This window comes from Pipistrellus hanaki (genome assembly GCF_964339955.1).
Source record: "Pipistrellus hanaki genome assembly, chromosome: 2".
In the NCBI taxonomy this organism is placed as follows: Eukaryota; Metazoa; Chordata; class Mammalia; order Chiroptera; family Vespertilionidae; genus Pipistrellus; species Pipistrellus hanaki.
Window position 1 is genome coordinate 137,350,262 of NC_140504.1, and position 144,179 is coordinate 137,494,440.

The 144,179-nt window shown below is 41.3% G+C and overlaps 2 protein-coding genes across 23 annotated transcripts; both read left to right on the forward strand.

Moving 5' to 3' along the window:
* The first annotated feature begins 8,576 nt into the window (after window positions 1–8,576).
* On the forward strand, window positions 8,577–95,609 carry LOC311616656 (guanylate-binding protein 1-like). Of its 21 annotated transcripts, none has more exons than XR_014793965.1 (19): window positions 8,582–8,714; window positions 12,627–12,835; window positions 15,651–15,778; window positions 16,696–16,805; window positions 17,546–17,742; window positions 18,355–18,597; window positions 26,661–26,941; window positions 27,690–27,902; window positions 28,304–28,406; window positions 28,645–28,878; window positions 29,117–29,350; window positions 29,705–29,938; window positions 30,272–30,504; window positions 30,848–31,081; window positions 31,424–31,657; window positions 31,896–32,129; window positions 32,472–32,705; window positions 32,944–33,137; window positions 35,362–36,530. XR_014793965.1 is itself a non-coding variant. In XM_084872295.1 (19 exons), exons 3-19 carry the CDS (start codon window positions 12,646–12,648, stop codon window positions 35,479–35,481), a joined length of 3,417 nt encoding a protein of 1,138 aa, XP_084728421.1. In that variant the 5' UTR covers window positions 8,587–8,714; window positions 12,141–12,317; window positions 12,627–12,645; the 3' UTR covers window positions 35,482–36,531. The 21 variants fall into 21 exon arrangements, 18 of the variants coding, with proteins under 18 accessions (XP_084728425.1, XP_084728413.1, XP_084728428.1 ...); XM_084872295.1 differs by lacking the exon at window positions 30,272–30,504 and adding an exon at window positions 12,141–12,317 and having other exon boundaries at window positions 8,587–8,714; window positions 35,362–36,531; XM_084872299.1 differs by lacking the exons at window positions 30,272–30,504; window positions 32,944–33,137; window positions 35,362–36,530 and adding exons at window positions 91,170–91,363; window positions 95,441–95,604 and having other exon boundaries at window positions 8,577–8,714.
* Window positions 95,610–97,846: 2,237 nt separating this feature from the next.
* On the forward strand, window positions 97,847–117,238 carry LOC311616660 (guanylate-binding protein 1-like). 2 transcript variants are annotated; one of them, XM_084872317.1, is made up of 15 exons: window positions 97,847–98,055; window positions 100,161–100,284; window positions 103,488–103,696; window positions 106,506–106,633; window positions 107,556–107,665; window positions 108,406–108,602; window positions 109,172–109,414; window positions 110,470–110,750; window positions 111,502–111,714; window positions 112,116–112,218; window positions 112,460–112,693; window positions 113,049–113,282; window positions 113,625–113,858; window positions 114,095–114,288; window positions 116,431–117,238. In XM_084872317.1, exons 3-15 carry the CDS (start codon window positions 103,507–103,509, stop codon window positions 116,548–116,550), a joined length of 2,481 nt encoding a protein of 826 aa, XP_084728443.1. In that variant the 5' UTR covers window positions 97,847–98,055; window positions 100,161–100,284; window positions 103,488–103,506; the 3' UTR covers window positions 116,551–117,238. The 2 variants fall into 2 exon arrangements, with proteins under 2 accessions (XP_084728443.1, XP_084728444.1); XM_084872318.1 differs by lacking the exon at window positions 112,460–112,693 and having other exon boundaries at window positions 116,431–117,237.
* The last annotated feature ends 26,941 nt before the right edge of the window (window positions 117,239–144,179 follow it).

The following is a 144,179-nucleotide window of genomic DNA, read 5'->3' on the forward strand; positions in this document are numbered from 1 at the left end:
CAGGTCTCCTTTCTGGTCACAATGTGACTTACATTCTGCCACACAGACTGACCAGAGTGAGACTCAGGTGCAGATGTGAGCCCCAAAGAGATGCTCTTTTTCCTGGGGCAGTTGTTTTCTTAAAAACATGAAGGTGGGTGTTAATGTAAAAAAAAACATTGAAACCCGTAAAGAATTTTTATGAGTTTATTTGAGCCAAATTGTCAACAACTGCCAGGAAGCAATATCTCAATGGATTGGGATAGTGCTTTGGAGAATGGCAGTCTTACATCTATTTTCATACATTGAAATCAAAGGAGGGACATAGGTGAGTCACATGAAATCCACTGGTGATAGATTAGAGATGGGGAGAAAGCAAAGCAGGTGGGATGGGGGGGAGATGTGGGAGGTGGAAACCTCTGGGATTGGATAAGAAGTAAAATGATAAGACACATACTTAGGTGGTTACAGGAACAATTAATGTGATAACAATGAAGGAATTTGGGGTATCTGTCCCAGAGACCAGACACATTAGGTTATGCCCCAAGGAATCTGGAAAAAGGGAATTACAAGTTATGCAGACATTTCAAGATATATTATTATAGATGCTAAAAGACAAATTCACTTAAGGTAAAGGTTGACCTTGTCAGTGAAGATACCGTCCTAGGTCATAACTACCAACCATAACTGATTTTAGTTAAACTTTAATTTCAGACCATCTCTGTAGTTACTGGAAGTCCCTGAGTTTGCAAGACTGCCATGCAGGCCTTCCCTGAACTTGCCAGGTTAGCATGTGGCCCCTTACACAGGAGAGTCAGTTTCTCAGACCTGACATTTATGGCATTTATGGAATGTGATATGGAGGCCACATGGCAGGGCCTGTGGTATTTCCTCTGAAGAAGCCTTTATTGAATGTGTTGCATTGTTTCTTACTGAATAGCTATATAATCAGGCTCCCTCCCCATCTTCAGAATTAACTCTCACTTATAAGATCAAATAATGTCATCAAGTCCCCGAAAATGGTAAAAGAACAACAAATCATACTGGGAAAATATATTATCCATTCACAAAAGCATTAAGTTGGAACCTTAAGCCATATATAAAAATTAACTCGAAATATATTAAAGATCTAAATGTAACACTGAAAACTATAAAACTCCTAGAAGAAAACATAGGGGAAAGCTTCATGACATTGGATTTGGCAATTGTATTAGATATGACACCAACAGTACAGGAAACCAAAGCAAAACTCCTACCTAATAAAAGATTAATATGCAAATTAACCATCACTCTGCTACACCAACAAGCCGCGCCCTCCAGCCAATCAGAACAAGTATGCAAATTCACCCAAACAAGATGGCTACAGCCACCGAGAGCAGGAGGGAGGGTTGGTTTTCCCGGGCAACACAGGAAGTCAAGTTTTCCACCTGCCATTGCCAGCCTAAGCCTCCACTCAAGGCTACAAAGTTTCAATTATAGAAAGTAAACAAATCCAAACAGAAATGGCTGCAGCCATGGAGCAGGCAGGAGGCTTGGCTCCACTCCAGGCTACAAAGTTTCAATTTTAGAAGGTAAATAAATCCCGGACACCAGGGCTTCCACTTGGGTCTCCAGGGGCGTGTCTGGCCTGCAAACCACCACAGGCCCCTCAATCAGGCTACCCCATGCCTCAAGACACATTTGGTTGTGCCCTAAGGAGTCTGGAAAAAGGTTATATTCCACCCTGATCCAGGACACCCTTCAGGGAAAATCAGCTAGCACCCACCTATGCACCAGGCCTCCATCCTATCTAAAAAAAAAAAAAATGTGATATGCAGATTGACCATCACTCCAACACACAAATGGCTGCCCTCATTGGTCAAAGATCTTGCCCCGATGTGGACACAAGATAGCCTCCACAAGATGGCTAGTTGGGGAGGGCAGTTGGGAGGCACCAGACCTGCAAAGAAAGGCAGTTGGGGGCAATCAACCCTGCAGGGGAGGGCAGTTTGCGGTGACCAGGATGGCCGAGGAGGAAGTTGGGGGGAAATAGGCTGGCAGGGGAGCAGTTAGACATCAATAAGGCTGGCATGGAAGTGGTTAGGGGGTGATCAGGCTGGCAGGCAGAAGTGTTTAGGGGCAATCAGGAAGGCAAGCAGGTGAGCAGTTGGGAGCCAGCAGTCCTGGATTGTGAGAGAGATCCCAGATTGGAGAGGGTGCAGGCTGAGCTGAGGAACCTCCTCTCCCCCACCCGCATGCACGAATTTTGTGCACTGGGCCTCTACTAGACAAATAAGACCAGATCAGCTGAAACTGGTTTGGCTCAGTGGATAGAGCATTGGCCTGCGGACTGAAAGGTACCAGGTTCGATTCCGGTCATAGGCACATACCTTGGTTGCGGGCACATCCACCATAGGAGGTGTGCAGGAAGCAGCTGGTCAATGATTCTCTCTCATCATCGATGTTTCTATCTCTCTAAACCTCTCTCTTCTTCTCTGTAAAAAATCAATTAAAAAAAAGACCAGATCAAATTTTAAACCTGTGCATCAAACGAAACTATCAACATAGTCAAAATGCAACTCACAGAATGAGAGAAAATATTTTAAAATTACACATCTGATACACAGAATATATAAAGAATTCCTAAAATTCAAAACAACTCAGTTTAAAAATAGTCAAAGGAGTTGAATAGATATTTCTGCAAAGAAAATATATATATGAAAAAATGCTCAATATTATTAATTATTACAGAAATAAAAATCAAACATCACCTCACACCTATCAGGATGACCACTGTCCTTAAAGGAAAAAATAACAAATATTGGTAAGGATATGGAGTAATTAGAACTGTTGTGAAATGTAAGTAGGAATGAAAAATGGTATAGCTGCTAGGGAAAACTGCATGATAGCTCATCAAAAAATTTAAAGAGTCATGACAGACACCTCTCACAGACACCAAAGAGCCCTGAGTCAGAGGGAGAGAGCTATCCCCAACCTCCATCCTTGTCATCTCTTAAAAGTGAATTTATATGAGAAAACTCCAGGTTGTTGCATTGTGATAAAGTAAATTTATTTATTTTTCTATATATTTTTATTGATTTCAGAGAGAAAGGGAGAGATAGAAACATTAATGGTGAGAGAGAATCCTTGATTGGCTCCCTCCTGCATGCCCCCTACTGAGGATTGAGACCACAACCTGTGCATGTGCACTTGACCAGAATTGAACCTGGAACCCTTCACTCTGCGGGCAGAAGCTCTATACACTGAGCCAACCAGCCAGGGCAAGACAATTTATTAACGCATGCATATTTATTAAAGACGTAAGGCAGGGAAATCATGTGACATTAATCTTTTTCCAACTTGCTTATTTCATTTAGCATAATGCTCTCCAGTTCTATCCATGCTGTTATAAGTGATAAGAGTTCCTTCTTTTTTATAGCAGTGTAGCATTCTATTGTGAAGATGTACCATCTTTTTAATCCACTCCTCTGCTGATGGGCACTTAGGCTGTTTCCAAACTTTAGATATTGTAAATTGTGCTGCTATGAGCATAGCAATGCATATATCCTTTCTGATTGGTGTTTCTGATTCCTGGGATATATTCCTAGAAATGGAATGATTGGGTCAAATGGGAGTTCCATTTTTTTATTTTTTGAGGAAACTCCATACTGTTTCCCAAGGTGGTTGCACCAGTCTGCATTCCCACCAGCAATGCATGGGGGTCCCTTTTTCTCAGCATCCTCGCCAACACCATGTCTTCATATGTCTCTTGGCCTTCTTCATGTCCTCTGACTTTCCTTTTAACACACTGACTCATCATTTGAGGAAATCCCAAATTAATCATCAGGGCCTTGTGACTCAATGAACTGCTATATGTTAAGTCTGATCAAATAATTGAATTGATACCCCCTACCCTGGGAACTGACCTTCAGCCCACTTCATAATGGACATTACACTTGCTAAGACCATTATCTCTTCCCTCTGTGCTCTCCCAGAATCTGGACCTGCCCAGAGAATTCTGTACCTGAAAAAAGCCTTCCTAGAGTCCCTTAAAAAACTCTGACTTCTATCTTTGGTTGCTGGCACCATTTGGGGGCTCAGCCCTTCTGGTATCCAGATGACCTAATTTATATAACCTACCTAATAAAAAAGTAATATGCAAATTGATCTTCAACAGACAAGATGGCTGCCCCGATGTGGACACAAGACGGCTTCCTCTTGGGGAGCAATTAGACAACAATCAGGCTGGCATGGGAGTGGTTAGAGGGTGGTCAGGCTGGCAGGAAGAAGTGATTAGGGACAATCATGAAGGCAGGCAGGTGAGCAGTTAGGAGCCAGCAGTCCCGGATTGTGAGAGGGATGTCTGACTGCTCATTTAGGCCCTAAGCCTAAACGAGTAGTTGGACATCCCTCGAGGGTCCCAGATAAGAGAGGGTGCAGGCTGGACTGAGGGACACCACCCCCTCATGCACAAATTTCATGAACTAGGCCTCTAGTTTATATATAAAAGCATAAGCAACCATTACCTCCAGTCACTAAAATGTGCACTGAGCACCAGGGAGCAGAGGCCTGGTGATCAGTGTGCTCCCATAGCCAACCTCCTGTGTCTGGCCAACCTCCCACAGTTCCTCCCTCAGGCCAGTAGACCTTGAGGGGCCCAGATCAGGACTGGGCAAAACAACCCCAATCAGCCCTGATTGCCAACCAGGCTGAGGGACCCCACCAATGCACGAATGCATGCATAAGGCCTATAGTAAATTCATAATTGTTTACCCATTTTGTCTCCTTCAGAGACCCTAACACTATAAACAAACCACTAGCCCTGACTACTGTGGCTCAGTTGGTCAGGTGTTGTCCTGTCCAGCAAAAGGTTGCAGGTTCAATTCGAGGTCAGTACACTTGCCCAGGATGTGTACTTGGTCCCTGGTCTGGGCATGTGAAAGGTTGTTTTACTTTATGTCAATGTTTCTTTCTCTCTCCCTCTCCCTTCCTTTCTTCGTAAAAATAAAAAACAAACAAAAACATTAAATATATTTAAATGACATTTACTTATGTGTAAAATGCAAATAATATTTACATTATATGCATGTGCTGAAGAATAAATTGAATTTAGTTAAAAACACCTGTACAGAGTTTAGAACCAGAGCAGTGTTTAGTGATTGTGACAACAGGGACCCAGCACATGTGGGGTTTGGACTCACACACTGCACAGCAGAAGGAAGTGGCAAACCATTGCTGTGTTTTTCTATTCATTTACCCCCTCTCTTCCTTTCTAATTTTACTGAGCTGAATAAAATGAAATTGAATACTTTTATGCAAATATTCAAGAAGAAACTGACCACACATCAAAACAAGACATGCTGATAACCATCGGTGACTAGAATGCACAAGTAGGAAATCAAATCTCAGAATCAAGGGTCATTGATAAATTTGAACTGGGGGTCAGAAACAAACTAGGAAAAGAGCTCATGAAGTTCTGTAAGATCAAGCAGTTTTTCCATCACAAACACCTGCTTAACATAATCAAAAAGACAAATGTCTACAAGGACATCAGCAGACAGCTGATATAGAAGGAAATGGACTTTATAATTGGAAGCAGAAGTTGTATATCCTTTAAGAAATTACTCTCCCGGTAATTTTTTAAAAGAAATATACAGTGAAATGTTGAGACATTCTGTTCAGCATAGTAGCTATCCTGGTTGGTAAAAACTGCTGTTTAAGTTTAACCCTGCTGTTTTGGCTTCTGTACTTATTTGCTTGTTAAAATAACAGAAAAATTATTTTGATCTTCTGAACTTAAGTTATTCGATTGAATACTCCATTGATTGTGATCTTACTGGTCTTTTGTAAAACAGTCCTCTTCACCTAGAGATTGGGACAGCACAATTACTCTGAATTGCCTCAGTGGCTCTAGAAAATGTGTTTCCATTGCCTCAGTGGTCTCAAGACCTGGCCAGGACAGTACTAATACTCTGAATTGCCTCAATGGCTCGAGATAATGTATTTCTATTGACACGGTGGTCCCAAGAAGCAAAACTATAATTAAACTTTGTAGATATCTACCTTGCTCAATTTAGCTTCTGTAACTGCTTTTTGCTAACCAGGTGCCTCATTCCAAACCTAAAGATGTAATCGATACCTTTGTGAAATTTGCCTATATAATCATGATGTTTCCACCATTTTGGGACTATGAGATTTGGAGCCATAACTCCCTCTCAGTTGCTGGCTTATTGATTACATGATTCATTAATTTGAGTATTTACTGCCAGGGTACATCACAACATTTGGAGGCCCCAGCCAGATCCAGCCACTAGCAGGCGCTGGTTCTGACACCAAGGGAGGCCTATCTCCCCTGGACTGGTTGTGCAAACCTGGGGATCTCTAGGGTGTGCGCAAACTGAGGTGTTCCATGGTCCCAGAGAACTTCCATTCAGATCCAGCAGGTGGACAGGGAACGTTGGCTCGTCCCTAAAATATTTTCTTGGAGCCATCTGGAAACTCTCCAGAAGGTGAGTTTTGCTTCTTGGGATCGGTCATTTGGGGATTAGGAGAAGAGCTGGATGCAGCTGAAACTTCCCCATACTCAAAGTGCCCTGAGATGTCACAGGTCACTTTTGGTTTTTGGTTTTTTGTCTGTGGGTCCTATGTGTCTTGTGTGTCATTTTCACTATTTTGATCAAAGTCTCTTGTAAAACATTTCATGGTTCTATCCAGCCTCTTTAACTAATCGAAGGATTAGATAAATGGATTACTAATCTAGCTTATCAAGAATCTTTAAGGGACTTCACCCCAAATAAGGTGACTCTATATTCTTTCCCCCTAATCTGTATATTGTCTCTCCCTGACTAAAGATCCCATTTCCCAGGTTAACTTGGACTTCTCCTCACAGCCCCAGGCAGGCGAAGCAGTGGTTTTAACTTTTTTCTTTCTCTCCTCCCTGAGCACTCACCACACACTCACCAGCAAACTGCAAACCCCTCCCCTCCTTCTGCCTATAACCTCTCCCAGAGCCACCTCTCCCACCAGCCAGAGCCAGTCATTGTGGGAGGAGGACCCAGCTCTCAGAAGAGCCCCTTGGGCTACATGCTGAAGAATTTTAAGGAAGAGTTTGTGGAAGGGGCTGACTATAGTGTTAAGCTTTATTCAGTGGGAAGACTCAGAACACTGTGTGAGTCAGAATGGCCTGCTTTTGGTGTGTACTGGCTCTTTTGATCCCCAGTTGATTCGGGTAACCTGGAATGCCGTTACTGGGGATGAAGGGCACCCTGGCCAGTTCCCATACATAGATCAGTGGCTGACCCTAGTCCAGAATCCCCCATCCTGGTTTAAGAATTGTGCCTTGCAAGCAGGGGCCCAAGTCTTAGTAGTGGAACCTAAGGCCATTTCTAAGAAAATCCAGAAACCCGAACCCCCTGCTCTGCTTCCCACTCCAGAGCCTCCAGTCCTTCCTCCACCAAAGTGCCACGCCAGAGCCAAAAGAGGACACTTCCCTTTCACCACCCCACACCCAGAGCAGCTGAGAGTATGGAAGCTCTGAAGAACTCCCACAAGAGGGAACAGTCTCCTCTGCCATCTTGGCCTTGAGAGAAGTGTTGTGCCGGGGAGATGGGGAAATGGGAGGGCATCCCTTTATGGTTATGTCCTGTTCTCCAGGAGCACCTCTATAATCGGAAGGCATGAAACCCCCAGGTCTCTGAGAAGCCTCGGGCTTTAATTGATCTGCTTGGAACTGTTTTCCCTACCCACCAGCCAACCTGGGAGGATTGTCAGCAACTCCTGGCTATCCTCTTTACCTCTGAGGAACAAGACCAGATGCATTCAGAAGCCCAGAAGGCTGTTCTCAGGTCACTTGAGGAAAACCGGGACCAGATTGAGGAAGCATTCCCCTCCCTTCGCCCCAAGAGGAACCCAATACCAATAGGGGCAAGGGCTTCCTTGGACAATTTTCACCACATTCTCCTAAGGAGCTTAAAAGGAGCGGCCAGAAAACCCACAAATCTATCTAAAGTCAGTGAAATTGTCCAGGGCCGCAGGAGTCACCTGCAGCTTTTCTGGGCCGTTTATGCGAGGCTTATGGAGTCTATACTCCCATTGACCCAGATGCTCTGCGGAACCTGAAAGCGATCAATTGGCCTTGCAACACAGTCAGCCCCAGATATCAGAAATAAACTCTAAAACCTGGAAGGATTTGAAGGAATGAATGGGTCACAGTCAGTAGAAGTAGCCCAGGAGGTCTTTAAACATAGAGACATCCTGAAGGAGAAGCAGGACAAGAGAATGGCAGAGGCAGTGGTAGCTGTACTGCAAGAGACAGGCCATAAGGCTGTGAGCTGTTAGCTGCTGTTGTTATCCTTGGCCTGCTGTCTCTCTCTCAGTGCATCTGCCTCTTGTTGAGCCAGAGAGGATGACCACGTGTTGTTCCATAAAGTGAGACTGGGGCCACGTTCTCTTTTCAGGACTTACTAGTCCACTTGAGCCAAATGTCCTCTGCTGGCCTGTCATGAACTAGGTAAGAAATCCTGTACAGTCCAGGTACTCTCCCATTTGCATAGCTTTCAGAAATTCCTTTTATGGTTGTAGAGTCACTGCTTTTTACTCAGTGCTTTCAGTTTCACATTACTCTAAAGCTTTTATTTCTAATTAAGTACTTTAGGACGTCAGGACAGCCACATCACATCGGAGTTTAAATAAAAGCCCAACCATCCAGTGAGTGGCAGAGAAGTAAGAAATCAACCTACACTGAGGGGGAAAAACAGGTAAGAACTTTATTTTCTCATCAAAGCAGCTTTCTCTCCACCTCTAAAGGAACTGTTCTCTGAGAATGAAGTCCAGGATAAGGCTGGGGCAAGGTGGGAAGGATTTACAAGGGTCAGTTCATTTTTCAAAGAACGATGAGCATGAAGGTAGGTTGCAGTGGAGCCCTTGTGTGACAGACGGTGAGGTGCAGTCCCAGTGCATCCCTAAGTGTCAAAACTGTGCATGGAGGAATTACACAGCAGCAGACATGGGGCTATGTTCAGAGTTTAAAATGCATTACAATTGTTTTCCTTCTTGCCAACATTGTGTTGGCTGCAGACACAGTTAATTTCAGACCATCTTTTGTGGTTACTTTAGGTCTCTGAGTTTGCAAGCCTGCCATGTAAGCCTCCCGTATGCTTGTCTTTCATGGAGTTTGCTCAATTCTGATCTGACTGTAGCTGACACACTGAAAGGGCTACAGATGTGTTATTTTTATGAGAAAGAAGCATAGGATATGAGATGCAGCTTAAACAGCCACCTGACACTGTTAAAAAGAAGAAAGAAAAACCTGAAACTCAGACTGAAAGATGAAGATTCACAAAACACCATACATTTTAGTCATATAGATGAGTTTTGTTTCAAAGTGGATTAATCATTGAAAAGTAACTCAGGTTCTGGTGTCCATATGTGAGGGAGGATGGGGGCTGGATGAAAATGGGGAAGAGATTAAGAAATACAAATTGGCAGTTACAAAACAGTCAGGGGGATGTAAAGCAGAACCTAAGGAATATAGTCAATAATCTATATAATAAAAGGTAAGCAACCACTACAGAGGAATGACAAGAAAGACTAGTCGCTATGATGTGCACTGCCCACCAGGGAGCAGAGGCTCAACGCAGGAGCTGCCCCCTGGTGGTCAGTGTGCTCCCACAGCTGATCAACCTCCTGTAACCCCTCTCCTGGTCAGCTGGCCAACCTCTGCAGCCCATCCCCTCATCCGGACAACCTCCCGGGCTCCTCCCTCTGGCCAGCCATCTCCTTCAGCCCCTTCCCTCATCTGGTCGGCCCTGATCATTCCTGATCAGGACTCGGTGAGATGCCGCAATGAGCCCCAATTGTCAACCAAACCCAAGGACCCCACCTGTGCACCAATTTGAGTACCAAGCTTCTAGTAATGTAATAATTATGGATGCTGACATGTAGATACTAAACCCATAGAAACCCATAGAAGGATTTTTATTTTAACTTTTAAGTTCTTTGTTGATTAAGGTATTACATATGTGTCCTTATCCCTCCATTACCCCCAAATTATGCCCTCACCCAACTGTTGTCTGTGTCCATTGGTTAGGCTTATGTGCATGCATACAAGTGCTTTTGTTGACCTCTCTCCTTTACCCCACACTCCCCTACTTTGAAAGGATCCTTTTAAGGTATACAAATATCTAACCACTACGTAGAACACTGAAACTCCCATAATATTGATTGTGAACTGTAACTGAAAAATAATAATCTTACCTAATAATAGACAAACATGTAAATTGACCATACCTCCTCTACACCAATCAGGAGTGATATGCAAACTAACCACCAAACGACTGCCCCATTCCCAGTCTCTCAGGGCCTCTGGGCAGCGTGGGAAGGCAGGGATGGAGTGGACAGAGGCAGCTACCAGAGCGTAAAGAGGTGGCTCTCTGAACAAAAAGAGGCGGCTCCAGGGCCTGAGCAGATAGGGCCTGAGCTAGGCTGGAAAGGCAGTGCCGGCAGCCAGGGAAAGGAAAGCCCATTCTAGCATGAATCTTCATGTACCGGGCTTCTAGTTTTTTAATAAAATAAAACAAACAATAGCCCAGTTCACTTGATCCAATTTCTTAGGACCAACTTCTTTCTTACGGCTTACATGCAGAATTTGGTCCCACTACTTTACTAAAATGTTTGCTCTTAAAAGAACCTGCATTGCTAAAGCCAACATATTGTTCACCTGACCTCTCTGTGCTCTCAAGCAGTTTTGTTCTTGCTTTCTGAAAACTGCCTCTGAATTCCTTGGCTTGGCATGAACTTTACTCATCACCTACTTGTCTGACAACCCTCTCTTTCTCTCCTTTCAGCTCTTCCTTTCACTCTCCTCCCCAGTTTATTTCCCTCCTATCTTCTTCCTGCTTCTCCTTCTCCTCTACTGAACAGAAAAACAAAAACCTATAAGTGTATGACTGGAAATATATTTTCATAAAACAAACTAGGCCCTTCACAAACAAGAAAAAAGTTAAAGGAGTTCATCACCATCAAACCAGGATTACATGAAATGCTGAAGGGTATTCTTTAAGAAGAGGAAGAAGAAGAAAATGTAAAGGTAAAAATTATGAACAACAAAAAGACATCAAATACATGCCTACCAACAAGTGAATCTAAAAATCAAGTGAATAAAAAATCTGAAGAACAAAATGGTGAATATAATAGAATCAGGGACATAGAAAGGGAGTTAACTAACAATTCTCAGGGGGAAGGGGGTCTGAGGGGTATGGGAAGAGATTGGACAAAAATCTTGCAATTATGGATAAAGACAGTGGCAGTGGTGAGGGCATGAAGTGGGGTGGTGAATTAGGTGGAGGGGAGCTATGGGGAGAGGAGGGAAGGAGGAACACCTGTAATAACCTGAACAATACAGATTTATTTAAAAAAAAAAAAAAAAAAAAAACCTAGGCTCTCCTGATCTTTTAAACCATATTTCAGTCTTTTGTTCCCTTATACCACAAACATGTATCCACAAACATTATTTTTGGCAACATTCAGAATTTGCAGCCTCGCAGTTTTACCCCATCTTGCTTATATCCCCTTGCTTGCACAAGCCCATATCAAGGCTTTGGGCAGGTCCCTAGTCATCTTTTTCATACAGTCATACATTTTTATAAAATTAGCAAATGTAAGTTATATTGGTTCCACTTCCAGAATAGTAGTATAAACAGTTCTGTGAAACCTGGCTTCTGCAAAATAAGCACAACTAGTAGAAAACATACACATTTCAAGCCTGTGAAAAATGCTCTGCCTGCTTTTGAACAGTAGTTAAGAGTGTAGACACTTAGATGAAGGTTGGATTGAACGATTGCAGTGTGGGCATGTGCAGGAGGCAAACAATCCAACTGTCTGTTTTACGTTGATGTTTCTCTCTCTCTGTCTCTCCCCTCTCCCTCCCACCCTTCCTAAAAATCAATATAAAAATATACTCCAATGAGGATTAATAACAACAAAATCTCTGAAAATTTGCCAAAGAGCATACATAAAATGACAAAGCATTTATTCCCAAAAGTCTTTATTCATAGCAGAATTAATTAACAAATAAATATTAAATTTCATACATATGGCCAGGATGCAAAATACTCTCTAATCTTATTCTATTTTATATTTCATGTCTAGCACAAACATTTTTCATATATTTTTATTTATTTTAGAGAGAGGAAGGGAGAAAAAAAGATGGAAACATCAATAATGAGAGCAAAACATTGATTGTCTGCTTCCTATGCTCCCCTTACTGGGGATCAAGCCTGCAACCCAGGCATGTACCCTGACCAGCAATTGAACCCTGACCTCCTCGTTCATGGTCCCACACTCAACCACGGAGCCACTAGGTGGGTTCTAGTCTGAAAATTTTAATGAGAATCTAAAAAGAAAGTTTTCTATGGTAAATTAAAGATTTTGTTCATGAAAGTGGTTAAATGCTGATGTCCTTGTCATACCAATATTTTTTTAATGACCTCCTTCAATTGCACTTCTATAACTTTCTAAAATAATACAAATCTTCCCCTCATCCATGTCACTGTTGACCAGTTCTTCTGGCCATGTTGGGGAATTTTATGACTCTGGATCAAAATACCTGGTGAAAGTTTTTGATCTACTGAGAATGGAAGTTCTAATCCATCCCATTTCCTTGCTTGCAGATAAGGTGACACCCTGGACATGGCCTCAGACAAGCACATGCCAGGCCCGGTGTGCCTCATTGAGAATACTGACACACAACTAGTGGTTAACCCAGAAGCTTTGAAGATCCTGTCTGCCATTGCACAGCCTGTGGTGGTGGTGGCCATTGTGGGTCCCTACCGCACAGGCAAATCCTACCTGATGAACAAGCTGGCTGGGCAGAAAAAAGGTGAGGGGCACCAGCTAAGCTCTGCCAGATCCCTTCTCTCCACCCATACTCCCAGCTTTGAGTATGGTGTTACAGGAAGAGCAAGGTAGAGATGGGGAGAAATATTGAAAGCGAGGTTTTTATCGATAGTTATCCTCTTATCTTTACTATGATCTGAAAGAGTCAATTCACTGTCTCTTCCCACTTTTCTTAATTTTCCTTTGAAAAGCACAATTTGTATTCTTTTCCTGGAAATCTGTTTAATTTTTTAAAGAATCACCGTATCATTTCCAACATCTCTACCATTTTACATATTTCCCAGAAATGCACAGGATTCTAATTTGTCCAAATTCTTGCCAAAACCTGTTATTTAGCTCTGTGTGTGTGGTGTTTTTTGTTGTTGTTTGTTTTTATTGACTTCAGACAGGGTGAGAGATATATAGAAACATTAATAATGAGACAGAAACACTGTCTGCCACCTGAAAGCCCCACACTGGGGATCAATCTCACAACCCAAGCTGAGAATTGAACCATGAACTCCTGGTTCATAGGTCTACACTCAACCACAAGCCACAAGCAAGACTGTATTTATTTTTTTGATAGTGATCATCCTAACGGTATCAAATGCTATCTTTTTGTGGTTTTGATTTGTATTTCCCTGATAGCTAGTGCTATTTATTATCTTCTATGTGATTATTGGTATTTGTATTTTTCTTTAAGGAAATGTCTGTTCAAATGCTTTGCTCACTTTTTCATTGTCTTGTTTGTTTTCTGGGGTTGCATTGCAGGACCTTTTTTAATATATTCTGGATATTAATCGCTTAACTAAGAAGTATTTCCGCCCATTCCATAGGATACCTATGAAACTCTGTTGATAGTATCCTTTGACACACAAAAGTTATAATTTTGAATACAACTTATCTATTTTTCTTTTGTTTTTATGCTTTTTGTGTCATATCCAAGAAATCATTCTAAAGTCGATATTATGAAGTTTTCCCCCTATGTTTTCTTCTATGAAATGTATAGTATTAGCTCTTATTTATATGTTTATGAACTCTTTTGGTTAATTTTGTAGGAGGAAAAAGCTTTCTCTCTTACACCATAAAGTGTGATGCTGGCTGAAGAATTTTCATATATACCTTTTATTATGTTGAGTTAGTTTTTTTTTTACTCCTAATTTGTTAATGGTTCTATAATAAAAAGGTGTTGAATGTTTTTAAGTACTGGATATTTGAATTTCCCTGTTTCTCTGTAGTTTTTTTTATTTTTTATTAATGTACTAGAGGCCCAATGAATGAAATTTGTTTATGACAGGGTGGGGTATCCTTCAGCCCAGCCTACACCCTCTCCAATCTGAGACACCTTGAAGGATGTCCAATCCTACTGGGATCGGGCCTAAATGAGCAGTTGGACATTCCTTTTACAATCCAGGACTGCTGGCTCCCAACTGCTCTCCTGCATCCCTTCCTGGTTGCTACTAACTGCTTCTCCCTGCCAGACTGAGACACTCCCTAACCACTCCCCTGCCAGCCTGATTGATGCCTAAATAGTCTACTGCCAGCCTGTTTGCCCTTACCTTCCCTCTCCTGCAGTCCTGGTCTCCCCCAAACTGCTCTCCTCTGCAGGCCGGAGTCCCTCCTAACTGCCCTTCCCTACAGGCCTGGTTGCCCCCAACTTCCCTACTCTGCCAGCCTGACAACACTAAGTGCCCTCCCCTGCAGGCTTGATGGCCCAAAACTGCCCTCCTTTGCAGGCATGGTCCCTCCCAACTGTCCCTCCCTGCTGGCCATCTTGTGTTCACATAGGAGCAGCCATCCTGTGTGTTCGAGTGATGATCAATCTGCATATTACTGTTTTATTACATAGAATAGAGGCCTGGTGCATGGGTGGGGGCCAGGTGGCGTGCCTTAAAGGGTGTCCTGGATAAGGGTGGGGTTCCCTTGGTTTGTGGGATAGCTTAGGCTAGGGCCCTGTGGCGGTTTGCAGACTGGCCATGCTCCCTAGTGACCCTAGTGGAGGCTTTGTTTCTGGGGTTTATTTATCTTCTGTAACTGAAACTTTGTAGCCTCTGGGGGAGCCAAGTCTTTTGCTTGCTCTGTGGCAGCAGCCATTTCTGTTGAAATTTGTGTATCTTCTATAATTGAAACATTGTAGCCTGAAGCCAAGGCCTGGGCAGGCCACGGTGTGTTGAAAGCTTGGCTTCCTACATCATTGGAGGCCAACCTAGCCTCCTGTTCTTATACCTGCATGGTTTCCACCATTTCTGTTTGAATTTATGTATATTCTATCATTGTAACTTTGTAGCCTTGAGTGGAAGAATAGGCCAGGAAGAGCAGATGGAAAGCTTGGCTTCCTCCATCGCTGGGGAAACCCAAGCCTCCCTCCTGCTCTCTGTGGCCATAGCCATCTTGGTCGGGTTTATTTGCATATTCGCTTCTTATTGGCTGGTGGGCATGGCTTGTGGTCATGACTTCTGTGTATAGTGTAGTGATGGTTAATTTGCATATTACTCTTGTATTAGATAGGATTTTTATTGATTTCAGAGAAGAAAAAAGAGGGAGAAAGAGTTAGAAACATCAGTGATTAAGAGAGAATCATTGATCGGCTCCCTCCTGCACACCCCACACTAAGGATGGAGTAAATAACCAGGGCATGTACTTTCCCCCTAAGTGGAACCATGACATCCTGGTTCTTAGGTCGACACTCAATCTCTGAGACATGCCAGACAATCCACTAGTTATAGTCTCTCCTTACCTTGATTATGTTCACATTTATTTTCATTTTAAGACACATCTGCTATGAAAACTCAACTCCCTCTCTCTCCTATCCCCTGAAGGCTTCTCTATGGGCTCCACAGTTCAGTCTCACACCAAAGGCATCTGGATGTGGTGTGTGCCTCACCCTAAGAAACAAAACTACACCCTAGTTCTGCTTGACACTGAGGGGCTGGGAAATGTAGAGAAGGTAAGCCTTGAAGATTTAGTTTGGACACAATCCCCTCATTTCTGGGTATTGTCTACACTATTTAATATTTTTACTTCTCTTTTTTTAAAATTTTATTATTTTAATTTTTATTCAAATAAGAGCTGGCACTAAACCATATGTGGTTTTTTCATTTCTGTTTACATGCTAAGAGACCAAGTTTTGCAATCAGAAATAATAAAAATATAAGGCAGAAACCTAGAAGAGCATAGTGGTCATTAGATAGTATTATAATTATTAAAAAGAGGCTATAAGTTAAATCAGTTAACACAGAAGCATAAAGGTACTACAAACAAAATCAGCTATGAATTCTGTCCTACAGAAAACTTTAATTAAGGATTAATGTTCAGAAGATCTAAACTGTTGTGGGGATGTAAATGCTGTCATTAACACATTGGCCTTAGCAAATTATTTCACTTCTTTTATCCTCAGCTTTCTGATTTGTAAATGCAATGCAAACTGTTGATATTTGCCTCATAGTACTGTTTTGACTGTTGGATAAGAATGGAAAGTGTTAGATAAATAATAATGATTAGATATAATAGGTATAAGTATTATTACTCTTACATGAGTCAATTTTAGTATAAAAAATAGAGAAAACCAAATTACATTTAAGGCTTTAGAGTGCCCAGCAATCTGAACTATTTCTTTTGCAATTATCTGCCAATGGTCATAAGAGGTCTTAGTGAGAATATGTGTAACCAAAAATACTAATCAGAAGAGTATTCAAAGTCCAAGACCTTTTAACAATCATTTTCTTTTGTATTTGTTTCCCTCTTATAAGTCATCAATCTAAAAAAAAGCCACTGTACTAAATGAGTATACCTTTAATACTGCTGATCTGGAAAGTGCCATGAGAATAAAACATTATCCTGGCCCAAATGTGTTCTGATTTCCAGAATAGCAACAAAAGTGACTCCTGGATCTTTGCCCTGGCAATTCTGCTGAGCAGCACCTTTGTGTACAACAGCATGGGGACCATAAACCAGCAGGCCATGGACCAACTGTAGTATCCTTTTTGTGATCCAGAACAGCATCAAAATCAGAGGGTAGGTGCCAAGAACAAATTCCAGCTTGTAATAATTACAAGAATTTTGCCAAAAGGTTGGTGAAGCTTGGGTGGCTCAAAAATGGCTGTGCCACATATGTAGTTTACCTGTTGGAAACAGCTAAGGCACTTCCCTCAAACCTGAATAGGATTATTGTTAACTGCCAGACAGCTCAGGATATTTTATTGCCTCTTGTTGGTCAAACACCAGAACAGCTGTAGGCTATTCCCCAAACTGGCAATGCTTTTCTACCCATAGATACCACACCCTTCAAGTGTATTATTTCCACCTTGCCTTTGGACAAATTTTGTTAAATAAAAGCTGGGTCATTAGTGAAGGAGTAGTCTCCAGTTCCCTTTAGCTGAAGCTCCTGTGACCTCCAATGCCTTTCAAAAATATCTTTTATCATCTTTGGGCTCCTCTTGAATCTACGAGGAGCCCTTTTCTCCAGAATGCTGAACCCTTTATAAGGCTTGTAAGACAACCCCGGGAGGAAGCCCTGTATTTAAAAGACAGCTCCCAGAATGTGAATCCTGGAGAATCAAGCACAATAAGAGAAAGTATAAAAAATAACTCAAGGGCAGGAAGTATTAACACTTGAGTAAGAAACAAAGCAAAAACAAAGGTTTGGAATATGTGGGAATAATATTGCATGAGAGGCACTGTTCATTTACACCATTTTCCTTAGTTTGCTACTCAGCTATGTGACAGAGCTGACAGATAAAATAAGGGCAAAATCTTCACCTGATGCCAATGAGGATGAGGACTCAGCTGACTTTGTGAGCTTCTTTCCGGATTTTTTGTGGACACCGAGGGATTTTCCCCTAGAATTGGAAGCAGATGGGCAACCCATCTCAGCAGACGAGTTCCTGCAGAATTCACTCCAACTCAAGCAAGGTAAAGGGGACTTAGAACTGATTATTGGGAACCACAAGCCATGAGAAACCATCATCTTTTATTTTTCTACTTAGTGTTCTTACATGTATAGTTTTCTACTTCTCAGCTGCTGAATTATAATAATTAATTTTGAATTATCTTCTCCCCTGTTCTAAGAAAAGTTACTTTTTCCTTCACCTTTCCCTATACTGTGATCATTTTGATTTTTATCTCCCTACTTAGGGCTTGTGATGCTGTAATTAGCCAAAGAATATGGAATGGAATGGGCATTTATTTAAAGAAAATAGATTAAAGCATAACGATGTGCTAGGCCAGGGATTGGCAAACTATAGCCCACAGGCAAATGATGGCCAATGCAGCCCGACAGCAATCATACAAATAGGTTTTACTGCATGAATACTATTAGATGGTCCATGGCTGCTTTCATGCTATATAGCAGAATTGAATTCTTAGTAAATACATGACCTGCAAAGTCTAATATATATATATATATATATATATATATATATATATATATATATATATATATATATATATATAATCATTTGGACATTTACAGGAAAATTTTCCAAGCCCCTATATTATACAAAGCCCTTTTTTATCTTTCCACAGGTACCAGTCTTAAAGATGAAAAGTTTAACCTGCCCCGACTCTGTATCCAAAAGTTCTTCCCAAAGAAGAAATGCTTTATCTTTGATCAGCCCACTCATCAGAAGAAGCTAGGCCAACTTGAGACAATGCATGATGATGAGCTGGACCCCGAATTCGTGCAACAAGCTGCTGACTTCTGTTCCTACATCTTTACCAATTCCAAGGTCAAAACTCTTTCAGGAAACATCCAGGTCAATGGACCCCGTGAGTCCTCTTCCCAGTCATTACTCTCACTGTTAAGGCTAAAGGATGGTGGAATAGCATCCGCCTAGTTTCAGACTTAAAAAATGCAAATATACTACTATTACTGTGGTACATTCTGAATGACACATTTCTAATAGATTTTATTAGACAGATTTTGTGGGTGAGAATTGATAGAAAAAGACAAATAAAAAAGATCTATTGCTTAAAATTGCCCTAATAACCTGGACCTGTACTATTCCATATAATAGCTACTAGACAAGTATAGTAGCTTCATATAACTAAACTTACATGTAGAATAATTAGAATTAAAGAAAATTAAGAATTCTGATTAGATGTCTAGGGGCTGCATTATTGGTCAGCACAAATAGCACAGGACCATCATCACAGAAAGTTCTTTTGGACAGTGTTCTTCCAGAATGATTAAAATGGAGGACTCCTCCCTCTCCCGAAGCAGAAAGAGAGAGCAACTGAGGGTCTTGTGCTGTGAGTGTTTATTGGCAAGCTGGGAGACAGCGAACACCAGAAGAAACTGCTGGGGGGCTGCTGACAGAGGTGCCCCTCACAGGGAAGCACCCACGCAGGCTGTGTCCCTGCCCGGAGCTACCTACCGGCTTGGACGGGGAAACCTCGCCATCTTGAGAGGAAGATAGGATCGTGTCAGAGGCCTGAATATCCACAGCCGCAGCGACCACCAAGCATCTGTGACCCCCAGAACGCGGATCCCAAGCGGCGCGAACACTTGCCCTCACAGGATTGCCCCACTGCTCAGCGAAAAGGTCAGATTTCGCGGGGAGAGGGTTGAGAGCGCTCGCGGCGAAAACAAAAAGCCTGTGCGCACAGAGCGCGCTCCCGGAAGCTGGAGGACAGGGGTGGTGATTACAAGTAGAAGCCCCCGCTGTTGGGCGGTTGTCACCCTTGAAAGTGGACGGGGCTCCTAACAGGGGAGATATCTAAAGAGCAACACATTTGGATCCGGCTCGGAGGGATATCGGAGAGTTGCGGGAGATTGCAGTTGCTCAGACCTGCCCCCTCCCCCCCTCCATAGTTCCAGCTTCAGAGAGGACGGAAAAAAAAAAAAAGCTGGAGAGGCTTTAGAGTCTGGGAAGTCAACCTAGAAACACTGCCCCCAGAGGCTAAGTCACAAATTGACTCTAGTGTAATAAAAACAAAGCAAAACCTGCCTAAAAATCAGGACTGGATCATAACAATAGAGGAAGCGAATGACCTTCATTACTGCTAATTTTAATTAAATTTTTAAAATTTTATTATTATTTTTTTTTAATTTTTAAATTTTTGTTTTTTACTTTTGTTTTCATTATTTGCAACGTTTACTCAAGAAACTATTTTTTTTCTTTTTCCTCACTTGATTTTATCTTGATAATTATTACATTGTATATGTAATCAACATTATTACTACTACTAATTTACCTTTTTCATCTTATTTTCTTTTGTTTATTTTTATTATTTTTATTCCATTTGATTATATATATATATATATATATATATTTTTTTTTTTTTTAATTTCAGGATTACTGTTCTACAGTCTTTATCTATCCTTCTTTCTCCAACGCTTTATTCTATCTCAACCCTACCTTTATGCCCTCACCCTCTTTCCAATCTTTTCCTTTGATACCCTGTTTATCTTAACCCTTTCCTGCTCTAGATTTCCCCCATTCCATCTGTCTACCCCCTCCTAAAATTTCACCCTACTTGTATATATCTAATTTCCAACTACCTGCTCCAAACCCATTCACACCTCCCTCGCAGTTGTCCTAAAAACAAAAAAAAAACAAAAAAAAAACAGTCTTACTCTCTAACTCTGAAGTTGTATGTTGAATGTTAACTTTACTGAAGTTGTATGCTTTTCTTTTATAAGATTGATTTGCCTATGCTTTTTGTTTGATTGCATGTTTTTGTTAGCTGGGTTCTAGTCACCCTTATTGGTGGTTATTAATATCGCAAACACATTTCGATTCAGTGCCTTGTGTGTTGTACCTGGTTGTGTTGTATTTTGTGCCTTTAAATCAAAGCAGGAGAGAGAGAACTACACAACCAGACATCATAGATCATGGGGAGACCAAAAAACAGCCCGCATATGAAAGAAAAGCAGGCTTCACCAGAAAAGGAAGTAAACGATATAGAGGCAAGCAACCTACCAGAGCAAGAATTCAGAGTAACAATCTTAAGATGGCTAAAAAGAATGGAAGACAAATTTGACAATTTGAGTAAGACCCAAGAGGAAATGAAAAAAACCCAAGAGGAAATGAAGATGACTCAAGATGAAATGAAAAATGACATCGCTACTATGAAGAACTCAATAGATAGCATCAAGAGCAGACTAGAAGAAGCAGAGGATCGCATCAGTGAGCTAGAAGACAAGATGGAAAAAAATACCCAATTAGAGCAGCTTCTAGAAAAAAAAATTAAAAAGCAGGAGGAGAGCCTACGGGAGCTTTGGGACAATGCAAAACAAAACAATATTCGAATAATAGGGGTTCCGGAAGGAAAGAAAACCGAGGTAGACATGGAAAATGTATTTCAAGAAATAATGACAGAAAATTTTCCTGAGATAGAGAAGAAAAAACCCACACAAATCCAAGATGCTCGCAGAGTCCCAAGCAAAATGGATCCCAGAAGACCGACGCCAAGACATATTATAATTAAATTGGCAAACACCAATGACAAAGTTAGAATCTTAAAAGCAGCCAGAGAGAGACAGAAAGTTACATATAAAGGAACCCCCATCAGACTAACAACTGATTTCTCAACAGAAACTTATCAGGCCAGAAGGGAATGGGATGAAATATACAAAGTCATGCAAAGAAAGGGTCTGAATCCAAGAATACTGTACCCAGCAAGACTATCAATCAAAATTGAAGGGGAAATCAGGAGCTTCACAGACAAAAAAAGACTAAAGGAATTTATCTCCACCAAACCAGCAATGCAAGAAATGCTCAAAGGTCTACTGTAAAAATAAATAAATAGGAAGCGAAGAAGGAACACAGGGGTATAGAATAAAAATGGCATCAAATGAGTACCTATCATTAATAACATTAAATGTAAATGGTTTAAATGCTCCAATCAAAAGACATAGGGTAACAGATTGGATAAGAAAACAAGACCCATACATCTGCTGTCTACAAGAAACCCACCTCAGAAAAAGAGATGCACACAGACTGAGGGTGAAGGGATGGAAAAAGGTTTTCCAGGCAAATGGAAATGAAAAGAAAGCTGGGGTAGCAATACTTATATCTGACAAATTAGATCTCAGAGTGAAGGACATAACAAGAGACAATGAAGGCCACTTCATAATACTAAAGGGAGCAATCAAACAAGAAGAAATAACCCTGGTAAATATATATGCACCCAATACGGGAGCACCCAAATACATAAAAAAACTGCTGGAGGACATTAAGGGAGAGATTAACAGCAATACAATCATAGTAGGAGATTTTAATACCCCACTGTCACCCTTTGACAAATCATCCAAACAAAAAATCAGCAAAGAAATATCAATCCTAAATGACTCACTAGACCAGATGGAATTAATTGACATCTTCAGAACATTCCACCCCAAAGCCACAGAATATACATTCTTCTCAAATGCACATGGGACATTCTCAAAGATAGACCACATTTTGGGACATAGGCAAAGTCTCTTCAAATTCAAGAAGATAGAAATCATATCAAGCATCTTCTCAGACCATAATGGCATAAAACTGGAAATTAACTACAATAAAAATAATCCAAAGAAATCAAACACATGGAGACTAAACAGCATGCTATTAAACAAGGACTGGGTTACCAGAGAAATCAAGGAAGAAATTAAAAACATCCTGGAAAAAAATGACAATGAAAACACAACAATCCAAAATCTATGGGACACAGCAAAAGCAGTTTTGAGAGGGAAGTTCATATCCTTACAAGCCTATTGCAAAAAACTAGAAAAAAGTGTAACAAATGATCTAACTCTACAACTCAAAGAGTTAGAAAAAGAGCAACAAGAAAAGCCCAGTGTAAGTAGAAGGAAGGAAATAACAAAAATCAGAGCACAGATAAACGACATAGAGACCAAAGAAACAATACATAAGATCAACAAAACCAAGAGCTGGTTCTTTGAAAGGATAAACAAGATAGATGGACCTCTAGCCAGACTAACCAAGAAACAAAGAGAGAGGACCCAAATAAACAAAATCAGAAATGAAAGAGGTGAAATAACAACAGACCCCACCGAAATACAACGGATTGTTACAAAATACTATGAACAACTCTACTCCAACAAACTGAACAACCTGGAGGAAATGGACATATTCCTAGAAAAATATAATCTTCCAAAACTCAATCAGGAAGAATCTAAAAATCTCAATAAACCAGTGACTTGGGAAGAAATTGAAACAGTCATCAAAAAGCTTCCAGCAAACAAAAGCCCAGGGCCAGATGGCTTCACATGAGAGTTTTACCAAACATTCAAGGAAGAACTAAAAACTATCCTCCTCAGACTATTCCAAAAAATCCAAGAGGAAGGAACACTTCCAAATTCCTTCTATGAAGCCAGCATCACCCTAATCCCAAAACCAGATAAAGACAACTCAATGAAAGAGAATTACAGACCAATATCCCTCATGAACATAGATGCTAAAATCCTCAACAAAATTCTAGCAAATCGACTCCAGAAGAGCATCACAAAGATCATACACCACGACCAAGTAGGATTTATTCCAGGAATGCAAGGATGGTACAATATCCGCAAATCAATAAACGTGATACATCACATAAACAAATTGAAAGATAAAAATCATATAGTCATATCAATTGATGCAGAAAAAGCATTCGATAAAATCCAACACCCTTTTCTGATAAAAACTCTTAACAAGGTGGGAGTACAAGGATCATACCTCATCATAATAAAAGCTATATATGATAAACCCACAGCCAACATTATACTCAATGGGCAAAAACTAAAACCATTCCCTCTAAGAACAGGAACAAGACAGGGATGCCCACTCTCGCCACTCCTGTTTGACATAGTACTGGAAGTACTAGCCATTGCAATTAGACAAGAGGAGGAAATAAAAGGCATCCAAATTGGAAAAGAAGAAGTAAAGTTATCCTTATTTGCCGATGACATGATATTGTACATAAAAAACCCAAAAGACTCCATTAAAAAACTAATTGACTTAATAAATGAATTTGGTAATGTAGCAGGATACAAAATTAATGCCAAGAAATCCATGGCTTTTCTATACACCAACAGAGAAACTGCAGAAACAGAGACTAAAAAAGCAATTCCATTTACCATCGCACCAAAAAAATTAAGATACCTAGGAATAACTTTAACTAAGGAAGTAAAGGACCTATATGGGGAAAACTACACGACACTGAAAAAAGAGATAGAGGAAGATGTAAGGAGATGGAAGAACATACCATGTTCATGGATTGGTAGGATCAACATCATCAAAATGTCCATACTTCCTAAAGCAATCTATAGGTTCAATGCACTCCCCATTAAAATACCAACGACATATTTCACCGACCTAGAAAGAACTCTCCAAAAGTTCATTTGGAACAATAAAAGACCCCGAATAGCCACAGCAATCCTGAGAAAGAAGAGTAAAGTAGGAGGGATCTCAATACCAGACTTCAAACTATATTACAAAGCCACTGTTCTCAAAACAGCCTGGTACTGGCACAAGAACAGACATATAGATCAATGGAATCGAATTGAGAACCCAGATATCAACCCAAATCACTATGCTCAACTAATATTTGACAAAGGAGGCACGAATATACAATGGAGTCAAGACAGTTTCTTCAATAAATGGTGTTGGGAAAATTGGACAGACACATGCAAAAGAATGAAACTAGATCACCAACTTACACCATTCACAAAAATAAACTCAAAATGGATACAGGACTTAAACATCAGACGGGAAACCATAAAAATACTAGAAGCATCCACAGGCAGCAAAATCTCAGACGTATGCCAAAAGAACTTCTTCACTGATACTACCCCTAGGGCAATGGAAGCTAAAGAGAAAATAAACAAATGGGACTACATCAAAATAAAAAGCTTTTTTACAGCAAAAGAAACCATCAACAAAACAACAAGAAAGCCCACAGTGTGGGAGAACATATTTGCAAATGATACCACTGATAAAGGTTTAATCTCCAACATCTACAAACAGCTTATACAACTAAATAAAAGGAAGATAAATAATCCAATTAAAAAATGGGCAATGGACCTAAATAGAACATTTTCAAAAGAAGACAGAAGGAAGGCCAAAAGGCACATGAAAACATGCTCAAAGTCACTAATTGTCCGAGAGATGCAAATCAAAACAACAATGCGGTACCATCTCACACCTGTCAGAATGGCCAACATCAACAAATCAACAAACGACAAGTGTTGGCGAGGTTGCGGAGAAAAAGGAACCCTCGTGCACTGCTGGTGGGAATGTAGACTGGTGCAACCACTGTGGAGAACAGTGTGGAGTTTCCTCAAAAAACTGAAAATGGAACTCCCATTTGACCCAGTAATCCCACTTCTAGGAATATATCCCAAGAAACTAGAAACACCAATCAGAAAGGATATATGCACCCCTATGTTCATAGCAGCACAATCTACAATAGCCAGAATTTGGAAACAGCCTAAGTGTCCGTCAGCAGATGATTGGATCCAAAAACTTTGGTACATCTACACAATGGAATACTATGCGGCCATAAAAAATAAGGAATTCTCATCATTTGCAGCAAACTGGATGGAACTGGAGAACATCATGCTGAGTGAAATAAGCCAATCAATGAAAGAGAAACACCACATGACCTCACTCATTTGTGGATAACAAAGAGCATTATAAACTGATGAACCAAAAGATAGATATAGAGACAGTAAATCAACAAGTAGACTGTCAAATTACAGCGGGGAGGGGAGGAAGATCTGGGGGAGATAATAGATCAACCGAAGGACTTTTATACATGCATATAAGTATAACCAATGGACACAAAACTCTGGGGAGGGAGGGGATGTGTGGGAGGGAGGGTGGGGGGCAAAAAAAAAAAAAAAATCAATAAAATATATTAAAAAAAAAAAAAAAAACAAGAAAAAGTGAAAACTTAAAAAAAAAAAAAAAAGTTTTGTAAACTTGGTAAAGTAGAATAAAAGCACTGAATGCGAAAAAATAAATAAATAAATAAATAAATAAATAAAATAAAATAAAATGGAGGACTCCTTTTTAAATTTATTTTTAGTTGTTTAATCTTCAGCCAAGGAAGTTTTCCCATGAATTTAAGAGAGAGAAACATCAATGTGAGAGAGAAACACTAATCAGTTACCTCCTGCATGCGCCCCAACTGGGATTGAACCTAGGTGTGTGCCCTGACCAAGAATCACATCCACAACTTTTTGGTGCATGTAATGATGCTCCAACCAACTGAGCCACCTGGCCAGGGCAGAGGAGTTCTTTTTAATTGTTTCACAAATATTCATTTTATAAATACTTATCACTGACCAGAACTGATGATAGAGACATGAATGAGAGGTACATTTCCTGTCGTAAAGATGCTTTCGGGTAAAACACATGCCCTCAATGAACACAGGTCTATGGTGCCAAGAACAGAGTTTATCACCCTTTGATGTAGATAACATGTGTCAAACACAAGGCCCGCGGGCCAAATTCAGCCCGCCAGGCCTTGCAATGTGGCCCGCACCGCGCTGTCATCACTGCACTCCGCTGTCAGTTTATAACATTGTCAGTTTACGACTGTTCAGTAAACCATTCGGCCCGCGATTTAGGCTGGATTTTAGATTTTGGCCCCTTCTCTGATTGAGGTCGACACCCCTAATGTAGATCCATATCACCCAAGATCTCACCTGAGGAGGATTTAATTCAGTTCATCTGGAACAAAGGCTGAGATTCTGCATTTTTAACAAACTTCTAGGTGATGCTGAGGACATCCATGCTATGAGCCAAATGAGTGTTGAGAGATATCACCAGATTTACGCATGATGGACAGTTTCCTCACCCTACCTACAACAAATGTTACCTTTTGTTCTCTATTTGAAGGGCTGGAGACTCTGGTGATGACCTATGTCAATGCCATCACCAGTGGAGACTTGCCCTGCATGGAGAACACAGTCCTGGCCTTGGCCCAGATAGAGAACTCGGCTGCAGTAAAAAAGGCCATTGCCCACTATGACAAGCAGATGGGGGAGAAGGTTGAACTACCCACAGAAACCCTCCAAGAGCTCCTGGACCTGCACACGGCCAGCGGGAAAGAGGCCAATGAAGTCTTCATGAAGAATTCCTTCAAGAATGTAGACCATTTATTTCTAAAGGAATTAGAGGTAATTTTTTTTCTTATGTTTATATGTATTAGGGCACTGGTTGGCAAACCGTGGCCCTTGAGCCACATGCAGCTCTTTGGCCCCTTGAGTGTAGCTCTTCCACAAAACACCACAGCCTGGGCAAGTCTATTTTGAAGAAGTGGTGTTAGAAAGACTTTAAATTTTAAAAATTTAACTCTCAAAAAAAGTTCAATAGTTGTATTTTATATTTGTCTCTGTTGACTAATGAGTTTGCTGACCACTATTATATCCAAAAGAAAAAAAATATGTAGTCTTAGTTATATTGAGCAGGTTTACATTGAGTCACATTTATTCCATTTGCAATTGCTGTTCCAATCTGAAAGCAGAAGTTTCTTTCCAAAGGTGTATGTTTAGGACTAGAGAACCTAGTCCTGACCTATGTCAATGCCATCAGCAGTGGGGACCTGCCCTGCATTGAGAAAGCAGTCCTGGCCTTGGACCAGATAGAGAACTCAGCTGCAGTGCAAAAGACCATGGCGCCCTATGACCCGCAGATCAGTAGCATAAATGCTAACATAAAGCAAGCAAACTCTACCATGAACTTCACCTCCAAGGAGAAAGGGACTTCAGTAGAAAGACAGGATCAGGAGAAAGGATGTGGTCCTGCAAAGGTGGCTGTAAATTTTTGCAGGATCACAGACTGGTTTTGGAGAAGCCTTTCCAAAAATCCTGAGGTTGAGATAACATTTCCTCTGTACTCTTTCTACTTCCTATTTTCACATTAAAGGCCCAGCTAGAAAAAAGGCGGGAAGAGTTTTATAAAGAGAATATAAAAGCATCATCGGATCGCTGCTCAGCTTTACTTAAGGATATCTTCCATTCTTTAGAAGAAGATATAAAGCAGGGGGTTTATTCTAAACCAGGAGGATATCATCTCTTAATGCAAACTATGAATGAGCTCAAGAAAAAGTATCTTCAGGAACCCAGGAAGGGAATACAGGTAACCAGCATATATCTGTCTCTCTGTTCCGCCCTTCAACCCCACACTAGCCCTCTATCCAGTCTCACTCAAACTCCTTTCCTTGGATCTGCTCTCTCCATGATTGCTTCATCCTCACTCCATATGAAATCACAGCACCAAGAGCTCAAAAAACAAAACCTTCACATGAGAAGAGACACTCTGAATCTATATTTATACCAATTTTTTACAAAGGATTCTACTTCATAGGGTGCCAGGGTTGGCCAAGCTGGAGAATGTGCCCAACCAGTGACAGGGGCACCTTGACCAGCACAAGGAACAGGGCCAAGTGTAGTGATTCCTACAAGAAAAGATGGTGTGCAAATAGGAATAAGCGTTTCCAGCGATTTCCTATCACTAATGCCATTTTATTGGTGTCCTAGAGTGAAGAAGTTCTTCAGACATACCTGAAGTCCAAGGAGTCTGTGATTGATGCAATTCTACAGACAGACCAGAATCTCACATTAATGGAAAAGGAGATAAAAGGTGAGGAGCAAGTCAAGAGAATAGATAGCTTCAACAGCTTTTAAAAATTTAAATAATTTGGCTTGGAGAACCTGGGGTCCTTAAACAAAAGCCAGATGAGCAAAGATGCCTACAACTAGCCAAAGTCAGTCTCAGTGGGCAAATGCAGTCAGCAGCAACAATGACAGGTGAGTTCACAAAGAAGAAACAGCGAGCGGGTCACCCACATGAATTTGTCTTCTTCCTTTCCTCCTGGCAGTGCAACGTGTGAAAGCAGAATCTGCAGAGGTGGCAGCAAAAATGCTGGAGGAAATGCAAATGAAGAATCAGCAGATGATGGAGGAAAGCAAAAAGAGTTTTCAGGAACACGTGAAACAACTGGTTGAGAAGATGGAGCAGGAGAGGGCCCAATTAAAGGCAGAGCAAAGGAGGGCTATGGCTACAATTCTACAGAAAGACCAGACTCTCACAGAAAAGGAAAAGGAGATCGAAGGTGAGGAGCAAGTCAAGAGACTAGATAGCCTCAACAGCTTTTAAATGTTTAAATAATTTGGCTTGGAGAACCTGGGGTCCTAAAATAAAAGCCAGATGAGCAAAGATGCCTACCACTAGCCTAAGTCAGTCTCAGCTGGCATATGCAGTCAGTAGCAACAATGTCAGGTGAGTTCACAAAGAAAAAACAGCGAGGTGGGCACCCACATGAATTTCTCTTCTTCCTTTCCTCCTGGTAGGGCAACGTGTGAAAACTGAATCTGCAGAGGCTGCAGCAAAAATGCTGGAGGAAATGCATAAGAAGAATCAGCAGATGATGGAGCAGAGCAAAAAGAGTTTTCAGGAACATATGAAACAACTGATTGAGAAGATGGAGCAGGAGAGGGCCCAAATAATGGCAGAGCTAAAGAGGGCAATGGCTACAATTCTACAGAAAGACCAGAATTTCGCAATGAAGGAAAACAAGATCGAAGGTAAGGAGCAAATCAAGAGAATAAATAGCCTCAAAAGCTTTTAAAAGTTTAAATAATTTGGATTTATAATTCTACAGACAGACCAGACACTCACAGAAAAGGAAAAGGAGATCGAGGTGAGGAGCAAGTCAAGAGACTAGATAGCCTCAGCAGCTTTTAAAAGTTTAAATAATTTGGCTTGGAGAACCTGGGGTCCTTAAACAAAACCCATTTGAGCAAAGATGCCTACTACTAGCCAAAGTCAGTCTCAGTGGGCATATGCAGTCAGTAGCAACAATGTCAGGTGAGTTCACAAAGAAAAAACAGCGAGGTGGGCACCCACATGAATTTCTCTTCTTCCTTTCCTCCTGGTAGGGCAACGTGTGAAAGCTGAATCTGCAGAGGCTGCAGCAAAAATGCTGGAGGAAATGCATAAGAAGAATCAGCAGATGATGGAGGAGAGCAAAAAGAGTTTTCAGGAACATATGAAACAACTGATTGAGAAGATGGAGCAGGAGAGGGCCCAAATAATGGCAGAGCTAAAGAGGGCTATGGCTACAATTCTACAGAAAGACCAGAATTTCGCAATGAAGGAAAACAAGATCGAAGGTAAGGAGCAAATCAAGAGAACAGATAGCCTCAACAGCTTTTAAAAGTTTAAATAATTTGGATTTATAATTCTACAGACAGACCAGACTCTCACAGTAAAGGAAAAGGGGATCAAAGATGAAGAGCAAGTCAAGAGCCTCAAAAGCTTTTAAAAGGTTAAATAATTTGGCTTGGAGAACCTGGGGTCCTTAAACAAAAGCCAGATGATCAAAGAGGCCTACAACTAGCCGAAGTCAGTCTCGGTGGGCATATGCAGTCAGCAGCAACAATGACAGGTGAGTTCACCAAGGTGGTCACCCACATGAATTTGTCTTCTTCCTTTCCTCCTGGCAGTACAACGTGTGAAAGCTGAATCTGCAGAGGCTAAAGCAAAAATGTTGGAGGAAATGCTAAAGAGGAATCAGCAGATGATGGAGGAGAAAGAAAAGAGTTATCAGGAACATGTGAAACAACTGGTTGAGAAGATGGAGCAGGAGAGGGCCCTAATAATGGCAGAGCTAAAGAGGGCTATGGCTACAAATCTACAGACAGACCAGACTTTCACAATAAAGGAAAAGAAGATCGAAGTTGAGGAGCAGATCAGGAGAATAGATAGCCTCAACAGCTTTTAAAAGTTTAAATAATTTGGCTTTACAATTCTACCGACAGACCAGACTCTCACAGTAAAGGAAAAGGGGATCAAAGATGAAGAGCAAGTCAAAAGAATAGATAGCCTCAACAGCTTTTAAAAGTTTAAATAATTTGGCTTGGAGAACCTGGGGTCCTTAAACAAAAGCCAGATGAGCAAAGATGCCTACTACTAGCCAAAGTCAGTCTCAGTGGGCAAATGCAGTCAGCAGCAACAAAGACAGGTGAGTTCACCGAGGTGGTCACCCACATGAATTTGTCTTCTTCCTTTCCTCCTGGCAGTACAACGTGTGAAAGCTGAATCTGCAGAGGCTGCAGCAAAAATGCCAGAGGAAATGCAAAAGAAGAATCAGCAGATGATGGAGGAGAAAGAAAAGAGTTATCAGGAACACGTGAAACAACTGATTGAGAAGAGGGAGCAGGAGAGGACCCAATTAAAGGCAGAGCAAAGGAGGGCTATGGATACAATTCTACAGACAGACCAGAGTTTCGCAATGAAGGAAAACAAGATTGAAGGTGAGGAGCAAATCAAGAGAATAGATAGCCTCAACAGCTTTTAAAAGTTTAAATAATTTGGATTTATAATTCTACAGACAGACCAGACTCTCACAGTAAAGGAAAAGGGGATCAAAGTTGAAGAGCAAGTCAAGAGAATAGATAGCCTCAAAAGCTTTTAAAAGGTTAAATAATTTGGCTTGGAGAACCTGGGGTCCTTAAACAAAAGCCAGATGATCAAAGAGGCCTACAACTAGCCGAAGTCAGTCTCGGTGGGCATATGCAGTCAGCAGCAACAATGACAGGTGAGTTCACAAAGGTGGTCACCCACATGAATTTGTCTTCTTCCTTTCCTCCTGGCAGTACAACGTGTGAAAGCTGAATCTGCAGAGGCTAAAGCAAAAATGTTGGAGGAAATGCTAAAGAAGAATGAGCAGATGATGGAGGAGAAAGAAAAGAGTTTTCAGGAACACGTGAAACAACTGGTTGAGAAGATGGAGCAGGAGAAGGCCCAATTAATGGTAGAGCAAAAGAGGGCTATGGCTACAATTCTACAGACAGACCAGACTCTCACAGAAAAGGAAAAGGAGATCGAAGGTGAGGAGCAAGTCAAGAGACTAGATAGCCTCAACAGCTTTTAAAAGTTTAAATAATTTGGCTTGGAGAACCTGGGATCCTTAAACAAAATCTAGATGAGCAAAGATGCCTACTACTAGCCAAAGTCAGTCTCAGTGGGAAAATGCAGTCAGCAGCAACAATGTCAGGTGAGTTCACAAAGAAGAAACGGCGAAGTGGGCACCCACATGAATTTCTCTTCTTCCTTTCCTCCTGGTAGGGCAACGTGTGAAAACTGAATCTGCAGAGGCTGCAGCAAAAATGCTGGAGGAAATGCAAAAGAGGAATCAGCAGATGATGGAGGAGAGCAAAAAGAGTTTTCAGGAACATATAAAACAACTGATTGAGAAGATGGAGCAGGAGAGGGCCCAAATAATGGCAGAGTTAAAGAGGGCTATGGCTACAATTCTACAGACAGACCAGAGTTTCGCAATGAAGGAAAACAAGATCGAAGGTGAGGAGCAAATCAAGAGAACAGATAGCCTCAACAGCTTTTAAAAGTTTAAATAATTTGGATTTATAATTCTACAGACAGACCAGACTCTCACAGTAAAGGAAAAGGGGATCAAAGATGAAGAGCAAGTCAAGAGAATAGATAGCCTCAACAGCTTTTAAAAGGTTAAATAATTTGGCTTGGAGAACCTGGGGTCCTTAAACAAAAGCCAGATGATCAAAGAGGCCTATAACTAGCCAAAGTCAGTTTCACTGGGCATATGCAGTCAATAGCAACAACGACAGGTGAGTTCACCAAGGTGGTCACCCACATGAATTTGTCTTCTTCCTTTCCTCCTGGCAGTACAACGTGTGAAAGCTGAATCTGCAGAGGCTGCAGCAAAAATGCCAGAGGAAATGCAAAAGAAGAATCAGCAGATGATGGAGGAGAGCGAAAAGAGCTTTCAAGAACACGTGAAACAACTGGTTGAGAAGATGGAGCAAGAGAGGGCTCAATTAAAGGCAGAGCAAAGGAGGGCTATGGCTACAATTCTACAGACAGACCAGACTCTCACAGTTAAGGAAAAGGAGTTCGAAGGTGAGGTGCAAGTCAAGAGACTAGATAGCCTTAACAGCTTTTAAAAGTTTAAATAATTTGGCTTGGAGAACCTGGGGTCCTTAAACAAAAGCCAGATGAGCAAAGATGCCTGCTACTAGCCAAAGTCAGTCTCAGTGGACAAATGCAGTCAGCAGCAACAATGTCAGGTGAGTTCACAAAGAAGAAACAGCGAGGTGGGCACCCACATGAATTTGTCTTCTTCCTTTCCTCCTGGCAGTGCAACGTGTGAAAGCTGAATCTGCAGAGGTTGCAGCAAAAATGCTACAGGAAATGCAAAAGAAGAATCAGCAGATGATAGAGGAGAAAGAAAAGAATTATCAGGAACATGTGAAACAACTGATTGAGAATATGGAGCAGGAGTGGGCCCAATTAATGGCAGAGCAAGAGAGTATTATGGCTCTTAAACTTAAGGTATGTAATGGTGTCACCTTGAGGTTTCTCTTTTCTGTTTTGTGTCCACTCTCCCTGACTTATTTGTGTGTCTATTAGAATATAAAAACCCTAAGGATCTTGCTTGCCCACTTATATCTTTCAAACTCTGTCTTCCTGATTTGGAGCTTGCTTACATCTGGCTATTTATAAAATTTATTATTCTTTATCTCAAATCCAGTCCTTTATCAGTAAACTAAAGGTCCAGTGCATGGATTCATGCAATGTTTCGGTCTCTCAGCCTGACCTGCACCATCTCGCAATTTTGGACTTGTCGGGGAATGTCAGAATAATGATTTTGGCCAAATCCCAACAGGCCAGGCCAAGGCACCCCACCAGTGCACAAATCCAAGCACCGGGTCTCTAATATGTTTATAAGATCTTAGCTTAATCTCTTCTCAATCTCCCTTGTCCCCTCTTTTTTCTGATATTCATCAGTCTGCTCTAAGTTTCCATGCCTGTGCATTGAGCTGCTGCCCTCTGATGATCAGTGCATGTCATAGCTACCAGTCAAACAGTCAAATTGTTCAATGGTCATTTAGGCTTCTACATATATAGACAAGTGGCCCTGTTCACAAAATTTTGTGCATGGATAGGGTCCCTCGGCCTAGCTGGCAATCAGGGCCAATCAGGGCCTCCCTCTGGCTGATCCAGCAACAAACTTTCCCCAGTTGCCAACTGCTGGATGGAGCTTTCCCTCCGCTGGCTGCCAGCTTACAGCGGGGGCTTCCACTGGTGGTCAGCGCACATCATGGTGAGTGTCCTAACTTCCGAGGGGACAATTTGCATATTACCTTTTTATTATATAAGATTATTCAATTAATGGTAGCTATTATATTTCAGGCATTGTAAATATATCTTATCTGTATCTCTTGCTGAATATTATATGAAGCAAGAATTTCAGTTTCTTAGAAGAAACAGAGGTTCAGAGAAGATGAGCATTTACAGGGTCACACAGATCAGTAAGATATCTGAACCACTTTCAGACTTAGAGGAATCTACAATCACTGTTTGTCACACCTGGTGTGACTTTGGTTCTCAGAGAACCTTTATAAGCAGAAAGACTCTTTGCCTCTCACTCCTGTGTCAGCCACTCCTACCTGTTTGCTATGCCCTACTCCTAGTTTGTGCAGTGAGTTTTCTGCAGAAATCCAGTATGGACAGTTAGGGGCCTTGATGGCCTTATTTATATCCTGCTCCTCTTGCCACCAAGCTGTGGAGGCTTAAATCAAATTCCCTGATCTATGATTCAGGCACTTCTTTTGATTTTGAGAAATTTTATTTTTGTTATGTGTATGTATGATTACATATATATATATTTATATATATATATATATATATATATATACATACATACATATATATATATGTGTGTGTGTGTGTGTGTGTGTGTGTGTGTATGAGAGTCTATAAGATTTGAAAAGAAACATAATTAAGATTGCCCACATAGGTTATATAGAATTAATGGGACTTATAATTTAAGTTTATCAAAATATTAAGAGCTATAAGCCAAAATATCTCTTACCTAAAGAACGTTCAAGATAAGCAATCATGGAGCTAGGATGTCAAAGTGAAAGTATCTTATATAATAAAAGCCTGATATGCAAAATGTCCCTTCTATTGGGAGTTTGACCAGGAGTTCGACTGCTCACTATGATGTGCACTGACCACCATGGGGCAGTGAGGAACATGGTGGGCATCTGTGACCCAGAGCTGGCAGAGGGTAGCAGTGGAAGTGTTGCTGGCCCTGATTGGCCCCAATGAGATTGGGACTGTGGCAGGATGGTAGACCAGGTAAGTGGGCAGCGCTAAGCCAAGTTGAGTGTGAGCGGGGCCCCATCACCCCACCAGTCTAGATAGTGACCAATGGCACTAAGGTAGCCTGGTGGGGCCTGATGGCTCAGAAGGAGGGGATTATACAGGGGCCCAGTGCTGCCCAGGACCCACAGGCCAGCTGGGACCTGCCCTTCCACACCATATCCTTTGCTTCAATTGCTGGCCAAGCCTAGGAACCAATCGCACCTGTGCTTGGATTCCATGCACCACACCTCTTTGAATGAATATTTATAATAAAGAAAATTTCAAGAAGAAATTAAATACTCAAAAAAAAAAAGAAAAGAACTATAAATGTGGAAACTATTGATAGCTAGAAGTTGGGATTTGCTTACTGATGTGCTTTATTTACTCTTTATTTGTCCCTTTTTAGGAACAGGCCTTCTTACTAAAAGAAGGATTCCAAAATGAGAGCAGACAACTTCAGAGAGAAATAGATAATCTCAAGGAAAGAATGGCAATACCACCATTGAACGATTGTACCATAAGCTAATGACCTAATGGAAAGAGCTTCCCTGGTCACTCTACCCAAGGCATAACTCAAGCAGTTGAAGAAACTTGAAAAATGTCACAACTTGAGAAAATGACCCTCTTTAAGCTGATAAAATAAATCTACAAAAAAAAATCCTTCACCTAACATACATACTGATTGATAATAAATGGAATGCTTTGCCCCTAACTCAGGAATAAAGCAAGAATGTGCAGTCTCTCCTCTCCAGAAAACAGCATAATGAAGGCTTCCTACAATATGGCAAAAGAAAGAAAGAGGGGAAGAAAGGAAGAGAAAGAGGAAAGGAGGGAGGGAGGAAGAAGGAAAGGAAAAAATAAAACTGCCTTCATTCTCATGCAATGATTATGCACATGGATAAATCACAGGGAATCTACAACAAAAAAGCCGAAAACAGCAACATAAACTCTTGGCACAAATATGTGAGTTTAACAAGGTTCTAAGATTCAAGGTCAATTCACAAAAATGCACTTTCAACTGTATTTTTATATAAAAGCAATAAAGTACTGAACACCAAAAATTATAAAAACAATACCATTTACAAAAGCTGTTTTTTGATAATGGAATAATTAGCTGAATCCAGTTTCGCTCAGGGGACAGAACTTCGGCCTACAGACTGAAAGGTCTCAGAATCGATTCTGGTCAAGGGCATGTACCTTGGTTGCTGGCACATCCCCAGTAGGGGGTGTTCAAGAGGCAGCTGATCCATGATTCTCTCTCATAGATGTTTCTAACTCTATATCCCTCTCTCTTCCTCCCTGTAAAAAAATCAATAATATATTTTTTAAATGCTACAAAAAAGGAAAGAAAATGGAATAGTTACGTTGAAATATAACTAAAGACACCCACAATCTTCTTTTTTTTAATTTTTAAAAAATATATTTTATGGATTTTTTTCAGAGAGGAAGGGAAAGAGATAGAGAGCTAAAAATGTCAATGATAGAGAAACATCGACCAGCTGCCTCCTGCACACCCCCCATCAGGGATGCGCCTGCAACCAAGGTACATGCCCTTGACCGAATCAAACCCGGGACCTTTCAGTACGCAGGCTGATGCTCTACCACTGAGCCAAACCGGTTTCGGCACACCCACAATCTTCTATCTTCATTCTAAGACCAAGAGATTATGGGATTGATCATGATGTATGAATTTTCTTAGATTCCAACTCCCTTGTAGTTTTTATGATGTTACTTTTATTCATTGTAGAGAAGAAGATGCAAGACCCTTGTTTTTAGAGTGATCTCTGACCAAACCATATACCTATTATTTGTTAAGATTTGTTTAGCAATAAAAATATGTCAACTGTGGGGGACAGGAAGGTATGGGGGGGTCAGTGGGAAAAAAGAGGGATAGCTGTAGTACTAACAATGAAGATATATAGTGTGTGGTAGACTTTTATCCAACAGAAAGGTAAAAATAAAAAATATAGCTCAGAACTCATTGCCACATAATATTCTTACTACTACTACTACTACTACTACTACTACTACTACTACTACACACACACACACACACACACACACACACTCACGCACACACACATCCTACCCTTCCCACTCACTGTCAGTTCTATGACAAACAGGATTTCATAGAATACAAGACAGGAAGACTAACTCAGAGTTCTTTTCCTCAAAACTATGTTCAAAACAGAGTCCCTAGGGAGTTAGATGAGGCTTCATGAAAAGCAGACATTGCTTTGGCTATAGGGATCATTCATTTAAAAAACATTGGTTGAGTACCTATCACATATTCTGCCAAGGAGTGGGTATATAGTTGAATCCCTCTCTTAAGGAGTTCATAGTCTAGAGGTGAAGACAAAGATTAAATATTACAGAAAATTAAGTGTCCACGAAATTGAGGGGAGAGGATTTCTCATTTAGGAAGAAGATGATCTAATCGCTCTACCCCAAGATATCTCAAATGGCTCCTTGGTATGTCTTAACCATATTTCCCTTATCCATCTATTAATAGAAAAAAGAAATCCAATCTGGGAGAGAGAGAGATAGAAGGAGAGACAGTGCCTATCACCTGGCCCCAAAAAACCTATTTAATTAACAGTATGTCATGCTCACTGTGTCTCCCTTGGAGTTATTGGTAAAGCAATGAAGAAAGCAATGGGTTCCTTCTAGTGATCAATATTATTATTACTCTTCACAGTATTTTATCACTACCTTTTATCACCAGAGTGTATAGTTTGTCTCCCCCACTAGAATATAAGTGGGCAGGAACATTACCTATTTTGTATATCATGGACTCAGCCATCTAGAAGGGCTCCTGGCATGTAGTAAATCACACAATAAAAATTTTTAAACACATGAGTGAACAACGTAATCAATAGTTTATCATCCCAGCACCATTCCTGGTGCTTCTCCCTGAAAATTTAACATTTGATTGTTTAAAATCATATTGAATATTATAGGAATTTGATAGTTATCTAAATTCTTGTACTATTTAGAGTACAGACTTCTCCTTCTCCCTCTCTGTTTCCATAAAGGATTTCATCATTATTCCTTCTTCATAGACCTAGAGAACCTAGTGATGATTTAAGTACCTGCCATTGCTCTGGGGATCTAGCTGACAGAAAGCAGGTAGTGCTGACCAGCAGCAGTGCTGAGAGGACACTGCACCCTAGGACAAATTGAAGGAGCAAATGGCAATCCCCACTGAAACCCTCCAGGAGCTGAGAGCCTGCATAAAGCCTATAAGAGAGAGGCCTCTAAAAGCTTTAGCGCTCCATCCTGCATGTGAACCAGGAATTCCAGAGGTGAAGCCACAGTGTGATAGGAAACATACCCTTCCTGAGAAGGGCAATTCCTACCAGGTGCTGTCAGGGATTCTCACTTGTGCAGTGACATGTTTAAACACTATTAGCTGGAAGTGACACAGTGAGTCCACGCCTTTTTAAAAATTGTTCAGAGGGCCCTACCCAGTTTGGCTCTCTCAGGGGATAGAGCATTGGCCTGTGGACTCAAGGGTACCATGTTTGATTCTTGTCAAGGGCACATACCCAGTAGGGAGTGTGCAGTAAGCAGCTGATCCATGTTTCTCTCTCATTGATGTTTCGAACTCTCTAACCCTCTCCCTTCCTCTCTGTAAAAAATCAATAAAATATGTTTTTTTTCAATTAAAATTAAAATTGTTCAGAGACTGTAAAAAAATTCTCACTGATCAAGTAACCACTTCTAATATTAAGTTGCTGTAAATCCAGCCAAATTTGCATGTGGATAGATGGGCAGGAAGGAAGGCAAATAGATACATAGATACATAGTTACCCTGCACAGCCTTTCTGTGGGTAAATGTACAATGTCTATTATGATATTTGAAATATGTCCTGTTTGTACAGCTATTATTACCTGGCTGGAAAAAATCAATTTATTTTCATAATACATACAAAAAAACAAAAACAAAAAAAGAAACTTGCATTTTAAATAATGATATGAAGAGAGAAACCAAGATGGCAGCGTAGATAAGCATCTAAGCTGATGCTTCACATAACAATTTCAAAACAACAACTAAAAGACAGAATGGACATCATCCAAAACCACAGGAAAGCTGGCGGAGTGGGAAATCTGCAACTAGAAAGAAGGAGAGAGGCTCACAGATCGAATTGGGAGCCGCAAAGCACTGAGGTAGGGAGATGCTTGTGCACAGAGAGGAAGGGCAGCTGAATGCCTGACTGGTGGGAGGGGAAAGAAAGTCCCTGATTGCACTGAACCCTTTCCAACAGTACTGAACCCCAACCCTGGCCAAAACACCGTGAAACCAGGCTCATATGGGTGGAGTCTGGATTGTAGAGAAAGGAACCTGAATACTCAGAGACTGGGAGACTCGGGAAGCCAGGATCCGCAGCAGGCAGGGTATCTAGTCACATGCAAAGGAGTGTGCACAGAGAGGTCTGACTGCGGAAGTTGCTCAGCCTCTCCATAGTGAAAGGAGACAGGAGCTCCAAACTACAGAGATCCAACCCAATTCCAGGTGAGCCCCTTGGGCACCCATGCTCTTGCACAGGAATCTGTACAGTCAGGTGGAAACTCAGGGGAGCCGTGGAAGTCAGAGGTCAGGCAGAAACTCAGGCGAGTGTACAGGAGCAGGACTGACGGAAAGCCAAACACTGTCAGCTCAGCCCTGAGACTCCGCTCCATCCAAGCTGAGCACAGAGGCTTTTGCATTTTGCAAGTCTGATCCTACAAGACTGTCTCCAATAGAGAAGGTATCCCGGAGTAGACATAGATGATACTCACATCCAATAGGCCTGGAGGTCAATTCCTCCCAGTGATACCAACAACAATCAAATCTTAATTACAACAAGGCTGTTTAAGCAATCCACAATTGGGAGCACCAAGAGTGTCTACCTCAGGAAACTGGGGAGGCTGACTCACTGGGCCATATAGGACACGAAATACACAAAGAGATCCTACCAACTCTGGGAAGCAGCGAAAATGCTGAGACAAGAAAATAGATCTCAAACAAAAGAGATGGAGAACAAAAGATTGGATATAGAGTTCAAAACAACGGTTATAAGGTTTTTCAAAAATTTCCTAGAAAAGGACAACAAATTTAATGAGTTCCAACTAGAAATTAAACATAAACTGACTGAAATAATAAATATTATACAGAGATTCAACAGCACTGGAGGGACACAAGAAACAAGTCAAAGATTTTTAATACAAAGAGCCAAAGGACACTCCTCTGGAGAAGTGAGAAGAAATGAAAATCCAGAAAGTTGAAGACAGTGTAAGGAGCCTCTGGGACAACTTCAAGCGAACCAACATCAGAATTATGGGGGTGCCAGAAGAGAGAGTGCAAGATACTGAAAACATATTTGAAGAAATAATGTCAGAAAACTTCCCCCACCTGGTGAAAGAAATAGACTTACAAGTCCAGAAAGCACACAGAACCCCAAACAAAAGGAATCCAAAGAGGACCACACCAAGACATATAATAATTAAAATGCCAAGGGCAAAAGAAAAGAGAGAATCTTTCAAGCAGCAAGAGAAAAGCAGTTGGTTACCTATACTGGAGCACACATACGACTATCAGCTGATTTCTCAACATAAACTATGCAGGCCAGAAGGGATTGGCAAGAAATATTCAAAGGGATAAATAGCGAGAATCTACAGCCAAGATTACTGTATCCAGCAAAGTTATCATTCAGAACTAAAGGGCACATAAAGAGCTTCACAGATAAGAAAAAGCTAAAGGAGTTCATCACCACCAAACCAGTACTATATGAAATGCTGAAAGGTATAATTTAAGAAGAGGAAGAAGATGAAAAAAAGATAAAAATTATGATCAACAAATACATATATATCAACAAGTGAATCTAAAAATAAAGTGAATTAAAAATCTGAGGAACAGAATAAACTGGTGAATATAATAGAATCAGGGGCAAAGAAAGGGAGTGGATTGATTATTATCATGGGGATACGGGTGTGGGGGGTGCAGGAAGTGACTGGATTAAAATCATACACCTATGGAAGAGGGCAATGGGGGAGGGGGAGGTAAGGGCAGAGGATGGGGAAGGATCGGGGTGGAAGGGAGCTATGGGAGGGGGGAGAAACAATTGTAATAATCTGAGCAATAAAGATTTATTTTTAAAAAATATATAATAAAATAAAACAATGATATGAGGTTGAAAATTGACATAACTCTTTTTTGATAAATATAATTGTATATACTTAATAGGTGAAATATGATTTTATTTTTTATTGTTTGTAAATGTTTTTATTGATTTTTAGAGAGAGAAGAAGACAAAGTGGTAGAGAGATAGAAACATCAATAATAGAGATATATAGATCCGCTGCCTACTGGGGATCGAGCTCATAACCCAGACATGTGGATTCAACAGGAATCAATCTGATGACATCTTGGTTCATGGGTTGTTTTGGGAGAGTTGATGGGGTAATAAAATTTTCTCATTTATTATAGTGATGGTTAGACAAATATATATAAATCCATTAAATTGTACCTTTTGAATCTGAATTGTATGGCATATGATCTATATACCCATAAACTTGTCTGGTTGAGTTTTTTTAAAGTTATGTAGCCTGCACTCATGTGGTGGTGGGTGCTTTAGTCAATCTTGTCATCTTCTGAGGCTTCCTTTTTTCTCTCGTAGACTTTTTCTTCTTAATCTATCTCCAGTTCCTATCTACTATTCATTATTATGTACAGCAGTATAGGTGACCAACCAGGTGACTAGACCATTATTTCAAACCGGGATTTTCCTACCTTTGTATATTCAACAACCCTTTCATATATTCTGCTGAGCAAAAGTCATCTTCTAGGTACCATCACTATAGAAAACCTTCCCAAGTTAGCATACCCCTGCATTCACAGTGTAAGTCTCACCCATGAAGTCCATGGTGGGTCCAATCAGTATCTATGATAAACTGAGCAAAAGGAATGGGATGAGTTCTGTATGTAAATTTTATTTGCCCGTAAAAACCCCTTTCAGAACCGTGTCTGTTCTAATAGAATCAGTGTACCTATTTAATCGGATACATTACTTTTCCTCCAAAGCCAATGGATTAAGAGATGACTTACATACTATAAGAAACTATCTTTCTTACCTTCATTCTTCTTTCCCCCCCATATTATTCTGTCAACATGCATTTGATAATGGGACTTTAAATTATGGCAGGCTAAATATGTGGGAAACCTTTCCCCTTACAAAACACCTATAAATGCCAAAAAAATATTGCTAATGTTTTGAACTATATCAGTGTGCTTGAGAAGAAAATCATGGTAGTACCTGGAAGCTGACGCTGTGACCATTCTGAAGCAAGTGCCCATCTTTGATTCTTAATGACCATAAGAAGAGCAGAGGAGGAAGTCTTGGTGCTGAGATTAGTAGGTTTCCTAATTGGAAACTTAGAATGAATTGGAAATCTTCCCAGGAAAGGATAGGCTAATAAGTATCTGTTTACAACATAGGAAAAATTACCTGTTGACCTGCATTAGAATCCTACCTAATAAAAGAGTAATAGGCAGATTGACCATCATTCCAGCACTCAAGATGGCTGTGTCATGTGGTCAAAAATTCTGGCCCTATGTGGACACAAGATGGCCACTACAAGACGGCCAGCAGAAAAGGGCAGTTGGGAGGGCAGTTGGGGCCATCAGGCCAAGCAGGGGAGGGTATTTAGGGGTGACCAGGCCTACATGGAGGGCAGTTGGGAGCCATCAGGCCAGCAGGGGAGGGCAGTTAGGGGTGACCAGGCCAGCAGAAGAGGGAAGTTGGAGGCAAACGGGCCTGCAGGGAAGGGCATTTTGCAGGGAACCAGACCTGCAGGGGAGGATAGTTAGGGATGACCAGGCCTACAGAGGAGGGCAGTTAGGGGCCAACAGGCTGGCAGGGGAGCAGTTAGGCATCAAGCAGGCTGGCAGGGGAGTGGTTAGGGTGTGATCAGGCTGGTAGGCAGAAGCAGTTAGGGGCAATCTTACTGGATCAGGCCTGAACAGGCAGTTGGATATCCCTCGAAGTGTCCCAGATTAGAGAGGGTGCAGGCTGGCTGAGGGACACCCCCTAACCACCATGCACGAATTTCATGCACCAGGTCTCTAGTTTAAAAATAAAACCTTTCCTTTACCTGGATGGTGGATTGAACTTTCCTACATTACAGGTGTGGTTTCAGAAACTACTTAAAATGGTCCTTCATTGATGGGTGCCCAGAACATCTGGCAGCAGCAACTCCTTTTTGGAAAGCTGTGTTCTACTTGGAATCAGAAGAATCCCACACAACAGTCTGTGGAAACCTGGGTTCAAAATGCAAACTCAAAAAACGGTGCAATCACACAAGCAAGAGATACAAAGTAACACACAAATGGCAGAAAGACCCACTAGGATCAGACACTGTAATTTTGAGCTCAGGTGATGAGATAAAATGATTATACTGTTTAATAATGTAAGAAATAATATTTCAAGAAACAAGATATCATAATATACTATAAAGCATATTTTGAAAATAAAAATGTTTTAAGCAGAAAAGGTTTTTCTTGAATGGATAATATAATTAATCTTTTTTCAAGATAATAATAACCTTCATTGTTATAATTATCATCTTAATTGTTGACGACTAACTATCACGTGCCCACTTAAGTAAACGAAGTATGTGTCAGAGGAGGCAAAATGGCAGCAGAATAGACAGACATATCCCAAGCCTTGTCCCCGAGCAGATAGGACAGACAGCTATATCAAACAATATCCACCCCGAATTGGTGAAGTGGACACTGCTGGTGAGACAATCCACAGCCAGGAAGGGCTGAGGATGATGGTAAAACCATGGTTCTGGTCTGTAGAGAACTATGAGACATCAGAGCCCAGAGGATAAGAGGGAAAATGTTCAGTACTGAGGCCGTGGCACTTGGGACTAGCATAGAGTCTGACTGTGGAAAGGAGGTCCCTAGGTCTGCTGGTGGCAGGGGATTCTAGATCAGAGTGCACTGTCAGAGGGGGCATTCTGGATGACTGCCCAGAGCATGCTGTGCCTGGAAGAGAGTGATTGGCAGAGGCCCAGCTCTTCCCCTCTCTGTGGTCTTTGCTTTCCTTCTCTGAACCTAGTTCATAGGACCTTTTGGATAAGGACACTCACCCATGGGTGAGGTGTAGACTTGTGGAGTCTGGGAAGAGAAAAGGGTCCAGGAGAGAGGTGGTCACAAGTCTGGCACTGAGTCATACTGGACGCACAGGACCTGGGCAGCCATTTTCCCCTGAAAAGATAGGCCCTCCCTGCAGTCTCCAGGCAACCAAGACAGCCACACCCAGAATACACTCTGAATGGTACAGAGGATAAAAAAAAAAATCTGAAGAGTCCCTGAGAGTCCATAGGGACTAGCCTAAAGGGAGACCTTCAGTCCCAGCAATAGAAAACTGAGAGATTATAGGCAGTATGGAAGAGTGGGATCTTAAACCAGCCAAAAGAATGACACTTCATTTTTTCATTTTATTATTACTTTGTTATCTTACTTCTCTTATTTCTATATTTTCCCTTTCTCATTTGTTTCTTTAGTTTCTATTTCTTTTCATGTTATTGTTCTATCATTCTAATTTATTTCTTATTTTATTTTTTATTTTTATCCCATTTTTAAAACATTTTTTATAAATTTATTAACATTATCATTATTATCATCATTATTATCATTATTATTACTATTATTTTCTTCACTTTCTTCTTAACCACTCATCCCCTTTCTACTTCCTCTATACTGAACTGAGGTCACCCATATTCATCCATTAGTTAACCTTACTTTCTGTATATAAGATACCCACCCTCTTTACTGGATATTTGGTATTTATTGTGATTTACCTGCTTAGGTTTATCTCTGGTATTTTATCCCCATATATATATATTTCTTTTTTCTTTCTTTTTCTTCTTTTTATTTTCTCTCATACCATTTTTCTCTCTCTTCAATAGCATTTGTGCTATCTTTTCTCTCCTCTAATTCTCTTTCAATGGTGTTCAGTTATATTGTGGTTATCTGTGTTGTGAGTACATTCGTTGTTTTTTTCCCTTGTGTAGTGTCTTATCGAGGTGAATTTTTTAAAATATATTTTATTGATTTTTTTACAGAGAGGAAGAAAGAGGAATAAAGAGTTAGAAACATCGATGAGAGACAATCATTGATCAGCTGCTATTCGGGATATGCCCACAACCAAGGTACATGCCCTTGACCAGAATCGAACCTGGGACCTTTCAGTCTGCAGGCCGACTCTCTATCCACTGAGCCAAACTGGATTTGGCTCGAGGCGAATTTTACCCTGTCCAGTAATGTGCTAGAGAGCAAGCCATGAGAGGAAACTTCATCCCCGAACAGGTCAATAACACTCCAGACCAAACTACAGAGGCAGGAAGAAGGCGGCAGTGAGGGTGAGAGCTTGAGTGAGTAAAGGTACAAAAGAGGAGTGTGTGGTCATGTGGGGTGGGTGTGTGAGTGACTGAGGCACATTTAGATACCACAGGACCTTTGGAGGCAGGCTAGCTGGGCTCAGGTAATTAGGCAGCCTAAGCTACCACTGCAAACAGTCCCAAAGAGGCCAGCTCTTCCTCAGAGGCCTTGCCTTTTTGAAGGGGAGAGATGTGGTGACTGGGAGCCCAGTCTCACCTCCACTCAGGGTGCCATCAGATAACATCCAAGACTCTACAGCCACCTCTGCCAGGGACCTGCTAACTCAGCTGCAGTACCATGGTAACTGAGACTCCAGCCACCCTGGGCACAAGCTCCTGTGAGTTCCTAAGCACGCTCCTCTCTGACCTGCCCAACGCTATACCCAGGGCACTGATACCATGCGAGTGGCAAGCCATGTGAGCAGCCTATGCCCACCGGAGGAGCATCAGCCCTGCGAGCAACCTGCCCTTGTCCAAGGAGCATCAGCCCTGCGAGCAACCTGCTCTTATCCGAGGAGCAGCAGCCTCGTGAGCAGCCCGCCCCCTGCAAGGAGCAGCAGCCCTGTGAGCAGACTCCTCCATTTGTGGAGCAGCAGTCACATGAGCAGCCCACCCACATATGAGGGGCAGCATCTTTTTTTTTTTTTTTTTTTAAATCAATCTTTATTGTTCATATTATTACAAAGGTTCCTCATTTCTTCCCCCCTCCACCAGGTTCCCATCCCACCCTCCGCCCCCTCCCCATCCCCCATTGTCCTCATCCATAGGTGCACAGTTTATGTTCAGTCTCTTCCTCCCTCCCTTTCCCCGATAGTAAATCCCTTTTCAGATAGTAAATCTGTTACTTAGCATTATCTCATATCAATAATACCTCCACATGCCCAATGATACACTTCACACAAAAGACATTTCCAAATAGGTCAACCGGCCTCATCCAGGCCCCACCCAAGGCACTTACAGATCAACACCCCAGCGCTATACTAACTCAACACATCCAGATCTAAGCCTTCATCACTTGATTCAGCAGACCCTCAAGTTCCCGCAAAAGTTTCCAGCCATGTCTGAGAGGCAGCCGTGGGCAGGTACAGGCGAGGAGCGAGCTGTTTCGGGCCTGGCTGCTCCGGGCCTGGCCTCTGTTGCTCTGGTTCGTTCCACAACCAGCTGCTCCGGGTCTGGTCACTGCCGCTCCCGACCTAGTTGCTCTGGACTTGGCTGTTGCTGCTACAAGCCTGGCCGCACCCGACCCGGCTGCTCTGGGACCGGTTGCTCCGGTCCCGGCCGCTCCGGGCCTGGCCGCTCCCAGCCTGACAGCCGCTGCTCCGGGCCTGGCTGCTCCCAGCCTGGCAGCCATTGCTCCTGGCCTGGCCGCACCAGACCCGGCTGCTCCGGGCCTGGCCGCTCCCAGCCTGGCAGCTGCTGCTCCGGGCCTGGCCGCACAAGACCCGGCTGCTCCGGGCCTGGCCGCTCCCAGCCTGGCAGTCGCTGCTCCGGGCCTGGCCGCACCAGACCCGGCTGCTCCGGGCCTGGCCGCTCCCAGCCTGGCAGCTGCTGCTCTGGGCCTGGCCGCTCCCAGCCTGGCAGCCGCTGCTCCTGGCCTGGCCGCACCAGACCCGGCTGCTCCGGGCCTGGCCGCTCTGAGGGGCAGCATCTTAATGCAGCCTGCCCATGTCCAGGAGCAGTAGCCCTTTGAGTAGCCCACCCCCATCCAAGGAGCAGCAGCTACACAAGCAGCCTGCCAACACCAGCCAGTAAAAAACAAGATAAAAAACTGTCATTCTCTGGAGCATTATCCCAATACATTGAAATTCTGCTTCCTGGCAATTGTCAACAGTTTGGATCAAATAAAGTCACAAAAATTATTTACAGGTTTGAATGTTTTTAAGTTAACAAAATCATATGCCTTTGATGCAGCTCAGAACTCACTGGTGGCCCTGCTGGTGTGGGCCAATGGTTGAATATCAACCTACGGACCAGGAGGTCACCGTTCAAGTCAGGGAACATATTCAAGTCACCAGCTGGATCCCTAGTACGGGGTGTGCAGTAGGCAGGTGATCAATGATTCTCTCTCATAACTGCTGTTTCTCTCTCTCTCTCTCTCTCTCTCTCTCTCTCTCTCTCTCTCTCTCTCTCTCTCTCTCTCTTTCCCTCTGCTTTTCTCTCTGAAACTAATAAAAATACATTTTTAAAAAACAACTCACCCATGGAGATCCATCATTAAATTATCAAAAAGATCTGTTTATTTTTTAAAACTTGAATGCAAAGGTATCTATACAAAAAATAGAGGAATATGCAAGTTGTCAGGGAGCCGCACAGTAACAATAACGACTAAACAGCAGGCCACGAGGGGCAACCAGAGTGGCAGGGAGGTTAGTGAAGGACGAAAAACATGAAGGCAGTTATTTAAACAAGAAATTCTCAGGAAAGGTATTTTTAAAAAGCAAATTTCAAGATCATGTAGATGATTTCAGAAGGAAGGCCTGGATGCAGTAAGTAAAAAAAAAGACAGATAACAGCAAACATATGGGTTCATGTAAACAAATATAATAAGACTGTAAGTGTTAGGGCAAAGTAACCAGAAGAACGAGGCAAGCACTGGGGAGATGCAGAAGTTCACCTTTATTCCAAATGCAGCTTTGCTGGCTCAGGGGGCATCAGTTCCCCAAAAGCTGAGCAACCCTATTCTGATGAACCCTAATATATATATTATATATTCCCAAGATTCTGTTTTGGGGAAGGTGGGGCCTAACTAAAAGCTATTCTGCTGAAAAGTAGGTCATAAAATATCTTCTACCTGACACCTGCTTGCCACCATGTGCAAACATCTACGCTAGTATCTTGGTTTTAGTTCAAGCCTCTGCAAACTTGTTCCAGGATGTGGGTTTGCTCTGCACATGAATAGACTGACTATAGATAAGCAAGCATCCTGTCATTGCTGGGGGCTGGGTTAAGCTGTCTTTACACTGCTCCTATAATCATCGATGATGTCCTTATCCATTACATAGTGCCTTTTTGTTTTCCATTTCCTAGGCTTTTTATCAGAGGGAATTTACCAGGAGTGTAAACCATAGATGCAATATTACTATCTTACATTACTAAGAGTGTGAAACTTTTTTTGTACACTTTAGAACAAAATCAAACTCTGAGGTATATAGAAGATGAAGCAACTACTCAGATGAGATTGTAGTAGAAAATTCCACTGAAGAGAGTTACTGGTATGTTGCTATCTCCCCAACCCTGCTCCATTTTGCTTTTCTCCTTATACAATACCTTCCGCATAGCACAATGAATGCTATTGCTTGCTCTCTCCCTCCATAACCTCAGTAGAATTAGAACTTCAAAGATCCTCTTGAAAGCAGACATGTGCTTCCTAGAATTTGGGACACTAAAATTTGTGCCTGACACTATCCCACCAGTGAGCACACCTGTGCCATTCCCTTCCAACTCTCTTCCTACTACTCCCCACATAAATCCCCTAACTTATAAAGGACCCCAGGAGGCTTGCAACCAGGAAGCAATGGGCAGAAGCAGCTTGTCCCAGACCAACCTCCTGAACCTGTCTCCAAGGCCCCCTTTTCTCTGGCTTCCTAATGAGCCAAAGTAGCCCAGTCTAGATTCTCCTATTGCTTCTTCTATGCCCTTGTTACACCCTCCTAATTATATTTTTGCCATGGCCAATAAATTCTTGCTTTCTTTTCTACTCTTTGTCACTTGATTAAAATCTTTTCCTCAAGAAGACAAGAACTGAGGTCTCCTTATTCTCTCTTCCCCGTAATAAGGCAGATTTAATTACTCAAACAATTTTTATTATAAAACTAAACAAAAAAGTGTCTGTGGCGTTGGCTTTTTTCCCCTTGCCCACTTTAAATCAGTAGTAAAACAAGCATTAGAAAAGACATAACTCTTTTTGGTGTTTCTGACAAAAGTAGAAAGAGTGAAAACATAATTATGAAAGATTTCTCACAGATATTTGGGTTGACCTTGCAGGATGAATGTACTCTTATGCCAATGCCCTGAAAATGGTGTGGGGTTTTTTTGTTTGTTTTTTATTGTTGTTGTTTGTTTTCTAATATTAGATTCAGTTACTTTCTGTCCAGCCTGGAGGAGTTCATTAAAAAAAAAAAAAAAAAAAAAAAAGATTTGTTCCTCAGGCATGTCTAAAAACATCTAAAAGTCAGAGAGAGGCTTGCTAAAGCACTGTGTGGCAACAGTGGGGAAAGGAGAGGATTAAAGCTGGGAGCAGCCTGCAATTCCAAGGTAGGTAGGTGTGCATACATCTTTCTCCTGGACAAACACTGGGAAGAGTCTAGACTTGAGTCATCATCCCTATTATCTACACTAATATAAGAGAAAGATGCAAATTGACCGTATCTTTGCAATGCCCATCAGCTAATCAGAAGTGAGTATACAAATTAGCCCAACAAAGATTGTGGGTTAATTTGCATACACAGATGCCCAGTAGCTGAGGGCAGGACATTCACAGTACCCAGTTGCTCTGGGCAGTGTGGGAAGGCAAAAATGTGGGTCTAGGCAGAGCAAAGATTGTGCTGGCAGCCAGGGTAAGGAAGACCCATTCTTAAGAAACCTCTGGGACAACTTCAAGCGAACCAACATCAGAATTATGAGGGTCCCAGAAGATGAGAGAGAGCAAGATATCGAAAACATACTGAATGAAATAGTGACAGAAAACTTCCCCCACCTGGTGAAAGAATTAGACTTACAAGTCCAGGAAGCGCACAGAACCCCAAGCAAAAGGAACCCAAAGAAGACCACACCAAGACACATCATAATTAAAATGCCAAGAGCAAAAGACAAAGAGGGAATATTAAAAACAGCAAGAGAAAAGCAGATAGTTACCTATAAAGGAGCACCCGTACGATTGTCAGCCGATTTCTCAACAGAAACCATGCAGGCCAGGCAGGAATGGCAAGAAATATTCAAGGTGATGAATAACAAGAACCTACAGCCAAAAATATTCTACCCAGCAAAGCTATCACTCAGAATCAAAGGCCAGATAAAGAGCTTCACTAATAAAAAATAAAAATAAAAAGCTAAAGGAGTTAACCACCACCAAACCAGAATTATATGAATTCCTGAAGGGGGTTCTTTTGTAAGAGAAAGAAAATAAAGATTAAAAATTGTGAACAACATATACGTAACTATCAACAAGTGAATCTAAAAACCAAGGGAATTAAAAAAAATCTGATGAACAATATTACTGTTGAATATAATAGAATCAGAGGTATGGAAGGGGAGTGGACTGACGATTCTCAGGGAAAACAGGAATCGGGGGGTGAGGGAAGAGACTGAACATAAACTGTGCACCTATGGATGAGGACAATGGGGGGTGGGGAAAGGGCAGAGGGTGGGGTGGAAACCTGGTGGAGGGAAAAAAATGAGGAACTTTTGTAATAATCTGAACAATAAAGATTTATTTTAAAAAATAATAATATAGTTCCTCATGTTGTGGTAACCCCCAACCATAAAATTATTTTCATTGCTACTTCATAACTGTAAATTTGCTATTGTTATGAATCCTAATGTAAATATCTGTGTTTTCCGATGGTCTGAGGAACCCCTGACAGTGGTTCTCAACTTGTGAGTCACGACTTCTTTCACAGGGGTCACCTATAGCAATTCCAGCATGTAATAATTACAAGAGTTTTACCAAAAGGTTGGTGAACCTTGTGGGGCTCAAATAGGGTGAGCCACACATCTAGTTTACCTGTTGGAAACAGCTAAAGGACACTTCCCCAAAACCTGAGTGGGACTGTTAACTGCCAGACAGCTCAGGGAATTTTATTGCCTCCTGTTGGCCAAACACCTGAACAGCTGTAGGCTATTTCCCAAATTCACAATTTTTCTGTATACCCTTTGATAACTTACCCTTTGAAGTGTATATTTCCACCATGCCTTGGGACAAATTGTGTTGAATAAAAGCAGGGTCCTGAGTCAAGGAAGAGTCTTCTAGCTCCTTCAATTGAAGCTCCTCTGACCCCAAATGCTCTCAAAAATATCTTTCATCCTTGGACGCTTTAATCATCTACACACAGCCCTTTCTCCAGAATGCTGAACCCTTTGTAAGAATGGGAAAAAGACCCCTGGCATTAAGGCACCCAATGTGGGGCACCAACACTTTTCAAAAGAAGACATACAGAAGGCTCAGAGACATATGAAAACATGCTCAAAGTCACTAATCATCCAAGAGATGCAAATCAAAACAACATTGAGATACCATCTCACACCTATCAGAATGGCTATCATCAACAAATGACAAGCGCTGGGGAGGATGTGGAGAAAAACCGAACCTTCATTCACTGCTAGTGGAAATGCAGATTGGTGCAGCCACTGTGGAGAACAGTATGGAGTTTCCTAAAAAAAAAAAAAAAAAAAAAAAAAAAAAAAAAAAAAAAAAACTAAAAATGGAACTTCCACAACTTCCACTTGACTCAGTAATCTCACTTGTAGGAATATATCCCAAGAAACCAGAAATACCAATCAGAAAGGATGTATGCACCCCCATATTCATATAAGTGAGATCATGTGATATTTATCTTTTGACAACTAGCTTATCTCACTTATATTCAGAAAGGATATATGCACCCCTATAGCAGCACAATGTACAATCGCTGAGATTTGGAAATAGCATAAGTGCCCATCAGCAGATAAGTGGATTAAAAAATGGTGGTACGCCGAAACCGGTTTGGCTCAGCAGTAGAGCATCAGTCTGCGGACTGAAAGGTCCCAGGTTCGATTCGGATCAAGGGCATGTACCTTGGTTGCGGGCACATGCGTGGTAGGGGGTGTGCAAGAGGCAGCTGGTCGATGTTTCTCTCTCATCTACGTTTCTAGCTCTCTATCTCTCTCCCTTAATCTCTGTAAAAAATCAATAAAATATATTTTTAAAAAACAAAAAAAAGGGTGGTACATCTACACAAGGAATACTATGCCATTATGAAAAACAAGAAAATTTTACCATATGAAACAGCATGGGTGGAACCGGAGAGCCTTATACTAAGTGAAATAAGCTAGTTGTCAAAAGATAAATATCACATGATCTCACTTATATGTGGAATATAATGATCAACATAATTTGATGAATAAGAACCAATCCAGAGACAAATGGTAGAGAAAGGGGGGGGGGGGTCTCAAAGAGCAACCAAAGGACTTAAATGCATGCATATTAGCATAACCAATCGACACACACACTAGGGTGGTGGGGGGCTTACCTGGGGTGGGAATGGCTTGCGAGGATGTCAATTAGGGGAAAAGGACACATATGTAAAGCTTTAGACAATGAAAAAATAAAAAAATAAAAAGGACACTATTCATTTTCCTTGAATGACTAATAAACTAGTGGCATAAGAGAATCATCCCATATGAGAAAAAAAATGAATAAAGTTGCTTTCTTCTTAGACAGACAAAATATTAACTGCATTAAAAATTAAGAAAAATGCCTAATTTTGCCAGAACCTGCCAGCAACGAACAGTACCTGAATGAGGGGGTGAGGATAAGAAAAAGACAGACAAGAACAGATGGGGTCGGGAAGGCTCAGACCTGAGGTTTGTAGACACGTATTTTATTTTCCAACCTTTAAATACAATTCTGAAGGAGGAAATATTTTTTTCAGGCAATCATGCAGGTGGCCATTTCTGTTAACATGATGAGTTCCTGTACAAATAAGTTCCTTCAGCACCTGACCTTTTACAACCACCTATCTTCCTCTTAACTGGCAGCTCCTTCTGCGTCAGCAGGCTCCTATCAATTGTTTTACCCTAAAGCAAAGACATATGCAGTTAGCAGCATTCCTAGGGGTAGTAGTAATTTTCCACTTACGTTAATGGAAAGGGGGGCACATGGAGAGCTGTGTCCTACACCCATGCCAGCATTCAGGCATATAGGACCTCTGCATTCAGGGCAGCTCCCCACAAAATTTGAATAAAACCAAAATGAATGTTAAATGCAGAGCAAATAATATGTTAGACAGGGAAGAGAGTATATATGTATCAAAGTTAAAAGTTAAAAAAAAAATAAAGAATGTTAATAATGTGTGGAACTTAAAAACAAGTAGAGGAACAAATTAAAATATTGAGATGCCACTGCAAAGAGAAAAATTGAAAAAGAATACTGTATGTGATATGCATGAAAATGTTAACAAGAGCCTTATAATACCAACTAGTGACCTAGTATACAAAATTCATGCACATTAAAAGGGAATTAATTAGCCGAAACCTTTTTGGCTCAGTGGTAGAGGGTTGTTCTGCGGACTGAAGGGTCCCGGGTTCGATTCTGGTCAAGGGCATGAACGTTGGTTGGGGGCACATCCCCGGAAGGCGGTGTGCAAGAGGCAGCTGGTCAATGTTTCTCTCTCATCGACGTTTCTAGCTCTCTATCTCTCTCCCTTCCTCTCTGTAAAAAAATCAATAAAATATATATTTTTTTAAAAGGCAATTAATTAGAGGATATATTGTAATTTTGCACTTCCTCTAAATGGAAGTGTCAGAGATGAAAGGAAATTAGTAAAATGTATATGAAAATCTTCCTCCTCTAAGAGTCTGGGCATGCCATGGGACCCAGAGTCAAGTTCCCACTCACTCATGTGTACCTCAATATTGTGCGAGACCCGGACCCGGCCAGCACCACCCCCATTGGGAAAGATCCAGACCTGGCCAGCCCCACCCCCGTCAAGCTCCACCAGGCAGGGTGCACAGCCTCAGGTCCCCTATCAAGCACCACTGGGAAGGGGGCATGGTCTCAGGTCCCCCGGCCCAGCACAGGGGCTGCGGACATAGTCTGAGGTCCCCTGTAAAGTCCCGCCATGTAGGGGGTGCAGCCTCAGGTCCCCATTCCCAGCCTGGCACCACACAGCCTCAGGTTCCTCCTGATTGCTCATTATTTCCTGATACAAGAACCTTGCCTCCACTGTGGACTCAGCCATCTTGATTGGTGAACCCTGCCTCAGCTGTGGGTGCTGTCATTTTGCGATGGCATGACAGAGGCAGGGTCAATTTGCATATTACCTCTTTTATATAGAATGCTCTTTCTACCTGCTGGATTGAATGATCTTAGTGTGCATGGAAATTTTCCCCCATTATCAATCTTTGGAACAGAATTTTTGGACTGGAACACAGGGTGTTCCCCTGGGCAGAATGGTTCCCAGACTCCTTGTCCATAGGAGTTGAAGAATTAATCCAGGGAAAAAAGATGTTATAGCCAAGGAGGAAATTTATTCAAGAACAAGTACTCCCATGTGGAGAGGGGAAGAGAGTCTCACAGCACAGACTCCCACTTGGGAAGAGGAAAAGAGTCCCACTGAGTTCCTTTTCCCTGTGGCTTAGAAAGGCTGCAGATGCCTGTGCCTTGATATTCCCTCTGGTTGGCCACTCTTCCCTTGGACTTGTTATTACAGTAACTTCTGAGCTCAAAGGTCCAACCTCACATGGGACCTGTGAGGGTTTTCTCCCATCCATCCTTATTGTTTTCCTATTTCCTTTGGGCTTTCTTCTCCTTCTGGATGAGGGGCTTCCTTCGCTTTATTTTGTAATTATAGACCTTCTGCTGTTCCCAGCTCCCTCAGGCTATGAAAATGCACCTGTTGCAGCTTCTCGGTTCTCCTGCTCTATACAAATATCCTTTCTGCTGCTTTGCAGCCCTGTACTTTTTTCATGGTCTAAAATTCTAAAATTTCTAAAATTTCCTAAATCTATTTCACCCCCAAAAACTTCTGTTTCATCTTTATTTCTAAAAGTAGGACACAAACAACTCTCATTCCCAGACCTTCCCATGGGGAAGCATGCTGAGAAAAGCCAGTAAACCAGTATAGGGAAACTGAGATAGATATTTAAACAGCAATGGAAGCCATCTAGAAAATCTAGATTCCAAGCAGTGGGCAGCCATTTAGTAAATCCCATCTTCCCTAAATCCGGGACACTTAAGAGTAAATGGTATGCAATTTTCTTCCCCAACCAGAGGGTAAATAGCTTAAATCACCCTATTCAGGAAGACAAACAGCAAAAATCCAGTAGGCCCATTTTCCAAACACACCCAAGGACAGTTGAAGGTAAGAGAATAAACCTTATGTTGGTACATCAGCATGAAGCTGGTGAATATTCTAATGCACATGTGTCAAACACAAGGCCCGCGGGCCAAATCCAGCCTGCCAGGCCTTGCATAGTGGCCCGCACCGCGCTGTCATCACTGCACTCCGCTGTCAGTTTATGACATTGTCAGTTTATGACTGTTCAGTAAACCATTCGGCCCGCGATTTAGGCTGGATTTTAGATTTTGGCCCCTTCTCTGATTGAGTTCGACACCCCTATTCTAATGAGATCCTCCCTAACACCTACCCTAAATCCCAGCCTTTAAAACCCCTCAAAAGAAAGGTCCCACCTGGACCGGTTTGGCTCAGTGGATAGAGCTTCGGCATGCGAACTCAAAGGTCCCAGGTTCGATTCCAGGCAAGGGCATGTACCTTGGTTGCAGGCACATCTCCAGTAGGCAGCTGTGCAAAAGGCAGCTGATGAATGATTCTCTCTGATCGATGTTTCTAACTCTCTATCCCTCTCTTCCTCTCTGTGAAAAATCAATAAAATATATATATATTTTTTAAAAAGGTCCAGCTTCCCCCACCGCCTCTCCAAGGAGCATGCCTGCACCTCCCCTCCCCATCTTTCCCCACAGGCAGGAATCTCCTCATCTCTAAGGGACCCCACCAAGTTTGCAACTAAGCATCAATGAGGAGTATCAGATCATTCAGGGAAATTCCCTCAACCTGTTCCGTAGGCCCCCATTTCTCTGACTTCTTAGTGAGCCAAATCAGCCCAGCCTGTGCTCATTTCCCCAGCCCTTTTTTATTCACTTCCCAGCTCTAATAAACATCCTCTAAAATTCACTTGCACTCATGTTGTGAAACTTTTCCTGCATGAAGTCAAGAACACACACACTATCCACTACCGCCAGGCACTAGGCAGACACACTCAGGGCCAGGTCCCCTTTCTGGTCACAATGTGACTTACATTCTGCCAAGCAGACTCACCACAGTGAGACTCAGATGCAGATGTGAGCCCCACAAGATGCTCTTTTTCATGGGGCAGTTGTTTTCTTAAAAACATGAAGGTGGGTGTTAATGTAAAAAAACATTCAAACCGCAAAGAATTTTTATGAGTTTATTTGAGCCAAACTGTCAACAACTGCCAGGAAGCAATATCTCAATGGATTGGGATAGTGCTTTGGAGAATGGCATTCTTACTTCTATTTTTATACATTGAAATCAAAGGAGGGACATAGGTGAGTCACATGAAATCCACTGGTGATAGATTAGAGATGGGGAGAAAGCAAAGCGGGTGGGTTGGGGGGTAGGTGGGAGGTGGAAACCTCTGGGATTGGATAAGAAGTAAAATGATAAGACACATACTTAGATGGTTACAGGAACAATTAATGTGATAACAATGAAGGAATTTGGGGTATCTGTCCCAGAGACCAGACACATTAGCTTATGACCCAAGGGATCTGGAAAAAGGGAATTACAAGTTATGCAGACATTTCAAGATATATTATTGTAGATTTTAAAAGACAGATACACTTAAGGTAAAGGTTGACTTTGTCAGTGAAGATACCGGCTTAGGTCATAACTACCCACCATAACCGATTTTAGTTAAACTTTAATTTCAGACCATCCTCTGTGGTTACTGGAGGTCACTGAGTTTGCAAGACTGCCATGCAGGCCTTCCCTGAACTTGCCAAGTTAGCATGTGGCCCCTTACACAGGAGAGTCAGTTTCTCAGACCTGACATTTATGGCATTTATGGAATGTGATATGGAGGCCACATGGCAGGGCCTGTGGTATTTCCTCTGAAGAAGCCTTTATTGAATGTGTTGCATTGTTTCTTACTGAATAGCTATATAATCAGGCTCCCTCCCCATCTTCAGAAATAACTCTCACCTATAAGATCAAATACTCTCGTCAAGTCCCCGAAAATGGTGAAAGAACAACAAATCATATTGGGAAAATCGTTTATTCGCACAGAAAAGCATTAAGTTGGAACCTTAAGCCATATATAAAAATTAACTCAAAATATATTAAAGATCTAAATGTAACACTGAAAACTATAAAACTCCTAGAAGAAAATTTAGGGAAAAGCTTCATGACATTGAATTTGACAATGATATTAGATATGACACCAACAGTACAGGAAACCAAAGCAAAAATCCTACCTAATAAAAGAGTAATATGCAAATTAACCATCACTCTGCTACACCAACAAGCCACTCCCTACAGCCAATCAGAACAAGTATGCAAATTCACCCAAACAAGATGGCTACAGCCAGAGAGAGCAGGAGGGAAGGTTGGGTTTCCCGGGCAACAGAGGAAGTCAAGTTTTCCCCCTGCCCTTGCCAGCCTAAGCCTCCACACAAGGCTACAAAGTTTCAATTATAGAAAGTAAGAAAATCCAAACAGAAATGGTGGCAGCCATGGAGCAGGCAGGAGGATTGGCTCCACTCCAGGCTACAAAGTTTCAATTTTAGAAGGTAAATAAATCCCAGACACCAGGGCTTCCACTTGGGTCTCCAGGGGTGTGTCTGGCCTACAAACCACCACAGGCCCCTCAATCAGGCCGCCCCATGCCTCAAGACACATTTGGTTGTGCCCTAAGGAGTCTGGAAAAAGGTTATATTCCACCCTGATCCAGGACACCCTTCAAGGCAAATCAGCTAACCCCCACCTGTGCACCAAGTCTCTATCCTATCTAAAAAAAAAAAAAAAAATGATATGCAGATTGACCATCACTCCAACACACAAATGGCTGCCTCCATGTGGTCAAAGATCCTGCCCCCATGTGGACACAAGATGGCCACCACAAGATGGCTAGCAGGGGAGGGCAGTTGGGAAGCACTATTCCTGCAAGGGAAGGCAGTTGACATGCACATTACAGAAGGCAGTTGCATATTACAGAAGGCAGTTGGGGGCATCAATCCTGCAGAGGAGGGCAGTTAGGGGTGACCAGGCTGGCAGAGGAGGAAGTTGGGGGGAAATAGGCTAGCAGGGGAGCAGATAGACATCAATCAGGCTGGCATGGGAGTGGTTAGGGGGTGATCAGGCTGGCAGGCAGAAGTGGTTAGGGGCAATCAGGAAGGCAGGCAGGTGAGCAGTTGGTAACCAGCAGTCCTGGATTGTGAGAGAGATCCCAGATTGGAGAGGGTGCAGGCTGGGCTGAGAAACCTCCTCTCTCCCACCCCCATGCACAAATTTTGTGCACCAGGCCTCTAGTAGACAAATAAGACCAGATCAAATTTTAAAATTTCTGTGCATCAGATGAAACTATCAACAGAATCAAAAGGCAACTCACAAAATGAGAGAAAATATTTAAAAATTACACATCTGATACATAGAATAAAGAATTTCTAAAATTCAAAAAACCTAGTTTAAAAAAAGTCAAAGGACTTGAATAGATATTTCTCCAAAGAAAATATACATATGAAAAGGTGCTCAATATCCTTAATTATTACAGAAATGAAAATCAAACATCACCTTACACCTATTAGGATAGCCACTGTCTTTAAGTAAAATAATAACAAATATTTGTAAGGATATGGAGTAATTAGAACTGTTGTGAAATGTAAGTAGGAATGAAAAATGGTACAGCTGCTATAGAAACCTGCATGATAGCTCATCAAAAAATTTAAAGAGTCATGACAGATACCTCTCACAGACACCAAAGGGCCCTGAGTCAGAGGGAGAGAGCTGTCCCCAACATCCATACTTGTCATCTCTTAAAAGTGAATTTATATGAGAAAACTCCAGGTTGTTGCATTGTGATAAAGTAAATTTATTTATTTTTCTATGTATTTTTATTGATTTCAGAGAGAAAGGGAGAGATAGAAACATTAATGATGAGAGAGAATCCTTGATTGGCTCCCTCCTGCATGCCCCCTACTGAGGATTGAGACCACAAACTGTGCATGTGCACTTGACCAGAATTAAACCTGGACCCTTCACTGTGTGGGCAGAAGCTCTATACACTGAGTCAACCAGCTAGAGCAAGACACTTTATTAAACCATGCACATTAATTAAAGAAGTAAGGCAGAGAAATGATGTGATATTTATCTTTCTCCAACTGGCTTATTTCTCTTAGCATAATGCTCTCCAGTTCCATCCATGCTGTTACAAATGGTAAGAGTTCCTACTTTTTTATAGCAGTGTAGTATTCCATTGTGAAGATGTACCACCTTTTTTTAATCCACTCATCTGCTGATGGGCATTTAAACTGTTTCCAAACTTTAGTTATTGAAAATTGTGCTGCAATGAGCATAGCAGGGCATATATCCTTTCTGATTGGTGTTTCTTTTTCCTTGGGATATATTCCTAGAAATGAAATGATTGGGTCAAATGGGAGTTGATTTTTTTTATTTTTTGAGGAAACTCCATACTGTTGGCCAAGGTGTTAGCACCAGTCTGCATTCCCACCAGCAGTGCATCAGGGTTCCTTTTTCTCAGCATCCTTGCCAACACTTGCCGTTTGTTGATTTGTTGATGATAGTCATTCTGGCAGGAGACATATGTAATTGCTATTTTGATTTGCATCTCTTGGATAATTAGTGACTTTGACCATGTCTTCATATGTCTCTTGGCCTTCTTTATGTCCTCTGACTTTCCTTTTCACACTGACTCATCATTTGAGGAAATCCCAAATCAATCATCAGGGCCTTGTGACTCAATGAACTGCTATGTGTTAAGTCTGATCAAATAATTGAATTGATACCTGCTATCCTGGGAACTGACCTTCAGGCCACTTCACAATGGATATTCCACTTGCTAAGACCATTATCTCTTCCCTCTGTGCTGTCCCAGAATCTGGACCTGCCCAGAGAATTCTGCACCTGAAAAAAAGCCTTCCTAGAGTCCTTTAAAAACCTCTGACTTCTATCTTTGGGTGCTGGCACCATTTGGGGGCTCAGCCCCTCTGGTATCCAGATGACCTAATTTATATAACCTACCTAATAAAAAAGTAATATGCAAATTGATCATCACTTCAACACACAAGATGGCTACCCCGATGTGGACACAAGATGGTTGCATCTTGGGGAGCAGTTAGACATCAATCAAGCTGGCATGGGAGTGGTTAGGGGGTGATCAGGCTGGCAGGCAGAAGTGGTTAGGGGCAATCAGGAAGACAGGCAAGTGAGCAGTTGAAAGCCAGCAATCCTGGATTGTGAGAGGGATGTCCAACTGCCTGTTTAGGCCCAATCCAGGTAGGTTTGGGCCTAAACGGGCAGTCAGATATCCCTCAAGGGGTCCCAGATTAGAGAGGGTGCAGGCTGGGCTGAGGGAAACCACCGCCATGTGCAAAAATTTCATGCACCAGTTCTCTAGTATAAATATAAAATCCTAAGCAACCATTACCACCAGTCACTAAAATGTGCACTGAGCACGAGGGAGCAGAGGCTCAATGCAGGAGCTGTCCCCTGGTGATCAGTGTACTCCATAGCCAACTTCCCGTGTCTGGCCAACCTCCTACAGTTCCTCCCTCAGGCCGGTAGACCTTCATCGGCCCAGATCAGGACTGGGCAAAACAAACCCAATCAGCCCTGATTGCCATCCAGGCTGAGGAACCCACCCATGCATGAATGCATGCATCAGGCCTATAGTAAATTCATAATTGTTTACCCCTTTTGGCCTCATGTGTTCCTTCTTCGGCGACCCTAACACTATAAACAAACTGCTAGCCCTGCCCACTATTGCTCAGTTGGTCAGGTGTTGTCCTGTCCAGCAAAAGGTTTCAGGTTCAATTCAAGGTCAGTACACTTGCTCAGGATGTGTACTTGGTCCCTGGTCTGGGGCATGTAAAAGGTTTTGCTTTATGTCAACGTTTCTTCCTCTCTCACTCTCTTCCCTTTTTCCTAAAAATAAAAAATAAGCAAACAAAAACATTAAAAATATTTAAATGGTATTTACTTGTGTGTAAAATGCAAATAATATTTACATTATATGCATGAGCTGAAGAATAAATTGAATTTAGTTAATAACACCTGTAAAGAGTTTAGAACCACAACAGGGATCCAGCACATGTGGGGTTTGGACCCACACACTGCACAGCAGAAGGAAGTGGCAAACCATTGCTGTGTTTTTCTATTCCTTCAACCCCTCTCTTCCTTTTTCATTTTACTGAGCTGAATAAAATTAAATTGAATGCTTTCATGCAAATACTCAAGAAGAAACTGACCACACATCAAAACAAGACCTGCTGATAACCATCGGTGACTAGAATGCACAGGTAGGAAATCAAATATCAGAATCAAGCATCATTGATAAATTTGGAGTTGGTGTCAGAAACAAAGTAGGAAAAGAGCTCGTGAAGTTCTGTAAGATCAAGCAGTTTTTCCATCACATAAACTTGCTTCACACAACCAAAAAGACAAGTGTCTACAAGGACATCAGCAGACAGCTGATATAGAAGGAAATGGAGTTTGTAATTGGAAGCAGAAGTTGTATTTCCTTTAAAAAATTACTCTTCTGGGTAAATTTTTAAACAAATATACAGTGGAATACTGAGACATTCTGTTATGCATGGTAGCAATCCTCATGGGTAAAAACTGCTGTTTAAGTTTAACCCTGCTGTTCTGGCTTCTGTACTTATTTGCTTGCTAAAATAATAGAAAAATTATTTTGATTTTCTGAACTTATATAAGTTATCCCATTTTATTGAATACTCCATTGATTGTGGTTTGAATATTCCATTGATTGCGATCTTACTGATCTTTTGAAACACATTCCTCTGCACCTAGAGACCAGGACAGCACAATTGCTCTGAATTGCCTCAATGGCTCCAGATAATGTATTTCGATTAACTCAGTGGTCCCAAGAAGCAAAACTATAATTAATCTTTGTAGATATCTCCCTTGCTCAATGTAGCTTCTGTAACTGCTTTTTGCTAACCAGGTTCCTCATTCCAAACCTAAAGATGTAATCGATACCTTTGTGATATTTGCCTATATAAGCATGATGTTTCCACCATTTTGGGACTATGAGATTTGGAGCCATAACTCCTTCTCAGTCACTGGGTTATTGATTAAATAACTCATTAATTTGAGTATTTACTCACGGGGTACATCACAACATTTGGAGGCTCCAGCCAGATCCAGCCACTAGCAGGCGCTGTTTCTGACACCAAGGGAGGCCTATCTTCCCTGGGCTGGTTGTGCAAACCTGGGGATCTCTAGGTGGTGCGCAATTTGAGGTGTTCCAGGGCCCCAGAGAACTTCCATTCAGATCCAGCAGGTGAACAGGAAATGTTGGCCCGTCCCTAAAAATATTTTCCTGGAAACTCTCCACAAGGTAAGTTTTGGTTCTTGGGATCGGTCATTTGGGGATTAGGAGAAGAGCTGGATGCAGCTGAAACTTCCCCAACCTTAAAGTGCCCTGAGATGTCAGAGGTCAATTTTGGTTTTTGGTTTTTTGTCTGTGGGCCCTGTGTCTTGTGTGTCATTTTCACTATTTTGCTCAAAGTCTCTTGGAAGACATTTCATGGTTCTATCCAGCCTTTTTAACTATCTAAGGATTAGATGAATGGATTACTGATCTAGCTTATCAAGGATCTTTAAGGAACTTCACACCAGATAAGGTGACTCTATATTCTTTCCTCCTAATCTGTATATTGCCTCTTCCTGACTAAAAATCCCATTTCCCATGTTAACTTGGACTTCTCCTCACAGCCCCAGGCAGGCAAAGCAGTGGTTTTAATTTTTTCTTTCTCTCCTCTCTGAGCACTCACCACACACTCACCAGCAAACTGCAAACCCCTCCCCTCCCTCTGGATATAACCTCTCCTATGGCCACCTCTCCTGCCTGCCTGCCATTAGGAGAGGAGGACCATTTTGGGAGAAGGACCCAGCTCTAAGAAGAGCCCCTTGGGTAACATGCTGAAGAATTTAAGGAAGAGTTTGTGGATGGGGCTGACAATGGTGTTAAGCTTTATTCAGTGGGAAGACTCAGAACACTGTGTGAGTCAGAATGGCCTGCTTTTGGTGTGTACTGGCTCTTTTGATCCCCAGTTGATTCGGGTAACCTGGAATGCCGTTACTGGGGATGAAGGGCACCCTGGCCAGTTCCATACATAGATCAGTGGCTGGCCTAGTCCAGAATCCCCCATCCTGGTTTAAGAATTGTGCCTTGCAAGTAGGGGCCCAAGTCTTAGTAGTAGGACCTAAGCCTCCAGTTTTTCCTCTACCAAAGTGCCATGCCAGAGCCAAAAGAGGACACTTCCCTTTCACCGCCCCACACCGAGACCAGCTGAGCTTAGAGGGAACAGTCTCCTCTGCCATCTTGGCCTTGAGAGAAGTGTCTTGCCGGGGGGGGGGAGGAATGGGAAGGCATCCCTTTATGGTTATGTCCCGTTCTCCAGGAGCACCTCTATAATCAGAAGTCACGAAACCCCCAGGTCTCTGAGAAGCCTCGGGCTTTAATTGATCTGCTTGAAACTGTTTTCCTTACCCACCAGCCAACCTGGGAGGATTGTCAGCAACTCCTGGCTACCCTCTTTACCTCAGAGGAACAAGACCAGACGCATTCAAAAGCCTGGAAGGCTGTTGTAGGGTCGGGTCGCTTGAGGAAAACCTGGACCAGATTGAGGAAGCATTTCCTTCCCTTTGCCCCTAAGAGGACCCCAATACCAATAGGGGCAAGGACTTCATTGGACAATTTTCACCACATTCTTCTAGGAAGCTTAACAGGAGCAGCCAAAAAAACCACAAATCTATCTAAAGTCAGTGAAGTTGTCCAGGGCCACAGGAGTCACCTGCAGCTTTTCTGGGCCGTTTATGCGAGGCTTATCTAGTCTATACTCCCATTGACCCAGAGGCTCTGCAGAACCTGAGAGCGATCAATGTGGCCTTGCAACACAGTCAGCCCCAGATATCAGAAATAAACTTCAAAAACTGGAAGGACTTGAAGGAATGAATAGGTCACAGTTAGTAGAAGTAGCCCAGAAGGTCTTTAACCATAGACACATCCTGAAGGAGAAGCAGAACAAGAGAATGGCAGAGGCAGTGGTAGCTGTGCTGCGAGAGACAGGCCTCAAGGCTGTGGGCTCTAAGCTGCTGTTGTTATCCTTGGCCTGCTGTCTCTCCCTCGGTGCAACTTCCTCCTGTTGAACCAGAGAGGGTGACCACATGTTGTTCCATGAAGTGAGACTGGGGCCACGTTCTCTTTTTAGGACTTACTAGTCCACTTGAGCCAAATGTCCTCTGCTGGCCTGTCATGAACTAGGTAAGAAATCCTGCACAGTCTATGTACTCTCCCATTTGCATAGCTTTCAGAAATTCCTTTTATGGTTGTGGAGTCACTGCTTTTTACTCAGTGCTTTCAGTTTCACATTACTCTAAAGCTTTTATGTCTAATTAAGTACTTTAGGACGTCAAGACAGCCACATCACATCGGAGTTTAAATAAAAGCCCAACCATCCAGTGAGAGGCAGAGAAGTAACAAACCATCCTACACTGAGGGGGAAAAACAGGTAAGAACTTTATTTTCTCATCAAAGCAGCTTTCTCTCCACCTCCAAAGGAACTGTTCTCTGAGAATGAAGTCCAGGATAAGGCTGGGGCAAGGTGGGAAAGATTTACAAGGGTCAGTTCATTTTTCAAAGAACGATGAACATGAAGGTAGATGGCAGTGGAGCCTGCGTGTGACAGACGGTGAGGTGCAGTCCCAGTGCATCCCTAAGTATCAAAACTGTGCATGGAGGAATTACACAACAGCAGACATGGGGCTACATTCAGAGTTTAAAATGCATTACAATTGTTTTCCTTCTTGCCAACATTGTGTTGGCTGCAGACACAGTTAATTTCAGTAATTGTGCTTACTTTAGGTCTCTGAGTTTGCAAGACTGCCATGTAGGCCTCCCGTATCCTTGTCTTCCATGGAATATGCTCAATTCTGATCTGACTGCAGCTGACATACTGAAATGGCTACAGATGTTTTATTTTCATGAGAAAGAGCAATGAAAATGAGATGCAGTGTAAACAGCCACCTGACACTGTTAAAAAGAAGAAAGAAAAACCTGAAACTCAGACTGAAAGATGAAGTTTCACAAAAACACCATACATTTTAGACATATAGATAAGCTTTCTATCAAAGAGGATTACTCATTGAAAAGTAACTCAGGTTCTGGTTGCCATTTGTGAGAGAGGATGGGGGCTGGATGAAAATGGGGAAGGAATTAAGAAATACAAATTGGTAGTTACAAAACAGTCACAGGGATGTAAAGCAGAGCCTAGGGAATATAGTCAATAATCTATATAATAAAAGCTATGCAATCATTGCAGCAGAATAATCAAAAAGACTGGTTGCTATGATGAGCACTGCCCACCAGGGAGCAGGGGCTCAATGCAGGAGCTGCCCCCTGGTGGTCAGTGTGCTCCCATAGCCAACCACTCACAGCTGATCAACTTCCTGCAACTCCTTCATTGGCCAACTGGCCGACCTCTGCAGTCCATCCCCCTCATCCAGACAACCTCCCAGGCTCCTCCCCCTGTCCAGCCAATCTCCCTCAGCTCCTTTTTCCCTGTCTGGTCGGCCCTTATCATCACTGATCAGGACTAGGTGAGATGCCTCAATGAGCCCCAATTGCCAACCAACCCCAGGGACCCCACCCGTGCACAAATTTGAGCATCAGGCCTCTAGTAATATAATAATTATGGATGCTGACATATAGGTTCTAGACCCCTAGAAGCCCATAGAAGGGATCTACTTTTTTACCTTTAATTTCTTCATTAATTAAGGAATTACATATGTGTCCTTATCCCTCCATTACCCCCCAATTATGCCCTCACCCGCCTGTTGTCTGTGTCCATTGGTTAGGCTTATATGCATGCATACAAGTGCTTTCCCCACCTGAAGGGATCTTTTTAAGGTATACAAATGTCTAACCACTAGGTAGAACACTGAAACTCCCATAATAGTGATTGTCAACTGTAAATGAAAAATAACAATCTTACCTAATAATAGACAAACATGTAAATTGACCATACTTCCTCTACACCAATCAGGAGTGATATGTAAACTAACCCCAAAAAGGCTGCCCCATTCCCAGTCTCTCAGGGCCTTTGGGCAGCGTGGGAAGGCAGGGATGGAGTGGACAGAGGCAGCTCCCAGAGCGTAAAGAGGTGGCTCTCTGAACAAAAAGAGGCGGCTCCAGGGCCTGAGCAGAAAGGGCCTGAACTAGGCTGGAAAGGCTGTGCCAGCAGCCAGGGAAAGGAAAGCCCATTCTAGCACGAAGCTTCATGTACCGGGCTTCTAGTTTTTTAATAAAATAAAACAAACAATAGCCCAGTTCACTTGACCCAATTTCTTAGGACCAACTTCTTTCTTATGGCTTACATGCAGAATTTGGCCCCACTACTTTACTAAAATGTTTGCTCTTAAAAGAACCTGGATTGTTAAAGCCAGCAGTTTGTTTACCTGGCCTCTCTGTGCTCTCAAGCAGTTTTGTTCTTGCTTTCTGAAAACTGCCTCTGAATTCCTTGGCTTGGCATGAACTTTACTCATCACCTACTTATCTGACAACCCTCTCTTTCTCTCCTTTCAGCTCTTCCTTTCACTCTCCTCCCCAGTTTATTTCCCTCCTGTGTTCTTCCTGCTTCTCCTTCTCCTCTACCAAACAAAAAACAAAAACCTATAAGTGTATGGCTGGAAATATATTTTCATAAAACAACCTAGGCTCTTCACAGACAAGAAAAAGTTAAAGGAGTTCATCACCACCAAACCAGGATTACATAAAATGCTGAAGGGTATTATTTAATTTAATTTAATGTTATTTAATTTTATTTTTATTATCATTTTTTAGAGAGGAAGAGAGAGGGATAGAGAGTTAGAAACATCGATGAGAGAGAATCATTGATCAGCTGCCTCCTGCACCACCCCTACTGGGGATGTGCCTGTAACCAATATACATACCCTTGACCGGAATCGAACACGGGATCTTTCAGTCCACAGGTCGACACTCTATCCACTGAGCCAAACTGGTTTACGTATGAAGGGTATTCTTTAAGAAGAGGAAGAAGAAGAAAAGGTAAAGGTAAAAATTATGAACAACAAAAAGACATCAAATACATGCCTACCAACAAGTGAATCTAAAAATCAAGGGATATAGAAAGGGAGTAGACTAACAATTCTCAGGGGGAAAGGGGTCTGAGGGGTATGGGAAGAGATTGGACAAAAATCTTAACACCTATGGATAAAGCAGTGGTGGGGGTAAGGGCATGGTGTGGGGTGGGTAATCAGGTGGAGGGGAGTTATGGGAGGGGGGGAGAGGAACACCTGTAATAATCTGAACAATAAAGATTTGTTAAGAAAGAAAAAAAAACCTAGGCTCTCCTGATCTTTTAAACCATATTTCATAGTCTTTTGTTCCCTTACACCACACACATGTATCCACAAACATGGTTTTTGGCAACGTTCAGAATTTGCAGCCTTGCAGTCTTACCCCCTCTTGCTTGTAGGCTAATTTTTTGTGAAGCTAATGAAGTTGAAGCATATATCCCCTTGCTTGCACAAGCCCATATCAAGGCTTTGGGCAGGTCCCTAGTCATCTTTTTCATACAGTCATACATTTTTATAAAATTAGCAAATGTAAGTTATATTGGTTCCAACTTCCAGAATAGCAGTATAAACAGTTCTGTGAAACCTGGCTTCTGCAAAATAAGCACAACTAGTAGAAAACATACACATTTCAAGCCTGTGAAAAATGTTCTGCCTGCTTTTGAACAGTAGTTAAGAGTGTAGACACTTAGATGAAGGGTTGATTGAACGATTGCGGTGGGGCATGTGCAGGAGGCAACCAATCCAAGTGTCTTTTTCACGTTGATGTTTCTCTGTCTCTGTCTCTGCCCCCTCCCTTCCACTCTTCCTAAAAATAAATGTAAACATATCCTCCAATGAGGATTAACAACAAAATCTCTGACAATTTGCCAAAGAGCATACATAAGATGAGAAAACGTTTATTCCCAAAAGTCTTTATTCATAGCAGAATTAATTAACAAATAAATATTAAATTTCTTACATATGGCCAGGATGTAAACTACTCTCTAAACCCTATTCTATTTTATATCTCATTTCTAGCAAATACATTTTTCATATATTTTTATTTATTTTAGAGAGAGGAAGGGAGACGGAAAGATGGAAACATCAATAATGAGAGCAAAACCTTAATTGTCTGCCTCCTACGCTGCCCCTACTGGGGATCAAGCCTGCAACCCAGGCATGTACCCTGACCAGCAATTGAACCCTGACCTCCTCGTTCATGGTCCCATGCTCAACCATTGAGCCACTAGTCGAGTTCTAATCTGAAATTTTTAATTAGAATCTAAAAAAAAATTTTTTTTCCTATGGTAAATTAAAAATTTTGTTCATAAAAGTGGTTAAATGTTAATGTCCTTGTCATAACAATATTTTTTAATGTATTCCTTCTATTGCACTTCTATAACTTTCTAAAATAATACAAATCTTCCCCTTATCCATCTCAGTGTTGATAGAACTTCTGGCCATGTTGGGGAATTTTATGACTATCTTCTGGATCAAAATAACCTGGTGAAAGTTCTTGATCTACTTAGAATGGAAGTTCTAATCCATCCAATCTCATTGCTTGCAGATAAGGTGACACCGTGGACATGGCCTCAGACATGCACATGCCAGGCCCCGTGTGCCTAATTGAGAATACTGACACACAACTAGTGGTTAACCCAGAAGCTTTGAAGATCCTGTCTGCCATTACACAGCCTGTGGTGGTGGTGGCCATTGTGGGTCCCTACCGCACAGGCAAATCCTACCTGATGAACAAGCTGGCTGGGCAGAAAAAAGGTGAGGGGCACCAGCTAAGCTCTGCCAGATCCCTTCTCTCTACCCACACTCCCAGCTTTGAGTTCAGTGTTATAGGAAGAGCGAGGTAGAGATGGGGAGGCATATTAAAAGTGAGCTTTTAATCTATCTAGTGTTGCTTTCTTACCTTACTGTGTTCTGAAAGAGTCAATGCAATGTCTCTTCCCACTTTCCTTAATTTCCCTTTTAAAAGCATAATTTGTATCCTTTTCCTAGAATTCTATGTTTCATTTTTTAAAGAATCACCATATCATTTCCCACAGCAACTCTACCATTTTACATTTCTCCCAGAAATGCACAGGATTCTAATTTCTCCACATTCTTGCCAATGCCTGTTATTTGGCTGTGTGTGTGGTGTTTTTTATTGTTGTTTGTTTTTATTGACTTCAGACAGGGAGAGAGATATATAGAAACATTAATAATGAGAGAGAATCATTGATTATCTGCCTCCTGTATGTCCCACACTGGGGATCAAGTTCATAACCCAAGCTTGGAATAGAACCATGACCTCCTGGTGCGTAGGTCCACACTCAACCATGAGCCACGCTGGCCAGGTAGATATTTTGATTTTGGTAGTGATCATCCTAATGGGCGTGAAACAGTATCTCATTATGGTTTTGATTTGTATTTCCTTGATAGCTAGTGCTGTTAATTATCTTGTTATATGTTTATTGGTTATTTGTATATTTTCTTTTTTTATTTAATTTTATTGCTTAAAGTGTTACAAAGAGTAGTATATATGTTTCCTTTATTTCCCCATTGACCTTCCCCTGGCCTCTCCTACCACCCAGTATTTTGCATCCATTGGTTATGCATATATGCATGCATACATGTCCTTCAATTGGTCTTACCTCCCACTCAAACACTCCACAGCCTTCCCATTGTAATTTTGACAGTCTGTTCAATGCCACTCTGCCTCTGTATCTATTTTTGTTCATCAGTTTATAAAGTTCTTTATTATCCATAAATAAGTAAGATCATGTGGTATTTTTCTTTCATTGCCTGGCTTATTTGACCTAGTATAATGCTCTCTAGTTCCATCCATGCTGTTGCAAATGGTAAGAATTCCTTCTTTTTTATAGCAACCTAGTATTCTATTGGTCAGATGTACTACAGTTTTCTAATTCACTCATCTGCTGGTGGGCATTTAGGCTGTTTCCAAATCTTAGCTATGATAAATTTTTCTGCTATGAATATAGGGGCACATATACCCTTCCTGACTGGTGTTTCTGGTTTCTTGGGATATAGTCATATTAGTGGGATTATTGGGTCAAATGGGAGTTCTGTTTTTAACTTTTTTGAGGAAACTCAATACTGTCTTCCACAGTGGCTGCACCAGTCTGCATTCCCACCAGCAGTGCACTAGGGTTCTTTTTTCTCAGCATCCTTGCCAGCACTTGTTTGTTGATTTTTTGATGATAGTCATTCTGATAAGTATGAAATGGTACCTAATTGTTTTGATTTGCATATCTTGGATGATTAGAAACTTTGAGCATGTTTTAATGTCTTCTGGCTTTCCAGGAGGTAAGGTCAAGGAATGAATTATGGGGAAATAGTCACAATTCAGTATACAGGAGGTAAAAAGAAAATGAATGTATAAGAAGAAATGTAGAGTCTCAAAAGAACTGTTGATCCAGAAAGAAACTCACTACAGACTGATTCATATGCCTTTCAGCATAACCATTTTTGCTTGTCTCATTTTTGATTCTTATAAGTATATTTCCAGTAGGACATGATCTCACTGCCCCTCACTCACAAATACTGACACTCCCTTCATGCCCTCGAACTCTCCTTTCGTTCTCTCACTCTCACTCTAACAGCCTGCAGACCTGTTGGCAGCCATCTTACTTTCCCTGTATATTTTCTTTAAGGAAATATCTTCTCAAATCCTTGTCTCACTTTTTAATTGGCTTGTTTGTTTTCTGGGGTTGTGCTGTAGGACTTCTTTATATATTCTGGATATCAATCCCTTAATTAAGAAATATTTCCCCCATTCCTTAGGATACCTATGAAAATGTTGATAGTATCTTTTGACTCACAAAAGTTTTAATTTTGAATCCAACTTATCTATTTTTCTTTCATTGTTTATGCTTTTGGTGTCATGTCCAAGAAACCACCCCAAATTCAATATCATGAAGCTTTCCCCCTAAATTTTCTTCAATGAAGTTTATAGTTTTAGCTCTTACATGTAGGTCTTTGAAAGATTCTGATTAATATTGCAGAAGGCAAGCTTTCTATCTTATACTATTGAGTGTGATGCTGGATGAAGGATTTTCATATAAGGATTTTATTATGTTGAGTTAGTTTTCTTCTAGTCCTAATTTGTTAATGTTTTTAAATAAAAAATGGGTTGATATTTCTAATTTCTTTGGATATAATCCAAGAAGTGGGATTACTGGGTCAAATGGGAGCTCCATTTTTAGTTTTTTGAGGAAACTCCATACTGTTCTCCACAGTGGCTGCACCAGTCTGCATTCCCACCAGCAGTGCACGAGGGTACCTTTTTCTGCAAATCCTCACTAGCACTTGTCATTTGTTGATGATAGCCATTCTGACAGGTGTGAGATGGTAATGCACTGTCATTTTGATTTGCATCTCTCAGATAATTAGTGGCTTTGAGCATGTTTTCATGTGTCTCTTGGCCTTCCTTCTGTCTTTCGAAAAGATTCTATTTAGGTCTGTTGCCCATTTTTTTATTGGATCATTTATCTTTCTTTATTAAGTTGCATAAGTTCCTTGTAGATGTTGGAGTTAAACCTTTATCAGTTATTACACATCTATATAAATAAAAATGTAAATGTTCGTTTGTTCAAAATATTAAATCTCTGAAAGTTCTTCACTGATTGCTTTGAAATTTTGACACAACATTGCATTCAAATAATGCACATGTTTATATATTCCTTAGACCTACTATTATAAAGATGTCACACCTGTGACAGGTAAGAACATGCTTTTTTAAAAAATACAGTGCCATTTGTTGGACGTAAAAGCAACACACACTACACTGAATATTTTATGATTCCATTTCAATGTTTCCAATTTACAATCCATTTACAATTTTCAAATTTCCAATTTTACGATTCCATTTCAATGTTGATAATGATTGAAGATTTGTGCTTAGAAATCATGAACAAAGTTCTCAATCAATTGGGAATGCCATCACTGAATCGATCTGCTGCTGCTTCGTTCAATGTAGAATTGCATCGTGAACAAAATTACAACACGGTGATCTTTCGTCGTATGTGCAATCAAATATTCCTAAGCTAACACTTGAGTAAAAAGGCATTTACAATCAAATAATGCAAACTGTCAATAATAGGGTTGGAGAAATCTTCTTATGGGCCCAGCACGCTTCCGCTGCACCACTCTGCTCTCTGGAGAAATCTTCTTAGATGCACCTGAAGGAACTGGTAAAACATTCCTAATTAGATTGATTCTGGCAGCAATTCAATCCCAAAATGACATAGTCTTAGCTCTTGTGTCGTGTGGAATAGCCGCAACATTGATACCAGTTGGAAGAACTGCTCATTCTGCTTTGAAATTGCCATTGAACATGCAATTCATTGAAACTCCCACGTGCAACATTTCCAAAGCTTCCAGCATGGCAAAAGTATTGCAGAAATGCAAACTTACTGTTTGGGATGAATTCACAATGGCACACAAAAAATCGCTCAAGGCTCTTGATCAATCATTGCAAGATTTGTGTGGAAACATCAGACCATTTGGGAATGCATTAATATTGCTTGCAGAAGATTTCAGGCAAACATTACCTGTAATTCCTCGATAGGCACCAGCAGACAAAATAAATGCTTGCCTGAAATACTCTACTTTGTGGCGACACGTAAAGATGTTAATTTTATTACAAATATATATCTAGCTGCAAAACGATCAATCAGCTGAGACATTCTTACATCAATTGCTGGAAACTAGGAACACAAAGGTGCCGGTTGATCTGACCTTAGGATGAATTTCATTGCCTCATAACTTTGCAATTTAGTGATGTCAAAAGAAGAATTGGTTGAAAAAGTATTTCCCAATATTCAAACGAATTATAAAAATCACAATTGCTGATTGAATGAGCTATTGTTGAAGCCAAGAACAAAGACATCTATGAACTTCACAATATTATTCAGTCTAACATTCAAAGTGAGGCAGTCACAGAAAAGTCTGTCGAAACTGTTGTGGAAATAGAGAAAGTGGCTAATTATCCAACAGAATTTTTGAATTCACTTGATCTGCCAGGGATGCCACCACATGTACTGCAATTGAAAATTGGCATGCCAATTATCATGTTACAAAATATCAGCCAGCCAACACTTTGCAATGGCACTCGGCTTATAGTACAAAAATTAATGAGCAATATCGTAGAAGCAACAATCTTAACAGGACCTTTAAAAGGTGAAGATGTCCTCATTCCTCGCATTCTGTGATTCCAAGTATATGCCTTTTCAATTTAAGAGATTGCAATTCCCCATTCGATTGGTGTTTGCAATCACCATCAACAAAGCTCAGGGCCAATCTTTAGAATTGTGAGGTTTAGATCTAGACATGGATTGCTTCTCACATGGACAATTATATTTTGCATGTCCTAGAGTCAGCAAACCAGACAATCTCTATATCTGCACAGATAATTGAACAAAAAATATTGTATACTTACAAGCATTGTGGAATTTAACATATTACAAACATGCACTTTCTCTTTTCTTTCTTTTCCATTTAAACAGACTGAGCAAAGCATGGCTGGGTACAGCTAGTTGGCAAATAAGATCTTTCTTGTTGTTTTTGTTGATGATTTCTTTTGCTGTGCAAAAGCTTTTAATTTTGTTGTAGTCCCATTTGTTTATTTTCTCTTTAGCTTCCATTGCCCTAGTAGTGATATCGGTGAAGAAATTGCTTTGGCATATGTCTGGGATTTTGCTGCCTGTGGATTACTCTAATGTTTTTATGGTCTCCCATCTTATGTTTAAGTCCTATAACCATTTTGAGTTTATTTTTGTGTATGGTGTAAGTTGGTGATCTAGTTTGATTTTTTTTACATGTATGTGTCCAATTTTCCCAAAACCATTTATTGAAGAGACTGTCTTGACTTCATTGTATGTTCATGCCTCCTTTGTCAAATATTAATTGAGTATAGTGGTTTGGGTCGATATATGTATTCTCTATTCTATTCCATTGGTCTATATGTCTGTTCTTGTGTCAGTACTAGGCTGTTTTGAGAATAGTGGCTTTGTAATACATCTTGAAATCTGGTATTGAGATCCCACCTACTTTGTTCTTCTTTCTCAGGATTGCTATGGCTATTCGGGGTCTTTTTTATTCCAGATGAATTTTTTTTTTAATATATTTTATTGATTTTTTTTAACCCCCTCCCTCCCTCCCAGACATCCCCTCCCTCCCCAAAGTTTTGTGTCCATTGGTTGCACTTATAAGCATGTATACAAGTCCTTCGTTGATCTATTTTCTCCCCCAGATCTTCCTCCCCTCCCCGCTGTAATTTGACAGTCTACTTGTTGATATACTGTCACTATATCTATCTTATGGTTCATCAGTTTATAATGTTCTTTATTATCCACAAATGAGTGAGGTCATGTGGTGTTTCTCTTTCATTGATTGGCTTGTTTCACTCAGCCTGATGTTCTCCAATTCCATCCAGGTTGCTGCAAATGATAAGAAATCCTTCTTTTTTATGGCAGCATAGTATTCCATTGTGTAGATGTACCAAAGTTTTTGGATCCAATCATCTGCTGACGGACACTTCGGTTGTTTCCAAATTCTGGCTATTGTAGATTGTGCTGCTATGAACATAGGGGTGCATATATCCTTTCTGATTGGTGTTTCTAGTTTCTTGGGATATATTCCTAGAAGTGGAATTACTGGGTCGAATGGGAGTTCCATTTTCAGTCTTTTGAGGAAACTCCAGACTGTTCTCCACAGTGGTTGCACCAGTCTGCACTCCCACCAGCAGTGCACGAGGGTTCCTTTTTCTCCACAACCTCGCCAACACTTGTCTTTTTTTGATTTGTTGATGTTGGCCATTCTGACAGGTGTGAGATGGTACCGCATTGTTGTTTTGATTTGCATCTCTCGGATAATTAGTGACTTTGAGCATGTTTTCATGTGCCTTTTGGCCTTCCTTCTGTCTTCTTTTGAAAATATTCTATTTAGGTCCATTGCCCATTTTTTAATTGGATCATTCATCTTCCTTTTATTTAGTTGTATAAGCTGTTTGTAGATGTTGGAGATTAAACCTTTATCAGTGGTAACATTTGCAAATATGTTCTCCCACACAGTGGGCTTTCTTGTTGTTTTGTTGATGGTATCTTTTACTGTAAAAAAGCTTTTTATTTTGATGTAGTCCCATTTGTTTATTTTCTCTTTAGCTTCGATTGCGCTAGGGGTAGTATCAGTGAAGAAGTTCTTTTGGCATACGTCTGAGATTTTGTTGCCTGTGGTTGCTTCTAGTATTTTTATGGTTTCCCGTCTGATGTTTAAGTCCTGTATCCATTTTCAGTTTATTTTTGTGTATGGTGTAAGTTGGTGACCTAGTTTCATTCTTTTGCATGTATCTGTCCAGTTTTCCCAACACCATTTATTGAAGAGACTGTCTTGACTCCATTGTATATTTGTGCCTCCTTTGTCAAATATTAATTGAGCATAGTGATTTGGGTTGATATCTGGGTTCTCGATTCGATTCCATTGATCTATATGTCTGTTTTTGTGCCAGTACCAGGCTGTTTTGAGAACAGTGGCTTTGTAATACAGTTTGAAGTCTGGTATTGAGATACCTCCTACTTTACTCTTCTTTCTCAGGATTGCTGTGGCTATTCGGGGTCTTTTATTGTTCCAAATGAACTTTTGGAGAGTTCTTTCTAGGTCAGTGAAATATGCCGTTGGTATTTTAATGGGGAGTGCATTGAACCTATAGATTGCTTTAGGAAGTATGGACATTTTCATGATGTTGATTCTACCAATCCATGAACATGGTATGTTCTTCCATCTGTTTACATCTTCCTCTATTTCTTTTTTCAGTGTCGTGTAGTTTTCCGCGTATAGGTCCTTTACTTCCTTAGTTAAGTTTATTCCTAGGTATCTTAATTTTTTTGGTGCGATGGTAAATGGGATTGCTTTTTTAGTCTCTGTTTCTATAAACTCACTGTTGGTGTATAGAAATGCCATAGATTTCTTGGTGTTAATTTTGTATCCTGCTACATTGCCAAATTCATTTATTAAGCCAATTAGTTTTTTAATGGAGTCTTTTGGGTTTTTTATATACAATATCATGTCGTCTGCAAATAAGGTTAACTTTACTTCTTCTTTTCCAATCTGGATGCCTTTTATTTCCTCCTCTTGTCTAATTGCAATGGCTAGTACTTCCAGTACTATGTCAAAGAGGAGTGGCGATAGTGGGCATCCCTGTCTTGTTCCTGTTCTTAGAGGGAATGGTTTTAGTTTTTGCCCATTGAGTATGATGTTGGCTGTGGGTTTATCATATATAGCTTTTATTACGTTGAGGTATGAACCTTGTACTCCCACCTTGTTAAGAGTTTTTATCAGGAAAGGGTGTTGGATTTTATCAAATGCTTTTTCTGCATCAATTGATATGACTATATGATTTTTATCTTTCAACTTGTTTATGTGATGTATCACGTTTATTGATTTGTGGATATTGTACCAACCTTGCATTCCTGGAATAAATCCTACTTAATCATGGTGTATGATCTTTGTGATGCTCTGCTGGAGCCGATTTGCTAGAATTTTGTTGAGGATTTTGGCATCTATGTTCATGAGGGATATTGGTCTGTAATTCTCTTTCATTGAGTTGTCTTTATCAGGTTTTGGTATTAGGGTGATGCTGGCTTCATAGAAGGAGTTTGGAAGTGTTCCTTCCTCTTGAATTTTTTGGAATAGTCTGAGAAGGATAGGTTTTAGTTCTTCCTTGAATGTTTGGTAAAACTCTCCTGTGAAGCCATCTGGCCCTGGGCTTTTGTTTGCTGGAAGCTTTTTGATGACTGTTTCAATTTCTTCCCAAGTCACTGGTCTATTGAGATTTTTAGATTCTTCCTGATTGAGTTTTGGAAGTTTGTATTTTTCTAGGAATATGTCCATTTCCTCCAGGTTGTTCAGTTTGTTGGAATAGAGTTGTTCGTAGTATTTTGTAACAATCCGTTGTATTTCAGTGGGGTCTGTTGTTATTTCACCTCTTTCATTTCTGATTTTGTTTATTTGGGTCCTCTCTCTTTGTTTCTTGGTTAGCCTGGCTAGAGGTCCATCTATCTTGTTTATTCTTTCAAAGAACCAGCTCTTGGTTTTGTTGATCTTATGTATTGTTTTTTTGGTCTCTATGTCGTTTATCTCCGCTCTGATTTTTGTTATTTCCTTCCTTCTGCTTACACAGGGCTTTTCTTGTTGCTCCTTTTCTAACTCTTTGAGTTGTAGAGTTAGATCATCTGTTACTATTTTTTCTAGTTTTTTGCAATAGGCTTGTAAGGATATGAACTTCCCTCTCAAAACTGCTTTTGCTGTGTCCCATAGATTTTGGATTGTTGTGTTTTCATTGTCATTTGTTTCCAGGATGTTTTTAATTTCTTCCTTGATTTCTCTGGTAACCCAGCCCTTGTTTAATAGCAAGCTGTTTAGTCTCCATGTGTTTGATTTCTTTGGATTATTTTTATTGCAGTTAATTTCCAGTTTTATGCCATTGTGGTCTGAGAAGATACTTGATATTATTTCTATCTTCTTGAATTTGAAGAGACTTTGCCTATGTCCCAAAATGTGGTCTATCTTTGAGAATGTCCCATGTGCACTTGAGAAAAATGTATATTCTGTGGCTTTGGGGTGGAGTGTCCTGAAGATGTCAATTAATTCCAACTGGTCTAGTGAGTCATTTAGGATTGATATTTCTTTGCTGATTTTTTGTTTAGATGATTTGTCGAAGGGTGACAGTGGGATATTAAAATCTCCTACTATGATTGTATTGCTATTAATCTCTCCCTTAATGTCCTCCAGCAGTTTTTTAATGTATTTGGTTGCTCCTGTATTGGGTGCATATATATTTACCAGGGTTATTTCTTCTTGTTGGATTGTTCCCTTTATTATTATGAAGTGGCCATCATTATCTCTTGTTATGTCCTTCACTCTGAGATCTAATTTGTCAGATATAAGTATTGCTACCCCAGCTTTTTTTTCATTTCCATTTGCCTGGGAAACTTTTTTCCATCCCTTCACCCTCAGTCTGTGTGCATCTCTTTTTCTGAGGTGGGTTTCTTGTAGACAACAGATGTATGGGTCTTGTTTTCTTATCCAATCTGTTACCCTATGTCTTTTGATTGGAGCATTTAATCCATTTACATTTAAGGTTATTATTGATAGGTACTCATTTGACGCCATTTTTATTCTATACCCATGTTCCTTCTTCACTTCTTATTTCTTTATTTTTACAGTAGACCCTTTAGCATTTCTTGCATTGCTGGTTTGGTGGAGATAAATTCCTTCAGTCTTTTTTTGTCTGTGAAGCTCCTGATTTCCCCTTCAATTTTGATTGATAGCCTTGCTGGGTACAGTATTCTTGGATTCAGACCCTTCCTTTGCATGACTTTGTATATTTCGTCCCATTCCCTTCTGGCCTGATAAGTTTCTGTTGAGAAATCAGTTGCTAGTCTGATGGGGGTTCCTTTGTATGTAACTTTCTGTCTCTCTCTGGCTGCTTTTAAGATTCTTACTTTGTCATTGTTGTTTGCCAATTTAATTATAATGTGCCTTGGAGTCTGTCTTCTGGGATTCATTTTGCTTGGGACTCTGCGGGCATCTTGGATTTGTGTGGTTTTTTTCTTTTCTATTTCAGGAAAGTTTTCTGTCATTATTTCTTGAAATACTTTTTCCATGTCTACCTCAGTTTCCTTTCCTTCCGGAACCCCTATTATTCGAATATTGTTTTGTTTTGTTATGTCCCAAAGCTCCCGTAGGCTCTCCTCCTGCTTTTTAATCTTTTTTTCTAGAAGTTGCTCTACTTGGGTATTTTTTTCCATCTTATCTTCTAGCTCACTGATGCGGTCCTCTGCTTCATCTAGTCTACTCTTGATGCTTTCTATTGAGTTCTTCATGGTAGCGATGTCACTTTTCATTTCTTCTTGGTTCTTCTTCAGTTCCTCATGGCTCTTCTTCATTTCCTCATGGTTCTTCCTCATTTCTTCTTGGCTATTGTCAAATTTCTCTTCCATTCTTTTTAACCATGCTATGATCATTACTCTGAATTCTTGCTCTGGTAGGCTGCTTACCTCTGACTCGTTTACTTCCTTTTCTGGTGATGCCTGCTTTTCTTTCACGTACGGACTATGTTTTTGTCTCCCCATCTTTTCAGGAAGTCTGGTTATGTGGTATTCCTTCTCCTGCGTTGATTTTTGAGGTACAAAATACAACACTACCAGGTACAACACAAGAGGCACTTAACAGGAATGTATTTACAATATTAATAACCTCTAATAAAGGTGACCACTAGAGAAAGGCAACTTAGGGGATAGTTGAGAAGGAATAGAGGTAAAAATAAAATAAAGAAAAAATTTTAAAAAAAAAATTAAAATTAAAATTAAAAAAAAAATTAAGTAAATTTAAAAAAAAAGAGGGATAAAGAGATAGAAAAAGAAGAGGAAAAAAATAATGACAAAATGAAGTTGGAAAACAGGGAAAAAAAGAAGATGGAGAGAGAGAGCGAGAGAGAGAGAGAAAGAGAGAGAAGAAGCAAACTAAAAGAGAAATGTGAAACAAACTATATATATGTGGAGAAAATTGCCAAAGAACAACCTCTGGACCCCGCCAATGCCAGTAACAATATTTGGAGATTAATACAAACTACTATATCCACTATTATTAAGTAAGGCTATGATATACAGAAGTAAAAAAAAACAAACAAAAACAGAGGATTTAAAAAAAATACAAAGCAACAATAACAATACAGGAATAAGCATAACAATTTCACTAAAAAGCATAAAAATTCACAATAATCAACCTTCACACAAACAATGCGACAAGGATAGAGGGGAGAACAGATTTTTTTTTTTTTAACTAGTTAATATAGTGCAGAGATTGGTATTTATACACTTGGATCAGGGGTTGGAACTTAGGTCTATAAGTATAGTGAGAGCTTTAGCAGGGGGTATACAGAGAGAATAGAGGAAAAACTAAAGCCAGAATGGGATAGGATAAACTGTAGACTAAAGGGTAAAGTTTAGTAGGAGAGTGATAGTGTAAAGGTTGAGTTGGGATAGGGTTGAATGATGCTATAGTAGAGATTAAAATAGAATGAAGGTTACTCCTAATGTAAAATAAAGAAAAAATAAAATGGTACTAGAGAGAGAGAGAAAAAAAAAAAAAAAATTTTTTTAAAAATTGCAAAATAGCAGTAGTAATAGTGATGATAGAGATTGAAAAATGTAATAATTGAAAAGGTAAAATCAAGTAAGGAAAAAAGAAAAAAATTGTTTCTTAAGTAAAAGATATGAAAAAATGAAAATTAAATAAAAGATGTAAAAAATGACCAGTAGTAGTCCCTTACTTCCTCAGTTAATGTATTTGGCACTTCTGATTCTCGGACCAGACAGTCTTGCAGTTCCCAGCTTTCCACTGCACCTCAGTTTTGTAAGGTAATCCTTAATTTTTAAGTAGGCTATATCTTAGTTATTTGTGTCCATTTATTTTTGATTAATTAAAAGACAAAAGAAAAGAAAAGAAAAAAAAACAAAAAAACAAAAAAAGAAGGGCAGTTTGTAATTCAGCTCTTAGGTGTCAGTGTTTCTGGTTTGACCTCCCAGTCTTTTTGGTTGCTCTGGCCTTCTTTCTCTATGGCTCTAGCTGGCAGGGTGCTAGCTGGCTCCCAGACTATCTCTTCTGGCTCCGATCCCTTGTTTCCAGGAAGGGAATTTCTGCCTGCAAATTCCCCAGATATGCCCAACTAGGCAGGCCTTCCCTAGTATTCCGAAGCTAGGGGGTGAAGGGGTTCAGGCGCCGAGGTGTCCAGATGTTCCGCCCTTGGCGGGACAGCCGCGATTCTTAACACTCTGTCCCCTGTCCCCTGGCGTTTCTTTTTTTTTTTTTTTTTTTTTTTTTTAATAAAATCAAAAATTCCCGCTTCTGGGGAAGCTTATGCCAAACCCAGCACTAGATGTCGCTGCAGCCTTCTTAGGGCTCAGCTTTGCAGGCGCTCCATGGAGGCGGGGCCGGAACTCCCCGGCTACCGTGGCTCCCCGCGCCGGAGGACCGCGATCTCTCAGGCTTTCCCCGCAAACTCTGACCTTTCCGTGGGTGACCGAAGAACTCCTTTGAATCCACGCGCCTGCGCCAATTCGGGCGTCTCAGCTACTGGATGGACCTCTCCGCTGTGGGCTTTCCCGGCCTCAGAGAAGCCACTCCTTTCTCGCAGCACCGCCGCCACTGCCACTGCTGCTGCCGCTGCCGCGGGCCGCCGCCTTGGCCAGGAAATTATGTCCAAAGGATCGCTCCCTAGCTTGCTAGAGACCTCGGCTGCCCCTCAGCTGCTAATCAACCCTCCCTGAGCGACTCAGATGCCACTTTTATCTGTTCTGGGACCAGAGTCAGAACAGGTCCGACTGTTCGGTCGCCATCTTCAAGCTCCGCCCTCCCCAGATGAATTTTTAGAGAGTTATTTCTAGGTCTGTGAAATATGCCATTGGTAATTTAATGGGGAGTGCATTGAATCTATAGATTGCTTTGGGTAGTACGTATGGACACTTTAATGATATTGATTCTACCAATCCATGAACATAGTATGTTCTTGCATCTGTTTACATCTTCTGAAACACCAAGCAAAAAGGATATATGCACCCCTTTGTTCAAAGCAGCACAATTCACCACAGCTAAAATTTGGAAACAGCCTAAATGCCCATCAGCAGATGAGTGGATTAGAAAACTATAGTACATCTACGCAATAAAATACAATGCTGCTGTAAAAAAGAAGAAATTCTTATTTTTTCCAAAAGCATGGATGGACCTGGAGAGCATTATGTTAAGTGAAATAAGCCAGGCAATGAAAGATAAAAAAGAAAAAAGAAAAAAAAAAGAAAGAAAAAAACATGATCTCACTCATTTATGGAAAATAAAAAAACATTATAACCCAATGAATAAAAGGATAGATACAGAGGCAGTAAAGCATGGAACAGACTGTCAATTTACAGCAGGAAGGCTGGGGAATGTTGGGGAGGAAGGGAAATAGATCAACCATAGGACTTCTATGCATGCATACAAGCACACCAATGGACACAAGACTCTGGTGGGGAGAATGAGGGGGGAATGTGACAGAGGGAAGGGGATGCTGGGGGGAAGTCAGTGGGGGAAAAATGGAGATATATGTACTAATATATGTAATACTTTACATAATAAAAAGTTAGCAAAAAATTTAAAATAAAGTAAAAAAATTTTTAAAGGGGGGTTTGAATATTTTTATGTATTGGATATTTGAATTTCCATGTTTCTCTGTAAAATCAATATTGATTGTACTTTTTTTAAAAAAAGGTATTTATGTTGATTTCACAGAGGAAGGGAGAGGGAGAGAGAGTTAGCAACATCAGTGATGAGAGAGAATCATTGATTGGCTGCCTCTAGAATACCCCACACTAGGGATGGAGTCCATAACCAGGGCATGTGCCCTGCCCAATAATCAATCCATAACCTCCTAGTTCTTAGATCAACGCTCAACCTCTGAGCCACACCAGCCAGGCTACTGGTTGTAGTCTCTCCTTACCTTGATTGTGTTCACGTTTATCTCCATTTGAAGACATATTTGCTATTAAAACTCCACTCCCTCTCTCTCTCTCTTTTCCCCCTGAAGGCTTCTCTCTGGGCTCCACAGTTCAGTCTCACACCAAAGGAATCTGGATGTGGTGTGTGCATCACCCTAAGAAACCAAACTACACCCTAGTTCTGCTTGAAACTAAGGGGCTGGGAGATGAAGAGAAGGTAAGTATTAAAGATTCAATTTGGACACAATCCCCTCATTTTTGGATATTGTCTACAACATTTAATATCTTTCTTTTTAAAATTTTTATTATTATTATTTTAATTATTACTCAAATACGACCTGGCACTAAAACATGTGTGTGTGTGTGTGTGTGTGTGTGTGTGTGTGTGTGTGTTGTTGTTGTTGTTGTTGTTTTTCATTTCTGCTAAGAGACTGAGTTTTTCTATAAGAGATAATGAAAATATAAGGCAGAATCCTAGAAGACCATAGTGGTCATTACATAGTATTTTAATTATTAACAAGAGGCTATAAGCAAAACCAGTTAACACAGATACTTAAAGGTACTACAAACAAAATCAGCCATGAGTCCTATCCTGCAGAGAACTTTAGTTAAGGATTAATGTTCAGAAGTCCTAAACTGTTGTTTAAATGTAAACGCTGTCATTAACACAGTGGCCTTAGCAAATTATTTCACTTCATTTAACCTCAGCTTTCTGATCTGTAAAACTAATGAAAACGGTCTATATTTGCCTCATAGCATTGTTTTGACTATTTAATATAATGGAAAGTATTAGGTGAATAATAATGACTAGATAAAATAGCTAAAATATTATTACTCTTACATAAGTCAATTTTGCTGTAAAAACATAAAGAAAATTAAATTACATTTAAGGCTTAAGAGTGCCCACCAATCTGAACTATTTGTTTTGCAATTATCTAAAAATGGTCATAAGAGGACCTAGTGAGAATGCGTGTAACCAAAAATACTAATCAGAAGACTATTCAAAGTCCAAGTCCTACTAACAACCATTTTCCTTTGGATTTGTTTTCTTCTTTAAGTCATTAATCTAAAAAGAGCTACTTCACTAAATGAGCATCATTTTATTTTGCTGCTCTGGAAACTGCCATCAGAATAAATCATGATCCTGACCCAATGTGTTGATTTCCAGGGTAACAACCAAAATGACTCCTGGATCTTTGCCCTGGCAATTCTGCTGAGCAGCACCTTTGTGTACAACAGCATAGGGGCCATAAACCATCAGGCCATGGGCGAACTGCAGTATCCTTTTTGTGGTCCAGAAGAGCATCAACATCAGAGGGGAGGCCTGTACTTAAAAACCAGCTCCATTGCCGAAACTGGTTTGGCTCAATGGATAGAGCGTCAGCTTGGGAACTGAAGGGTCCCAGGTTCAATTCCGGACAATGGCATGTATCTTGGTTGCAGGCATATCCCCAGTGGGGGGGTGTGCAGGAGGCAGCTGATCGATGACTCTCTCTCATTGATGTTTCTAACTCTGTATCTATCTCCCTTCCTCTCTGTACAAAAATCAATAAAATATATTAAAAAGAGAAAAAAAAACCAGCTTCATGAATATGAATCCTGGTGAATCAAGCACAAAAAGAGAGTGTATAAAAAATAATTAAATAATTCAAGGGCAGCAAGAATTAACACTTGGGTTAGAAACAAAGCAAAAACAAAGGTTTGGAATATGTGGGACTAATATGGCATGAATGCCACTGTTCTTTTACACCATTTTTCCTTAGTTTGCTACTCAGCTATGTGACAGAGCTGACAGATAAAATAAGGGCAAAATCTTCACCTGAGGCAAATGAGGTTGAGGACTCCGCTGACTTTGTGAGCTTCTTTCCGGATTTTGTGTGGACACTGAGGGATTTTTCCCTAGAATTGGAAGTACTAGATGGGCAACCCACCTCAGCAGATGAGTACCTGCAGAATTCACTCAAACTTAGGCAAGGTAAAGGGGACTTAGAACTGATTATTGGGAACCACACGCCATTAGAAACCATCAACTTTTATTTTTGTACTTAGAGTTTTTACATGTATAGCTTTCTATTTTTTCTCAGCTGCCTAGTTCTAAGAACTAATGCTTGTTTAATATCTAAATTCATAGATTTGATTTTGAATCATCTTCTCCCCTGTACTAAGAACAAGTTTCTTTTTCTTTTACCTTTTCCTGCACTGTGATCAGAATGATTTTCATCTCCCTGCATAGAGCTTGAGATATTGTAATTAGCCAAAGAATATGGAATGGAATGAGCATTTATTTAAAGAAAATAGATTAAAGCATAAAAATTCGCTAAGTTAGGGGCAAACTATGGCCCACAGGCAAATGATGGCCAATGCAGCCTGCCAGCTATTGTACAAATAGGTTTTACTGGGTGAATACAATGTAGATGGTCCATGGCTGCTTTCATTCTATACAGCAGAACTGGATACCTGGAAAAGAAACCACCTGACTTGCAAAGCCTACTATATTTATGATTTGGACACTTACAGAAAAAGTTTCCAAGCCCCTATATTAAGCAAAGCTTTTTTTTTTTTTTTAATCTTTATCCAGGTACCACTCTTAAAAATGAAAAATTTAATCTACTCCGACTTTGTATCCGAAAGTTCTTCCCAAAGAAGAAATGCTTTATCTTTGATTGTCCCACTCATCGGAAGAAGCTAACCCAACTTGAGACAATGCATGATGATGAGCTGGACCCTAAATTTGTGCAACAAGCTGCAGACTTCTGTTCCTACATCTTTACCAATTCCAAAGTCAAAACTCTTTCAGGAGACATCCAGGTCAATGGATCCCGTGAGTCCACTTCTGGGTCATTACTCTCACTGTTAAAACTAAAGGAAGATGGAATAGCTCTAGCTGGTTTTGCTCAATGGATAGAGCATTGGCCTGTGGACTGAAGGGTACAGGGTTCGATTCCAGCCAAGGGCACATGCCTGGGTTGAGGGCTCGATCCCCAGTAAGGGACATGCTGGAGGCAGCCAATAAATAAATCTCATCATTGATCTCTCTCTCTCTCTCTCTCTCTCTCTCTTTCGCGCCCCCCGCCCCCCATACCTTTCTGAAATCAATAAAGAAATTTAAAAGGAAAGAAAAAAGAAAGGAAGGAAGGAAGGAAGGAAGGAAGGAAGGAAGGAAGGAAGGAAGGAAGGAAGGAAGGAAGGAGGGAGGGAGGGAGGGAGGGAGGGAGGGAGGGAGGGAGGGAAGGAGGGAAGGAAGGAAGGAAGGAAGGAAGGAAGGAAGGAAGGAAGGAAGGAAGAAAGAAAGAAAGAAAGAAAGAAAGAAAGAAAGAAAGAAAAGAAAGAAAAGGTGGAATAGCATCCACCTAATTTGAGCTTAAAAAATGCAAATCTCCTACAACTAGAGGCCCAGTGCATGAAATTTGTGCACTCCAGGAGTTCCCTCAGGCCAGCCTGGGCCCTTTCACAATTCAGCAGCCCTCAGGGGATGTCCAGACATCCTTAGTACTGGATTGGAGGAGGGAGAGGCTCCCACCACACCCCCAACACTGCAGTGCTTGCCAGCCATGAGCCTGGCTTCTGACTGAGCACTACTCCTTCTGTGGTAGTGCACTGATGACCAGAGCACAGCTCCTACATTGAGTGTCTAATCCCTGGTGGTCAGTGTGTGTCATAGCAATAGGTCATTCCCCTATTAGGTGGATATACACCTTTTATTATATACTAGATGCCTGGTGCACAAAATTCATGCACTCGGGAAGTCCAGCCTGCTCCGTCCTACAATCTAGGACCCCTTGGAGGATGTTGGAGAGCTGGTTTCAGCCTGATCCCCACAGGCCAGTACAAGGGACCCTTCCCCCCACTTTCTCTCTGAGATTCATCAGTCTGTTCCATGTTGCCATGCCTGTGGTTTCTGCTGCATTGAGCATTTGTGCACTCATGGTCAATGCACATGATAGCTGCCAGTCGGCTGGCCATTAGGCTTTTGTATATATAGATTATTACTGTGGTACATCCTAGATGACACAACATTTCTAGCAGATTTTATTAGCCAGATTTCCTTGGTGAGAAAAGATAGAAAAGGATAAATAAAAAAGCCTCTGTTATTTCAAATTAACCTAGTAACCTGGATCTGTACTATCCCATATGATAGCTAGAAAAGTGCAGTAGCTACATTTATCTAAAATTAAAGGTAAGTTAGTTAAAATTAAATAAATTTGAAAATTCACATTACATGTATAGTGGCTGGAATATTAGATAGCACATATAGCAGATGACTATCATCACAGAAAGGTCTTTTGGACAGTTTTCTATTGGAATAAATGAAATGGTGACCTTTTTTAATGCATTTTTAGTTCTTTAATACTCACCCAATAATACATTTTCCCATTAATTTTAGAGAGAGAGAAGCATCAATGTGAGAGAGAAACATTAATCAGTTGCCTCCTGCATGCACCCCAACTAGACATCAACTCCACAACCTAGGTGTGTGCCCTGACCAGGAATCAAACCCACAACTTTTTGGAGCATGGGACGATGCTCAACCAACTTAGCCACCTGGCCATGGCAGAGGACTTCTTTTCAATTGTTTCACAGTTATTGATTTTTTAAATGCTTACCACGAGCCAGAACTGATGATAGTGGCATAAATGAAAGGTACATTTCCTATCCTAATGGTGCTTAGGGGTAAAGCACATGCCCTCAATAAATACAGTTCTATGGTGCCTAGAACAGAGGTTCTCACCCTTTGATATGAATCCATATCACCAAAGATCTCGCCAGAGGAGGATTTAACTCAGTTCATCTGGAGCAGAGGCTGAGAGTCTGCATTTCTAGAAAACTTCTAGGTGATGCTAAGGATATAGATGCTGTGACCAAATGAGTATTGAAACATATCACCAGATTTATGGATGATGGATTGTTTCCTAATCCCACCTATAACAAATGTTTTGTTCTCTATTTGTAGGACTGGAGACTCTGGTGATGACCTATGTCGATGCCATCAGCAGTGGAGACCTGCCCTGCATAGAGAACGCAGTTCTGGCCTTGGCCCAGATAGAGAATTCGGCTGCAATGCAAAAGGCTATTGCCCACTATGACCAGCAGATGGCCCAGAAAGTTCAATTACCCACAAACACCCTCCAAGAGCTCCTGGACCTAAACATGGCCAGTGAGAAAGAGGCCATTGAAGTCTTCATGAAGAATTCCTTCAAGGATGTAGACCATTTATTTCAAAAAAAATTAGCGGTAATTTTTTTCTTCTGTTTATATGGATTAGGGTCTCAGAAAGCAAAGTACTAATAGAAAATAAAATGGGTATTTATTGCAAGAGAAGGAATTCTTACTAGACTTTAATATGATAAAACTAGAGGCCTGGTGCTCAAAATTTTTGCACGGGGAACAGGGTGTGTCCCTCTGCCCAAGCCTGCACCCTCTCCAATCTGGGACCTCTCGAGGGATGTCTTACTGCCCGTTTAGGCCTGATCCTGGTGATATCTCACATAAACAGACAGTAGAAAATCACTCTCACAATCCAGGACTGCGAGCTCTCAACTGCTCACCTGTCTGCTTTCCTGATTGCCCCTAACCACTTCTGCCTGCTAGCATGATACCCCCAACCACTTCCCTGCCAGCCTGATTGATGCCTAACTGCTCCCCTGCCAGCATGTTTGCCCCTAACTGCCCTCCCCTACAGGCCTGGTCCCGCCCCCCAACTGATCTCCCATGCAGACCTGGGTCCTCCCAACAGCCCTCACCTGCAGGCTTAATTGCAACCAACTGTCCTCCCTTGTAGGCCTGATCCCTCCCAACTGCCCTCACCTGCTGGCCATCTTGTGTCCACATGATGGCAGTCATCTTTGACCGCATGAGGGCAGCCATCTTTTGTTGGAGTGATGGTCAATTTGCATATCATTCTTTTATTAGATGGGATTAGATAGGATACAGGCATGATGGTGCATGGGTGGGGGCCAGCTGGTTTGCCCTTTTCCTGATTGGGGTTGGGGATCCCTTGGGGCATGGGCTAGGAGCCTATGGGGTTTGAAGGCCAGCCATACCAAGCAGAGGGCTTGGTATCTGGGATTTATTTATATTATATAATTGAAACTTTGTAGCCTTCAGTGGAGCCAATCCTCCTCCTCACTCCACAGCCACAGCCATTTTTGTTGGGATTTATTTATATTCTATAATTGAAACTTGTGGCCAGGAGTGGAGGCTTGCGCCTGCCAGGGCAGGCAGAAAGTTTGGCTTCCTCCAACTCCGGGAGTAACTAAAGCATCCTGCTCTCTCCAGCTCCATGGCTGCCACCATTTTTGTTGGGATTTATGGTCAGTTAATGCTACAGAAACCTTGTAACATTAAGTGGAGGCCTGGGCCAGCAAGGGCAGGCAGAAAGCTTGGCTTCCTCACTTGCCGGGGAACCCCAAACCTCCCTTCTGCTCTCTGTGGCTCCGGCCAATTTGGTTGGGTTTATTTACATATTTTCTCCTGATTGGCTAGTGGGCATGGCTTGTGGGTATAGCAGAGGTATGGACAATTTGCATATTACTCTTTTATTAGGATAATAAGATCCATTTTATTATGATTGACACAAAGTTTTGAATATTTTTTTTTCTTTTTACGCAGAAACATACTCTTTCTCATAATTTAGTTAAATGCATGCAGGTAATAATTAGTTTCTCATCAATTTTATAATATTAAATCTGTCTGGTACTTGCTTGCTGGTACCAGGCAGATTTAATATTATAACCAAAAGCAAAGAAAGATGTAGTCTTAGTTACGTGGGCTTACATTCCTTCCATATGCAATAGCTGGTCCAATTTGAAAGCAGAAGTTTCTTTCTAAAGGTGTATTTGTAGGACTAGAGAACCTAGTCCTGACCTATGTCAATGCCATCAGCAGTGGGGCCCTGCCCTGCATAGAGAATGCAGTCCTGGCCTCAACCCAGAAAGAGAATTCGGCTGCAGTGCAAAAGGCTGTGGCCCCCTATGACTGGCAGATGGGTAACATAAATGCTAACAAAAAGCTAGCAATCTCTACCATGAACTTCACCTCCAAGGAGAAACGGACTTCAATAGAAAGACAGGATCAAGAGGAAGGATGTGCTCCTGTGAGGTGCCTGTAACTTTTACAGGGAAGGATCAAAAACTGGTTTTTGAAAAGCCTTTACAAAAATCCTGAGGCCAAGCTAATTTTTCCTTTGTGCCATTCTACTTTCTATTTTCACATTAAAGGCCCAGCTAGCAAAAAGGCGAGATGACTTCTGTACAGAGAATATGAAAGCATCATCAGATCGCTGCTCAGCTTTACTTAAGGATATCTTCCATTCTTTAGAAGAACAAATAAAGCAGGAGGCTTTTACTAAACCAGGAGGATATTCTCTCTTAATGCAGACTGTGAATGAGCTGAAGAAAAAGTATCTTCAGGAACCCAGGAAGGGAATACAGGTAACCAGCACTGATCTGTCTCTGTTTCTCCCTTCAACCCCACACTTCCCTTCCTCCCAGCCTCCCGCCACCTCTTTTCCTTAGATCTGCTTTCTCCTTGATGGCTTCATTCCTCACCCCGAATGGGACCACAGCACCAACAGCTCCATAAAGAGACCCCGCATTCAGAGAACAGACACTCTCAATCTATATTTATATCAATTTCTTACAAAGGAATCTGATTCATTGGGTTCCAGGCTTGGCCAATCTGGAGCATGTGTCCACCGTGTTAAAGGGGCACCTTGAACAACACAAGGACCAGGGCCAAGAGAAGCAATTCCTACAGGATAAGATGGTGGGCAAATAGGAATAAGCGCTTCCAGCAGTTTCCTAACACTAATGCCATTTTCTCTGGGTCCTAGAGTGAAGAAGTCCTTCAGACATACCTGAGGTCCAAGGAGTCTGTGATTGATGCAGTCTTACAGACAGACCAGACTCTAACAAAAAGGGAAAAGCTGCTTGAAGGTGAGAAGCAATTCAAGAGACTAGATAGCCTCAACAGCTTTTAAAAGTTTAAATAATTTGGCTTGGAGAACCTGGGGTCCTTAAACAAAACCTGATGAGCAAAGATGCCTATGACTAGCCAGAGTCAGTCTCCGTGGGCAAATGCAGTCAGCAGCAACAATGTCAGGTGAGTTCACAAAGAAGAAACAGCGAGGGGGTCACCCACATGAATTTGTCTTCTTCCTTTCCTCCTGGCAGTGCAACGTGTGAAAGCTGAATCTGCAAAAGCTGCAGAAAAAATGCTAGAGGAAATGCAAAAGAAGAATCAGCAGATGATGGAGGAGAAAGAAAAGAGTTATCAGGAATATGAGAAACAGCTGACTGAGAAGATGGAGCAGGAGAGGGCCCAATTAATGGCAGAGCAAGAGAGGGCTCTGGCTCTTAAACTTGAGGTATATAATGACTTCATCTTGAGGTTTCTCTTTTTCTCTTGCTGTCCACTCTTCCTGGCCTATTTGTCTGTTAGAACATGAAACCTGGAAAGACCTTGCATACCCATTTATAATTTTCAATCCCTGTCTGTCTGCCTGGCTTGGAACTTGCCTACCATATTTTTCAACGTATAAGATGACCCCCTAATTTTACAGTTAAAACATAGGTTTAGGCCTATATTCGCTGTATAAGACTACCCCCCACTTCCGAGGCAACACCAGTTCTTTTTTTAATAGACCACCTCTCTGACTCTGGCCAATCTGAGCAGGCTTTTTACTAGAACACAGTGTAGCTTCGGGTACAGAACATGTATAATTTGCATGCATAAAAAGCCTGCTTGGATTGGCTGAGTTAGAGAGGCGGTCCAAGCAGCCTTGCAGTAATTGGAAAATTTGTTTAGCGGCATATCCAGATGATTTTCGGGATCGAGTTGGAAAATTCGTTTAGCGGCATATCAAGACATTTTTCAGGATATACTAGGCGTATAAGACGACCCCGATTTTCAGTTGGCTTTTTTTCGTTTCAAAAGTCATCTTATATGCCAGAAAATACGGTATATCTAGTTATTAATTTTATTTTATTATCCTTTATCTCATATCTAGTCCTTTATCAGTACACAAGGGGTCCAGTGCACAGATTTGTGCACTGGTAGGGTCCCTCAGCCTAACCTCTGCCATCTCAAAATTCGGGACCCCCTCAGGGGATGTTAGACTACTGGTTTGGGCCCAATCCCCACAGGTCAGGCTAAGGGACCCCACCATTGCACAAATTCATGCACCAGGCTGGTTTCAACCCAATTCCCACAGGCCACATTGAGGCATCTCACCAGTGCACAAATCCATGCACTGGGCCTCAAATATGCATATAAGATCATTGGTTAATCTTTTCCCACCCTCTGCCCTCTCCCTTTCCCTCAGAAATCATCAGTCTGTTCCATGTTTCCTTGCCTGTGCATCAAGTGTCTGCCCCCTGGTGGTCAGCATGCATTATAGCTATCAGTCTAATAGACAAACAGTTGCTTACACTTTTATAAGTAAAGAATAGAGGCCCTGTGCATGAAATTTGTGCATGGGGGCTGGAGGGTGGCCCTCAGCCCACCGGGATCAGGCCTGAAAGGGGAGTCAGACATCCCTCTCATAATCCAGGACAGCTGGCTCCCAACTGCACTCATGCCTGCCTTCCTGATTGCCCCTAACTACTTCTGCCTGCCAGCCTGGTCACACCCTAACCACTGCCCTTCCAGCCTGATTGATGCCTAACTGCTCTCCTGCCAGCCTGATTGTCCCTAACTGCCCTCCCCTGCAGGCCTGGTCACCCCTAACTGCCCTCACCTGCAGTCCTGGTCACCTCTAACTGCCTTCCCCTATAGTCTTGGTCACCCCTAAGAGCCTTCCCCTGCAGTCCAGGTCCCCCCAACTGTTCTCTCCTGCAGACCTGGGTTCCCCTCCCCCAATTTCTCTTCCTTGCAGGCCTGTTCTCCCCCAACTTCCCCTCTTCTGGCCTGGTCACCCCTAATTGCTCACTCCTGCAGGCATGATTGCCCCAACTACCCTCCCTTGTAGGCCCGGTCCCTCCCAACTACTCTCCCCTGCTTACCTGATCCACCCACAACTGCTCTCCTTTGCAGACCTGGTCCCTCTCAACTTACCTCCTGTACTGACTATCTTGTGTTCACATGGGGGCAGGATCTTTAACTACTTCTGCCTGCCAACCTGGTCACACCCTAACCACTGCCCTTCCAGCCTGATTGATGCCTAACTGCTCCCCTGCCAGCCTGATTGGCAGACATCTTGTGTGTTGGAATGATGGTTAATCTGCATATTACTCTTTTATTAGATAGGATAGAGGCCTTGTGCATGGATGGTGGCCGTAAAGGGTGTCCTGGATAAGGGTGTGGGTTCCCTTGGGTTGTGGGGTGGCCTGGGTGAGGGGCCTATGGTGGTTTTCAGGCTGGTCACACCCCCTAGTGACCAAAGCAGAGACCCTGGTATCTGGGGTTTATTTATCTTATATAATTAAACTTTGTAGCCTTGAGTGGAGGCCTGGGCTGGCCATGGCTGCAGAACTTGGCTTCCTTCATTGCTGGGGGCAACACTAGCCTCCTTTTCTCTGCAGCTCCATGGCTGCCACCATTTCTCTTTGGATTTATGTATCTTCTATCATTGAAACTTTATAGCATTGAGTGGCTGGGCAGGCAGAAAGCTTAGCTTCCTCTATCGCCAGAGAAACCCAAGCCTCCCTCCTGCTCACTCTGTGGCCACCGCCATCTTTGTTGGTGCTAATTTGCATACTTGTTCTGATTGGCTGTTGGGCATGGATGGTGGGCATGGCTGGTGGGTGTAGCTGTGTGGTGGTTAATTTGCATATTACTCTTTTATTAGATAGGACTTGAGCCTGTTGCATAAAATTTTGTGCAGGGCTAGGATCCCTAGTCCTGGCTGGCCATTAGGGCCAATTTGGGTCTTCCTTCAGACTGATGTCAGGGAACTTACCCTGGTTGCCAGCTGCTGGCTGGGTCCTTCCTTATCCCAGCTTCCAGCTGCCAGCTGGGCCCTTCCTTTGTTCTGCACCAACCCCTGGCGGTCAATGCACATCATAGCCAGCAGTCAAACTCCCAAGGGGACAATTGGCATATTAGCCTTTTATTATATAGGATTCTTAAATCAATATATATTATCTTCTAGGCATTATAAATGCTATGTCTTATCTGTATATCTTGCTTAATGTTATATGAAGCAAGAATTGTTGTGTACCTACCTATACCTTTGGAAAAAACACAGTTCAGAAAAGATGAGCTTTTACAGGGTCAAACAGATCGGTAAGATATCTGAACCACCTTCAGACTTAGAGGAATCTACAATCACTGTTTTTCTGTCACACCTGGTGTGACTTTGGTTCTAAGAAACCCTTTATGAACAGAAAGACACCTTTCCTCTCACACCTGTGTCTGCCACTCCTGTCTGTTTGCTATGCCCTACTCCTAGCTTGTGTAGTGAGTTTTCTGTGGAAATCCAGTGTGAACAGTTAGGGGCCTTGATGTCCTTACTTATATCCTGCTACTCTTGCAACCAAGCTTAAGTCAAATTCCCTGATCTAAGATTCAGGCACTTCCTTTGATTTTGAGAAATTTTTACTTCTGTCATGTGTATGTATATGAACGTCTGTGTGTGTGTGTGTGTGTGTGTGTGTGTGTGTAAGAGACTATAAGATTTGAAAAGAAATATAATTAAGACTTCCCACATAGGTTGTATAGAATTAATAGGACTTATAATTTAAGTTTATCAAAAAATAGATGGTATAAGCCAAAATCTTTCTTAGCTAAAGGAGGCTCAAGATAAGCAAAGAGGGAGCTTAGATGTCCAAGTAAAAGTATGCTATATAACAGAAGCCTAATATGCAAAATATCCCCTCGACTGCAAGTTTGACCAGGAATGCAACTGCTCACTATGATGCGTCCTGAGCACCAGGGAGTGGCAGGGAATATGGCTGGCATCGGTGACCCAGTGCTGGCAGTGAGTAGCAGAGGAGGCACTGCTGGCCCCAATGAGCCCTGATGAGAGCAGGACCATGGCAGGATGGTGAACCATGTAAGTGGGTGGCATCAGAGCAAGGCAAATGCAAAGAGAGTAGGGCTCTATTGCCCGGCCCATCACCCTGCAGATGGCGACCAGTGGCAGTGGCAGGAGGGGGTTGGGGGCCTGACGCCTGGCTCCTAGGTGCTGAGGAAGTCTGACAGGGCCCCATAACTCAGGAGGAGGGGAGTATACAGGGGCCCAGAGGGCCATGTCCCAGAGGTCAGGTGGGACCTGCCCTTCCACACTAGATACCTGTGCTCCAATCACCAGCCAGGCCTAGAGACCACACCTGTACTTGGATTTCATGCACCAGGCCTCTAGTAATGAATATTTATGGTACAGAAAAATTTCAATAAGAAATTAAATAATAAAAAATAACTATAAATGTGGAAACTAACTACTGTATACGTTGAGATTTTTGTACTGCTGTACTGAATTTACTCTTTATTTGTCCCTTTTTAGGAACAGGCCCTGTTACTAAAGGAAGGATTCAAAGATGAAGGCAGACAACTTCAGAGAGAAATAGAAAATCTCAAGAATAACATGGCAGGAAGCAGAAAGAAATGTATCTTAATCTAAAGACCTATATGTATCTTAATCTAAATAAATTCCTTGTCACTCAACCCAAGACATAACTCAAGCAGTTTTATAATTATATATATATATATATATATATATATATATATATATATATATAGTTATAGTAAAACTTTATTGTTCGGATTATTACAAGTGTTCTTCCCCCCTCCCCCCCATAGCTCTCCTCCACCTGATTTTCCAACCCACCCCATGCCTATTGGCCTGGGGTGGGTTGGAGAATCCCACCATTTTTTGTCCAATCTCTTCCCACACCCCTAAGACCCCCTTCCCCTGATAATTGTCAGTCCAATCCCTTTCTATATCCCTGATTCTATTATATTCACCAGTCCATTCTGTTCTTCAGATTTTTTATTCACTTGATTTTTAGATTCACTTCTTTGTAGGTATGTATTTTATGTCTTTTTGTTGTTCATAATTTTCATCTTTACCTTTTTCTTCTTCTTCCTCTTCTTAAAGAATATCCTTCAGCATTTCATGTAATTTTGGTTTGGTGGTGATGAACTCCTTTAGCTTTTTTTTGTCTGTAAAGTTCTTTGTCTGACCTTCCATTTTGACTGATAGCTTTGCTGGGTAGAGTAATCTTGGTTGAAGGTTCTTGCTGTTTATCACTTTGAATATTTCTTGCCACTCCTTTCTGGCCTTCATAGTTTCTGTTGAGAAATCAGTTGACAGTCCCATGGGTACTCCCTTGTAGGAAACTCACTGTTTTTCTCTTGCTGCTTTCAAGATTCTCTCTTTGTCTTTTGCCCTTGGCATTTTAATTATGGTGTGTCTTGTTGTGGTACTTAATTAGTACTTAATTAGTACTTAATAAAGTACTTAATTAGAATTAAAAGCTTTAGAGTAATGTGAAACTGAAAGCACTGAGTAAAAAGCAGTGACTCTACAACCATAAAAGGAATTTCTGAAAGCTATGCAAATGGGAGAGTACCTGGACTGTACAGGATTTCTTACCTAGTTCATGACAGGCCAGCAGAGGACATTTGGCTCAAGTGGACTAGTAAGTCCTGAAAAGAGAACGTGGCCCCAGTCTCACTTTATGGAACAACACGTGGTCATCCTCTCTGGCTCAACAAGAGGCAGATGCACTGAGAGAGAGACAGCAGGCCAAGGATAACAACAGCAGCTAACAGCTCACAGCCTTATGGCCTGTCTCTTGCAGTACAGCTACCACTGCCTCTGCCATTCTCTTGTCCTGCTTCTCCTTCAGGATGTCTCTATGTTTAAAGACCTCCTGGGCTACTTCTACTGACTGTGACCCATTCATTCCTTCAAATCCTTCCAGGTTTTAGAGTTTATTTCTGATATCTGGGGCTGACTGTGTTGCAAGGCCAATTGATCGCTTTCAGGTTCCGCAGAGCATCTGGGTCAATGGGAGTATAGACTCCATAAGCCTCGCATAAACGGCCCAGAAAAGCTGCAGGTGACTCCTGCGGCCCTGGACAATTTCACTGACTTTAGATAGATTTGTGGGTTTTCTGGCCGCTCCTTTTAAGCTCCTTAGGAGAATGTGGTGAAAATTGTCCAAGGAAGCCCTTGCCCCTATTGGTATTGGGTTCCTCTTGGGGGCGAAGGGAGGGGAATGCTTCCTCAATCTGATCCCGGTTTTCCTCAAGTGACCTGAGAACAGCCTTCTGGGCTTCTGAATGCATCTGGTCTTGTTCCTCTGAGGTAAAGAGGATAGCCAGGAGTTGCTGACAATCCTCCCAGGTTGGCTGGTGGGTAGGGAAAACAGTTCCAAGCAGATCAATTAAAGCCCGAGGCTTCTCAGAGACCTGGGGGTTTCATGCCTTCCAATTATAGAGGTGCTCCTGGAGAACAGGACATAACCATAAAGGGATGCCCTCCCATTTCTACTGGGGATCAAGCCTGCAAACCAGGCATGTACCCTGACCAGCAATTGAACCCTGACCTCCTCGTTCATGGTCCCAGACTCAATCACTGAGCCACTAGGCGGGTTCTAGTCTGAACATTTTAATGAGAATCTAAAAAGAAAGTTTTCTATGGTAAATTAAAGATTTTGTTCATGAAAATGGTTAAATGCTGATGTCCTTGTCATGACAATATTTTTTTAATGACCTCCTTCAATTGCACTTCTGTAACTTTCTAAAATAATACAAATCTTCCCCTCATCCATCTCAGTGTTGACACAGAACTTCTGATCATGTTGGGGAATTTTATAACTATCTTCTGGATCAAAATACCTGGTGAAAGTTTTTGATCTACTTAGAATGGAAGTTCTAACCCATCCCATCTCCTTGCTTGCAGATAAGGTGACACCCTGGACATGGCCTCAGATAAGCACATGCCAGGCCCGGTGTGCCTCATTGAGAACACTGACACACAACTAGTGGTTAACCCAGAAGCTTTGAAGATCCTGTCTGCCATTACACAGCCTGTGGTGGTGGTGGCCATTGTGGGTCCCTACCGCACAGGCAAATCCTACCTGATGAACAAGCTGGCTGGGCAAAAAAAAAGTTGAGGGGCACCAACTAAGCTCTGCCAGATCCCTTCTCTCCACCCACACTCCCAGCTTTGAGTATGGTGTTACAGGAGAGCAAGGTAGAGATGGGGAGGAATATTGAAAGCGAGCTTTTAATCTATCTACTGTTGCCTTCTTCCCTTACTGTGTACTGATAGAGTCAATGTAATGTCTCTTCCCACTTTCCTGAATTTTCCTTTTAAAAGCATAATTTGTATTCTTTTCCTAGAATTCTCTGTGTGTGTGTGTTTGTTTTTTTTTAAAGAATCACCGTATCATTTCCCATAGCAACTCTACCATTTTACATTTCTCCAAGAAATGCACAGGATTCTAATTTCTCCACATTCTTGCCAATACCTGTTATTTGGCTGTGTGTGTGGTGATTTTGTTGTTTGATTGTTTGTTTTTATTGACTTCAGACAGAGAGACAGAAACATTAATAATGAGAGAGAATCATTGATTGTCTGCCTCCTGCATGCCCCACACTGGAGATCAAGCTCATAATCCAAGCTGGGAATAGAACCATGACCTCCTGGTGCATAGATCCACACTCAACCCTGAGCCAAGCCTGCCAGGTTGCTATTTTGATTTTTTGGTAGTGTTCATCCTAATGGGTGTGAAATAATATCTCATTATGGTTTTCATTTGTATTTCCCTGATAGCTAGTGCTATTAATTATCTTGTTATATGTTTATTGGTTATTTGTATATTTTCTTTTTTAAATTTAATATTCTTGCTTAAAGTATTACAAAGAGTAGTATATATGTTTCCTTTATTTCCCCATTGACCTTCCCCTGGCCTCTCCTACCACCCAGTATTTTGCATCCATTGGTTATGCATATATGCATGCTTACATGTCCTTCAATTGATCTCTTACCTCCCATCCCAACACTCCCCAGCCTTCCCATTGTAATTTTGACAGTCTGTTCAATGCCACTCTGCCTCTGTATCTATTTTTGTTCATCAGTTTATAAAGTTCTTTATTATCCATAAATGAGTAAGATCATGTGGTATTTTTCTTTAATTGCCTGGCTTATTTCACTTAGTATAATGCTCTCTAGTTCCATCCATGCTGTTGCAAATGGTAAGAATTCCTTCTTATTTTTAGCAACCTAGTATTCTATTGTGTAGATGTACTACAGTTTTCTAATTCACTCATCTGCTGGTGGGCATTTAGGATGTTTCCAAATCTTAGCTATGATAAATTTTTCTGCTATGAATATAGGGGCACATATACCCTTCCTGACTGGTGTTTCTGATTTCTTGGGATATAGTCCTATTAGTGGAAATATTGTGTCAAATGGGTGTTCAATTTTTAACTTTTTGAGGAAACTCAATACTGTCTTCCACAGTGGCTGCACCAGTCTGCATTCCCACCAGCAGTGCAATAGGGTTCCTTTTTCTCCGCATCCTTGCCAACACTTACTAACTCAGCATTGGCGGGGATGAGAAATACTGGTGGTTTGCCTCAACCAGTGACATACTTTAACCTGCTTGAAAGAGGGAAGAGGGGGCTGCATCTTGTTTACCACACTCACCAGGCACCAGCAATGGAGATTTGGTCAAACTGAACTGTAAGATTAGAGTCATTCAATGAATTAGGCTGACTCAGCAAGCAAGAAGGAAGGAAGTTTATTAGAAGGAATGGGGGGATGGAGCCACAACAGGGAAGGTTAGAACTCAGTTTCCGCTTTCCTTGGGGTTGAATTTTATGTGCAAAATCACAAGGGGCAGAGGCTGGGGATATAATAACTGTTCTGGTGTGATAAGATGGAGTCCATTTTCCTTTAACACAATTAGTGCTGCTCTTGAGGCTGTGGGCTGTAAGCAGCTGTTTTTATCCTTGGCCTGCTGCTTCACCCTCAGTGTGACTGCCTCCTGTTGCACCAGATAGGGTGACTGCAGGTTGTTCCATGAAAGTCCTTTTGAGACTTTCTAGTCCACCTGAGCCAAATGTCCTTGGCTGGCCTGTCATGAACTAGTTATGAAATCCTACCCTCCCGTTTTCAGAGCCTGCAGAAATTCCTTTCATGGTTGTTGAGTTACTGCATTTTATTCAGTGCTTTCAGTTTCACATTACTCTAAACCCTTAATTTCTAGTTAATATCTTTAGAAAGTCAGGACAGCCACGTCACATCAGAGTTTAAATAAAAGCCCAAACATCCCATCCAGTAAAAGGCAGAGAAGAAACACCACTGCAACCTACACTGGGGAGAAAAAAAAGGTAAGAATTATTTTCTCATCAAGGCAGCTTTCTCCCCATGTCTACAGGAACCGTACTCTGAGAAATAAAGTCCAGGATAAGGTTGGGGCAGGGTAGGAGAGATTTATAAGGGTTAGTTCATTTTCCAAAAAACAATGAGCATGAAGATAAGGTTGAAGCAGAACCTGTGTGGGGCAGACGATGAAATCCAAACCCATCGATATCATGTGGCAGCAATCTCTAAGTGTCTCTACTGTGGTTGGAGGAATTAGACAGCAGCGGACATGGGGCTAAGCTCAGACTTTGAAATGCATTACAGTTGTCTTTCTTTTTGCCAACATTGTGTTGTCTGCAGACACAGTTAAATCACCATTGTCTTTGATGGAACTTGTTCAATCTGCTCTGATTGCAGCTGACACACTGAAAGGGCTACAGATATGTTATTTTCATGAGAAAGAAGCATAGAAAATGAGATGTAGCGTAAACAGCTACCTGACACTGTTAAAAAAGAAAAAAGAAAAACCTAAAACGGAGACTAAAAGATGAAGACTCACAAAAACATTATAAATTGTAATCATATAGATGAGCTTTGTTTCACAGTGGATTATTCATTTAAAAGTAACCGAGGTTCTGGTTCCCAGATGTGAGGGAGGATGGGGGCTGGGTGAAAATGGAAAGGGATTAAGATATACAAATAGGCAATTATAAAACAGTCAAAGGGATGTAAAGTAAAGCCTAAAGAGTATAGTCACTAATCTATAATAATAAAAAGGCAATAAGCTAATTAGACCAGACATCATTCCAGACATCCTTCCTGATGAAGCTCTAGCTGGACAGAAGTCAGCTCGGGTGCTGAGTGCCTGCGGTGGCCTCAGGGAAGCCAGCTAGGGTCCTTGGTGCCTGTAGGTGGCCAGAGGACAGAAGCCCGGGTTTCAGGTGCCAGAGAGATGCTGGTACTAGCAGCTGGGGGAATGAAGGCTTACTCTTGCACACATTTTTGTTCATAGGACATCTAGTCTATATAATAAGAGCCTAAGCAACCATTACTTTGGAACAACCAGAATGACAGGTTGCTATGATGCGCACTGACCATGTGGGGCAGAAACTCAATGCAGCATTTGCATCCTGGTGGTCAATGCTCTCCTATAGGCAACCTCGTGCAACTGACCAACTTCCTGCCACCCTTTCCCCAGCCAGCCAGCCAGCCTCTGCAGCCCTTCTCACTCCCATCTGGCCAACCTCCCAGGCCTCTTACCCTGGCTGGCCAATCACCCTCAGCCCCTTACCCTGTCCAGCCGGCCCTGATCAGTACAGATCCAGACTCAGCAAGACACTCTGATGAGCCCCAATCACGGGCCAGACTGAGGGACCCCACCCATGCACAAATTTGTGCGCCAGGCCTCTAGTAATGTAAAAATTATGTATGCTGACATGTAGATACTAGACCCATAGAAGGGATCCTTTTAAGGTATACAAATGTCTAACTACTATGAAGTACACTGAAACTCATATAATATTGATCATCAACTGTAATTTTAAAAAAACAATTTTTTAAAATAAAATTAAATTAAAAAATAGCCCCAGTTTACTAGATGCAATTTCTTAGGGCCAACTTCTTTCTTATCCCTTGCAAGTAGAATTTGGCCCCACTACTTTAATAAAATGTTTTCTCTTTAATGAACCTGCATTGCTAAAGCTAACATTTTGTTCACCTGACATCTCTGTGCTCTCAAGTAGAATTGCTCTTGCTTTCTGGAAACTGCCTCTGAATTCCCTGGCTTTGCATGAACTTTAGTCATCACCTACTTGTCTGACAACCCTATCTCTCTTTCCTTTCAGCTCTTCCTCTCTCTCTCCTCCCCAGTATTCTCCCCTCCTGTCTTCTTCCTGCTTCTTCTTTTCCTCTATCAAATGGAAAAACAGAACAAAACAAAAAACCTACAAGTGTATGGCTGGAAATATATTTTCATCAAACAACCTAGGCTCTCCTGATTTTTTAATCCACATTTCATAGTCTTTTGTTACCTTACACCACACTCATGTACACACAAACATGGTTTTGGGCAACATTCTCTATTTGCAGTTGTGCAATCTTACCACCTTTTAGTTGGAGGCTAATTTTTTGTGAAGCTAATGAAGTTAATGTGTAGGGACCCTTGCTTACACAAGCCCATATCAAGGCTTTGGACAGGTCCTTAGTCAGGTATTTCATACAGTAATACATTTTTATCAAATTAGCAAATGTAAGTTTATTGGTTCCACTTCCAGAATAGTGGTATAAACAGTTCTGTGAACCTTCACTTCTGCAAAATAAGGTCGAGTAAAAAAACAACCCACGGGTTTCATATCTGTGAAAAATGTCCTTCCTATTTTTACACAGTAGTTATAGTGTTAACCTTTGGATGAAGGGTATATTGAATGTTTGTGGTGGGAGCATGTTTAAGAAGAAACCAATCCAAGTGTCTGTTTCACATCAATGTTTCTCTCTCTCTGTCTCACCCCACTCCCTCACCCCTCCCTCAAAATCAATGGAAAATATCCTCCAATGAGGATTTCCAACAAAAAAAATCTGTGAAAATTGTCCAAAGAGCATACATCAAATGATGAAACATTTATTCCCAAAAGTTTTTATTCATAGTATAATTAATTAACAAATAAATATTAAATTAAATTAATAAATATTAAATAAAATATTAAATATTATATATTTCATGTCTAGCAAATATTTTCATATATTTTTATTGATTTCTAGGGAGAGGGAGACGGAAAGGTGGAAACATCAATAATGAGAGAGAAACATTGATTGGCTGCCTCTTATGCATCCCTTACTGGGGATCAAGCCTGAAACCTCAAGATTCTGAAACCTCAAGACCTCCTGGTTCAAGGGCCCATGCTCAACCACTGAGCCACACCAGGAAGGCTCTAGTATGAATATTTTATTGAGAATCTAAAAAGAAAGTTTTCTATGGTAAATTAAAGATTTTGTTCATGAATGTGGTTAAATGCTGATGTCCTTGTCATAACAATATTTTTTTGATGACCTCCTTCAATTGCACATTTGTAACTTTCTAAAATAATACAAATCTTCCCCTCATCCATCTCACTGTTGACCAGTTCTTCTGGCCATGTTGGCGAATTTTATGACTCTGGATCAAAATACCTGGTGAAAGTTTTTGATCTACTGAGAATGGAAGTTCTAATCCATCCCATCTCCTTGCTTGCAGATAAGGTGACACCCTGGACATGGCCTCAGATAAGCACATGCCAGGCCCGGTGTGCCTCATTGAGAACACTGACACACAACTAGTGGTTAACCCAGAAGCTTTGAAGATCCTGTCTGCCATTACACAGCCTGTGGTGGTGGTGGCCATTGTGGGTCCCTACCGCACAGGCAAATCCTACCTGATGAACAAGCTGGCTGGACAGAAAAAAGGTGAGGGGCACCAGCTAAGCTCTGCCAGATCCCTTCTCTCCACCCACACTCCCAGCTTTGAGTATGCTGTTACAGGAAGAGCAAGGTAGAGATGGGGAGGAATATTGAAAGCGAGGTTTTAATCTATAGTTATCCTCTAATCTTTAGTATGATCTGAAAGAGTCAATTCATTGTCTCTTCCCACTTTTCTTAATTTTCCTTTTAAAAGCACAATTTGTATTCTTTTCCTGGAAATCTGTTTAATTTTTTTAAAAGAATCACTGTATCATTTCCAACATCTCTACCATTTTACATCTTTCCCAGAAATGCACAGGATTCTAATTTGTCCAAATTCTTGCCAAATCCTGATATTTAGCTCTGTGTGTGTGGTGTTTTTTGTTGTTGTTTGTTTTTATTGACTTCACATAGGGAGAGAGATATATAGAAACATTAATAATGAGAGAGAAACATTGTCTGCCACCTGAAAGCCCCACACTGGGGATCAAGCTCACAACCCAAGCTGAGAATTGAACCATGAACTCCTGGTTCATAGGTCCACTCTCAACCACAAGCCACAAATGAGGCTGTTATTTATTTTTTTGATAGTGATCATCTTAATGGTATCAAATGCTATCTCTTTGTGGTTTTGATTTGTATTTCCCTGATAGCTAGTGCTATTTATTATAATATCTTCTATGTGATTATTGGTATTTGTATTTTTCTTTAAGGAAATGTCTGTTCAAATCCTTTGCTCACTTTTTCATTGTCTTCTTTGTTTCTGGGGTTGCATTGCAGGACCTTTTTTATATATTCTTGATATTAATTCCTTAACTAAGAAGTGTTTCCTCCCCCCATTCCATAGGATACCTATGAAACTCTGTTGATAGTATCCTTTGACCCACAAAAGTTTTATTTTTTAAGCCAACTTATCTATTTTTCTTTTGTTGTTTATGTTTTTGGTGTCATATCCAAGAAATCATTCTAAATTCCACATTATGAAGTTTTCCCCCTATGTTTTCTTCTATGAATTTATAGATTTAGCTCTTATTTATATGTCATTGAACTCTTTTGGTTAACTTTGTAGGAGGAAAAGCTTTCTCCCTTACACCATAGAGTGTGATGGTGGCTGACGAATTTTCATATATAACTTTTATTATGTTGAGTTAGTTTTCTTTTACTCCTAATTTGTTAATGGTTCTATAATAAAAAGGTGTTTAGTGTTTTTATGTATTGGATATTTGAATTTCCCTGTTTCTCTGTAGGTTTTTTTATTAATGTAGTAGAGGCCCAGTGAATGAAATTTGTTTATGACAGGGTGGGGTGTCCTTCAGCCCAGCCTACACCCTCTCCAATCTGGGACACCTCGAGGGATGTCCAATCCTACTGGGATCAGGCCTAAACGAGCAGTTGAACATTCCTTTTACAATCCAGGACTGCTGGCTCCCAACTGCTCCCCTGCATCCCTTCCTGGTTGCGCTTCTGCCTGCCAGACTGAGACACTTCCTAACCACTCCCCTGCCAGCCTGATTGATGCCTAAGTGCTCTCCTGCCAGCCTGTTTGCCCTTACCTTCCCTCTCCTGCAGTCCTGGTCTCCCCCCAACTGCTCTCCCCTGCAGGCCTGGGTCCCTCCTAACTGCCCTTCCCTACAGGCCTGGTCGCCCCCAACTTCCCTCCTCTGCCAGCCTGACAACACTAACTGCCCTTCCCAACAGGCTTGATGGCCCAAAACTGCCCTCCCTTTCAGGCCTGGTCCCTCCCAACTGTCCTTCCCTGCTGGCCATCTTGTGTCCACATACGAGCAGCCATACTGTGTGTTGGAGTGATGATCAATCGGCATATTACTATTTTATTACGTAGAATAGAGGCCTGGTGCATGGGTGGGGGCCAGCTGGTGTGCCTTAAAGGGTGTCCAGGATAAGGGTGGGGGTTCCCTTGGGGCGTGGGATAGCCTAGGCTAGGGGCCTGTGGTGGTTTGCAGACTGGCCATGCTCCCTAGTGACCCTAGTGGAGACGGTGGTATCTGGGGTTTATTTATCTTCTACAACTGAAACTTTGTAGCCTCTAGGGGAGCCAAGCCTTCTGCTTGCTCTGTGACAGCAGCCATTTCTGTTGAAATTTGTAAATCTTCTATAATTGAAACTTTGTAGCCTGAAGCCAAGGCCTGGGCCAGCCAGGGTGTGTTGAAAGCTTGGCTTCCTACATCATTGGAGGCAAACCTAGCCTCCTGCTTTTATACTTGCATGGTTTCCACCATTTCTGTTTCAATTTATGTATATTCTATCATTGTAACTTTGTAGCCTTGAGTGGAAGAATAGGCCAGCAAGAGCAGATGGAAAGCTTGGCTTCATCCATCGCTGGGGAAACCGAAGACTCCCTCCTGCTCTCTGTGGCCATAGCCATCTTGGTCGGTTTTATTTGCATATTCGCTTCTGATTGGCTGGTAGGCATGGCTTGTGGGCATGGCTTCTGAATATAGTGTAGTGAAGGTTAATTTGCATATTGCTCTTGTATTATATAGGATTTTTATTGATTTCAAATCAGAAAAAAGAGGGAGAGAGAGTTAGAAACATCAGTGATTAAGAGAGAATCATTGATCAGCTCCCTCCTGCACACCCCATACTAAGGATAGAGTCAATAACCAGGGCATGTACTTTCCCCCTAAGTGGAACCATGACATCCTGGTTCTTAGGTCGACACTCAAGCTCTGAGACATGCCAGACAAGCCACTGTTTATAGTCTCTCCTTATCTTGATTATGTTCACATTTATTTTCATTTTAAGACACATCTGCTATGAAAACTCAACTCCCTCTCTCTCCTATCCCCTGAAGGCTTCTCTATGGGCTCCACAGTTCAGTCTCACACCAAAGGCATCTGGATGTGGTGTGTGCCTCACCCTAAGAAACAAAACTACACCCTAGTTCTGCTTGACACTGAGGGGCTGGGAAATGTAGAGAAGGTAAGCCTTGAAGATTTAGTTTGGACACAATCCCCTCATTTCTGGGTATTGTCTACACTATTTTATATTTTTACTTCTCTTTTTTTTAATTTTATTATTTTAATTTTTATTCAAATAAGAGAGGGCACTAAACCATATGTGTTTTTTTTTTCATTTCTGTTTACATGCTAAGAGACCAAGTTTTGCAATCAGAAAAAATAAAAGTATAAGGCAGAATCCTAGAAGAGCATAGTGGTCATGAGATAGTATTATAATTATTAACAAGAGGCTATAAGTTAAATCAGTTAACACAGATGCATAAAGGTACTACAAACAAAAACAGCTATGAATTCTGTCATACAGAGAACTTTAATTAAGGATTAATGTTCAGAAGACCTAAACTGTTGTGGGGATGTAAATGCTGTCATTAACACATTGGCCTTAGCAAATTATTTCACTTCTTTTATTCTCAGCTTTCTGATTTGTAAAAGCAATGCAAACTGTCTATATTTGCCTCATAGTACTGTTTTGACTATTTTATAAGAATGGAAAGTGTTAGTTGAATAATAATGACTAGATATAATAGGTATAAGTATTATTACTCTTACATAAGTCAATTTTAGTGTAAAAATATAGAGAAAAACAAATTACCTTTAAGACTTTAGAGTGGCGAGCAATCTGAACTACTTCTTTTGCAATTATCTGCCAATGGTCATAAGAGGTCTTAGTGAGAATATGTGTAACCAAAAATACTAATCAGAAGAGTATTCAAAGTCCAAGACCTTCTAACAATCATTTTCTTTTGGATTTGTTTCCCTCTTATAAGTCATTAATCTAAAAAAAAAAGGCACTGTACTAAATGAGTATATGTTCACTACTGCTGATCCGGAAAGTGCCATGAGAATAAAACATTATCCTGGCCCAAATGTGTTCTGATTTCCAGAATAGCAACAAAAGTGACTCCTGGATCTTTGCCCTGGCAATACTGCTGAGCAGCACTTTTGTGTACAACAGCATGGGGACCATAAACCAGCAGGCCATGGACCAACTATAGTATCCTTTTTGTGATCCAGAACAGCATCAAAATCAGAGGGTAGGAGCCAAGAACAAATTCCAGCTTGTAATAATTACAAGAGTTTCGCCAAAAGGTTGGTGAAGCTTGGGCGGCTCAACAATGGCTGAGCCACATATGTAGTTTACCTGTTGGAAACAGCTAAGGCACTTCCCTCAAACCTGAATAGGATTATTGTTAACTGCCAGACAGCTCAGGATATTTTATTGCCTCTTGTTGGTCAAACACCAGAATAGCTGTAGGCTATTCCCCAAACTGACAATGCTTCTCTACCCATAGATACCACACCCTTCAAGTGTATTATCTCCACCTTGCCTTGGGACAAATTGTGTTACATAAAAGCTGGGTCCTTAGTGAAGGTGGAGTCTCCAGTTCCCTTTCGCTGAAACTCCTGTGACCTCCAATGTCTTTCAAAAATATCTTTTATCATCTTTGGACTCCACTTGAATCTACAAGCAGCTCTTTTCTCCAGAATGCTGGACCCTATATAAGGCTGGTATAAGAACCCTGGGAGGAAGCCCTGTACTTAAAAGCCAGCTCCCAGAATGTGAATCATGGTGAATCAAGCACAATAAGAGAAAGTATAAAAAATAACTCAAGGGCAGGAGGAATTAACAATTGAGTTAGAAACAAAGCAAAAAGAAAGGTTTGGAATATGTGGGACTAATATGGCATGAGAAGCACTGTTCATTCACACCATTTTCCTTAGTTTGCTACTCAGCTATGTGACAGAGCTGACAGATAAGATAAAGGCAAAATCTTCACCTGGTGCAAATGAGGATGAGGACTCAGCTGACTTTGTGAGCTTCTTTCCGGATTTTGTGTGGACACTGAGAGATTTTCCCCTAGAATTGAAAGTAGATGGGCAACCCATCTCAGCAGATGAGTACCTGCAGAATTCACTCAAACTCAAGCAAGGTAAAGGGGACTTAGAACTGATTATTGGGAACCACAAGCCATGAGAAACCATCATCTTTTATTTTTCTACTTAGTGTTTTTACATGTATAGTTTTCTACTTCTCAGCTGCCAAGTTCTAATAATTAATTTTGAATTATCTTCTCCCCTGTTCTAAGAAAAGTTTCTTTTTTTCTCACCTTTCCCTTTACTGTGATCATTTTGATTTTTATCTCCCTGCTTAGGGCTTGTGATGCTGTAATTAGCCAAAGAATATGGAATGGAAAGGGCATTTATTTAAAGAAAATAGATTAAAACATAACAATGTGCTAGGCCAGGAGTTGGCAAACTATAGCCCACAGGCAAATGATGGGCAATGCAGCCTGTCAGCTATCATACAAATAAGTTTTACTGCGTGAATACTATTAGATTGTCCATGGCTGCTTTCATACTATATAGCAGAATTGAATTCTTAGTAAATACATGACATGTAAAGTCTAATATATATACCATTTGGACATGTACAGGAAAATTTTCCAAGCCCCTATATTATATTATACAAAGCCCTTTTTTTTTTTTTATCTTTCTACAGGTACCAGTCCTAAAGATGAAAAGTTTAACCTGCCCCGACTCTGTATCCGAAAGTTCTTCCCAAAGAAGAAATGTTTTATCTTTGAACAGCCCACTCATCGGAAGAAGCTAGGCCAACTTGAGACAATGCATGATGATGAGCTGGACCCTGAATTCGTGCAACAAGCTGCTGACTTCTGTTCCTACATCGTTACCAATTCCAAAATCAAAACTCTTTCAGGAAACATCCAAGTCAATGGACTACGTGAGTCCTCTTCCCAGTCATTACTCTCACTGTTAAGGCTAAAGGAAGGTGGAATAGCATCCGCCTAGTTTCAGACTTGAAAAATGCAAATATACTGCTATTACTGTGGTACATTCTGAATGACACATTTCTAATAGATTATATTAGACAGATTTTGCGGGTGAGAATTGATAGAAAAAGACAACTAAAAAAGCTCTATTGCTTAAAATTGCCCTAATAACCTGGACCTGTACTATTCCATATAATAGCTACTAGACAAGTGTAGTAGCTTCATATAACTAAACTTACATATAGAATAATTAGAATTAAATAAAATTAAGAATTCTGATTAAATGTCTAGGGGATGCATTATTGGTCAGCACATATAGCACAGGACCATCATCACAGAAAATTCTTTTGGACAGTGTTCTTCCAGAATGATTAAAATGGAGGACTCCTTTAAATATATTTTTAGTTTTTTAATCTTCAGCCAAGGAAGTTTTCCCATGAATTTAAGAGAGAGAAACATCAATGTGAGAGAGAAACACTAATCAGTTACCTCCTGCATGCACCCCAACTGGGACTGAACCTAGGTATGTGCCCTGACCAAGAGTCAGATCCACAAATTTTTGGTGCATGGGACGATGCTCCAACCAACTGAGCCACCTGGCCAGAGCAGAGGAGTTCTTTTTAATTGTTTCAAAAATATTCATTTTATAAATACTTACCACGGACCAGAACTGATGAAAGAGACATGAATGAGAGGTACATTTCCTGTCGTAAAGATGCTTTGGGGTAAAGCACATGCCCTCAATAAACACAGGTCTATGGTGCCTAGAACAGAGTTTCTCACCCTTTGATGTGGATCAATATCACCCAAGATCTCACCTGAGGAGGATTTAATTCAGTTCATCTGGAACAGAGGCTGAGAGTCTGCATTTTTAACAAACTTCTAGGTGATGCTGAGGACATCGATGCTGTGAGCCAAATGAGTGTTGAGAGATATCACCAGATTTATGGATGATGGACAGTTTCCTCACCCCACCTACAACAAATCTTTTGTTCTCTATTTGTAGGGCTGGAGACTCTGGTGATGACCTATGTCAATGCCATCAGCAGTGGAGACCTGCCCTGCATGGAGAACGCAGTCCTGGCCTTGGCCCAGATAGAGAACTCGGCTGCAGTGAAAAAGGCCATTGCCCACTATGACCAGCAGATGGGGGAGAAGGTTGAACTGCCCACAGAAACCCTCCAAGAGCTCCTGGACCTGCACATGGCGAGTGAGAAAGAGGCCATTGAAGTCTTCATGAAGAATTCTTTCAAGGATGTAGACCATTTATTTCTAAAGGAATTAGAGGTAATTTTTTTTCTTATGTTTATATGTATTAGGGCAGTGGTTGGCAAACCGTGGCCCTTGAGCCACATGCAACTCTTTGGCCCCTTGAGTGTGGCTCTTCCACAAAACACCACAGCCTGGGCAAGTCTATTTTGAAGAAGTGGTGTTAGAAAGACTTTAAATTTAAAAAATTTAACTCTCAAAAAAAAGTTCAATAGTTGTACTTTTGATATTTGTCTCTGTTGACTAATGAGTTTGCTGACCACTATTATAACCAAAAGAAAAAAAAAATACGTAGTCTTAGTTATATTGAGCAGGCTTACATTGAGTCACATTTCTTCCATTTGCAATTGCTGTTCCAATCTGAAAGCAGAAGTTTCTTTCCAAAGGTGTATGTGTAGGAATAGAGAACCTAGTCCTGACCTATGTCAATGCCATCAGCAGTGGGGACCTACCCTGCATGGAGAATGCAGTCCTGGCCTCGGACCAGATAGAGAACTCAGCTGTAGTGCAAAGGACCATGGCCCCCTATGACCCGCAGATAGGTAACATAAATGCTAACATAAAGCTAGCCATCTCTACCATGAACTTCACCTCCAAGGAGAAAGGGACTTCAGTAGAAAGACAGGATCAGGAGAAAGGATGTGGTCCTGCAAAGGTGCCTGTAAGTTTTCGCAAGATCACAGACTGGTTTTGGAGAAGCCTTTCCAAAAATCCTGAGGTTGAGCTAACATTTACTCTGTACTTTCTACTTCCTATTTTCACATTAAAGGCCCAGCTAGAAAAAAGGCGGGAAGAGTTTTATAAAGAGAATATAAAAGCATCATCTGATCGCTGCTCAGCTTTACTTAAGGATATCTTCCATTCTTTAGAAGAAGATATAAAGCAGGGGGTTTATTCTAAACCAGGAGGATATCATCTCTTAATGCAAACTGTGAATGAGCTCAAGAAACAGTATCTTCAGGAACCCAAGAAGGGAATACAGGTAACCAGCATTTATCTGTCTCTCTGTTCCTCCCTTCAACCCCACACTAGCCTTCTACCCAGTCTCCCTCAACCTCCTTTCCTTGGATCTGCTCTCTCCATGATGGCTTCATCCTCACTCCATATAAAATCACAGCACCAACAGCTCAAAAAATAGAGACTTCACATGAGAAGAGACACTCTGAATCTATATTTATACGAATTTCTTACAAAGGATTCTGCTTCATCGGGTGCCAGGCCTGGCTAACCTGGAGCATGTGCACACCCAGTGACAGGGGCACCTTGACCAGCACAAGGAACAGGGCCAAGCGAAGTGATTCCTACAAGAAAAGATGGTGGGCAAATAGGAATAAGCGCTTCCAGCGATTTCCTATCACTAATGCCATTTTATCGGTGTCCTAGAGTGAAGAAGTTCTTCAGACATACCTGAAGTCCAAGGAGTCTGTGATTGATGCAATTCTACAGACAGACCAGAATCTCACAGTAAAGGAAAAGGAGATCGAAGGTGAGGAGCAAGTCAAGAGACTAGATAGCCTCAACAGCTTTTAAAAGTTTAAATAATTTGGCTTGGAGAACCAGGGATCCTTAAACAAAAGCCAGATGAGCAAAGATGCCTACTACTAGCCAAAGTCAGTCTCAGTGGGCAAATGCACTCAGCAGCAACAATGTCAGGTGAGTTCACAAAGAAGAAACAACAGTGAGGTGGTCACCCACATGAATTTGTCTTCTTCCTTTCCTCCCGGCAGTACAACGTGTGAAAGCTGACTTTGCAGAGGCTGCAGCAATAATGCTGGAGGAAATGCAAAAGAAGAATCAGCAGATGATGGAGGAGAGCAAAAAGAGTTTTCAGGAACATGAGAAGCAACTAATTGGGAAGATGGAGCAGGAGAGGGCCCAATTAAAGGCAGAGCAAAGGAGGGCTATGGCTACAATTCTACAGACAGACCAGACTCTCACAGAAAAGGAAAAGGAGATCGAGGGTGAGGTGCAAGTCAAGAGACTAGATAGCCTCAACATCTTTTAAAAGTTTAAATAATTTGGCTTTACAATTCTACAGACAGACCAGACTCTCACAGTAAAGGAAAAAGGGATCAAAGATGAAGAGCAAGTCAAGAGAATAGATAGCCTCAACAGCTTTTAAAAGTTTAAATAATTTGGCTTGGAGAACCTGGGGTCCTTAAACAAAAGCCAGATGAGCAAAGATGCCTACTACTAGCCTAAGTCAGTCTCAGTGGGCAAATGAAGTCAGCAGCAACAATGTCAGGTGAGTTCACAAAGAAGAAACAGTGAGGGGGTCACCCACATGAATTTGTCTTCTTCCTTTCCTCCTGGCAGTGCAACGTGTGAAAGCTGAATTTGCCGAGGCTGCAGCAAAAATGCTGGAGGAAATGCAAAAGAAGAATCAGCAGATGATGGAGGAGAAAGAAAAGAGTTTTCAGGAACAAGTGAAACAACTGGTTGAGAAGATGGAGCAGGAGAGGGCACAATTAATGGCAGAGCTAATGAGGGCTATGGCTACAATTCCACAGACAGACCAAACTTTCACAGTAAAGGAAAAGAAGATTGAAGGTGAGGAGCAAGTCAAGAGAATAAATACCCTCAACATCTTTTAAAAGTTTAAATAATTTGGCTTTACAATTCTACAGACAGACCAGACTCTAACAGTAAAGGAAAAAGGGATCAAAGATGAAGAGCAAGTCAAGAGAATAGATAGCCTCAACAGCTTTTAAAAGTTTAAATAATTTGGCTTGGAGAACCTGGGGTCCTTAAACAAAAGCCAGATGAGCAAAGATGCCTGCTACTAGCCAAAGTCAGTCTCAGTGGGCAAATGCAGTCAGCAGCAACAACGACAGGTGAGTTCACCAAGTTGGTCACCCACATGAATTTGTCTTCTTCCTTTCCTCCTGGCAGTGCAACGTGTGAAAGCTGAATCTGCAGAGGCTAAAGCAAAAATTCTGGAGGAAATGCAAAAGAAGAATCAGCAGATGATGGAGGAGGGCGAAAAGAGTTTTCAGGAATACGTGAAACAACTGGTTGAGAAGATGGAGCAGGAGAAGGCCCAATTAATGGCACAGCAAAAGAGGGCTATGGCTACAATTCTACAGACAGACCATACTCTCACAGAAAAGGAAAAGGAGATCGAAGGTGAGGAGCAAGTCAAGAGTCTAGATAGCCTCAGCAGCTTTTAAAAGTTTAAATAATTTGGCTTGGAGAACCTGGGGTCCTTAAACAAAAGCCAGATGAGCAAAGATGCCTACTACTAGCCAGTCAGTCTCAGTGGGCAAATGCAGTCAGCAGCAACAATGTCAGGTGAGTTCACAAAGAAGAAACAGCGAGGGGGTCACCTACATGAATTTGTCTTCTTCCTTTCCTCCTGGCAGTGCAACCTGTGAATGCTGAATCTGCAGAGGCTGCAGCAAAAATGCTGCAGGAAATGCAAAAGAAGAATCAGCAGATGATGGAGGAAAAAGAAAAGAGTTATCAGGAACATGTGAAACAACTGATTGAGAAGATGGAGCAGAAGAGGGCCCAATTAATGGCAGAGCAAGAGAGGACTATGTCTCTTAAACTTAAGGTATGTAATGATATCACCTAGAGGTGTCTCTTTTCTGTTTTGTGTCCACTCTCCCTGACTTGTTTGTGTGTCCATTAGAATAGAAAAACCCTAAGGATCTTGCTTGCCCACTTATATCTTTCAAATTCTTCTCCCTGATTTGGAGCCTGCCTACATCTCGTTATTTAACAAAATTTATTATCCTTTATCTCAAATCCAGTCCTTTATCAGTAAACTACAGGTCCAGTGCATGGATTCATGCAATGTTTCGGTCTTTCAGACTGACATGCACCATCTCGCAATATAGGACGTGTCGGGTAATGTCAGAACAATGATTTTCGCTAAATCCCAACAGGCCAGGCCAAGGCAGATTCATCAGTCTGCTCTAAGTTTCCATGCCTGTGCATTGAGCAGCTGCCCTTTGATGGTCAGTGCATGTCATAGCTACCAGTCGAACAGTCAAATTGTTCAATGGTCATTTAGGCATTTACATATATAGATAAGAGGCCTGGTGCACAAAATTTTGTGCATGGATAGGGTCCCTCGGCCTAGCTGGCAATCAGGGCCAATCAGGGCCTCGCTCTGGCTGCACCAGCAACAAACTTTCCCCAGTTGCCAGCTGCTGGATGGAGCTTTCCCTCCTCTGGCTGCCAGCTTATAGCTGGGGCTTCCACTGGTAGTCAGAGCACATCATGGTGAGTGTCTGAACTTCCAAGGGGACAATTTGCATATTTCCCTTTTATTATATAAGATTATTCAATCAATGGTAGCTATTATATTTCAGGCATTGTAAATATATCTTATCTGTATCTCTTACTGAATATTATATGAAGCAAGAATTGCTGTTTCTTAGAAGAAAAAGAGATTCAGAAAAGATGAGCTTTTACAGGGTCACACAGATCAGTAAGATATCTGAACGACCTTCAGACTTAGAGGAATCTACAATCACTGTTTTTTCAGTCACACCTGGTGTGACTTTGGTTCTCAGAGAACCTTTATGAGCAGAAGGACTCTTTGCCTCTCACTCCTGTGTCTGCCACTCCTGCCTGTTTGCTATGCCCTACTCCTAGTTTGTGTAGTGAGTTTTCTGCAGAAATCTGTATGGACAGTTAGGGGCCTTGATGTCCTTATTTATATCCTGCTACTCTTGCCACCAAGCTGTGGAGGCTTAAATCAAATTCCCTGATCTAAGATTCAGGCACTTCCTTTGATTTTGAGAAATTTTATTTTTGTCATGTGTATGTATGATTATATATATATATATATATATATATATATATATATATATATATATGTGTGTGTGTGTGTGTGTGTGTGTGTGTGTGTGTGTGTATATACATATATATACATATATATGTGTGTGTGTGTGTGTATAAGAGTCTATAAGATTTGAAAAGAAACATAATTAAGATTGCCCACATAGGTTGTATACAATTAATGGGACCTATAATTTAAGTTTATCAAAATATTAAGAGGTATAAGCCAAAATATCTCTTACCTAAAGGAGGTTCAAGATAAGCAGTCATGGAGCTAGGATGTCCAAGTGAAAGTATCCTATATACTAAAAGCCTGATATGCAAATTGTCCCCTCTATTGGGAGTTTGACCAGGAGTTCGACTGCTCACTATGATGTGCACTGACCACCATGGGGCAGTGTGGAACATGGCGGGCATCTGTGACCCAGAGCTGGAAGAGGGTGGCAGTGGAGGTGCTGCTGGCCCTGATTGGCCCCAATGAGATTGGGACTGCGGCAGGATGGTGGACCAGGTAAATGGGCAGCGCCTGGCCAAGTTGAGTGTGAGCAGGTCCCCATTATCCCACCAGTCCAGGTAGTGTGACCAATGGCACTGAGGTAGCCTGGTGGGGCCCAATAACTCAGAAGGAGGGGGTTATGCCGAGGCCCAGGACTCAGAGGCCAGCTGGGACCTGCCCTTCCACACCAGATCCTTTGCTTCAATTGCTGCCCAAGCCTAGGAACCAACCGCACCTGTGCTTGGATTCCATGCACCACACCTCTTTGAATGAATATTTATAATAAAGAAAATTTCAAGAAGAAATTAAATACTCAAAAAAAAAAAAAAGAACTATGAATGTGGAAACTAGCAAGAAGTTGAGATTTGCTTACTGCTGTGCTTTATTTACTCTTTATTTGTCCCTTTTTAGGAACAGGCCTTGTTATTAAAGGAAGGATTCCAAAATGAGAACAGACAACTTCAGAGAAAAATAGATAATCTCAAAGAAAGAATGGCAATACCACCATCGAACAATTGTACCATAAGCTAATGACCTAAGGGAAAGAGCTTGCCTGGTCACTCTACCCGAGGCATAACTCAAGCAGTTGAAGAAACTTGAAAAATGTCACAACTTGGGAAAATGACCCTCTTTAAGCTGATAAAATAAATCTACAAAAAAAAAAAATCCTTCACCTAACATACATACTGATTGATAATAAATGGAATGCTTTGCCCCTAACTCAGGAATAAAGCAAGAATGTGCAGTCTCTCCTCTCCAGAAAACAGCATAATGAAGGTTTCCTACAATATGGCAAAAGAATGAAAGAAGGGAAGAAAGGAAGAGAAAGAGGAAAGGAGGGAGGGAGGGAGAAGGAAAGGAAAAAATAAAACTGTCTTCATTCTCACACGCAATGATTATGCACATAGATAAATCACAGGGAATCTACAACAAAAAAGCCAAAAACAGCAACATAAACTCTTGGCACAAATATGTGAGTTTAACAAGGTTCTAAGATTCAAGGTCAATTCACAAAAATTCACTTTCAACTGTATTTTTATATAAAAGCAATAAAGTATTGTACACCAAAAATTAAAAAAACAATACCATTTACAATAGCTGTTTTTTGAAAATGGAATAGTTAGCTGAAACCAGTTTTGCTCAGGGGACAGAGCTTCGGCCTACAGACTGAAAGGTCCCAGAATGGATTCTGGTCAAGGGCATGTACCTTGGTTGCTGGCACATCCCCAGTAGGGGGTGTGCAAGAGGCAGCTGATCGGTGATTCTCTCTTATAGATGTTTCTAACTCTCTATCCCTCTCTTCCTACATGTAAAAAAATCAATTAAAAAATATTTTTTAAATGTTACAAAAAAGGAAAGAAAATGGAATAGTTAGGTTGAAATATAACTAAAGACACCCACAATCTTCTTTTTTTTAACTTTTTAAAAATATATTTTATGGATTTTTTTACAGAGAGAAAGGGAAAGAGATAGAGAGCTAAAACTGTCAATGAGAGAGAAACATTGACCAGCTGCCTCTTGCACACCCCCCACCAGGGATGCGCCCGCAACCAAGCTACATGCCCTTGACCCGAATGAAACCCGGGACCTTTCAGTCCACAGGCTGATGCTCTACCACTGAGCCAAACCGGTTTCGGCACACCCACAATCTTCTATCTTCATTCTAAGACCAAGAGATTATGGGATCGATCATGATGTATGAATTTCCTTAGATTCCAACTCCCTTGTAGTTTTTATGATGTTACTTTTATTCATTGTAGAGAAGAAGATTCAAGACCCTTATTTTTAGACTGATCTCTGAAAAAACCATATACCTATTATTTGTTAAGATTTGTTTACCAATAAAAATATGTCAACTGTGGGGGACAGGAAGGTATGGGGGGGGTCAGTGGGAAAAAAGGGGGATAGCTGTAGTACTAACAATAAAGATATATGGTGTGTGGTAGGCTTTTATCCAACAGAAAGGAAAAAATAAAAAATATAGCTCAGAACTCAGTGCCACATAATATTCTTACTACTACTACTACTACTACTACTACTACTACACACACACACACACACACACACACTCACGCACACACACATCCTACCCTTCCCACTCACTGTCAGTTCTATGACAAACAGGATTTCATAGAATACAAGACAGGAAGACTAACTCAGAGTTCTTTTCCTCAAAACTATATTCAAAACAGAGTCCCTAGGGAGTTAGATGAGGCTTCATGAAAAGCAGCCATTGCTTAGGCTACAGGGATCATTCATTTTAAAAACATTGGTTGAGTACCTATCACATATTCTTCCAAGGAGTGGGTATATAGTTGAATCCCTCTCTTAAGGAGTTCATAGTCTAGAGGTGAAGACAGAGATTAAATATTACAGAAAATTAAGTGTCCACGAAATTGAGGGGAGAGGATTTCTCATTTAGGAAGAAGATGATCTAATCGCTCTACCTCAAGATATCTCAAATGGCTCCTTGGTATGTCTTAACCATATTTCCTTTATCCATCTATTAATAGAAAAAAGAAATCCAATCTGGGAGAGAGAGAGATAGAAGGAGAGACAGTGCCTATCACCTGGCCCCAAAAAACCTATTTAATTAACAGTATGTCATGCTCACTGTGTCTCCCTTGGAGTTATTGGTAAAGAAATGAAGAAAGCAATGGGTTCCCTCTAGTGGCCAATATTATTATTACTCTTCACAGTATTTTATCACTACCTTTTATCACCAGAGTGTATAGTTTGTCTCCCCCACTAGAATATAAGTGGGCAGGAACATTACCTATTTTGTATATCATGGACTCAGCCATCTAGAAGGGCTCCTAGCATGTAGTAAATTATACAATAAAAAATTTTAAACACATGAGAGAACAACGTAATGAATAGTTTATCATCCCAGCACCATTCCTGGTGCTTCTCCCTGAAAATTTAACATTTGATTGTTTAATATCATATTGAATATTATCGGAATTTGATAGTTATCTAAATTCTTGTACTATTTAGAGTACAGACTTCTCCCTCTCCCTCTCTGTTTCCATAAAGGATTTCATCATTATTCCATCATAGACTTAGAGGACCTAGTGTTGATTTATGTTCCTGCCATTGCTCTGGGGATCTAGCTGACAGAAAGCAGGTAGTGCTGACCAGCAGCAGTGCTGAGAGGACACTGCACCCTAGGACAAATTGAAGGAGCAAAGGGCAGTCCCCACTGAAACCCTCCAGGAGCTGAGAGCCTGCACAAAGCCTGTAAGAGAGAGGCCTTTAAAAGCTTTGGAGCTCCATCCTGCATGTGAACCAGGAATTCCGGAGGTGAAGCCGACCCGCACTGTGAGAGGAAACATACCCTTCCTGAGAAGGGCAATTCCTACCAGGTGCTGTCAGGGATTCTCACTTGTGCAGTGACATGTTTAAACACTATTAGCCGAAAGTGACACAGTGAGTCCACGCCATTTTAAAAATTGTTCAGAGGGCCCTACCCAGTTTGGCTCTTTCAGTGGATAGAGCATTGGCCTGTGGATTCAAGGGTACCATATTCGATTCTGGTCAAGGGCACATACCCAGTCGGGAGTGTGCAGTAGGCAGCTGATCCATGTTTCTCTCTCATTGATGTTTCGAACTCTCTAACCCTCTCCCTTCCTCTCTGTAAAAAATCAATAAAATATGTTTTTTTTCAATTAAAATTAAAATTGTTCAGAAACTGTAAAAAATTTCTCACTGATCATTTAACCACTTCTAATATTAAGTTGCTGTAAATCCAGCCAAATTTGCATGTGGATAGACGGATAGGAAGGAAGGCAAATAGATACATAGATACTTAGTTACCCTGGGCAGCCTCTCTGTGGGTAAATGTACAATGTCTATTATGATATTTGAAATATGTCCTGTTTGTACAGCTATTATTACCTGGCTGGAGAACATCAATTTACTTTCATAATACATACAAAAAAAAAAAAAAAAAAACACCTTGCATTTTAAATAATGATATGAAGAGAGAAACCAAGATGGCAGCCTAGGTAAGCATCTAAGCTGTTGCTTCACATAATAATTTCAAAACAACAACTAAAAGACAGAACGGACATCATCCAAATCCACAGGAAAGCTGGCAGAGTGGAGAAAGAAGGAGAAAGGCTCACAGATCGAATTGGGAGCCGCAAAGCACTGAGGTAGGGAGATGCTTGTGCGCAGAGAGGAAGGGCAGCTGAATGCCTGGCTGGTGGGAGGGGAAAGAAAGTCCCTGATTGCACTGAACCCTTTCCAACAGTACTGAACAACAACCCCGGCCAAAATACCTTGGCTCATATTGGTGGAGTCTGCACTGTAGAAAAAGGAACCTGAAGACTCAGATACTGGGAGACTCGAGAAGCCAGGAGCCGCAGCAGGCAGGCTCTACAGTAACACGCAAGGGAGTGCTCACAGAGAGCTCTGACTGCGGAAGTTGCTCAGCCTCTCCATAGTGAAAGGAGACAGAAGGTCCAAATTACAGAGACCCAACCGAATTCCAGGTGAGCCCCTTGGGCACCCATGCTCTTGCAAAGGAATCTGTATGGTCAGGCGGAACCTCAGGGGAGCCATGGAAGTCAGAGTTCAGGCAGAAACTCAGGGGAGTGCACAAGAGCATGACTGGCTGAAAGCCAAAGACTGTCAGCTCAGCCCTGAGACTCCACCCCATCCAAGCTGAGCACAGAGGCTTTTGCAATTTTGCAAGTCTAATCCTATAAGACTGTCTCCAATAGAGAAGGTATCCCGGAGTAGACATAGATGATACTCACATCCAATAGGTCTGGAGGTCAATTCCTCCCAGTGATACCAACAACAATCAAATCTTAATTACAACAAGGCTGTTCAAGCAGTCCACAAATGGGAGCACCAAGAGTATCTACCTCGGGTAACTGGGGAGGCTGACTCACTGGGCCATATAGGACACAAAATACACAAAGAGATCCTACCAACTCTGGGAAGCAGCGAAAATGCTGAGACAAGAAAATAGATCTCAAACAAAAGAGATGGAGAACAAAAGATTGGATATAGAGTTCAAAATGGCAGTTATAAGGTTTTTCAAGAATTTCCTAGAAAAGGCCAACAAATTTAATGAGATACAACTATAAATTAAACATAAACTTACAGAAAAAATAAATATTATACAAAGATTCAACAGCAGACTGGAGGAACACAAGAAACAAGTCAAAGATTTTTAATACAAAGAGCCAAAGGACACTCCTCTGGAGAAGCGAGAAGAAAAGAGAATCCAGAAAGTTGAAGACAGTGTAAGGAGCCTTTGGGACAACTTCAAGCAAACCAACATCAGAATTATGGGGGTGCCAGAAGAGAGAGTGCAAGATACTGAAAACATATTTGAAGAAATAATGTCAGAAAACTTCCCCCACCTGGTGAAAGAAATAGACTTACAAGTCCAGAAAGCACACAGAACCCCAAACAAAAGGAATCCAAAGAGGACCACACCAAGACACATCATAATTAAAATGCCAAGGGCAAAAGACAAAGAGAGAATCTTTCAAGCAGCAAGAGAAAAGCAGTTGGTTACCTATACAGGAGCACACATACGACTATCAGCTGATTTCTCAACAGAAACTATGCAGGCTAGAAGGGATTGGCAAGAAATATTCAAAGTGATAAATAGAAAGCCTATACAACTGTATCCAGCAAAGTTATCATTCAGAATTAAAGGACAAATAAAGAGCTTCACAGATAAGAAAAAGCTAAAGGATTTCATCTCCACCAAACCAGTACTATATGAAATGCTGAAAGGTATAATTTAAGAAGAGGAAGAAGAAAAAAAGATAAAAATTATGATCAACAAATACATATATTTCAACAAGTGAATCTAAAAATAAAGTGAATTAAAAATCTGAGGAACAGAATAAACTGGTGAATATAATAGAATCAGGGGCAAATAAAGGGAGTGGATTGATTATTATCATGAGGATACAGGTGTGGGGGGTGCAGGAAGTGACGGGATTAAAATCTTACACCTATGGAAGAGGGCAATGGGGGAGGGGGAGGTAAGGACAGAGGATGGGGCAGGAATCTGGTGGAAGGGAGCTATGGAAGGGGGAGAAACAATTGTAATAATCTGAGCGATAAAGATTTATTTTTTAAAAATAACTAATAAAATAAAATAATGATATGAGGTTGAAAATGGACATAACTCTTTTATTATAAATATAATTGTATATCCTTAATAGGTGAAATATGATTTTATTTTTTATTGTTTGTAAATGTTTTTATTGATTTTTATAGAGAGAAGAAGAGAAAGTGGTAGAGAGATAGAAACATCAATAATAGAGATACATAGATTCACTACCTACTGGGGATCGAGCTCATAACCCAGACATGTGGATTCAACAGGAATCAATCTGATGACATCTTGGTTCATGGGTTGTTTTGGGGGAGTTGGTGGGGTGATAAAATTTTCTAATTTATTATAGTGATGGTTAGACAAATATATATAAATCCATTAAATTGTACCTTTTGAATCTGAATTGTATGGCATATGATCTATATACCCATAAACCTGTCTGGTTGAGTTTTTTTAAGGTTATATAGCCTGCACTCATGTGGTGGTGGGTGCTTTAGTCAATCTTGTCATCTTCTGAGGCCTCCTTTTTTCTCTCTAAGACTTTTTCTTCTTAATCTATCTCCAGTTCCTAACTACTATTCATTATTATGTACAGCAGTACAGGTGACCAACCAGGTGACTAGCCCATTATTTCAAACCGGGATTTTCCTACCTTTGTATATTCAACAACCCTTTCATATATTCTGCTGAGCAAAAGTCATCTTCTAGGTACCATCACTATAGAAAACCTTCCCAAGTTAGCATACCCCTGCATGCACAGTATAAGTCTCACCCATGAAGTCCATGGTGGGTCCAATCGGTATCTATGATGAACTGAGCAAAAGGAATGGGATGAGTTCTGTATGTAAATTTTATTTGCCCGTAAAAACCCCATTCAGAACTGTGTCTGTTCTAATAGAATCAGTGTACCTATTTAATCGGATACATTATAATACTTTTCCTCCAAAGCCAATGGATTAAGAGATGACTTACATACTATAAGAAACTATCTTTCTTACCTTCATTCCTCTTTCCCCCCAAATTATTCTGTTAACATGCATTTGATAATGGGACTTTAAATTATGGCAGGCTAAATATGTGGGAAACCTTCCCCCTTACAAAACACCTATAAATGCCAAAAAAAAAAAAAATGTTGCTAATGTTTTGAACTATATCAGTGTGCTTGAGAAGAAAATCATGGTACTACCTGGAAGCTGAAGCTGTGACCATTCTGAAGCAAGTGCCCATCTTTGACTTTTAATGACCATAAGAAGAGCAGAGGAGGAAGTCTTGGTGCTGAGATTGGTAGGTTTCTTAATTGGAAATTTAGAATGAATTGGCAATCTTCCCAGGAAAGGATAGGCTAATAAGTATCTGTTCACAACATAGGAAAAATTACCTGTTGACCTGCATTAGAATCCTACCAAATAAAAAAGTAATAGGAAGATTGACCATCATTCCAGCACACAAGATGGCTGTGTCATGTGGTCAAAAATTCTGGCCCTATGTGGACACAAGATGGCCACTACAAGATGGCCAGCAGAAGAGGGCAGTTGGGAGGGCAGTTGGGGCCATCAGGCCAAGCAGGAGAGGGTAGTTAGGGGTGACAAGGCCTACGTGGAGCGCAGTTGGGAGCCATCAGGCCAGCAGGGGAGGGCAGTTAGGGGTGACCAGGCCAGCAGAGGAATGAAGTTGGAGGAAAATGGTCCTGCAGGGAAGGGCATTTGGTGGGGAACTAGGCCTGCAGGGGAGGATAGTTAGGGATGACCAGGCCTACAGAGGAGGGCAGTTAGGGGCCAACAGGCTGGCAGGGGTGCAGTTAGGCATCAAGCAGGATGGTAGGGGAGTGGTTAGGGTGTGATCAGGCTGGCAGGCAGAAGCAGTCAGGGGCAATCTTTCTGGGATCCGGCCTAAGCAGGCACTTGGACATCCCTCGAAGGGTCCCAGATTGTAGAGGGTTCAGGCTGGACTGAGGGCACCCCCCACCCACCATGCATAAATTTCATGCACTACACCTCTAAGTTTAAAAATAAAACCTTTCCCTTACCTGAGTGTTGAATTGAACTTACCTACATTACAGGTGTGGTTTCAGAAACTACTTAAAATGGGCCATCATTGATGGGTGCCCAGAACATCTGGCAACAGCAACTCCTTTTTGGAAAGCTGTGTTCCACTTGGAATCAGAAGATTCCCACACAACAGTCCAGAGAATCATGGGGCCAAACCGCATACTCAAAAAAGGGTGCAATCACACAAGCAAGAGATACAAAGTAACAGACAAATGGCAGTTTGTCTAGGATCAGACACTGTAATTTTGAGCTCAGGTGATAAAATAAAATGATTGTACTTTTTAATAATATAAGAAATAATATTTCAAGAAACAAGATATCATAAAATACAATAAAGCATATTTTGAAAATAAAAATGTTTTAAGCAGAAAAGGTTTTTCTTGAATGGATAATATAATTAATCTTTTTTCAAGATAATAATAACCTTCATTGTTATAATTATCATCTTAACTGTTGACGACTATCACGTGCCCACTTAAGTAAACGATGTGTCAGAGGAGGCAAAATGGCAGCAGAATAGACAGACATATCCCAAGCCTTGTCCTGGAGCGGATAGAAAAGTCAGCTATATCAAACAATATCCACCCGAATTGGTGAAGTGGACACAGCTGGTGAGACAATCCACAGCCAGGAAGGGCTGAGGATGATGGTACAACCACGGTTCTGGTCTGTAGAGAACTATGAGACATCAGAGCCCAGAGGATAAGAGGGCTCAGTACTGAGGCAGTGGCACTTGGGACGAGCCTAGAGTCTGACTGTGGAAAGGAGGTCCGTAGGTCTGCTGGTGGCAGGGGATTCTAGATCAGAGTGCACTGTCAGAGGGGGCATTCCGGACGGCTACCCAGAGCATGCTGTGCCTGGAAGAGAGTGACTGGCAGAGGCCCAGCTCTTCCCCTCTCTGTGGTCTTTGCTTTCCTTCTCTGAACCTAGTTCATAGGACCTTTTGGATAAGGACACTCACCCATGGGTGAGGTGCAGACTTGTGGAGTCTGGGGAGAGAAGAGGGTCCAGGAGAGAGGTGGCCACAAGTCTGGCACTGAGTCATACTGGACGCACAGGACCTGGGCAGCCATTTTCCCCTGAAAAGATAGCCCCTCCCTTCAGTCTCCAGGCAACCAAGACAGCCACACCCAGAATACACTCTGAATGGTACAAAGGATAAAAAAAAAAAAAATCTAAATTGTCCCTGAGAATCCACAGGGTCTTGCCTAAAGAAAGGCCTTCAGTCCTAGCAATAGAAAACTGAGAAACTGAAGATAGTATGGAAGAGTGGGATCTTAAACCAGCCAAAGGAAAAATACTTCACTTTTTCATTTTTAAAAAATGTTATTATCATTATGTTATCTCTTTGTTCTTTATTTTATTTTTCATTTTGTTTCTTTATTGTCTATTTCTTTTTGTATTATTTTTCTATCATTCTAATTTATTTTAATCCCATTTTCTTGTTACAGAGATCCCGAACAATCAAACAACGCAGGAGAGTTTGCAGATTCACTTTATTCACCATGGTGGGCTTAGAGAAAATGAATTCAAATTCTAAGCAAGGCTACAAGTAGAACTTTCCTTTTTATTAAAGAGCCAGTCCTATGTCCACTTAGTGGTTTTCTCAATGTTGGCCTTGAAAACAACACAGTTCTATCCAATTAAAAAATGCACCTGGCATGGCATTGAAATTATGGGCATATCTAATCTCTGGCCTACAAGGTCATACACTTAAATTTATCTTCATCATTATTCAAACAGGCTAAAGCAGGCTAGAAAGCAAAGTTATTTTTTTTTTTTTAGAATAATAGGCCACCTAAGAAAAATAGCAGAAAATTCCAAACAGCAGGGATGTTTGTTTGTTTGTTTGTTTTTACAAAATAGGGGTTTTCTCTTTTTTTTCTTTTTTTTCTTTTTTTTTACAAAATAGGGGTTTTCCTTCTCATTCCCAGTATTTAGGTCCATTGCCCACTTTTTAATTGGATCATTCATCTTTCTTTTATTTAGTTGTATAAGCTGTCTGTAGATGTTGGAGATAAAACCTTTATCACTTTCGCAAATATGTTCTCCCATACAGTGGGCTTTCTTGTTGTTTTGTTGATGGTTTCTTTTGCTGTAAAAAAGTTTTTTATTTTGATGTAGTCCCATTTGTTTATTTTCTCTTTAGCTTCCATTGCCCTAAGGGCAGTATCAGTGAAGAAGTTCTTTTGGCATATGTCAAGATTTTGCTATTTGTGGATGCCTCCAGTATTTTTATGGTTTCCCGTCTTATGTTTAAGTCCTGTACCCATTTTGAATTTATTTTTGTGTATAGTGTAAGTTGGTGATCTAGTTTCATTTTTTTGCAAATGTCTTTCCAATTTTCCCAACACCATTTATTGAAGAGACTGTCTTGACTCCATTGTATGTTCATACCTCCTTGTCAAATATTAATTGAGTATAGATGTTTGGGTCCATATCCGGATTCTCTATACTATTCCATTGATCTATATGTCTGTTCTTGTGCCAATACCAGGCTGTTTTGAAAACAGTGGCCTTGTAATACAGCTTGAAATCCGGTATTGAGATTCCTCTACTTTACTCTTCTTTCTCAGGATTGCTGTGGCTATTCAGGGTCTTTTTTTATTCCAGATTAATTTTTGGAGAGTTCTTTCTAGGTCTGAGAAGTATGCCATTGGTATTTTAATGGGGAGTGCATTGAACTTATAAATTGCTTTGGGAAGTATGGACATTTTGATGATGTTGATTCTACCAATCCATGAACATGGTATGTTCTTCCATCTGTTTACATCTTCCTCTATCTCTTTTTTCAGTGTCATGAAGTTTTCCTCATATAGGTCTTTTATCTCCTTAGTTAAGTTTATTCCTTGGTATCTCAGTTTTTTTTTGGTGCGATGGTAAATGGGATTGCTCTTTTAGTCTCTGTTTCTGTAAGTTCACTGTTGGTATATAGAAATGCCATAGATTTGTTGGCGTTAATTTTGTATTCTGCTATATTGCCAAATTCATTTATTAAATCAATTAGTTTTTTTATAGAGACTTTTGGGTTTTTGATGTACAATATCATGTCACCTGCAAATAAGGATTACTTTGCTTCTTCTTTTCCAGTTTGAATGCCTTTTATTTCTTCTTGTTGTCTAATTGCATTGGCTAGTACTTCCAGTACTATGTCAAAAAGGAGTGGTGAGAGTGGGTAACCCTGTCTTGCTCCTGTTCTTAGAAGGAATGGTTTTAGTTTTTGCCCATTGAGTACGATGTTAGCTGTGGGTTTATCATATATAGCTCTTATTATGTTTAGTTATGATCCTTCTAGTCCCACCTTGTTGAGAGTTTTAATCAGAAAAGGGTGTTTCATTTTATCAAAAGCTTTTTCTGCAAAGATTGATATGACTATATGATTTTTATCTCTCAATTTGTCTATGTGATGTATCACATTTATTGATTTGTGGATATTGTACCAACCTTGCATTCCTGGAATAAATCCTACTTGATCAGGGTGTATGATCTTTCTGATGTACTGCTGGAGGCGATTTTCTAGAATTTTTATTGTAGTTAATTTCCAGTTTTATGCCACTATGATCTGAGAAGATGCTTGATATGACTTCTATCTTCTTGAATTTGAAGAGACTTTGCCTATGTCCCAACTTGTATTCTATCTTTGAAAATGACCCATGTGCACTTGAGAAGAATGTATATTCTGTGGCTTTGGGGTGGAATGTTCTGAAGATGTTGATTAATTTCATCTGGTCTAGTGCATCATTTAAGATTGATGTTATTGGGTCGGCAACTAAGTAATTGCGGATTTTTTAAAGAAAATCAAAGACAATTTTTTCATGGAACTAAATAACTTTATTCTGTAATGTATTGCCCATTTTGATCAATGACCTTTTGCCATCTTTCAGGCAGCATCATAATCCCACGTTCAAAAAACTTCTGGTTTTTATTAGCAAAAAACTGAATCAGGTACGATTTGACATCATCATCATTATTGAAATTTTTACCATTCAAGGAGTTTTGTAAAGATCGAAACAAAAAGTAATCAGATGGTGCAAGGTCAGGACTATATGGTGGATGTGGCAAAACATCCCAACCAAGCTCCATTAATTTTTGCCGAGTGACCAAAGATGTGTGTGGCCTTGCATTGTCATGATGGAATACAACACCTTTTCGATTTGTCAATTCGGGCCGCTTTTCTTCAACTGCATTGTTTAATTTCATTAGTTGTTCAATGTAGACATCAGAATTGATCGTTCGGTTGGGTGGTAAGAGTTCAAAGTAGACAATTCCTTTGTAATCCCACCAAACTGATAACAAAACCTTCTTTTGATGAATATCAGCTTTTGATGTTGTTTGAGTTGGTTCACCTGGCCTGCTCCACGATCTTTTCCGCTTGATATTGTTGTAAACAACCCATTTTTCATCGCCAGTTATCAGTCGTTTTAAAAATGGATCATTTTCATTACGTTTCTTTAGCAAATCGCAGCTGCTAATGCGTTGCGTTAACTGTGATTCTTTCAGTTCGTGAGGAACCCATGTATCGAGTTTTTGAACATAGCCAAGTTGTTTTAAGTGATTTTCAATGCATGTATGTGATACATGAAGCTTCTCTGCAATCTCACGTGTTGTACTGTGACAGTCCGAATTGATTATTGCTTTGATTAGGGCATCATCAACTTCAACTGGACGACTAGAGCGTTTTTCATCTTTGAGTGAAAAATCACCAGAACGAAATTTGGCAAACCAATTTTGACACTGCCGTTCTTTTAAGGCTTCGTCACCATATACAGCACATAACTTTTTATGAGCTTGCGATGCATTTTTCCCTTTGCAGAAATAAAAAAGCAAAATATGACGAAAATGTTCCTTTTGATTTTCCATTTTTCAACGAACGCCAAACGAAAACTACAAAACAGATCAAAAAACTTTTTTTACTGATTAACAGCTGAATAGCCAACTATCAAATAACAAAATGTGTTTTACATTTGTACTACGTCTGCAAACCTAAAAATTCAACTGAAGCCATATATGTGTGAAACCCGCAATCACTTAGCTGCCGACCCAATACTTTGCTGATTTTTTGTTTAGATGATCTGTTCAAAGGTGACAGTGGGGTATTAAAATCTCCTATGATTGCATTGCTATAAATCTCTCCTTTAATGTCCTCCAGCAGTTTTTTTTTTCTTTTTATGTATTTGGGTACTCCTGTATTGGGTACAAATATGTTTACCAGGGTTATTTCTTCTTTTTGGATTGCTCCCTTTAGTATTATAAAGTGGCCTTCATTATCTCTTGTTATGTCCTTCACTTTGAGATCTAATTTGTCAAATATAAGTATTGCTACCCCCGCTTTTTTTTCATTTCCATTCGCCTGGAAAACATTTTTCTATCCCTTCACCCTCAGTCTGTGTGCGTCTTTTTTTCTGAAATGGGTTTCTTGTAGATAGCAGATATATGGGTATTGTTTTCTTATCCAATCTGTTACCCTATGTCTTTTTTTTTTAATATATTTTATTGATATTTTTACAGAGAGGAAGGGAGAGGAAGAGTTAGAAACGTCGATGAGAGAGAAACATCGACCAGCTGCCTCTTACACACCCCCTACTGGGGATGTGCCCGCAACCAATGTACATGCCCTTGACTGGAATCGAACCTGGGACCTTTCAGTCCGCAGACCAACGCTCTACCACTGAGCCAAACCGGTTTTGGCTACCCTATGTCTTTTGATTGGAGCATTTAATCCATTTACATTTAAAGTTATTATTGATAGGTACTTATTTGATGCCATTTTTATGTTCCATTTTATACCCCTGTGTTCCTTCTTTGCTTCCTATTTCCTTATTTTATAGTAAATCCTTTAGTATTTCTTCATTGCTGGTTTGGTTGAGATAAATTCCCTTAGACTTTTTTTTGGCTGTGCAGCTCCTGATTTCCCCTTCAATTTTGATTGATAGCCTTGCTGGGTACAGTATTCTTGGATTCAGACCCTTCCTTTGCATGACTTTGTATACTTCATTCCATTCCCTTCTGGCCTGATGAGTTTCTGTTGAGAAATCAGTTGCTAATCTGATGGGGGTCCCTTTATATGTAACTTTCTGTCTCTCTCTGGCTGCTTTTAAGATTCATACTTTGTCATTCGTGTTTGCCAATTTAATTATAATGTGCCTTGGCGTTGGTCCTTTGGGATTTATTTTGCTTGGAACTCTGCGAGCATCTTGGATTTGTGTGGGTTTTTTCTTCTCTATCTCAGGAAAGTTTTCTGTCATTATTTCTTAAAATATGTTTTCCATGTCTTCCTCAGATTCCTTTCCTTCTGGAACCCCTATTATTCTAATATTGTTTTGTTTTGTATTGTCCCAAAGTCCCAGTAGGCTCTCCTCCTGCTTTTTAATTTTTTTTCTAGAAGCTGCTCTAATTGGGTATTTTTTTCCATCTTGTCTTCTAGCTCACTGATGCGGTCCTCTGCTTCTAGTCTAGTCTTGATGTTTTATATTGAGTTCTTCATAGTAGCAATGTCATTTTTAATTTCTTCTTGGTTCATCTTCATTTCCTCTTGGTTCTTATTCATTTCCTCTTGGTTGTTACTCATATTGTCAAATTTCTCTTCCATTTTTTTTAGCCATCTTATGATCATTACTCTGAATTCCTGCTCTGGTAAGTTGCTTGCCTCTAACTCATTTACTTCCTTTTCTGGTGATGCCTGCTTTTCTTTCATGTGCAGGCTATTTCTTTGTCTCCCCATGGTGTCTCTTTTCAGGATGTCTGATTATGTAGTTCTCTTTCTCTTGTGTTGATTTAAAGGCACAAAATACAACAATACGAGGTACAACACAAAAGGCGCTGAACAGGAATGTATTCATAATATTAATAACTTCTAATAAAGGTTATTAGAGAAAGGCAAATTAGGGGATAGGAGAGAAAGGATAGAAGAAGAAGAAAAAGAAGAAGGAGGAGGAGAAGAAGAAGAAGAAGAAGAAGAAGAAGAAGAAGAAGAAGAAGAAGAAGAAGAAGAAGAAGAAGAAGAACTAAAGAGATAGAAGAAATGAAAATACAATAAAATAATATAGTTTCAAAATGAAATTGGGAAACAGGAAAAGAAGAGAGAGAGAGAGAGAGAGAGAGAGAGAGAGAGAGAGAGAGAGAGAGAGAGAGAGAGAGAGAGAAGGAAGAAGAAGAAGAAGAAGAAGAAGAAGAAGAAGAAGAAAACTAAGTTAGAAAAGGGAACAAACTATATATATGTGGAGACAATTCCAATAGAAAAACCACTAATCCCAGCAAATGCCAGCAAGAATACTTGTAGATTAATACAAACTACAATGCCCACTAATATCAAGCAAGGCTAGAATAAACAGAAGTAAAAAACAAACAAAAACAAAACAATTAAAAAATACTAAGCAACAATAACAACAAAAGAATAAGCATATCAATCTCACTAAAAAGCATAAAAATTCAATATAATCAACATTCATTCAAACATCAACAAAGGGACAGAGATAAAAACAGTTTTTATTTTTTAATAGTTAATATAGGGAAGAGAGTGGTATTTATGCACTTGAAGCAGGGTGTTAGAAATTAGGTATATAAGTAGGGTGAGAATTTTAGCAGGGGGTATACAGAAAGAGTAGGGAAAAACTAAAGCAGGAAAGGGTTAAGATAAACAGGAGACAAAAAGGGGAAAGGTTAGTAAGAGAGTGATGGTATAAAGCTCGATTTGGGATAGTGTTGAATGATGCTATAGTAGAGATGAAAATAGAATGAAGAAAACTAATCCCAATGTAAAATAAAGAGAAAATAAAATGGTACTTTAAAAAAAGAAAAAAAGAAAAAGGAAACAAAAAATGCAAAATAGCAGCACTAATAATGATGATTGAAACTAAAAAATGTAATAATTGAAAATGTAAAATCAAGTGAGGAAAAAGAAAAAAATCGTTTCTTAAGTAAAAGATGTAAAAAATTAAAATAAAATAAAAGATGTAAAAAATAAAAATAAAATAAAAAATAGAAAAATTAGCATTAAAAAATGTGCAGTAGTGGTCATTCACCTCCTCTGTTATTCTATTTGGCACACCTGCTTCTCAGTCCAGACAGTATTGCAGTTCTCTGCGTTCCACTGCACCTCAGTTTTGTAAGCTAGTCCTTAATTTTAAGTAGGCTATTTCTTAGTTATTTTTGTCTGCTTATTTTTGATTAATTAAAAGTAATAATAATTTTTTAAAAGTCAGTTTGTAATTCAGCCCCTAGGTGGCAGTGTTTCTGGATTGACTTCCCCGTCTTTTTGGCTGCTCTAGCCTTCTTTCTCTAAGGCACTCTCTATGGTTTGTCGAGATAGGCTGCTTCTGGTGCTGGCCCCCAGATGGTCTCTTCCTGTCTGATCCCCTGTTTCAAAAAAGGCAATTTCCCCCTGCAGTCTCCCAGGGTATGCCAAACTGGGCAGTCCTTCCCTAGTACTCAGAAGCAAGAGGGGGAAGGGGACCAGGTGCAGGATGGGTCTGTGCCAAGGTGTCCAGATGTTCCACTTTTGATGGGACAGTCCCGATTCTTAACAATTTCTCCCGCGTCCCTTGGCGTTTTAAAAAAGTTCCAATTTTTCGAGGGCACCCTTCTCTCAGAGGCACTTGAAACGAGTACTGAAGGACCCTGAGACCCAGGAGCCGCATAGGGCAGGGCTGACGGAAGCCAAAGCTGTAGGCTCCACCCTGAAACCCCGCCCCATCAGGGAAGCTGCGAAATGGCCAGAAAAAATAGATCACAAACGAAAGAAATGGAGGACAAAAAGCGACTAAATATAGAGTTCAAATCTACGCTTATAAGGTTTTTCAAGAATTTCCTAGAAAAGATCAATAAGACATATGAGGATATGAAAAGGGATCAACTAGAATTAATAAGGAATCAAGAAGAAATGATAAGGGATCAACAAGAAATAAAGAATACATAGTCTGAAATAAAAAAATAAAAAAATTATACAGAGTCCTAAAAACAGAATGGAAGATCGCAAGAATCAAGTCAAATATTTGGAACATAAAGAGCCAGAAGACACTCCTCTGCAGAAGCAAGAAGGCAAGACAATCCAGAAAATTGAAGATAATGTAAGAAACCTCTGGGACAACTTCAAGCGAACCAACATCAGAATTATGGGGGTCCCAGAAGATGAGAGAGAGCAAGATATCGAAAACATACTGAAAGGAATAGTGACAGAAAACTTCCCCCACCTGGTGAAAGAATTAGACCTACAAGTCCAGGAAGTGCACAGAACTCCAAACAAAAGGAATCCAAAGAAGACCACACGAAGACAAATCATAATTAAAATTCCTAGAGCAAAAGAGAAAGAGAGAATATTAAAAGCAGCAAGAGCAAAGCAGGTAGTTACCTATAAAGGAGCACCTATACAATTGTCAGCTGATTTCTCAACAGAAACCATGCAGGCCAGATGGTAATGGCAAGAAATATTAAAGGTGATGAATAGTAAGAACCTACAGCCAAAGATAATCTATCCAGCAAAGCTATCACTCAGAATCGAAGGTCAGATAAAGAGCTTCACTAATAATTAAAAAAAAAAAGAGCTAAAAGAGTTCATCACCATCAAACCAGAATTATATGAATTGCTGAAGGGGGTTCTTTCGGAAGAGAAAGTAAATAAAGATAAAAATTATCAACAGCCGAAACCGGTTTGGCTCAATGGATAGAGCGTCGGCTTGGGGACTGAAGGGTCCCGGGTTCTATTCCGGTCAAGGGCATGTACCTTGGTTGCGGGCATATCCCCAGTGGGGGGTGTGCAAGAGGCAGCTGATCGGTGACTCTCTCATTGATGTTTCTAACTCTCTATCTCTCTCCCTTCCTCTCTGTACAAAATCAATAAAATATATTTTTTAAAAAAATTATGAACAACAAATACATAACTATCAACAAGTGAATCTAAAAACCAAGGAAATTTTTTTAAAAAAAAAAATCTGATGAACAATATTAACTGTTGATTATAATAGAATCAGCGGTATGGAATAGGAGTGTACTGACGATTCTTGGGGAAAAGGGGAGAGGGGATATAGGAAGAGACTGAACATAAACTGTGCACCTATAGATAAGGACAACGGGGGGTGGGGAAAGGGCAGAGGGTGGGGTGGGAACCTGGTGGAGGAGAGCAATGGGGGCGGGGGGTGGCGGAGGAACATTTGTAATAATATGAACAATAAAAATTTATTTTAAAAAAATAATAATAATAAAGTTTTGATATTTGGGAAGATCATGCCAAACCCAGTACTGGGTCTTGCAGTGCGCGATTTTCTCTGTAACCGCTGCCTCTTTCAGAGCTGTTGCAGCCACTGTCGCCACAGTGGGGAGCCAGATCCCTCACGTTATCCCCTGCACACTCTGACCTTTCCGTGGGTGATTGAAGAAATCCTTTGAATCCACGTGTTTGTGCCGATTGGGGCATCAAAGCTGTTCGGTGGTCTCCACTGTTGTGGGTCTTTCAGGCCTCAGATAAGATCCTCTTTTCTTTGTAAGATGGAGTAGTTTTCCCTCTGAGACCATAGCTCCGGTAGAGGTCTCCGCCTCAGTGCTTGGTCAGGAAATCCTGTCCAGCAGACCCTTATCTTCTCTTCGAGTTCTGCTACCCCTTAGCTTGCCAACTAACATTCCCCAAGTGACTCTCAGGCGCTCCTTCTATTTGCACTGGGACCAGGCTCAAAACAGGTCCATCTGTTTGGCCACCATTTTGTCTCTCTCTCGAAACTCTTTTACTACTTCCTCCTGAAAAGGGGCGCCATCCAAAGGGTTAACATCCTGTTTCTTCCATTTGGAGAAATTTGTAAGGAAATCTTCTGGCTTGTAGGACCATTTGAAGTTTAAAGGCATCTAGACAGGATGAGATAAAGCAAAAACAGTGGTTCTGTCAATGGAAGGAGCCATTTCCAGACTCCCCCCCTCCCCCAACCCTCCCATTGCAGCCCAGGTCTCAGATAACTCTTGTCTTACTTTTGAAGCTCGATCAGCTAGTTTCTTGGCCCCATCCCTTACAATACCAGACTCGTTAGCATAAAAAGAGCATTCTTCCTCAAGGAACAGGCACAGCCCCCCTTTCTCCACTGTGAGAAGGTCTAGTCCTCTACAATTCTGGAGAGTAACGGCTGCCAGTGAGTTAATCTGATCCTGTACTGCAACAATACTTTGAGCTATTTCCTCTAAACTATCAGCAAAGTCTTTGGATAGACTCTGATAGTAGGAGAGGAAAGTTACCAGTCCCCCTATTCAGTACTAACGCCTGCTGAAATGCCAAGTGTTATAAGAAGAGGCATTATTATCTGGACTGCTCTTTTGTGTCGGATATGGTATGTTACCGGGACAGGCAAGGATTGATTGTTGGGGGCTATGTCTATTGCAGGGGCTAGGTAAACCAGACTGTAGGTCCCAGTCCACTTGGCAGGTACAGAGATAGATATTGGTGCCACAGAGGAAGAAAATTCCCTGGGTCTCTAAACAGAAGGTATTCTCGATGGTAAAGAGGTATGTGAGCTTGCTACTCTCCTGTTCCCAGACAAAGAGAGTTCCTGCCAAGGTTGCCCCTGTAAGAGGCTGAAGGGGGCCTCGAGGATTATTTTGTGCGGCCCCAGAGGCGGTATTTTCAAAGAAAATAAATTTTCTGTCAGTCTCCACCCAAAATTTAGAGTGTGTGAGCCCATGGAAAGGTAGTTGATGCATAAGGCCTGTAGGTTCAATGTGCAATCCTGCCATGGGTGAAACCTTGAGCAGGTGCAGGGTCGGCCTGAGCAGAGGTGTCAGTGGTTGGGAAGGCCACTGAAATGGTGGGCCCTGCTGAAAATTGAACAGGGTTCCGAAAAGGAGCTGTTTGGGTGACAACATAGTTAATCCAATTAGAAGCAGGTTTTAGGTTGAGAGTAAAATTACATAGACTTTGATCAAGATATCCCAAAGCATCTCCTCCCGGGAGCTCCCTTCTGATGCAAAGGGATGAGTGAAGTGTTAAGGCAGTGTTCATGGTTACCAGTCCTAAGGTGGGAACCTTGTTGGATCGGTGTGGTACCATATCATTTAAATAAGTTTGGAGTAGCTGGACAGCCCTGCCTGTAAGTGTCCCGTTTGTCATCTCTGTGATTTTAAAGTTATAAAGTTCATTGAGTTGCATAAGTTGGAATGGAGGTCCTCCATATATTTTATAATGGAAGGACAGACTAGAATCAGACCATGTGTGCAGGGAGGTGGGGGCTGCCGTGTAGCTTGTAGATGAGAGGGGAAGACAGAGCCAGCACTCCCTGGCTAGGGCTGGATTGGTCTGATTTAAGAGTAAGGTTAAGTGTTCGGTAGAGATAGTGAGGACTTAGGAAGCTCTTAAGGGGCAGAGTGTAGACCTGTGAGTGGTTAAGATTAAGAGAGTTCAGTAACAGTGAAAGAATTAGCCTTAGCTTCATTGTGTTCCTTTGCTGTATAGGAAGTAATAATTTTATGGTGCCTCTGTGTCCCAGTAAAGGCAGAAGAGCTCTCCTCCTGGGACTAGCCTCGGGTTCTGGCACTCATAAAAAGACAAAATGAGAATTATTAGAAAGATAAAAACAAAAATTATCCAGAGATACCAGAGCATTTTCAATTTCAGAGAAGAAAGATTAGTATAAGGAAGAATTCAGCAGGGTATTTCTGAATCCCTTGGAACAGGTTGATCAGCCAGGTCTATTGTTTTCTTGAAGGTGATCTGCAGGGGGTGTTTCTGGTCAGAGGTCACCTTCCACTCAGGCTGGATGTCACTCGGCTGGTGGGCTGCTTTCACCTGAGAGTGGTGAATCCTGCAACCTTGAGAGCTATGGGAGTGGTTAGTATGACTGGAGAAGGTCCCTTCCAAATTGGCTTAAGTTCTTTTTTCCAGTCTTTTACCCAAACCTGGTTTCCGGGTTTATAAGGGTGTACAGCTGTTCCTGGAGAGATGGATAGTCGATCAATAACCTATCTGTGGATCTCAAAGACAGTTTTTCCAAGTCCTTATAGTTGCTTCTGGATTTCTAAGCTTCCTATTTCCCCCAAATCTCCCTTTGGCTGAATTAAGGGATGGTGTCTACCATATAGAATTTCAAAGGGAATGAAACCTACCCTAGCCCTCAGGGCACAGCTTACTGCAGGAATGCAAGAGGCAAGATATCTATCCAGGGTAAAGTTGTCTCTTGGCATAGCTTAGTCATAGCCTACCTTAGAGTCTGGTTCATGCTTTTTACTTTCCCTGAACTCTGAGGCCTGTAAGCTGTATGTAGGTTCCATCTAATTCCTAAAGCCTTAGCTACCTGTTGTACTATTTCTGCTACATAAGCTGGGCCATTATCAGACCCTATGGTCAGAGGCATTCCATACCTTGGAATTATGTCCTTCAGCAATGCCTTAGTGACTTCTCTCACCTTTTCAGTGTGAGTGGGATATGCCTCGACCCAGCCTGAAACAAGGACTAGTAGGTATTTATTTCCTCTGCTAGGCCCTACTTCTCTAAAGTCTACTTCTAAGTCCTCGAAAGGAGCTTGCCCACAGCGCTGAACTCCTATCAGTCCCCCAGGATCCTGTTTGGCATAATTCTGTGCACAGAGGAGGCATCACTGAGAGACTAAGGCACACAAGGAGGGAAGGCAGGCAATTAGGTAATATCTGCCTAACAAAACTTCTAAAGCAGTCTTCCCTAAGTGAGTAAGTTCATGCTGCTGGAGGACTACCTTATGTGCTAACTGTTCTGGGGCATAGACCCTATGATCTGGAAGCATCCACCAACCTTCTTTTGTTCTTTTGCCCCCTTCTTGCTGAGCCCATTCTTCCTCCTACGGAGCGTACTTTGCAGGTTCAGCTAATTCGGGGGCCAACATGACCTATGCTGGTGCTGTTTGTCCTTTGGCAGCCTGCTTTGCTGCAGTGTCAGCATGATGGTTTCCTTCTGACACTGAGTCTTCCCCTTTCTGGTAACCTTTGCAATGAATGACAGCTATTTCTTTAGGCTCCCAAACTGCTTCTAGTACCTTTAAAATCTCATTTTGATTTTTGATTCCTTTTCCTCCTGCCGTCAGGAGCCCCCTTTCCTTGTATATAGCCCCATGAATATGCAGGGTAGCAAAGGCATAGCGTGAATCAGTGTAGATGTTGGCACACTTATCCTTACTGAGTTCCAAGGCTCTGGCAAGGGCCCAAAGTTCTGCCCTCTGCACTAACCATCCTTTAGGCAGGACCTGTGCTTCAATTGTCTCAAAGTTTGATACTACTGCATATCCAGCTCACCTTTTTCCTTCATCTAAGAAGCTGCTGCCATCTGTGAACAATACCAAGTCCGGGTTTGGCAGGAGCCTATCCATTAGATCTGGCTGGCTAGACTAAACCTCCTCTAGGACTTCCAGGCAATCATGTTCAGGGCCCCCCTCAGCAACGGGTAGAAAGTGGCAGGATTAAGAGTTCTTACTGCTTCTAATCATACCCGAGGATTCTCACTTAACAACACTTGGTCTTGAGTCATCCAAGCAGGAGTTAGCTTCCATTAGAGTAATAACAGAATGAAGTACCTTTACATTTAAGCTTTGTCCCAGGGTAAGCTTATCTGCTTCTTTGACTAATAATGTGTGGCTGCAAGGGCCCTGAGACTGGGGAGCCACGGGAGGCAGCAGGGTCAATCTGCTTGGAGAGATAGGCTACTGGTCTTTGCCAAGGTCCAAATTCCTGGGTTAGAACTCCTAGGGCAACCCCATTGTTCACATGGACTAAGATGAAAGCCCTGTGTCACATCTGGTAACCCAAGTGCTAGGGCCTCAGTAAGCTTTGCCTTTATGCTGATGAAGGCTTTCTCCTGCTGGGGCACATCCAATGGGTGGTTTCTCTTCCCCTTTTAAAGCTTCATAGAGGGGCATGGTCAAATCTGAAAACCCTCCAGACTTCACAGAACCCTGCTGCTTCCAGGATTTCTCAAATCTGCCGCCCCGCCCAGTGCTAGGGACTGGAATGGCTCATACTGCCTGCTTTCTTTCAGTCCCTGGTCTTCGTTTCCCTCAGGTGATTCAGAAGCCTAGATACTTAGCTTCCTTCTGACAAACCTGTGCCTTTTTCTTGGACACTCTATAACTTGTTTCAGTTAATAGTCTAGGAGGACTCATGTCCCTTCCCAGCACTGAGCTCATTGTGGAACTGGCTAAGAGGAGGTCATCTACATACTGGAGTAGAACACACCCTGGGACCTTAGATAAATCAGATGCTAGTGCTCCACTAAAGAGAGTAGGGGAGTTTTTAAATCCTTGTGGAAGTCTGATCCAGGTGAACTGCTCCTTGGCTCCCGTATTTGGGTTTTCCCACTCAAAAGCAAAAAGCGGCTGGCTGATGGGGGCTAATCGGAGGCAGAAAAAGGCATCTTGCAGATCTAGGCATGTAAACCATTCTCCTTCTGATGGAATAAGTCCTAGAAGTGTGTAGGGGTTTGGCAGTGTCACATGAAAGGTTGTAACAGCCTCATTAACAGCCCCTAAATCCTGTACTAGGTGGTAGTCATTAGTCCCAGGCTTTTTGACAGACAAGAGGAGTATTCCATGGTGATTGGCATCTTTTAAAGAGCCCCCACTGAAGTAGCTGGTCTAAGTGGACCTGAATTGCTAGGCATGCTTCCCTTGGAATTGGATATTGTCGGATTTTGACAGGTTGTGCCCCAGGCTTTAAGTCAATTAGTATTGGGGCATAATCTTTGGCCAGGCCAGGGGGATTTCCTTCTGCCCAGCCCAATGGGAATTCTTCCTCTAATTCAGGCTCTAAAGGTGAGGCCTTTGACTGAGGGTCATAAAGTCTCCATTCTTCCTCCCGTGGCACTGCTAAGGACAGGATCATTGGAGAAGTCTCCTCACTTAGGTGAAGCTGTGCTGAGCCATTTGGAGCAAAAGTGATTTCTGCCCTCATTTTGGCTAAAAGGTCTCTACCCATCAGAGGTTCTGGACAATCTGGCAAGTACAGAAATTCATGAATTACTCGGTGGTCGCCAAGTTGGCATCAGCAAGGCCAGCAAAATGGTCTACAGGACTGGTCCCTAGTAGCTCCAATAATGGTGACCTCCTTCCCTGAGAGAGGTGCTACTTTCTGTGTGACTACTGAGTACTCTGCTCCCGTATCAACCATAAAGTCCACAGTCTGGCCTCCAATTTTCATTCTGACCATGGGCTCATGGGGACTCAGCTGAAAAGAGCTCGGTCTATCCTAGTCAAAGTTGGCTGCTGCCAGCCCAATAAGGTTTGCTTCAGGTGATTCTGATTGATAGCAACTGGGTGGAAAAGGGGACCCTAATTTCTTGCTCTGCCATTTGGGACATTCATTCTTCCAGTGCCCTGTTTCCTTACAATAGGCATACTGGTCCAGTTTCAGATTTGCTCTCCCTTTCCCTTTTGATCTATCATCTTGCTTCCCTTTTTTGGGCTGTCTGGGGGCCCAAATCTCTGAATGCCATTGCTATTACATTGGCCTTTCTTTGCATTCTCTTTTCTTCCTCCTTTTTTGCTGTCTTGTCTTGGTTGATGAAAACCATGTTGGCAATCTCTAGCAGTTCAATAGCATTTTTTCCTGCAAACCCTTCCAGCTTCTGTAATTTTCTCCTGATATCAAGCTGGGCTTGGTCTACAAAAGCAGCATTTACCATGATTTGAGTGTCCTGGGCCTCAAGGTTAAAGGGAGTATAGATTTGCTATGCCTCACACAGTCTCTGATAGAAAGCTGCTGGGCTTTCATCAGGCTTCTGGAAAACCTCAGAGATTTTAGCCATATTGGTGGGCTTCTTGGATCCGGCCCTGACCCCCTGGAGGAAAGCCAGCTGATATCTTTCTAGCATGGTCTTTTCATCTTCTGAGTTCAGGGACCAATCAGATTCATCATTGGGGAGGGTCTCCCTTGCCTATCTGTCTGTGTCTATTGTCCCTGCCAGGGCCTGGGTCTGGAGCCACTTCCGAGCCTCTGTCATTACTCTCATGAGCTCCTCAGTGTTAAAGAATGCAAAAAGGAGGTGCTTGCAGTCCACCCAAATGACTTCTGGGTCTGGAAGATCATTTCTAGATCTACCATGGCCTGAGGTTTTTCAGAATAAGCTGGGGTGTGTTGCTTCCAATTCAGAATGTCACTTGTGGTAAAGCGTTGATAATAATAGACCGGCCTTCCTTCCTGTAAGGTCTTCACCAAGCACTTGGGCACCCTGAATCTCCCTGAGAGGCATCTGATATGTTAGCTGTTGTTTGGGCTCTTGATCGGCTGAACACAAGGGCCGCCCAACCGGCTCTGGAGAGCCTGGTGGAGGGGAAATGGATGGAGAAGGTGTTTCCAAACTTTCCAGACCTTCCAGGCTAGCGGGGTCGGGGAACATGATGCTGGCTGTAGCTCATATGGAGGTGGTAACACTGGTGGGACTTCCTTGGGGGAATCCTGTAGAATAGGGGGTTGAACTTCCTTCTGAGGGACCTGTGCCTGCCCTTTCTGCCTCTCCTTAGTCTGCATCTACCCTGAGGGCCTCTCCTTAGTCTGCACCTGCCCTGAGTGTCTCTCCTTAGTCTGCTCCTGCCCTGAGGGCCTCTCCTTAGTCTGCACCTGCCCTGAGGGCCTCTCCTTAGTCTGCACCTGCCCTGCCTGCCTCTTCACTCCTGCTACTAAAACCTTACTCTGTCCCTTCTTGCACATGCAGAACCAGACCCAAGGCGGCAAGGTCTGAGCAATTTCTAACCAGCTGTCTATTTAGGGAAACTGATCTGGGTGCCCAGGGTCTCCTGTGAGTACATTCCACACCGCCCTGACCAATCCTTCCTCTACAGAGCCTTCCAAGGGCCAGCCAACCCCGAAGGCTGGCCATTCCACTTCACAGAATTTCCTCAGTGTTTCAGAATTCATTTTAATTCCATAATCTCCATAAAATCCCTTTTTAAAACTTTTCAACATGCAATTGAGAACAGGGGGTTTACTCTGTCCCAACCCCATAATGATCGGTGGCACAAGACAGACAAGGGAGGGGGTGACCTATTTTCACGGATCCTCAATCAGATGCCCACCTGGCCATGTCCCTTGGGAGCTTAGATTCGTCTTAGCTAAGGTTCACCCGTATAAACCCCGGGCCTGGTCACCTCCACTTGGAGGTGCGTCACTGTTATGCCATATGACGAATTGCAGAACCGCAGGTTGGGGCCCACTCGGACTTCGTAACCGAAGTCGTGGAGCCACACAAAGGATAAGAGAGGGCAGGCCCTCTCCCTCCACACTCATACACTTTCACAAGACATTCACTCAGAGTTTAAACAGCAATCCACCCAATTCCTGATTAATTTGCCTGAGGAAGCCATATGGCTTCCGGGGAGGTGATCAAGCTTCCCCTTCCACTCACTTGAAGTGGGCTGAACTGATGGGGCCCCTACTTTACCGATTCTGTCGACAGGTCCAGAAGTGTCTGTCCACCCTCTCCAAATGCTGACCAGGTCCTGGGCTGAGCTCTGGGAGTGCCCAGAGCCCCCAGTTTAATTCTGCTAAATCAGCAGAGCAGCGCCTCCCGGAGGCCTGTCCAATGCCCCTGGGCCCCAAATCCAGTCCACTCACCAGAGGCTAAAAAGCCAAGCCTCTGGGTTGGTTTTCGGGGGCAATGCACCAAATTATGTTACAGAGATCACAAATAATCAAACAATGCAGGAGAGTTTGGAGATTGACTTTATTCACCATGGTGGGCTTAGAAAAAATGAATTCAAATTCTAAGCAAGGCTACAAGTAGAACATCCCTTTTTTTTTTTAAATATTTATTTTATTTTATTGATATTTCACAGAGAGGAAGGGAGAGAGATAGAGAGCTAGAAATGTCGATGAGAGAGAAACATTGACCAGCTGCCTCTTGCACACCCGCTACCGGGGATGTGCCTGCAACCAATGTATATGCCCTTGACCAGAATCGAACCTGGGACCTTTCAGTCCGCAGACCAACGCTCTACCACTGAGCCAAACCGGTTTCGGCTAGAACATCCCTTTTTATTAAAGAGCCAGCCCTATGTGCACTTAGTGGTTTTCTCAATGCTGGCCTTGAAAACAACACAGTTCTATCCAATTAAAAAATGCACCTGGCATGGCATTGAAATTATGGGCATATCTAGTCTCTAGCCTACAATGTCATACAGCTCAGTTTATCTTCATCATTATTCAAACAGGCTAAAGCAGGCTAGAAAGCAAAGTTATTTCTTTAGAATAAGAGGCCATCTAAAAAAAACAGCAGAAAATTCCAAGCAGCAGGGTTTTTTTTGGTTGTTTTTTTTTTGTTTTGTTTTGTTTTTTTATTTTTGTTTTGTTTTGTTTTGTTTTTACAAAATTGGGGTTTTCCTTCTCATCATTGCATCAATTTTTTGTAAATTTATTTTTATTATTATTATTATTATTATCATTTCCCTAACTTTCTTATTTTTTTTTAATTTAATAAATCTTTATTGTTCGGGTTATTACATTTGTTCCTCTTTCCCCCCCCCCCCCCCATAGCTCCCCTCCACCTGGTTCCCATCCCACCCACTTCCCTTACCTCCCTCCATTGTCCTCATCCATAGGTGTATGATTTTTGTCCAGTCTCTTCTGGCACCCCCCACACCCTTTTCCCACTTAGAGTTGTCAGTCCACTCCCTTTCTATGCCCCTGATTCTATTATATTCGCCAGTTTATCTTTTTCTTCTTCCTCCTCTTCTTAGAGAATACCTTTCAACATTTCATATAATACTGGTTTGGTAATGATGAACTCCTTTAGCTTTTTCTTATCTGTGAAGCTCTTTAGCTGACCTTTGATTCTGAATGTCAGCTTAACTGTGTAGAGTGCTCTTGGTTATAGGTTCTTACTATTCATCACTTTGAATATTTCTTCCCACTCCCATCCAGCCTGCATAATTTCGAATGAGAATTCAGCTGACAATTGTATGGGTGCTCCCTTGTAGGTTACTAACTGATTTTCTCTTGCTGCTTTTAAGATTCTTTCTTTGTCTTTTGCTCTTGGCATTTTAATTATGATATGTCTTGGTGTGGTCCTCTTTGGATTTCTTTTGTTTGGGGTTCTGTGC

Bases quoted from the DNA above. Each gene is read 5' to 3' on its own strand.
- LOC311616656 (XM_084872287.1), top strand. From the start codon at position 12,646: ATGGCCTCAGACAAGCACATGCCAGGCCCGGTGTGCCTCATTGAGAAT. The intron at 17,743-18,354 runs GTAAAGGGGACT...ATCTTTCCACAG, and splicing joins TTCACTCCAACTCAAGCAAG to GTACCAGTCTTAAAGATGAA. The intron at 33,138-35,361 runs GTATGTAATGGT...GTCCCTTTTTAG, and splicing joins TTATGGCTCTTAAACTTAAG to GAACAGGCCTTCTTACTAAA.
- LOC311616660 (XM_084872317.1), top strand. From the start codon at position 103,507: ATGGCCTCAGATAAGCACATGCCAGGCCCGGTGTGCCTCATTGAGAAC. The intron at 103,697-106,505 runs GTGAGGGGCACC...TATCCCCTGAAG, and splicing joins GCTGGCTGGACAGAAAAAAG to GCTTCTCTATGGGCTCCACA. The intron at 106,634-107,555 runs GTAAGCCTTGAA...TCTGATTTCCAG, and splicing joins GGCTGGGAAATGTAGAGAAG to AATAGCAACAAAAGTGACTC.